Raw genomic sequence first — 144,179 nt, forward strand, 5'->3', positions numbered from 1 at the left:
CTTTATACATACGTAAAATGAATTTAGCAGTTTTCTTTGGGAACCAGTCTGCTATACAAAATTATTTGCGTATATCTAGTTTTTTCAGCCCTCCTATTAATGAGGCTTTTGCTATATTCAAACGTATTTGTGAGAAGGACATAAGGTCTTTACTGGCAAAAAATCAACAGATACAAGTTAAAAATATGACAGTTGATGAATTTGAACTATTTAACTAGTTGATAATTTGCTATGTTAGTGTAATGAAGCCAGATAAAGGTGGCGGACTTGTGTTCATGGATGAAGTGGACTATATTAACAAAATATCAAATGTTTTATCTACTGAATGTTATTCTAAAGTTAGTTTAAATGAAGTGAATAGTGCACACAGAAGAATCAAAGAAAGATTAAATTACCTGTTTTTGGAAATCAGTATTGATATAGAAACATATAATTACCTATGCATGCCAGCACCAGTAACACCAGTGTTATTTGGATCTCCCAAAATCCACAAAAGTATAATGGATCCACCCTTTAGTCCAATTCTGGGTGGCAGGAGATCCATTACTTATGCATGTGCCAAATATATGGACAGTAATCTTAAGCCATTTATTTGCAGCGAACCCCCAATTTGTAAGGATTCGTGGTGTTTTTTAGAGAATATTAATTCTCTTGAATTTGACGGAGAGTGTAATTTTTTGACGGTAGACATAAAGGATCTGTATACCATCATACCTCAAGAGGTTGACACTGAATGGGTTAGTGAATTTCTATTTTTGAATGGGATGGACCAGCAAGAGATAAATGTAATTACATCCTTGTTGGATCTAATTTTGAATAATAACTTTATGTTTTTTGACAAAGAATAATTTTGCAAAAAAACTGGGGTAGCCATGGACTAGCGTTGTGGAGGCAGTTTTGCAAATTCAGTCATGGCATTTTGGGAAGGGCATTTCCTATTTCAGAACTTCATTTTCAAGGAAAATGTAATGGTACACTAGATATCAGGATGACATGTTTTTTATGTAGAAAGGAAGTTAAGATTTAGTAACAACTTTTATTAATGCAATCCCTAAATTCACAGACGTCCTAGATTTCACTTTTAAGTTTAACACAGACTGCATTAATTTTCTGGACATGTCACTATCTAAAGATAGACTCAATAATAGATTTAAGGCTAGTTCTTTAAGGAAACCTACTTACTCAAACACCTTTCTACACTTTAGTAGTAGCCACCCATTCCACCAGAAAAGGGCAGTTATTAAGGGCCATCTGGTTAGGGCAGCCAGAATGGTCTCATCAGAGACTGACTTTTTGTTTGAATGTAACTCACTGAAAGTCATGTTTTGTGAAAGGGGCTACCCAGAACAGCTTTTTCAAAAATTGTTTGATAAAGTGTCTACTAAAGTGACTACTGTACATTTTAAACCTATTCTATGCAGGGGTTAGAGAGAACAATAAGTGATACTCTCCCTGATGAGCATAGGGAGAATAGAATTAGGAATCATGATGGCAGACTAAGCTTTCTTACTACTTTCTCTGTTGATGCACATGCCATTAAGAATATTATGATTAAAAATTGGGCTATAATATCAGAGGACAGTGCTATTAATATGAAATTGGGAGATAGACCACATATTACCTATAGAAGAGGCCTAAATTTTAAAGATTTGTTGGAAAGGAACAATCAAAAATGCCCCAACAACTGGGGGATGAGAAAGTGTTGTACACGTCAACAGTGCCAGCACATTATGGTAATTAATAAAGTTCGCATACAAAACAAAATGTACACCATCAATAGAAAATGTAACTGTGAAACATCCAGAGTAGTATATGCTGCTTTATGCCAATGTTGCCAAAGCTACTACATTGGTAAAACTGAAAGAATGTTTAAGCAGAGAATTTCTGAACACCAATACCAAATTAGTAGGGTAATACCACAAATGCTTTGGCTAGACACATTCTAGAATACCCCATGCATAAATTCCAGTTTACAATATTACAACAAATAGTTAGGAGCATTAGAGTTGGGCCCAGGGAATTAAAACTTGAAGAACAGGAACTTGTTTGGCAAATTAAAACATATGCACATGTTCCACCAGGGCTTAATGAATACTGCTGGATAAAATGTATTTTGAAATTGAATAGGTGAAATTCGGTTATATAATAACTTTTCTAATTCTTGAATGAATTTATAAATATTTATTTATACATATCTATCTTTATACATTTATACAAATTTTATATTTCCATTTGTTTGAGTTGTTCAAGTTGTTATCTAGCATTTAACAGTATTTAGATTAATTTATATACACAAGAAAATTAAGTAATAAGACTGATGTGTTGCGATTTTAACATTTTTGCTGATTTTTAAAAAAAAAAATTTATATTTATTTACATATACATTTTACCTTGTATAACACTGGCTTTTAAATTTCTCAAGTTATGTTAATTGGTTTTATAATTAATTATCTCATCTTAGTTGACAATTTTATTTTAACTGAGAACTCTTGGGGTTTCTTTGTCTGAAGAAGTTCATGTATTTCCTGAATGAAAGCGGTAACAATAAACTGGTTGGAATTCTACATCTTGCTGCCTATCTTTGTTTTTGGTTACAAGTTTATTTTTTGTTTTGTGTTTATTCAGTTTGGTATGGCAAGCGAAGTTGCATTTAATTCTCAGCCACTTTTTTTCCCCAAGATCGAGCTAGTACACCAGGAGGGTCCAACACTGAGGCAAAAGCTGTAGGGAATTTAACCCTCCTAATACAGCAACTACTTGAGCAAGTGGATAACCTTTCCAGGAGTTTGGATTCATCAAGCACAACATTTTGTGGAATACCTGGATCTGGTTCTAAAACTGAAATGTAAGCAGTAACATTTTGTCTTATGCAGCAGTTTCTGCTTCACCTCTAAGTAATTATATCAATAATGAACTACCCTCACTTCCCATGGTGAAGGGGTCACTTATACAACAAGTACAATGCATAATATACACTTCACACAACACCTGGCATCTAATTCAATTCCTACAATGTCTGACTATTTATGGGCTCCACAATTGTTTAGCTCCAGCAACACTAATGTAATTTCAGATGCTGTAGAAGAGCCCCAGCTTATTTAAATCTGTAGTAATTTGAAATGTTTTGATCAAAAACTTTTAAAAGGTCAGAAACTTCAATTGAAAGTTTCTTACTTCCAGGAGTGTATAGCTAAGAAAATTGTAGCTAAGGGACTTTGCCAATGGCGCTATCCAGTTGGTCTCATTAATAAATCACCCTTCCATCTGTAGTTGCTTGGCTTATTTGATAAGCAAGGCTTCGATTTTTTAGAAATGCTCATCACACAATATATTTCATAAATTGACACTCTGCAAAGTGATTTAGAGATATTGGAGCATCAAATAATATCAGATACTGATTTCCAGCGATACAGGTATGACTATGCTCACATTTTTACAAGCATAGATCACACAATAAACAGAGTGTCTGAAGTTAAAAAGAAGAAAATTAAAAGAGATGTAACTGCATATTCTAATGGGAACGCCTATCCAGTCCCATTGAATTCAACACATTCTAGTTCCCTTGACAACAGTAGTTAAGGAGAGGCTTCAAATACTTTGTAATGCCCCCAACTAAGCTCACCTGACCAGAATAATGATGACAGCATGTTATAGATGCCTTTACCAAGGAGCAGCGAACAGGTTAGAGAAAATCAGCAAAGAGTCAATGGACAATACTTAAATGAATGCCAGAATAATGGTTCTTCTACTAGCCAAGATTTTTAGGTGGTCAGAAGCAAACAAAAGAATTCACAACAACAAGGGAGGAATGGGGGATACCAATGGAAGAAGCAGAATCACAAGAGGAGATAAACTAGGTACCAGACATTATTACTAACTTATCTGGGGACTTTAAAGTGTATAATTTCTCCTCTATGCACATCAGCAGCGAAATAGTAGAGCTACTGGCCAAAGGAATAAAATTCATACCAGATAAGAGAGCTGATACAGCAAGAACTATCATTGACTTAAAGTTCTACATACGTAAAATGAATTTAGCAGTTTTGTTTGGGAAACAGTCTGCCATACAAAATGATTTGCGTATATCTAGTGTTTTCAGCTCTCCTATTAATAAGGCTTTTGCTATATTGGAACGTATTTGTGAGATGGACATAAGGTCTTTACTGGCAAAAAATCAACAGAGACAAATTAAAATATTACAGTTGATGAATTTGAACTATTTAACTAGTTGATAATTTGCCATGTTAGTGTAATAAAGCCAGATAAAGGTGGCGACCTTGTGTTCATTGATGAATTGGACTATATTAACAAAATATCAAACGTTTTATCTACTGAATGTAATTCTAAAGTTAGTTTAAATGAAGTGAATAGTGTAGGCAGAAGAATCAAAGAAAGTTTAAATGACCTGCTTTTGGAAATCAGTATTGATATAGAAACATATAATTACCTATGCATGCCAGCACCAGTAACACCAGTGTTATTTGGATCTCCCAAAATCCACAAAAGTATAATGGATCCACCCTTTAGGCCAATTCTGGGTGGCAGGAGATCCATTACTTATGCATGTGCCAAATATATGGACAGTAATCTTAAGCCATTTATTTGCAGCGAACCCCCAGTTTGTAAGGATTCGTGGTATTTTTTAGAGAATATTAATTCTCTTGAATTTGACAGAGAGTGTAATTTTTTGATGGTAGACATAAAGGATCTGTATACCGTCATACCTCAAGAGGTTGGCATTGTTAGATCTAGTTTTGAATAATACCTTTATGTTTTTTGACAAAGAATAATTTTGCAAAAAACTGGGGTAGCCATGGGCTCCCATTGTGGAGGCAGTTTTGCAAATTCAGTTATGGCATTTTGGGAAGGACATTACCTATTTCAGAAATCCATTTCCAAGGAAAATGTAAAATGGTACACTAGACATTAGGATGACATGTTTTTTATGTGGAAAGGAAGTCTAGATTTAGTAACAACTTTTATTAATGAAATCTCCAAATTCAGAGACTTCCTATATTTCACTTTTGAGTTTCACACAGACTCCATTAATTTTCTGGACGTGTCACTATCTAAAGATAGACCCAATAATAGATTTAAGCTAGTATTTTCAGGAAACCTAATTACGCAAACACTTTTCTACACTTTAGTAGTAGCCACCCATTCCACCAGAAAAGGGCAGTTATTAACGGCCAACTGGTTAGGGCAGCCAGAATGGTCTCATCAGAGACTGACTTTCTGTTTGAATGTAACACATTGAAAGTCATGTTTCATGAAAGGGGCTATCCAGAACAGCTTTTTTAACAATTGTTTGATGAAGTGGCTACTAAAAGGACTACTGGCCATTTTAAACCTATTCTATGCAAAGGTTATGGAGAAACAATAAGTGATACTCCCCCTGATGAGCATAGGGAAAATAGTATTAGGAATTATGATGGCAGAATAAGCTTTCTTACTACTTTCTCTGTTTATGCACATGCCATTAAGAATATTATGATTAAAAATTGGTTAAAAATTGGGCTATAATATCAGAGGACAGTGCTAGTATTATGAAATTGGGAGATAGACCACATATTACCTATAGAAGAGGCCTACATTTTAAAGATTTGTTGGAAAGGAACCATGAAAAATGCCCCAACAACCGGGGCATGAGAAAGTGTGGTACATGTCAACAGTGCCAGCACATTATTGTAACTAATAAAGTTCGCATACCTATCAAAATCTACACCATCAATGGAAAATTTAACAGTGAAACAGCAGGAGAAGTATATGTTACTTTATACCAAAGTTGCCAAAGCTACTACATTGGTAAAACTGAAAGAATGTTTAAGCAGAGAATTTATGAACACCGATACCAAATTAGTAGGGGTAATACCACAAATGCTTTGGCTAGACACATTCTAGAATACCCCACACATAAATTCCAGTTTACAATATTACAACACATAGTTAGGAGCATTAGAGGTGGGCCCTGGAAATTAAAACTTGAGGAACAGGAACTTGTTTGGCAAATTAAAACATATGCACGTTCCACCAGGGCTTAATGAATACTGCTCGATAAATGCATTTTGAAATTAAAAGCCCTACAAAGTTGACATTTGGTTGTATAACAACTTTTTTAATTCTTGAATGAATTTATAAATATTTATTTATACATATCCATCTTTTATACATTTATACGAATTTTATATTTCCATTTGTTTGAGTTGTTCAAGTTGATATCTAGCATTTAACAGTATTTAGATTAATTTATATACACAAGAAAATTAAGTAATAAGACTGATGTGTTGTGATTTTAAAACTGTTGCTGATTTTTTAAAAAAAAGCATTTATATTTATTTACATATACATTTTACCTTGTATATCACTGGCTCTTTAAATTTCTCAGGTTATGTTAATTGGTTTTATAATTAATTATCTCATCTTATTTGACAGTTTTATTTTAACTGAGGACTCTTGGGGTTTCTTTTTCTGAAGAAGTTCATGTATTTTCTGAATGAAAGCGCTAACAATAAACTGGTTCGAATTCTACAGCTTGCTGCCTATCTTTGTTTTTGGTTACAAGTTTATTTTTTGTTTTGTGTTTATTCAATTTGGTATTGCAAGCGAAGCTGCATTTAATTCTCAGCCACTATTTTTCCCAAGACAGAGCTAGTACACCAGGAGGGTCCAACACTGAGGTGAACGCTGTAGGGAATTTAACCCTCCTAGTACAGCAATGACTTGAGCGAGTGGATAACCTTTCCAGGAGATTGGATTCATCAAACACAACTCTTAGTGGAATACCTGGATCTGGTTCTAAACCCGAAATGTAAGCAATGACATTTTGTCTTATGCAGCAGTTTCTGCATCACCTCTAAGTAATTATATCAATAATGGACTACCCCCCACTTCCCATGGTGAAGGGGTCACTACTACAATGAGTGCAATGCATAATATATACTCCACACAACAACTGACATCTAACTCAATTCCTACAATGTCTGACTATTTAAGGGCTCTACAATTTTTCAGCTCCAGCAACACTAATGTAATTTCTGATGCTGCAGAAGAGCCCCAACTTATTTACATCTGTATAATTTGAAATGTGTTGATCAAAAACTTTTAAAATGTCGGAAACTTCAATTGGAAGTTTCTTACTTCCAGGAGTGTATAGCTAAGAAAATTGTACCTAAGGGACTTCGCCAATGGTGCTATCCAGATGGTCTCCGTAATAAATCACCCTCCCATCTGGAGTTGCTTGTCTTATTTGATAAGCAAGTCTTAGATTTTTTAGAAATGCTTATCACACAATATATTTCACAAATTGACACTCTGCAAAGTGATTTAGAGATGTTGGAGCAACAAATAATACCAGATACTGATTTCCAGTGATACAGGCATGACTATGCTTGCATTTTTAAAAGCATAAATCACACACTAAACAGAGCAGCGGAAGTTATAAAGAAGAAAATTAAAAAAGATGTAACTGCATATTCTAATAGGAATGCCTATCCAGTCCCATTGAATTCAACACATTCTAGTTCCCTTGACAACAGTAGTGAAGGAGAGGCTTCAAATACTTTGCAACTCACCCAAGTAAGCTCACCTGACCAGAATAATGATGACAGCATGTTATAGATGCCTTTACCAAGGAGCTGCAAATGGGTTAGAGAAAATCAGCAAAGAGTCAACGGTCAATACTTAAATGAATGCCAGAATAATGGTTCTTCTATTAGCCAGGATTTTCAGGTGGTCAGAAGCAAACAAAAGAATTCACAACAACAAGGGAGGAATGGGGGATCCCAATGGAAGAAAAAGAATCGCAAGAGGAGATAAACAAGGTACCAGACATTATTACTAACTTATCTGGGGACTTTTAAGTGTATATTTTCTCCTCCATGTAAATCAGCAGTGAAATAGTAGAGCTACTGGCTAAAGGATTAACATTAATAACAGATAAGAGAACTGATATAGCAAGAACTATCATTAACTTAAAGTTATACATACGTAAAATGAATTTAGCAGTTTTGTTTGGGAGCCAGTCTGCTATACACAGTGATCTGCGTATATCTAGTATTTTCAGCCCTCCTATTAATGAAGCTCTTGCTATATTCAAACGTATTTGTGAGATGAACATAAGGTGTTTACTGGCAAAAAATCAACAGAGACAAGTTAAAAATATGGCAGTTGAGGAATTTGAACAATTTAACTTGTTGAAAATTTGCCATGTTAGAGTAATGAAGCCAGATAAAGGTGGTGGCCTTGTGTTCATGGATGAAGTGGACTATATTAACAAAATGTCAAATGTTTTATCTACTGAATGTTATTCTAAAGTTAGTTTAAATGAAGTCAATAGTGCACACAGAAGAATCAAAGAAAGATTAAATGACCTGTTTTTGGAAAACAGTATTGATATAGACACATATAATTACCTATGCATGCCAACATCAGTAACACCAGTGTTATTTGGATCTCCCAAAATCCACAAAAGTATAATGGGTCCACCCTTTAGGCCACTTGTGGATGGCAGGAGATCCAGTACCTATGCATGTGCCAAATATGTGGACAGTAAACTTAAGCCATTTATTTGCAGCAAACCCCAAATTTGTAAGGATCCGTGGCATTTTTTAGAGAATATTAATTCTCTTGAATTTAATGGAGAGTGTAATTTTTCTGATGGTAGACATAAAGAATCTGTATACCGTCATACCTCAAGAGGTTGGCATTGAATGGGTTAGTGAATTTCTATTTTTGAAAGGGATGGACCAGCAAGAGTTAAATGTAATTATGTCCTTGTTAGATCTAGTTTTGAATAATAACTTTATGTTTTTTGACAAAGAATATTTTTGCAAAAAACTGGGGTAGCCATGGGCTCCTTATGTGGAGGCAGTTTTGCAAATTCAGTTACGGAATTTTGGGAAAGACATTTCCTATTTCAGAACTCAATTTTCAAGGAAAATGTAAAATGGTACATTAGATATCAGGACGACATGTTTTTTATGTGGAAAGGAAGTCTAGATTTAATAACTTTTATTAATGAAATCTCCAAATTCACAGACTTCCTAGATTTCACTTTTGAGTTTAACACTGACTCCATTAATTTTCTGGACATGTCACTATCTAAAGATAGACCCAATAATAGATTTAAGGCTAGTATTTTCAGGAAACCTACTTACTCAAACAATTTTCTACACTTTAGTAGTAGCCACCCATTCCACCAGAAAAGGGCAGTTATTAAGGGCCAACTGGTTAGGGCAGCCAGAATGGTCTCACCAGAGACTGACTTTCGGATTGAATGTAACACATTGAAAGTCATGCTTCATGAAAGGGGCTATCCAGAACAGCTTTTTCAACAATTGTTTGATGAAGTGGCTACTAAAAGTACTACTGGATATTTTAAACCTATTCTATGCAGGGGTTATGGAGAAACAATAAGTGATACTCCCCCTGATGAGCATAGGGAAAATAGTATTAAGAATTATGATAGCAGAATAAGCTTTCTTACTACTTTCTCTGTTTATGCACATGCTATTAAGAATATTATGATTAAAAATTGGGCTGTAATATCAGAGGACAGTGCTATTAATATGAAATTGGGAGATAGACCACATATTACCTATAGAAGAGGCCTACATTTTAAAGATTTGTTGGAAAGGAACAATCAAAAATGTCCCAACCACTGAGGGATGAGAAAGTGTGGGAGATGTCAGCAGTGCCAGCACATTATGGTAACTAATAAAGTTCGCATACGTAACAAAACCTACACCAACAAGAGAAAATTTAACTGGGAAACAGCAGGAGTAGTATATGCTGCTTTATGCCAATGTTGCCAAAGCTACTACATTGGTAAAAGTGAAAGAATGTTTAAGCAGAGAATTTATGAACACCAATACCAAATTAGTAGGGGTAATACCACAAATGCTTTGGCTAGACACATTCTAGAATACCCCATGCATAAATTCCAGTTTACAATATTACCACAAATAGTTAGGAGCATTAGAGCTGGGCCCTGGGAATTAAAACTTGAAGAACAGGAACTTGTTTGGCAAATTAAAACATATGCACATGTTCCTCCAGGGCTTAACGAATACTGCTCGATAAAATGTATTTTGAAATTAAAAGCCCTACAAAGGTGAAATTCGGTTGTATAACAACTTTTCTAATTCTTGAATGATATTATAAATATTTATTTATACATATCTATCTTTATACATTTTTATGAATTTTATATTTCCATTTGTTTGAGTTGTTCAAGTTGTTATCTAGCATTTAACAGTATTTAGATTAATTTATATACACAAGAAAAGTAAGTAATAAGACTGATGTGTTGTGATTTTAAAATTGTTGCTGATTTGTAAAAAAAAAACATTTATATTTATTTACATATACATTTTACCTTGTATAACACTGGCTCTTTAAATTTCTCAAGTTATGTTACTTGGTTTTATAATTAATTATCTCATCTTAATTGACAGTTTTATTTTAAATGAGGATTCTTGGGGTTTCTTTGTCTGAAGACGTTCATGTATTTCCTGATCAAAAGCCCTAACAATAAACTGTTTGGAATTCTACAGTTTGCTGCCTATCTTTGTTTTTGGTTACAAGTTTATTTTTTGTTTTGTGTTTATTCAACAGTACAGAGAATGTATTCCAACATGTAGATGTATGTGTGTGTGTGAGGATTTATGAATTATATATATATATATATATATATATATATATATATATATATATATATATATATATATATATATATATATATGTGTGTGTGTGTGTGTGTGTGTGTGTGTGTGTGTGTGTGTGTGTGTGTGTGTGTGTGTGTGTGTGTGTGTGTATATATATATATATATATATATATATATATATATATATATAGATATATATCCACATATGTGTAAGCAGGTATTTATATCCATATAGGTATATACGGACATACATCTGTAGATAAGGTGGGAATATAGGAGAAATATATATGTCCACATGTATCATGGATGGGGTTGACAGGCACAAAGAACATACGTCATGCCCAAATAGGTATTCCCCCCCACAGCCAAGCATGTCTGCCCTGCAATACACTACCAATTGTTGCAGATCCCATAACCAGGACCTTACACAACAAGGCCACAAGATGTTGACAGTACCCCATCCCACCTGTATGATGTCAGGCTGGTATCAGTAACATATCATGCAGTGCAGTCAGGCTCATTATTACTTCCATTTTGCAGATATCTGTTACCTTTGTTAGCCAGAGTCCTGTACTGTTGGCCTGTACTACAGAGATGTAGATTTCAAACAACAGTGGTCCCAGGACTGAACCCTGAGGTACTCCAACTGTCAGTTTTCTGGGGCTGGCTTTGGAGATGGTTACACCCACAGTTTGGGTTCTCTCAGTAAGCCATCTGGCAAACCATTGAGTGGCATAGGGATGTATGGCAGGATTAGTATGTTAATCTATGTTTCCAGACTGTTGTATGATATTGAAGGGTTTGGCAAGGTCCACATAGGCATTGTGCACTGCCTTACCCTCTTCAACAGCTATGCAGACTGAGTCAAAGCAGACAATCGGTTTCAGTAGTCAAAAGTGACCCTCCATGAGCCCAATCTGTGTGGGGTCCAGTGTCTGACGGTTGCCAATATCTGTGTTCCAAACCTCCCTGATAATGCATTCCATGGCCATGCAGATGAGGCTCGTCAGACTGATATGACAGTAGTTCGAGGGATCCAAGGTGGATCCACCCTTGTGGAATGGGATAACTGCTTCTGTGCACCACTACGTGGGCACCAGGCCTGATGCAAGGTTCTGATTACATATGACAGTCTGGTCCCATGGATGATATATTCTTAGCTGTGGATAGTGCTGTTTCTGCCTGTGTGGCCGTGATTACTGGCCAATGGAACTCTGTTCAAATTGCCATGGGCCTTTTTGGGGGTGAGAGGTGGTGACTGTGGCACTAAACCAATCTGCCAGGATATTGGAGCAATCCGTGGGAACAGTCTGTGTAATGCCATTTTGTCGTAGCTTAGAGTACTTCTCAGCATTACCAGTTAGATTCTGGACATAACTATAGAATGCTGTGTGGTTATCTATGGAATCTGTGGTGATTTTAGTTTCATAACCAGCTTTGGAGGATTCCATGAGGGATCTCATCATCTTACTGTGGCTGGTAAGTGAGTTGTTTGCATCCTTGGAGTATCCTTTTTGCTTCAACGATGTCTACCTTCTGTTGAATACTCTGTTAATGGCAGGAGACCACCATACTGGCTTGCTTATTTGGAAGGTGAGCATTGTGGTTTCATGTGGGATGTCAGGAATCATGCACAAGTGGATGTGCCCATACAGTACCTTAGTGCAGGATTCATCAGTAGAACTGTCAGGTCCTGTCTCCATGGGTGTCACAAACATTGTTACTTCTGCCTTGAGCAGCATAAAGTTGGCTTTGGAGAGGTCTTTTATGGACAACTGTATATACATTCCTTTCACGTGTTAACTTTGATTAGCCTATGGTGGAATTACTGTGGCAAAATCTCAGTCTCATGTACTGCTGTGATGGCTTAGTGGTTAGTTACTGTGACTATGATGCACAGTGCCCTGGGTTCATGACCTGCAAAGGTCGGTTATTTTGGTCTGGTCAGGACAGCGATTAATGCATACAGACTAAATGTGGCAATTTAGGTTAGTCACACTCAATACAATTCAAATGCCCTACATTGGCAATCCTGCTGATGTCAATTACTGGGGAGTACAACTTTGGGGAAACGAGTACTCCAGCCATCTCTGTGGTGAGTGCTATAATAGTGTAATGCTGTAGTGTGATATAGAACTCTGGTAGGGATTCTAATTCCATACATGGGCATTGGAGATGCTTTTGTGTCTGTCCCTATACCTCTGTGGAGTGCACTGCATGTTTGGCTAGTCACACTCACTACACTTCATTGGCCCTACTTTGGCAATCCTGCTGATGTCATCCACCTAGAAATATATCTCTGGTGATACTGTAACCCAGTAATCTCCGTTGCATGTTCTGTAACTGCGTACTGCTGTAGTGTGGTAAAGTAGTTAGTTAGGTGTTCTAATCCCAGACCTGGCAACTGTGTGTGTGTTTGTCTGTCTGTCTCTGCCTGAGTAGAGATCAATGCTTTTTAGAGTAGTCACACTCCATACAATTCACATACCCAACTTTGCCAAGGCATTCAGGATTAGGCTGCTGATGTCACCCACCTGAAAATACACGTCTGGGAACCTTGTAGCCCAGTAATCTCTATAGCGCATGCTATAGCTTTGTAATGCTGTAGTGTGATGAACTAGTTAGGTAGGAGTTCTATTCCGGGACATGGCAGGTGTGTGTATGAGTGTGTGTGTGTGTGTGTGTGTGTGTGTGTGTGTGTGTGTGTATGAGTGTGTGTGTTTCTCAGTCATATCCTGTGTGGAGGTGGCTGTGAGTGTCTAACAAATGGACTTGTTGAGGAGTGGGTTTTGTGCTTTTACTATATGGTGGCCATATTATATGTCACAATGTCCACCTGACGAGGATTACAGATTTCAATCAGCCAAGAGACTGGGTTGGCAAGCCATAACCCTACATCTGATAAAAGGCCTGGTGAACAAAGTAAGCAACCCTAATATTACCCGGAATACAGTCTGAACCCATGTCTCATACAGAAACACACTTGCCTAGAAGACTGCTGCTACAGTCCTAGTACCCTGCATATTGTTGACAGTAAGCATGGTATGATTGCAGTGGGCTGCAGAGGGCATGGCACCCTGCTCACCTGTACAATAGGCACATAATTGTGGACAATGCACCTTCACTATGTTCCCCACTGGACACCTGCAACATATGTGGTGCCATCAAATTTGATCCACAAAAGACATACAATGCCTTACACACATGCCCTGTATGGACAAATGCCACTGACACCAGGGAATACTTGTATCATGCAATCAATGCAGGTGGCACCAGGCACCAGCACATTTGTAGAAGAAATGGGCAGGTATGGACCTCCCCTACACCCTTCCTGCACATCTTTAGCTATCTTGCCTACTGTCTTTCCCTCTTTGTGCCCCTTTTTCACCACCTTCCTGCAATAAGCGAGTCTACGCCTATTCACGTGGGGGTAAGTGGGAGTAAGGACTTTTAAGCAGCAGTAGTCAGGTTTCAGCCTGTTTGTGCGGGGGTTAGCACTGCCTACACAGGGTAAGTAATCTAGAAGCTGAGTGTGAGAAACTGCAACTGGCTGTTAGCACTGCTTAATGGCGCACAAACATGCTAACTAGTAATTACATACGCTTACTACTGCTTATTTATGCTTATACCTGCTTACTAGTGCCTTATTCATTATGACACTGACACTTCACTCCAGTTCACATTTAATTGTTATTGTGCAGGTTATACAGCAAACAGATGTCAACATATGTTCATATACAAATTTCCAATGGAAACTGGTATGTGCTGCAGTGGGATTCGAACCAGGAATGTCTGTTCATTAGGCAGATGCTCTAACCACTACACTATTGCTGTGCTGCTTCATTTGCATATATACACATATACCCATGGATCCTAGTTCCCCAAACACCCACCCCAACACTTCACTGACACAGCAGTCATCCATTCTCCATTTGGAAACATAGTGTATCCACACCACTACACATTGGAAACTCCCTACTCCTCTGGACCCATCCCATGGGTTGACTCAATACACGTATCTTCAGACATCCCAACCTTTTAGTCCACAAACATTGGTGAAATGAGTGGCCAACAGAACACTATTCCCAATTTTTGGGCTGTCCCTCCTAGGACACACACATGTCTTTATTTCAAAATTAGACCCTATACTTCATTACTTCGTTACTCCAGTTAACAAGACACTACAATAAATTAATAACTAAGACTATATGATAATGCACACGTTACACAATAAAACTAATAATGTACGAGTTTGGCAAAATTTTATTACAAATAATACCAGTTTAGTGATTGGCGTTGACGTAGCCGGCACATCACAGGAATGATTCCATTATTTCATAATGAGAAAGTCCTCACATTTTATTTTTTTGAGAACAGCACTAACTTCAAACAAAATACACACTTCTGATTTTTTGCAGATTCATCCCTTCCCTCTATCTTCTCATAACTCTAATGCTATATTACAGCAATGGAATTTTATAACCATGCAAAATGTCGCAAAGGAATAAGAATAAGAATATATATATATATATATATATATATATATATATATATATATATATATATACATATATATATATATATATATATATATATATATATATATATATATATATGTATATATATATAGATGACAAGCATTTCATGACAGTCTAAGTAAGGCCTGCACTGTTATAAAGGCCATACATTTTGCATGATATTGAGTCAGGATATATAAGCCACAGTGCAGAGAAGAGTGTCACCGTCTTTCCTGTAATGAACTATACATAATGTTTATTTATTTAACATCTGTTAACCAAGTATGCAGACTGTTCCAATGAGTCAGGACTTCATTCAGTCATGACTTGTGCCTTAGAGGCCGAACAACACAACTGAACATACACGAGAATCATACCTCTCAACCTCTTAATGTAAGAAGTCTAGCCAAAGCCAAATATAATTGGGGGTGGGGCAAAGATTGGGACATACTGGGATTAATTCAATAGCTATACTTGACAGAGGCTCAGTAAATTGATCCATGGGGCAGCGTAAGCCGACACACCTTGGCTAGGCTTATACATGCCCTTGGGCAGATAGCCTAATACCTACCTATGAACCTATTACATTTATGGTTATGCACAACATATTATTCTATCTACTGTCGAGGTTTGTAGGGGCACTTTCATGTTATTTATGTCTGCAAAAGGAATGAATGTGGTACAGGGAATGTACTTCTACATATAGATGTATGTAAGTGTGCCTGCACATATATTTATAATGAACTCGCTGACCTCCACGAGGCAGTCCAGTTAGTACAGGGCCATCCAACCCTGACATGCCTGGATCCATATGTCATACCCATGGTTCCTCCACAACGCCTGAGTTCCACATAAACACAAACCATCCATTCTCCAGTTGCTATCCCAGCCATAGCACACCTCCGCACATTGCCCTCTCCCCAGCGTTAGGGACCCTTCACATATGTTGTCTCAACCCATGTATCATCAGGCTCTCCCAACCTTTTAGTCCATGAACACACCTGCCCTGACTTGTGTACTGGTCGAAAGTCCAAACAACCTGCAATTTTGGGTAGTCCCACCAAGGACTACACTGTAATTGTGTGTAAGGTAGACTTAGCAGATCCACAATGTTACTCCCACTGGTAGTACCATGCCTGCGGTTTGAGAAGCAGTGATTTGCTCACCCCTGCCCAGCTTGATATGACATAAGATGACAGCACAGAATAATACAGGAGTTGCTGTTGTTTTCCTTCTCATTCTTTTTGTATGCTTTATTGTCATGACGTTCATTCTTCATAGATATATTTATATATATGTGTGTGTGTGTGTGTGTGTGTGTGTGTGTGTGTGTGTGATATATATATATATATATATATATATATATATATATATATATATATATTATATCTGTACATACACATGCACATATATCTACATAATTATATGCATTTCCTATGCTGTTGCATGACTGTGCTGGATGATATGTTTGTGATAACATCAGATTTATATATATCTGCCATGGCTTAGTAGTAAATCACATTGGCTGTGGTGTGCAAGGTACTGGGTTTGAGCTTTGCAGTCGCTGGGCAGAACAGGGGCCATGGGATACAGAGTGATTAAAGCACTTTTAAGCAGGTGTGTGCAAGTTTGCATGACAGTAAGCAGTACTAACTTTCAATTGCAGTTTCTTAAATTCAGTTAGCTTCTACTCTGCTTAATGTGTGTAGGCACTGCTTACACATGTGAAAATGCATTTAATCATGCTTACTAGTGCTTATATATGTTTACTACTGCTTATTTGTGCTTACACCTGCTTACTAGTGTCTTATTCATTATGACACTACCACTTTAATTAAATTAAATTAATTAAACATTTAATGCAGTACTTCAGTTCACATTTACATGTTATTATGTAGGATATACAGCAAAAAGATGTAAAAATATGTTCATATACACATTCCACATGGAAAATGATATGTGCTGTAGTGGGACATGAACCACAAATGCCTGTTTATTAGGTGGATGCTCTAACCACTACACTAATGACATTAACATTGATTCTGCATGTTTTTTTCTATTTGGATGATTTTGATGTGTAAGCTACGCTAAGCAAAGGGCAGCGACATGCAAACATGCTGCACTTTGCCTATACTTTAAATAATGAAGAAATACAAATGTAAAATAGGGACATGGGGAATTTAAATGTAATAGTTATAGGGACAGGAGCTCAACATTCAACTACGTGCTTGTGTGTTTACTCGTTTGATTTTATTTCAGTGTTTGTGGACACTCATGTATACTTTGCATACATTTCAGTACCCACAGACACTGAATTAATTGCTTACTATTAGTGGCAGGCTCTAATAGTAAGCAATGTAGGTTGCGCAACTGTGGGGGCATGTTTAAGCTTCTGTGCCACGCTTAAACATGCCCCCTGCACTTGCACATGTTTCCTGTGCACGTAAAGGGTGCAGCAGCGCACCCTCATAAATATTCATATGGTGCTGCTGCACCATCTCTAAGGGGGACGCTTGGTGCAAGGCTAAAACCGTCCTTGCGTCAAGCTTCATGAATCCCTGGGAATGATTTTATTTGCTTAAATATTATAGACCAAAAAAAATATATATATATATATATCTCAGGGTCACTAGTATTAAAGCAAATATAATAGTGAAACTCATATAATCAAACCAGTAAGGAAGATATAAAATATGCATTAAAAATATGTTTGACCTAAAGAAAAGTATCAACTATTAAAATGTTAGAAATATGAATGGAAGCATTACTAAAATATTACTTAATGAATCTCTAACAAGAAACGTCATTTATTTAAGTATGCTAATTGATTTCAGGATAGTTATATATGTTATATTATTAACTGAATATATTTGTTGTCTTGTAAAATCACTGATAACTCTACAACTATATTACTTATTAGACAAAGGATTATTTTAACTGCCTAGTAGATTGCAATATATTATACAAAACTGTAATCACTAAATATGTCTATTAATAATGATAAATTTCCAGATACACTTAAGATATAATTCAGGAATGAACCATAGTTTACAAGTCAGATTCCACTTAACTAGAAGCACAAATATAGAATGTACTAAATTATGTTTAAGACATAATCTTTGTAAAACGTTTAAAACATTAGACTCATTAACTATAATACTTATATAACATTTAAAAATTAAAATAATTACAAATGAGTGCATTCAGTAGAATGAATAAAGTCAATGATTAAGGCTATTAATACAGTGATATTTTTGTATCCTAGAAAAAAATATGTTGAGTATCTATTAACTTAACTCACATGCATTGGTAAACAGCCTGCTGTTTCTTCTGACCAGCAAGAATCTATGCCCATTAGCAAAGTTAGCAAGACAGTGTGAACCATTGCTGAGTGAAAGTTTAAATGTGTCAGCAGATATTTAACTCATAGAAAAGAAATTGTAACCAAAAAACTACAAATGCTTATACAGTAAATAAATATAGTCACAGAAGTAGTTTTATTTAACTATGAGTTAGAATGTATAATTTTCAAAACTCAAATTGTATTTTCTTTTTCCAGTCATACTATGTACAATTACTCATAATTTATAACTGTGACAAACTATAAAAAGAACATCATACTAAGATTTCAACTGAGGTAATATCAGTTGTGTGCATACTAAGAATAAACCTAAAATAAAATAACAGCTAATTAAAGCACAATGAAAGATTCCAAAGATTAATATTAAGAGAGAATAATCAAATTACAAAATCAAATTAGCTATAAAAACTATCGGTACTTACGTATTATCGCAACCAGATTTTCGCGGTTGCGAATTTCCCATACTTCAATAGAAACAAGCCCACGAAATGCTGTGAGGTGGTATTTCAAGTCTTTTTGCTAAGGAATAAGTTTAATTTCACTTCATAAAGACAAACAATTGAGAAAACATTCTTCCTGTCTTGGCGTGCATTACTCACGCACACTTAAATTGTTATGCCCGCTAGCTTACTGACCAACGTCTTTTTTTCAATGTGTGGAAGGAGAATCCTTCATGGAAGGAGTGCACATACACAGGGATTATGCTTCGGTCTCACTTTTTATTTTTTAAAGGTACAATTTTTTTTTTGTTCAGGTACAAATGAAGACAGTACAACATGTCACAAACTATAAAAAGAAGTGCATTTAGGCAGTAGGATGTTTTTCAGTGCTGTTCTTACTAGGGTTAATCAGGAAGAGATTTTCACTTTAGCTTTCATAATTTCTAAAAAATGGGCAGTGCTTCCCAAATGGGGGGCACTTTCTTACCACCTGGAGCGAAAATCTTCATACATAAAGGAATCACTCCTTCTCCTTGCAAGATGGAACTTTTGCTAGGGTGACAGGGTGTATTGCATGACTCGCTTTCTTTTTGCTGGCATCGTGGTGAGAACTGTTGCTCTTACAAGGCGGTGCTCCACTGTTGAGTTTCAGGTGGTATGAAGTGTGTCACACAAAAGTTTCACACTTAGTCCTCTACCTGGTTCATACCCACTGCAAAAGAATAATGCTTACTTCTTCACAGACCCCTTGTTAGGTTAAGCGACCTGTTTCAAAACACACATGCCAAATTATGGCAGTGCAAAACTCTGGTTGCGATAATATGTAAGTACCAAACTATCTTGACTGTTAACTAATATCTGACATAGTTTTATCACCCAGATTAATTAGAAAAATGTATTAATATATATATATATATATATATATATATATATATATATATATATATATATATATATATATATCAAACAATGTAAAGAATCATTCAGTGCATTAAATCATGGGATAGAATTGAAGATACACAACATCAACATATCCAAAAATTAGAAAATCACAGTTTAACTCTCCCTTCTATTATATTACATACATTAAAAATGATTCTGGTTCCCCCAACATGCATTTATTCATTACTAAATACATCAATAATAAATATTTAATAAGGATAAATAACCATGACAGATGGGAAAGTACTTCTGGCCATAAAAAAAAATAGTAATTCTGAACACTGAAACTAAAGAAAGAAAACTGCTCACTTAAATTTATAAACTGTGAAATCAGTACTACAATGCCAAATTGATATTATTTATGTCTTTTTCAATGAAAACATAACAATTATAGTAAACTATTTGCAAGCAACAGAACAGTTAAGCAACAACAGTTTGCATTTCCTTTAAACTGTCTGAACCACAGTCTAAATCACCACTTAATGATCAGCAGAGATCCACAAAATGATCTGTCCATCATCCAGAAAACAAAACAAAAATAAATGAATAAATAAATAAGTAAAAAAGAAGTACCAGCTTCCCACATACAAACATGAGACTGGCAACTCTAGCAAAAAACAGCATCAAGCCATACACCAAGAAGAAATTAACATGACTCCAAGAGAGATCCCATATAACCAGCAATGCCAGCAACAAACCATTGAACATGAGCTGAAAACAAAATACTACTGGGCATGCTAGAATGCCAAATCCATTCACTTTGATCCCAGAAACAGACATTCCTCCATACCCAAACTAATGCTTGACTTCCATTAACCCAAGAATGTCAAGGAAGCATCTAATTGACAGAAATTTCCTTTATGCTGAAACTGAAGAATTGTGTTTGTAATTAAATTACTTTAGAAATTAGCAATTGTTCATTAATATACCTTTTAATGAACAAAATATGAAAAAGAGATTGTATTCCTTACTTACTTAATACCAGACAACACCAGGAAAACCAAGGGAAAAAAATTGAAGTAATATGTAAAAGAGTTAAAGCAATGGAACCCTTTCACCACATCGGCATAGCCAGCCTTAGGTATTGGTAATCTAGGTGGCTGCCTAGGGGCACTGCTCTAGCAGGGGTTCTTTTTCAGTAATCTGGGCGGTATAGGTAGACTAGGATGTGGGCACAGGGTGATGTTGGGGGTGCTGTGGAGACCTTTTGCCTAGGGCACCAGTTGACCAAAGGCCGGTCATGCACATAGGCCCTAATATTTCCCTCAGCACAAATTTTCACTGTGAATATTCAACTGATATCTAGAAAACTAAAAGTAAAGTTAGATTTTATATGACATAAATATTATTAAATAACAAGAAGGTGAGTATGTAACTAATGCAATATTGATTTTTTTTCAAAGTGTTAATTCTAAACGAGGTGATGACTTTGAGAGAACACACTAAATCATTATTACATTTAGTGAGTAAAAACATGGATAGTTTGCATTAAAAGAGAAATAAATATTAACTTGGAAATATCTAAAGGGATTAAATATTTAAAGAGACACACATGAAGAAAATAATATTGCAAAGTGCTATTAAAATGACAGTGTTCTCATGAATATTAAAAAATAAATTATCATATTTATGTCAATACTTTCAAAATAAAAAAGTCTTCATGAATATTTAAAATCTAACAAGCATAACAACAGTCATAAGTTTTAACAAAATATTATAAACACAGTTTTAATGAACTGATTATTTGTTAACTTTAAACTTGAAATATTGCAAGTTACTAAGCTGCATATCTCTATCTATATATATATATATATATATATATATATATATATATATATATATATATATATATATATATATTTATATATATATATATATATATATATATATATATATATATATATATAAGTTATAGAAGAAGTAACAGTTTGAAATGTACTGAAGGACCTTCTTCTAGTCTACAAGTAAGATATCTGTTTGTAGAACATTAAAGTTTAACTTAAGAAATAAATGAATGAAAACCATTACGTATTTTGTTGTCAAAACAATAGAAAAAACTAATATTAATTATTCAATTTTATTTTTGTACCATTTCTTGTTTTCTTCTTTTCTTTGTTACTCATATGAACTGTTGGAGTTTTTAGTTTCTTATGTTTGACTTCAGACCAGTTACTTTTTCAGAAGATCTCTTCAGAGATTAAAATGACAGATGTTGTCTTTCATTTAAGTTGTGAAATCCTCCATAGTATTAAAGATTCTGGGATATAAAGGCAAGAAAAGTTTGAGTCTAGCTGTTTATAACAAATACACTTTGAACTTATTTTGTTTAGGTAGTTTAATCAAGAACTAGTATTCTATCCTTCTTTCTGTGTTTCAGTTTCAAAGTCATTATCATATCTTATTGCATTTCATTCTATTTTAATAGGGGACTTTTGATCAAGCAGATTTTAAGACTAATTCTTTATCCAGATAAAATTAAAAAAAAACACACAGCAGTGGATCTGGGAGGGGAAGAAGCATTCAGGGTCACTAGCTTTCCAATAACTCTGTGAGCTCTCTCAATGTGACAAGACAGCACTTTTTGCAAATTTAAATTTGAGGTAACCAAGAAGTCAGAAATGACATCATAACTGATCCTTCTTTCTTTTCAAGAAGACCCAAAATCCTTACATTATTATTTTATTCTCTACTCTTTAGGTATTCAGTCTTACTAATAACTCATATGTTCTGTTCCAGCAAAAATTCAGTTTGATATTCTTCCTCTTTCAGTGCTCCATCCATTTGATTTAGAGCTGTTTCCATATTTTAGATCTGTTTTCCTTATTTCGTCAACATTGTATTAAGTGAATCAGTTGTTAGGAACAATTATTCTGTATGAAATCCATTTTATTTTGAAACTGATCAGTTTTAAGAATAAGTTCTATAGATGTCATGACTTGATGTTGATCCTTTTAAAGGCATTTCTCCTGAAGAATAAGGTGATTTGGATGAGCAAATTAATAAAAGTTAGTTTCTTTTTGATACCTAAACAGGATGATTCTTCAAACCTAAATCGTTTTAGATAATTAGACACTTTTCTGTAGAAAATCTCTAAATTTAATACAATTAACTAAAAACTTCCAGTCCAATAATTCCTGTTTTGCAGAGCTGTTAACTGAAGCTATTACTTGTTGCCTATCTTGAATGGAACCTTGAATAGCCCAATTTATCAGTAGCACAATAGGTACATCCCATATATTATGCTTCACTATCCTGAACATCTTTTCTTTTTATAACCTTTATAGCTCTTTATCAGCTATCACTTTCTTACAGAAGGCTTGTGCTGACTCTTAACAAAGCTTCAGGGAAACATTTTGATTAACAAATGGTGTCTTTTTGAAAGAAATTCAGACACTGTTGACTCACAGTAAATGATAGGGATTCCAAGAAGTCTTAAACTGCTCTACTCACAAAATGTTTGAGTAAGTAAAGGGTCAACGTAACACAAGGTATTTATATATGATAAGTGAAGAATAATAATATTGACAAGACATATTTTATCCAGTGAACTAATGTAGTGTGTATTGACTTTGTTTTCATTATGGTTATATGTACACATACAAAAGTGAGAATTCAAAAAAGTCTATACTATTTTACCCATATTTTTTTGAGGTAATTCAACGGACAAGGTAATGAACAGTGTTCATCTGTGATATACACTTGTATAACATTAACAAGAAATATTTTAATCAGTACACTAATGCAGTGCAGCGCATTTACATTATATTTATATGTACACACACACACACATGTGCATGCACGCATGCATACATGCACACACATGCATGCTTACACACATACAACATGCTCTATTTGAGCATTATAGGGATTCACTTTTCTACACCATCCACATAGATATGCAACTACTTGCACATGTAGTGGCATGGATAGTTGCAGACGCCAAACAACTTTCTATGCTAAGAATAAGATATAGCTATGGACAACATGTATAACTCAAAAGATATTCATCAGTACCCACAAAATAGGTCCATGATAATTATTACAGTGGAAATATTGCCATCTCCGTTAGTTTCCAAGGGAAGTTTAACAAAGGAAGCCTGAAAAATGTAAGCAATATCATGATATACAGGTTGTATCTTCTATGTTGGAAAGTGTTTAACAACAATACATGGCAGCAGCACTATAGTCATGTTTATATACAACACAGATCTATAAAGTGACACAACCACTGGATGTGATATAACAGATAAATGGATACATCTTACTATTAGACAACGCTACTCTCTCCCTGTGTAAAGGTAACAATCCCACATATGTGAGTATTTCAGAATATTGCAGACTTGTATGACATGTTAGCCACCATATTTATCTCTCCAATGCCATTCCTCATTAATGGGCCTCATCAGTATGCAATGTTTCTGAATGGTATTCTTTGCAATATGTGCAGCTTGCAAGAAACTGATAGTAGACTGTGCCAATATTCATAGACACTTGCCAATCCAACAGCAAGTGTCACATTCTGCATGTTTTATAGAGCAACCCAATACATTTATGTAGACGGAAGAAGCTCTGACAATGACCTGGACCTGAGTTCATTTATTTAGTCTAGGCACCTATAGAAGCTGGCGAATGAGGCTATGCCTGCTCACCTCTGTTTGAGGGAAGGGATAATGACAATGTATTGGGGTTGTGCAGATGGCTCTTGTGATCCTAGGCCTTGTTCAGGACCAGAACCCTGAATGGAAGCTTGACTAAGTCAATGGGCAGGTTATGGATGGTAGTGTAAAATTAGAAGGGGGGCAGAGACACACATAAAGAGAGGCCTGTGCCTAAGATTGCAGTCGCCTTCACATAGGATTAGAGAATTCCAGCACTGTTTCAGTCCCTCCTATGCAATCTTCTGTGACTGATCTCAGGCTCATCATCCTCCTGCCCCCAACCGGTGACCATAGCTCAGAGGAGTTAACACATGAGTGACACTAAATAACTGTGTTATCAGGTGGAGGAGGACTTATGGGATAGATGTTTCCACAGAAGTTAGTCCAACCCAAATAACTTCCATGGATAAAAAAATGAACAGCTTTGCAGACAAATGTGCATATAATGCAGGACTTACCACCAGAGAAATAGATGAGTTGAACAGCAGAAACCTAGATTTTTCATGTAGAGTACCATGTAATATGTGCATGCCTGAATACATTTACAGTTGTTATCCCTTAGTGTGTTGTGGCCTGAGTAATATGAGCATATGTGTGTGTACAGTATTGAACAGTGTACTGTGTAAATCAATGTTTAACAGCAAGTCAGCTGTGGTTCATAAACCATGTGATGTTGACAGAAATTGTGGGTGAAGAAACCCATTTAGAATTTAAGACTGCAGACAATATCAAGAATTTATTGGAAAGAAAGCAAATGCGTATGGAGACTGGGTGTGATCAGATAAAGGTACACAAAAATGTGGGTGGTGCAAACAATGTCCATTTACACAGATCATGAACTGTATTTGAACAACATAGATGGAAGGGTCATTCTTTCAAAAAAGGGTAACTCTTTTAGTAAGGCTTTGTTCTCTCCGGCTATTTGTAAAACCTGTTCAAGTTATTATGTGAGTAAAACTGAAGGGATGTTCCATAAAGGAATTTACAAACAACTTTATGGCGTTGAAAAGGGGAATGTAAACAATACACTTTATAAACATCCCATTGTGTGTAAAGGATTTAAAAAGTTTCTGTTTGCCATTTTAAAAATAGTCATTCCTAATGCCAGGGGTTATGTATGGGAGAACAAATTTGAATATAAAGAATTATTATGTCAGATTAGGTTAAATGCCAGCATATCTCCTGGGTTAAACAAACATACTTCAGTAACTTCAGTCCTTGATATGAATGCTACTAAACTGTAAACATTTTACCATTTTTATTAACATGACATAGTTGAAGAAAATGTTTTTTATTTTTTAAGGTGACTTTTTATAAAGACTTTCATGTGAGAAACCAAGTTAATTTTCTTAATCAATTTTGTAGTAAATGTAAAGCACTGTAAGATGATTTTTGGAGATTTTTAGTATGAGTTTTCACAGACTGTTTTAAACAGATGTCACAGCTTTAAAACTGCCATTTTGTTATGAGCTAAAGCTATATAAGGATTGTCAGTTTGTTTGTTACCAATTCTGGTGAAATCCTATATGTTAGAAAGGATTAAAGTGATAAACTGTTTGTTTTCTTTTTATGTGTAGATTAATAAAATCCTTGGGTTTGCACTTGCTGTCTTCTAAGTTCTTCAAGCTGGCCCAGGATTGTGCAGTTTTGGTTTGGTTACTAGTCTGGGTTTGCAGTTGTTTCTAACTATGGAACTGCTCCATGGAGAATAGTGGAGGTGGTTCACCTTGGCTTTTAACTCAACAGCCCACCGACTGTGTGGACAAATTTGTATTAGTGAAAAAAATGATATGTGAGGAAACACTTAGAATAATGAAACTAGACAAAGGTGAAGGTGTAGTGATTTTTTAGTCTATTGATTACAATAGTGTTAGTTTTACTATTTTATGTGATGACAGCACTTATCGTGAAGTTTCAATGAATAAAATAAATCTAAGTTATAGAAAGATTGATTTGTTACTTGAGGATTGGTTATGTAATGGGTTTGTGGATGGACTGATTTACAATTTTTAAGGCATCCACATCCAGTGATCAGAACTATATCTGCGATACTTAAGGTACACAAAAGTATTTACAATCATTCATTTTGGCCTATCATAGCAGCACAGGGCTCCAAAACATATTCCTTTGCAGTGTAAATTGATAGGTTGTCAAAACCAATGTTTAACAAGGTGAAGCACATTTCAAGGAGTCCTGAGATTTCCTGGGAAGCAAACTAATGATTTATACAGCCAAGATGTCATTTTCTTACTATTGATGTGATTGACCATTTCACTTGTATTCCTCAAGTGAGGGATGAATTTATTTCAAGAAACAATCATGAGTTTTAATTTTCTGAGTGGAGTTGACATTAAATTTATTATGGAAGGCATTGAAGTGGTTTCAGGGAGTAATTTTATATACTTTGAGGGAGAGCCATTCAAGCAGATTAAGGGTGTTGCAATGGGTGCTTTCTACTGAGATGAAATACATTTTCCACCTGATTATTACAAATACTGAACATTGTATTTAAGATATAGTGATGATGTTTTGGTCCACAAGAGAGTATTGTGGGTTTTATAAATTTCATCAATGGGATAACAACATTTTTAACATTTACTCACCATTATGATAAATACATGTTAATTACTTAGGCATGAGTATTGCTGCTGTTAATGGGAATTTCTTATTCAACATTTATTGTAACACTACCTTTAGTAATAGTTTATTTATTTATTTATTTTACATTTGTTTACCAGGAGTCTAACTGGGCAAGAAGCCCATTTTCAGTGGAGGCCTGGGGGGAAGCTCCATAATGTTAGTATAGTAAGTGCAATAAACACAGGTTATTTACACTGTGGGAGTTTCCACCCCTATAAGTTAAAGAAGGGTATGCTTAAAGGACAATTCATTTGTTTAAGATGAATGTTTTTTGATGATAGGGTTTTTAACATCGTGAATGATATTTTTAGACAGAGGATCCCCTAAAAAGTTGTTTTTTGATATTAGTGATTAAATTAAAGAAGGAGAAAAGTTGATTTTTCCCTCAGTTTTGGGTGTTGTGTTATAGAAACAGCTTGTCAGTATGCCTAGGGATGTGACAGAAAGTGTAAGAAATGTTGACAGGGCTCTCATTCTGCAGTACAACTTGGGAAGTCAACTAGCTAAGAACATAGTTACTAAGAATTGGAACATTTTTAAGGCAAACAGTATGGTGTTAGAAATTGTGGATGAAAAAAAGTTGTTTTTAAGACTGCAGATGATATCAAGAATTTATTGGAAAGAAAGCAAATTTGTATGGTGAATGGGTGCAATCAGATGAAAGCTACACAAAAATGTAGATGTTGCAAACAATGTCCATTTATTTACAACAGAACTTGAACTGTATTTGAAGAATATAGATGGAAGGGTTATTCTTCCACAAAAGGGTAAATGTTTTAGTAAGGGTTTGGTATATCCGGTCATTTGTAAAACCTGCTCAAGTTATTATATGGGAAAAACTGAAAGGATGTTCCATATAAACATTTGCAACACCTTTATAACATTTAAAAGCAGAATGTAAACAATACAATACACTTTTTAAACATTCCATTGTGTGTAAAGAATTTTAAAAATTTCTATTTGCCATTTTAGAAATAGTGGTTTCTAATGCCAGGGGTGATGTGTGGGAGACCAATTTGGAGTATAAAAAATTATTATGGAAATTTAGGTTAAATGCCTGCATACCACCCAGGTTAAACGAACATATGTCAACAACTTCAGTCATGTACTATTTATAAACATGATATACTTAATGGATATGTTTTTAAGGTGACTTTTTACTGACACGTTCACATGAGAAATCAAGTTAATTTTCTTAATCAATTTTGCTGTAAAGGTAGGGGACTGTATGATGACTTTTAGTGAATTTTTAGTATGAGTTTTCACAGACTATTTTAAACAGATATTGTAGCTTTAAAACCACCATTTTCATATAAAGTAAGGTTATACAAGAAGTGCCAGTTTGTTACTTACCAGTTCTGATGAAATCTAGTATGTCAGAAAGGTCAAAAGTACTAAACTTTTTTTTTATTATTTTATGTGTGGATTAATTAAATTCTCTAGTTTGCACTTGCTGTCTTTTGAGTTCTTCAGGCTGGTCCAAGATTGTGCATTTTTGCTTTGCTTACTAGTTTGGGCCTGCAATTTTGCCTTTATTGTTTCTGTGAGTGGTATATAAACTGTAAAAATAAAATTACATTCCACCCGTGAACATTACCAACATCTGCATTACCCCTTATTACATACTATTATATTAGACTTTATTATGCTGGTAAAATGTAGTTATACGTGTAGAAAAGTGGGAAAATAGCATTCACAGTTGTGGCTAACATGTTACCCAATTACCCATGAGTACTTACAGCATACTTGTAGAAAAAATAATGTAATTACATAACAGTAGGCATGTGCTACACAAGTATTGACAGCAGCTGCATATGTGGTTAATAAAAATATGTTCTACCTTAAGTTGACATTGCAGCAACTGCATGTGCATTGAATATTACAGCATTATGTTATAAGTAGTACTGCCTCATTCTTCCATCTTATTACTTGTGGGTAAGTTGTTTGCACAGCTAATGGAGGTGCACATTTCATAAAGCTAACTATTAAATGAATTTTGTGCTGTCATTTTTCTGTAGTGTTACTGATATACTAATTATTGTAGAAGAATATGAGTTCTTATTCTCTGTGTTACTTGTTTCCATTGTACCTTTTTAATTCAAGTTGTTTTGTCAAGCAGATAAAAGTAAAGATATTCCAGTTCATATATCCACTTGGACTTCCTATATGAGGATACACAGGTGCAATGGAATTGTTTTCAGCCGTAGTTTGTATTTTGCCCAGGAGTTTTTTTCCAGACACATGTGTGAAGATAGGTGAAGGCTGCCAGTCTAGCTAGATAGAATTTTGTAGATAATTCTGTCATTTGTAAATATTAATGTAAGCCACAGGCTTGTTCTCTTAAATGTGAAAAGCCTGTATTGGATGCTGAACTGAAAAAAATGTAACAACAGTTGTTGTGTCTTTCGGCTTATCCCGGTGAGGGGTCACCGCAGCGGAACTCCGGTCCGTTAATGTTTGGTAGTGGATTTTTATGTGCCGAGTTACCAGCCCTGACGCACAACCTTCAACAAAGGCACGCCCATTCACGCATGTCTCCACACAGAAGATGCTCTAACAGTACACTCTGCTATAAGAAAGCTGATAAGTCAAACATTGTAAAATGTTTTGATCCAAAACTTGGAGCCGAGATGTCTAGAGGGAGGTATTCTGCCTATTGTTTTCAGGCCAGAGTTAATGGCTAGAATTTACATGTATAATTTCTTTTATTGCTCTGGCTTCCTGACCAGCTGCAAGATCAAAAGGGCTATTAACCTCTGAGTTTCTGTTAGCCTGGGAACCAAAAAGAAATTATGTAATCTGAAATGAATTAGTGGTACTCTGTTATCAATTTAAGGACAGAGAGATTCAGGGCATTTAGCATTTGTCTTGAGAACATTCAATATCACCAGCACTGAATTGTTCTATATGTAAGTTTATTTTAGAACTGTGTTTTCTCTTAGATATAGCTAGGAACCAGGAAGAATAGATTAGTTTTTTTTTCTGTACTGATGTCAGAACTTTTCTACTGTATTATTTTAAGTATTTCTCTGCGATCTCTGAACTCTTGACTAGCACTGTGTAGTAAAAAGTATTGTATTGTGTTTTTATTATTTATTATTAAATATTTTTACACCTTTCAACTGTGGCTGCTTTGTGTAGAAATAATTTAAGCTCTAGAGTACATTGCATGTATATAGTGATACTGGCCAAGCCACTCCAATAAGCCTTGACTGTTCAGTTGCACTTACCATTTGGATAATAATATTGCACAGTATAATTGGACACCCTTTCATAAGGGCCTTTTAGTAGCTGATAAATATTACTTGGTGGTGGCAAGTGGTACTACTGTATAGTCTGGGTAAAAGGGGCACAGCTGGAGAACCTGGGCCAGCCTTCCCCAGGAGTGTCTGTGTGGTTGTATATAACTCTTATCTCAAAATGTGTGTGTGCGTGTGTGTGTGTGTGTGTGTGTGTGTGTGTGTGTGTGTGTGTGTGTGTGTGTGTGTGTGTCGGCTACGTGGGCAGGGACATGAAGCACTGGTTGGACAGAGAGGGTGCTGGAGGATTTAGCTTGCCTACTAGGCTGAGATCTGGACCCTATAGCTGTGCCATTGGGGAGTCTTATTGGGGACCTGGAAAGAAAGGGAGAAACCAGCCCCAGACTGACTGTGATCGCTGTGTGCTGTTAAGGGAAATGGTAATTTACTGTGTGTATTTATTATCCTTACCCTAGGTGGATGCCCCTCACTGGTGTTAGTGGTGAGGATTGAGGCTCCTTGATTGCTGGGCCAGTGCACAGGCATCACAACATGCACTGTACAAGATGTATTAACATAATTGTATCCTAATGTGTACTCCGATTGTACTTTGAAGTCATTATATTGTAGTGTAGTGCTTTATGCAGACCCTGCAATGTTACTACCTCCATTAAAATGAATATTGCATACACTCAAAATATAATTATGGGTGCTTAAAGTTATATTTATTGTTAGTCTAAGAATATCCATTTATGGAGTTTGCTCTACTGAAGTCTCTGCAGTCATATGTTTTATGTGTAGATAAACAACATTTTAGCACCAAGCTCTATATAGCTGCTGTGCAAGATAATATAGAAAATGTAAATCAGATTGATAGCAATTGCATATCAGTAAATCTCACTTATATAAGTACTTAGTAAACATAAATATATACACGTCACTAATATCTCTCTAAGGTCATATTAGCATACCCAGTATCACAGCATCAGTCCCAAAATGCTTAAAATTGCTCACAATAGGAACATAAGTATTTTCAAGGTACATTATATATGTGGTGACTACACTATAAACATGTACAGTATATGGAAGGTATATCATACTCTAGTTCTAAATTTAGAAGAATATTACTTGAGCACATTATTGCAGCTATGTGACTAAGACTCCTGGCAAATATTCAAATTAATGGTAGTGACATCCCAAAACTATGTACCAAAAGAAAAATGGATTGTTATTTCAGAGTCTCAACTGTTAGGTTGTCTCTTCACTGTACCTTCCCAGTTTTGGTCATGCATCATCAGTACATCTTATTACAGTAATAATACACATTACAACAACCAGCAAAGTCAGTGAAGCATAAGTGCATTATATTCTACAAGCAGTCACGCTCCAATGGCAACTGCACACACCAACCAGTATTACAATAAATGCATCAAAATTCACCTTGCTACATACAATGTAATGCACTTTGACAGTATACAAAGTTTATGGTACATTGCTGCATCGCTTGGGTTCAGATTACCAACAAATAACAACACTATGTATTTATAGGAGAGGGACTATTTCTTTGTATTTTCCATATTCATAATGTTTATTACATGTGACTGCAAACTGTGTAAACACAATATATTTAATTTTTACTTGTTTATACCATTACTGGGAGTACACCAAGGATCACATCTACTGCCATGTAATCATATAACCTTTATTACATATAGACAAGAAGGAATCATGGGTGATTGGGTAACATGCTAATTGTAACTGCTCAATTCATTATACATATAAGTGCATTTACTAGCATGCCAAAGCCTATTATAATAGTATGAGATTGAGATGCAAGTTAGAGCTGCTAGTAGTGCTTAGGGGTGGTATGGGACCTTAGTGGTACAGCTAACTTGTATTACAATTAATTGCATTACTAGTATGCATGAACCAATATCAACTCACTGTTATACACTGTATTACACCGTTCAATATTGTACTCTTTTATGGTCACTTAGGCTGGCAAATATTAGAAGAAATTAACTGTATATGCACCCATGCATGGCCATATGGCATTGTAGTCTAGCACTATACAAAACATACCTGGAAACCTCAGACATTTCTATAACTCTGCTCATCTTTCGTTCTGGTAATATGTTCTGCATCACACACATTTTCAACTGCAAGAATTTTTTTTTTGCAGGTATGTGGTGGTTCTTCAGGTTGTGATGATGTTTAAGGAAATTTGACTCTGCTGAGCCATCTTCTTGAAGATACCACAGTTATACAGCATCACCCAAATAATTAAACCTCCCTGCTTCCTCTCTCTGCAAGACTTGTTGATTTTGGCACATACTTTAGGACTCTAGAAAGCATGGCAGACATGGAATATATGTGCTATTAGTACCTGAAATTATAAACTTTTCATGCTATTGAGGGATATTCTGAGATGCTCACATATATGGGAGAAATTGTGTAGCTGCTTGATTACAGGGTATTTTTACTTATTTTATGTCACATCAGTTGTGCTGTATCATTTTTTGGACTGTGTTCAATATGCAAGTCTAGAAAGCTCTCGGCATGTATTTGCTGAAGTTGAAGACTTGCATGGAAATAATTGCATATATATATATTATAATACTTCTCAAATCTGTTAGGTTTTCTTTGGGAATCATTCTATGTAAATGGCAACACTTCCAATGTAATGCTCTTTGTCAACACTGATGTACATTTTTTCACACATGTATATTATCTTCTTGGAATAAAAAGCTGTTTGCCGTCCAAAGCTGCCCAATATAGTATGCTGCACACATAGCCCATTCACAGATAGTTGCACATCTCTGTCCCTGTGTAGAAAAAGGAATCATTATAAGTTCAAATAGAGCAGATTTTCTTTCTCGCACTTATAGAAGTAATCACATAAACACCACAAAAATTATATTAATTCGTTCAAAAATGAATCTGATCATATTAATTCTATGTTTGTAGAAGGGTCAATAATTAGTGATCATAAATTTTTAGCCAATAAATATAATGAATAGTTTACTGGTTTTGGCATTGATACACAAGTTATCATTATTCTCAATTCAAGAAAGGAAAAAATGTATCACAAAATGTTCTAATATTACTGAAAAGATAATATTAAGAGCATTAAATAAAATTAAAACTAATACATTGAGTGGACCAGCCTTGGGCCGCTGTGGTGCAGCAGTTAGCATTGTCGCCTCACAGCAAGAGGTTCTCCCATTTGATTCTCAGCTGGAGCACCTTCTGTGTGAAGTCTGCATGTCCTCCCCACGGTAGAGTGACGTTAAAAATATGCAAGTAGGTGCGTGTGTAAATGGGTGTGCCTTCTTTGAAGGTTGAACTAACACAGAACATTAATAGTCCCTGTGTCTTGAGACGAACCTCTCCAAGAACCGGCAATTCAGCAGCTTAGTCCGACAATAAATGCCAATGGAAAAGCTATTTCAAAAGATCGAGGTCTTTATAGGCATATTAAAAAATGTGGAGATAGGCACTATTTTAAGTTCGCTATTATTGATAGTGTTCAAATAGATATTGGGGGGGAGATTTCAAGGGCCTGTTATCATACAAAGAGTATTGGTGGCAGGTATTATTGGATTCTTCAACCCCACCAGGACTTAATGATGTTATTTCTATAAAACCTTTGTTAGTCATGGGCTGAATTTGCAGTTTATTGGTACATTTAGAAGCTACTTTGTGACTATAAGACAATAATTATATTATTGTTTTATATTATTTTTACAACACATTGATGGCACATTTTAGCTATATTTTTTGACCTGTTAGATTCAGGACAGTTACACTTACTGAATACATATTGTTCAATTGTTTTGATTTTTTATAGGACAGTTTTGACAGAATATGTCAGAAATATTTGTTCCGTACATAAATAGGAATTTTATATATACATATATAAAATATATTATTTTTAAGTTTTTAGATTTTATGTATTGTATTCACATTCATATTGAAAATAGTACAGATTGGGGACATATTCATGACATGACAATTGGTTCTGTATAACTGTGTAACTTTTTGGTGTCTTATGCCTTTATGACAAAGTATTTTGTATGTTGGCGCCAAAAAGTTTATTTAAATGTTGAGAGGTCTGTTTTACATTGTTCTGATGAAGCTTGCTATCAAGCAAGTGAAAGCGCTTAACTTTGGACACTACTTTGGATATAATTTTGTATTTGTTCAATAAAATTCCAGTTTGTTTTTAGATCTCGTTGATCTTTTGAAATATCTTTTCCATTGGCATGTATTGTCGGACTAAGCTGCTGAGTTGCCGGTTCTTGGAGAAGTTCATCTCAAGACACAGGGACTATTAACGTTCTGTGTTGGTTTTTTGTTCGGCAGTTCTTCGGAATGTTATTTGTGTTGGTTCTTCTTTGAAGGTTGGGCGTCGGGCTGGCAACTCGGCACCGTCAAAATCCACTGCCAATCATTAGCGGCATGGAGTTCCACTGTGGTGACCCCTAACCAGGAAAAGCCGAAAAAAAGACATTGAGTGGACCAGCCTGTATTACTGGAATTTTGTTGATTAATATAAAAGATTGTTTAGTGAGTATATTAACTACAACATTAAATTTTGTGATCTGTAATGGATACATACTGAGATATTGGAAGGAATCATTAGTTACCTCAGTTTATAAATCTGGAGATAAGATGGCAGTACAAAATTATTGCCCAATAAATCTAACACTAATATGCAAATGCTTTGTGTTAGTGAAATTATACTTAAAAAGAAAATAATCTTGAATTGCTTGATATTTTTCAACATGATTTTTGAAAGGCAGTTCTACACTCACTAATTTGTAAAGCTTTTCTGATTGCATCTGTAGAGCTATGTTGAAGGGAATTAGTACAGTTGCAATCTATTTGGATTTATGCAAAGCTTTTGACTACCTATCATTCCATACTATTGATTTGACACTGGAACAATATAAGTTTCATCAATATTTATGTAGGTAGATTAATTGCTGGCACAGAGGTAGAATCCAAAGAGTAGTGATTCAGATTCAGCACTGGAGAGATCAAGTGTTCCTCAGGCATCTGTGTTCAGGCCTTTGTTTTAAATATCGCTTTTGCCTATATTCACATGATGATCATTGTTGGTTGGTTAAGTACCCTGATGATTATAAAATTGTATTTTTTGCTAAAATGACAATGATTTCACTAATATTAATAAGTATTTCCTATGCTTATTTAAGTGGGCTAGTACAGCTGGTCTCTCATTTAGTGAGGAAAAAGTGTAGTGTCATGTACTTTGGTAAAAAAAATGAAGGAGATCCATTACATTGTATATCTTATGGGAGAAGGTCTTTATCTAGTCTCTCTCAGTTAGAAGTCACTTCAGGGTGCTCAAAGTGTGCTTGTGTATTGGCTAGATGACAGAAGAGTCTGTTTTCAACCTTTTTTTATCTTCTATAAATCAGGCAAGTTTTCAAGGCTCTATGTTCACTTACAGAGAGCACTACAATACTTTTCAAGTGTTTCAGCTGCATCTGGAGACGTTCAAACTGATATAAGAATATTTCCTTGATTTACTGCACTTGTACTTGTTTTATACAGTGATCACTACTGTTTTTCAGCATTTTTAAGCATTTATTTAATTTTGGGGTGAACATAGCAATTGTGACAATTGGAGAGAGATGGACGAAGGCTGCCAGACTAGTCAAATAGAATTTGATATATAATTCTATCAACTGTATAAATAAATATAAAATACAGGCTTGTGTTTTTAAATGAAAGAAGAACACTGTAAAATGTGAACTTCAAGATTGTTACAACATTGCCCCCTTGCTGTAAAGAAAAACTAAGTCAAGCCTTTCAGATTTGTCTCTTGAAATTGAAATGATTTTATGACATTCTTTGATCTTTAAAGTTGGTTCCGGTCAGGCTGTCTAAAGACATTCTGTCTATTTTGTTAACTAAGGACTAATTGTTGGAGTGTATATGTGAAATGCCTTTTAGTATTGTATTCTCCTGTGCAGGTGTTAGCTTGCTAAATAATGTAAATGGAGTTTCTATTAGCCTGGGATCTTTATGTATGTAAGTAGGATTGTAGCACTGTGTTTTCTCTTAAGATTAGCTAAAGATTAGAAAGTAAGATTAAGTATTTTTCTGTGTAATCAGATCTTTCCTACAATATTATTTTAAGTTTCTGTGTGATCTGTGAACTCTTAGATATCTCAGTGGTGCAGTAGTTTTGTCGTGTATTTTAATTATTTATTATTAAATATTTTTAAAACCTTCTACCTGTGGCTGGTTTGTGAAGAGATAAGCTCTAGAATACATTGCATATTTATAGAGTTTACTGCCACTCCAAATTAAGCCTTGAGATTGTTTAGTCATACTCCCATTGGATAATAATATTGCACAGTAATAATTTGACACCCTTCTAAGGGCTTTTAGTAGCTGATATTATTAACTGGGTGGTAGCAGTAATTACTACCGTATAGTCTGAGTAAAGGGGCACAGCTGGAGAATCTGTGTCAGCCTTTCCCAGGAGTGTCTGTGAAGTTGTATAAATACTTATCTCAAAGTGTGTGTGTGTTGTGTCAGCTACTTGGCAGGAACACAAAGCACTGGTTGGACAGAGAGAGTACTAGATGGTCTAGCTTGCCCAGTTAGGCTGAGACCTGGACCCCATAGCTGTGCCAGTTGGGAGTCTTATTGGGGACCTGGTGAGCAAGGGAGCAGACAGCCCCAGACTGACTGTGATCTCTGTGTGCTCTTAAGGGAAATTGTACTTTACTCTGTGTATTAGTCATTCTTTCCTCTTCTAGGAGGTGACCTCCCTGGTGTTAGTGGTGAAGACTAGGGCTCCTTGATTGCTGGGCCAGGGCACGGTTGTCACAGTCATTTCTGTGTTTGCGGGCTTTTCCAGTTCTGTTTGCTTTCAAGTCACCTTGCAGAAGGGCAAATTAGCCAAGGACTTAGTTGTCTGGTGGGTTTTCTTTTTTTTTTTGTTTAGTTTGCATTTCAGAGCTGCTTTTGTGGTGCTTTTAGATTACAAAATTCCAGGATCATCTATCTTGTTGTAGAAGGTGTTTACTTGATGTTTCTGAGTTGGGGTTCACTCCAGGGAACTCAAAGTGTGACTGTTTATTGGCTAGAGGGCATTGTGTTCAGTGTTCAAGCTTTTTTCTCTGCCACAAATCAAGCAAGTTTGCATGGAGCTGCCCACCAAGCAATGATGGTTAACAGGGACCTTTATAGTAGCAAACACCTACACAGTAACATTTCCCCATAAAGTTAAGATTAGGGTTAGGTCCAAAACATGTTAAATGGTGTGAAATTCTGTTGAACTAAGCTTAGAGCAGCTGGCTTGCAGATGGAATAGGAATACCATATCCTAGCACTATGTAACACCTTACCTTTAACCCCAGAAACTAGTTTGTATATTGAATAACACTACCATATCCTAGCATTATATGACATCTTGCCCTTAGCCTCAGAAATTCCCCTAGGAAACCCTAATTAAAATTCAATCCTTAATCCTAAACAGCCTGCCCTATTACAGATCCAGACCTCATGGATGTGCAATTTTGAAATGCTTCTATGGTGAGCCTGGTAGATTTGAGCATTGTAAAGCAATCTAGCAATTGTCTCATATTCTCAAGCAACCAGTTAATCATTAAATAAAATAAAATGATATGCAAGAGATATAAGCACACAACTTCCTTGGAGGCCAAAAGTGAGAGATGTAAGCACCCAACTTCCTTGTAGGCCAAAAGCTCACATACAAATGTGGTTTTCAGGAATATTCACAGCAACATCCCTCACACACACACACACACACACACACACACACACACACACACACACACACACACACACACACACACACACACACACACACACACACACACACACACACACACACACTGTCTTAAGCTGAGGTTCTTCAAAGCCACGTAATAGCAACACTGTTTCTCAGCAATCACTAAAACATAGAATAAAAGCAACACCAAACATCTCATGTAACCCTACATCTAATGGTCCCCCAACATCAAAGTCCATAAGGCAAGCTTTAACTTATACTTTTGTCATTGGGGACTCTGTTGTGCAATACACAGATGCCCCACTCACCAAGTTAGACAAGGAGAAGATAATGGCTAATTGCCTATCCGGACCCAGGATCCACAATATTGTGAACACAATCATGTCACTGCATCCCATTTACAAATATGATTCTATCATAGCCCATGTGAGTGTAAATGACCTGAGACATACTTCACTGGAATATATGAAAAGAGCCATAATGGGTCTCTTGGAATATGTGCTACAGACAGGTACGAATCTTGCACTGAGCAGCACTCTACCTTTACCGGTGATGATGCCACAGTATGAACGTAAAATTGCACATTTTAATAATAGGCTTAGTGTCACTCCAGGGGGGATCAATATCGTTCAGACTGGGAGGACATGGTCAACAGATCATGTTGCTTTGTCAAGGATGGACTGCACCTGCCCCCACCCCTACCCAAGGCTTTCAGATATTAACTAAAACTTTATCTACCAAATTAGCGCCTTTTTTAGACAATACCAAAAACTAAAAAGTACCAACAAAGTGGAAAGGTTGCCAAGCAACCTTAAGGTGATACTGGCTAATATTAGGAGCCTATTCAAAAACTCCACACCTTTCAACCCCTTCTTACTCTGGAGAATGTAGGCATCTGTGCTGTGACTAAGACCTCGTTTAAATCCATAGAAAGTACCCAGTGCAAAGCTACATTGCCTTCCATACATTTAGACTAACAACAGCACTGGGAGCAAAGGTGGTGGTGTTTCAATCTCCCTTAGCAACAAACATATTTCTAGTTTGGTTAAATAGGATGATACCATGCAGCTGATCCATGTGCAAGTCACCATTGATAAGGCCCCTCTCTATATCATAGTTAGCTACAGGTTATCATTTATGCCCCAAGAGTCTTACAACTCTTACTTAAATCTCATAGATGTGCTCACCATTCAACCAACACCCTATTCATGGGTGACTTTAACTACCCCTCTGTAGACTGGAAAATTTACGCTGCCTCAAACTCATAGCAGAAGGCTTCCTGGACTTTATTAATACAAACACCCTAGAACAGATAGTCACACTATAACCAGAGGATGAAGCAAACTGGATCTGGTATTTACAAACATAGTAGAGAGTTGCATTGCCCCTCTCCATGTCATGTCCTCACTCATGAGGTCAGATCACAAATCTGTCTCTTGCGATGCAAAAATCAACCCAGAAAACCATGGTAAACCAATAACAGGAACTATTCTAAGGAAAACTACTTCCTATGAGGTGATAGTTTGCCAAAATTTAAGAATCACCATAACCCACATACCAGAGCTACCTATGGAGAATTATGCACAGAGTCCCAATACAAACATGTAAATGGCTGCACAGAGGCTGCCGTACCTACCAGATGCAGAACAAAGTAAAAACAAACCCCACTGGTAGAATTCTCAACTAAGTAGAGTATATAATAAAATAAGAAAACTCATGGCCAAAATCAGGAAGAACAACTCCCTTAAAGACAAGTGCTCTCTTTTACAGCTAAACAAGAAAATATGCAGTCTAATTAAGTCCAGCAAGGCCAACTACAAGGTCAGGATAGTGTCACAGGCTATGAACAATCACTTCAGCCATGTCCAGAACCTTAAAGGTAACATGCAGCAGTGTGCTGATCTGATGGTGAACGTTACTCATTCAGGAACAGGATAACATAGCAAATTCACTGGCAGATAAATTCGGCTCAAACTTTACTCCCCCACTCCAGGTAAAGTCCTGTCCAACATATTAACCCCAACTGTTATCAGGGACCAGGTGCTGGCAGAATTCACTAAAGCCAAGAGCACTGCCTCCATGTGTCCTGACAACATCCTTGGTTGACTCCTGAATGGTCTAAAACATGGGTTATCAGGACCACTTGAGGCACTCTTCAACAACGGTCTTGAAACAGGCTGCATTCCAAGTGAATTGAATATCAAAACAGTAATCTCCTCTACAAGGATGAACCACCAACCATCCCAGAGAACTACAGACCCATCAATCTAACAAGCTTGATATGGAAAGCCATGGAATGAATTATCATGGAAATGAATAACAAGGACATTGACAAACTACAGACACAGGACTCATCCCAGTTTGGCTTTGTTGTGAGAAGATCATGCCTACTTAACCTGACAAACGTCTTTGAGAGGGTCACCAAGGCAATGAATGAGGGTAAAACAGTGCATACTGCAGATTTTGACCTAGCCAAGGCATTTGATACAATACCCCACTCAGGCATTGCTGACAAGCTGTTTGAGCTTGGCATAAATTCCTGCATAATTCACTGGCTTACCAACTGGCTCACAGAAAGGACCAAAGAAGTCAGGATTAGTGAGACCACCTCTACCAAGGGACCGGTCTCCAGCTTATTACCCTAGGGCTCTGTGCTGGGGCTGCTCCTGTTTGGCATCTTCTTCTTTGAAGTCAAGGCTAATGTTCAAGGCCACTGACCCACCAAGTTCACAGATGACTGTAAATTGGGAGTTATTATAGATTCCCAAGACAACAACATCTTGCAAGAGAGTTTAACACAGACAAATGACTGGTGGCAAAGCCATGGCCTAAAACTCAATGCCAAAAGTACATTATAATGCCCTTTGGGAAAATGTCACCCCAAGTTAGTTACTTCATTGATAAAACAACCCTAAGACTTTATCCAGTAGTAAGGGATCTGGGAACATATGCATCAGCAATCTGGCCTTTGACCAACATATAGCTAAGATAGCAAGAAAATCATTGTACATTGCCCAATTTATAGGTAAGGATATGGCATTAATGTCCAAGGAAGTTACTGTACCACTCTACTTGGCCCTTATCAGAGCTATCATTTAATACAATGCCCCCCTTTGTCATGTGTCTAACCAGATACTTGCAACAGTTAAGTGCCTACAAAGGTATGTCACCAGGAGAATTTAGGGCATGAATGCCTTGTCCTACACTGATTGCCTAAAGGCTCTATCCCTATATTCAGTCTGCTATAGCCTGCTGAGGGGGCGGTCTTTGCCTGGGTTTCAGGGTTTCCTAAGACACAAACCTGATGGATCTGTTGCACATGTGAAAAACAAACAGTACCAGAAACACTAGATCCAGGAATCTGAGCTTTGTTTGTGACATAAACAAAATGTGCTGGAGAGACAGATGTGTGCCCCAAATGATCCTTGCCGTATGGAATAGGCTCCCCACCAATGTAAAACAAAGTTCCTCCCTGACAATTGACTGGGAAATCATAAATGTATCCCTGGTGTGGATTTCAAGTCCCACATGAACAGAGGCTGTCAGCAAGAAAAATATTATCCTAACTAGCACCCCCACCCCAACACATCCTTAGTTACTTCCCTATTAACACCCCCCATAGATGCCCATGATTCTTGGGACCCAAATGGTTTGGGGTGCACAGCTAAGCTTGAAAGGGGCCTGGTGGTTGTTAACCTAGTAGAATGTATGAATCTATGAACAGTTGATTTATTGGAAGTTAGTGAATAAACTTATCTTGGTGTACTGGTTGTGAGAGCCATCTATAATAAGGTTTTGAGACAGATGGACTTGTCTCTCAAAACCTTTACAGGAGAGGTTACAATCTTAGTTTGTTTAAGGTGTGTGCATGCGCGCGCGCATGTGTGTGTGTGTGTGTGTGTGTGTGTGTGTGTGTGTGTGTGTGTGTGTGTGTGTATGTGTAGATATATATATATATATATATATATATATATATATGTATATATATATATATATATATATATGTATATATATATATATATATATTTATATATCAAGCCAATTTTAAGACAGTGTAGTGTTCTGTACTCTTAATAACCAACAGTAATCAACAGCTTAATTTTACAGAATCAGTACAATGTGCATTTACAATAGAAATACCCAATACTAAACATTTATGCTATAAGGATAAATGTGTTTCAACAGATCTTTATACCCTCCATTATAGATATATCAGATGTTGACTTTTATTTTCCAAAAAAGTGTTTAATGACTTTTTTCTTCATTCTTTATTGAGTTTGGAAGTATATAATAATCCAAAGACATGTAAGCATCATAATTTAAAGTTCTGTTTAGAGTTATGTAATAAAAAGAACAGAACTTGTTATTTAACACATAGGATGGTACAATCATGGAATAAATTATGTGAATATATCAGAGGTGCAAATTGTCTAGTAAAATTTAAGAGGTCTTTGTATGATTGTGTTTGGACTATTGTATTTGATCCAGCAATCACTGAGATAGTGTTCCTTGAAACCTGTAAGGCTTGGACACTTTCCGCTGGGATTCATTAACAAACAATTGCACTTTATTCATCTGCTTTTACTGTATTTGTGTTTCTTCCTACTTTATTACTAGGGGCATTGACTACAACTCTGATCTGCGATATATAACAATAAGTATCCTTTTCTGTGCATTTAAAGTGGGGTTTTTTTGAGTGTATCTACTTTATTTTATGAGAGAAAAAAACAAAAAATATATATATATATATATATATATATATATATATATATATATATATATATATATATATATATTTGTTTCCCACCTTTCTAAGCTAGTATAGTCCAGTTTTCAGGTTAGTGCTGAATTCAGGGCTGTGTTACAAATCTCTGTGTTTGCCCATACCTTACTTGGATAGAAGGAAGTTTCTCTGTTCACCTGTGAGAGAGGGGAGCTTTGAGCAGCCTATCTGTCCCTGGAGGAGTGATTTAAGCCCAGAAATTAGTAGTTTATTGGCCATTTTGGGCTAATTTCTATCTCTTTCATTTACCTGCTATAAATACCATATTTGCCCAGTTTTGCTCACCGGGCAGCACCGGTTAGCTAGGGTAAAACTATTCCCGGCTCCACAAAGTCTCCTCTTCAATTTTTCCTTTGGAACTAGACAAACTTTCAACTTAAGCACTCAAACCATTCATTTCTCAGCCCGGCACTTGCTCAAAACATATAGCAAGCACTTATAAACCCTAGCACTAGACCCTCCTGTACTGTACAGCAGGACAAGGCTCTTTATTCGACCTTACCAGCCATCCAGTAAAACAGCTCACTGTACTTATCCAGGCATGTCCAAAGGGCAGTATCAGGTGTACTCTCCAGTCCAACTGGTGAATCTGGGCATTTTGAGGCAATGTTACAACTGCCTCATGTACAGAGACAACCCCCTCCTCCTACCACTAAACACTAATACATGCAAGAGATGCAATTATACAGCCAAACTGGAGGCTAAACTCTCTCAACCCAAGACTGGATCAGACAGTCAAGAGGAGAAGAGAAATACTTTCATCACACCACCAGTCTCACATAGATCCATTAAACCAGCACCAGCAAAAAACACACATAAATACATGAAAACATACTCGGAGGCTCTAAATAAAAATCTACAAAACCAACAGAGACCTCCAAAGTAAACATCCAAGCAACCTCCACCCCCCCCAACACAAACCATGAAACACATACTTCACAAAACCAATGTGCCATGCAATCACAGCCTTTAAGGCAAAATAACATACCCAACATACTAGTAATAGGTGACTCTATAGTCAGGCACACTGACATCCCACTCACTAGGCTGAATAAGGAGAAGGTTACTGTTAGCTGCCTGTCAGGTGCCAGGATCTGCCACATTACACAAGCACTCAGGTCATTCCAGAACAAGTACAAATATCACTCTGTCATTGTCCATGTCGGTGTGAATGACCTGAGCCATACCTCCCTGGACTACATGAAAAGAGACATGGAAGAGCTCTCTGATCACATAGCCCAGGCCGGTATGACCCTGACCCTGAGTAGCATCCTGCCCTCACCAAGAATGATACCACAGTATAAAGAAAGAATTCTCAATTTCAACAATTGGCTAAGTTTCTGGTGTCATTCAAAGGGGATCCAGTGTCTGTCCGCCTGGGATTACATGCTCGACAAGCCACGCTGCTTTGCTAGAGACGGCTTGCACCTGTCACCCTTAGGCTTTTGAATACTGGCCAAGGCTCTTGCCACCCCCGTAGTGCCCTTTTTAGGCAAGGCTCAAAAGATAAACCCACCATCATAAATAGCACAAGTAGCAAAAAACTGAGGGTAATGCTACTCAATACCAGAAGTCTAAACCTCAAAATGCATGCACTCGAGGCACTCCTCAGTATGGAAAAAAATCGATATATGTGCAGTAACAGAAACCTGGTTTAAGGCTCCAGAGAGCACCCCAGCACTACCAGGCTACAACTCATACCATACATTTTGGCCATAGAACCCAAACTGAACTACAAAAGGCGGGGGCATATCCATATTCATCAAGGATACCCACACCTCCAGGTTAGTGACACAGCACGATGCTTCAGAGATCATCCATGTGCAACTAACAATGGGCAAAACTGCAATTCAAATTGTAGCTTGCTACAGATCACCCACCATGTTCCAGGACTCCCATTCCACATTTCTGGAAACACTGGGAAACATAAAGGTCCTACCAAACACCCTAATATTGGGTGATTTCAATTACCCAAACATTAACTGGGAGAACTACTCAAGTACGAACTCCCTTGCCCAACATTTCCTAGAATTTATAAACTCAAATGCCCTTGTTCAACTGGTCAGCACTCCCACCAGAGGTGACAACATATTGGACCTGGTCATCACCAACATGGGCGACCGGTGTTCCACACTGGAGGTCAACCCCTCGCTGATTAGATCGGACCATAAACAAATCACTTTGGATATCCACATTCCGCCCCCACCCCCGGACAAGAAAACCACCATGAAACATTTTTCAAAAGCAAACTTCATGTTACCTAAGACCGAGGTGGAAAGTTTCAAAGCCCCCATAATGAAGGATAACACTGTCCAAGCTGCAAAATCCTTTACTAATGCATTCTACGGGCACCTACAAGAATGCATGGATTGTGCCATCCCAAGCAAAACCAAGACACACTCCTCCAAGAAAAGGAAACCAGTCTGGTGGACTCCTGCCATGAACAAACTATACAATAGAAGAAGGAAACTAGTACAGAAAAGAGTAAAATCCCAAGAAGGGAAGACATCCCTTATCAGTATCAGCAAGAAACAATGATCCCTCATAAAATCATCCAAGGCGAGCTTTGAAAGAAAAATTGCCAAGGACTCCAAAGATAACCACAAGGCATTCATTAGCTATGTCAGGAATCTAAGTGGCAATGCTCAGATCTGCTCAGAGTTAGTGCAGAATGGCACAAAATACACTGAACCGACCGATATCGCCAACATCCTGGCAGACAGGTTCAGTGCAAACTTCACCCCCCTCTCACCCCCAAATGGGCTCATAACCATACCAGAAGAATGTAGAGTCCCTGAAATCACAAACACCCAGGTTAAAACAGCCCTCTCCAAAACCAAAAACACAGCATCAATGGGACTGGATGGTGTCCCAGGCTGCATCCTACATGAGCTCAAAGATGAATTAACCCCTCACCTAAACACACTGTTCAAACTCAGCCTTTCCACAGGCTACATACCCATAGAGTGGTACACAGCAATGGTTATTCCACTCCACAAAGGTGGAGCCACAACAGACCCCGGGAACTGTCACCCTATAAGCCTGACTAGCTTGGTCTGCAAGGCTATGGATTGCATCATCATGGAACTCATTAACAGAGACATTGGGAACCTCCAAATACTGGACCCTACCCAGTTCGGCTTTGTTAAGGGCAGATCATGCCTCCTAAACCTGGTGGACTTCTTTGAGACAGTTACCAAGGCTATAGACAAGGGAAAGGTGGTACACACAGCCTGCCTAGACCCCGCTAATGCCTTCGACACCATTCCCCATTCTGGTATTATAGACAAGCTCACCAGCCTGAACATAAACCCCTACGTCACAAGATGGGTTGCCAACTGGCTCATGGACAGAACCCACATGGTGAAAGTTGCAGGAGCTAGGTCTGACTCTAAACTGGTTACAAGTGGCATTTCCCAGGGCTTAGTCCTAGGACCCCTCCTGTTTGACATATCCTTCTCAAAGGCACAGACAAGCACAGGACTATGGCTGACCAAGTGCACAGATGACTACAAACTAAGGGCTATAATTGACTCTTTGACTGACACAGACATCCTACAAAAGGGTCTTACTGAGATGGATACCTGGTGTCAAATTCATGGCATCAAGCTAAATGCCAGAAAGTGCATAGTCATCCCCTTTGGAAAAAACAAAGTACCCACAAACCACCACATAGGTGGTAGTCCCCTAAATACAGAAGATGTAATAAGGGATCTGGGGACCCAAGTAGATAGTAATCTCACGTTTAATAATGACATTGCCAAAGTGGTTAGAAAATCCTTCTACGTGGCCCACCTAATCACAGAAGGGTTCGCATCCAGATGGAAAGAGGTCATTGTGCCCCTCTACTCATCACTCATCAGACCCATCATAGAGTACAACGCCCCATTTGGGATGTACCTTACAAAACACCTGCAACAGCTGGAAAGACCACAGAAGTGCCTCACCAAGAGGATCACTGGCCTCAAACAGATGCCCTATGCAGCTTGACTGAAGAAACTCCAGCTGTACTCGGTTGCATACCGCCTTCTCAGAGGTGATCACTGCCTGACATACAAGGCCATGTCCAACCCAGAATTGATGGATATGTTCCACCTAAAGAAAACCTTATCCCCTCGAGCCACATGCTCTAGGCATCTAAACCTCACCACAACAATAAATAGGACATGCTGGAGGGATAGATTCCTGTCCCAGAGACTTCCCATGCTTTGGAACAAGATCCCAGTCTACATTAGGCAGAGCTCCTCGCTAACACTCTTCAAAAGAAACCTTGACGAGTGGATGGGAAACAGAAAGTTTACCCTGGGGATCACTTCAGTGGCTCTGCTGGACAGAGGCACAGGGAACTAATCTAAGGGGGCGGCGAAAGCCAACACTTTCTTGCTAGGCTTATAAATGCCTTTGGGCAGATAGCCTAGTACCTACCTATGAACCTATGAACAATTGTGTATGTGCCAAGCTAAGCCTGCACAATGTGAGCATGTTAGCATAATGCGTAGCAGTGTTAATCAAATATGCATGCTGCTAGTCACTCCTAAATGTTTGCAAGTGCCTACTCATAGCCAGCAAAAGTGTTCATAGCCGTGGAAAGCTGCTTGCAAGTATGAACACAAAATGTAAAGAAAACAACTTGCATATAGACAAAGCTCAAGTGTTTTAGACTGCATAATTAATTAATATGGACAGGGAAATGTACACAGTCTACCCATATACCACAGACATATGTGCTGAAGTGTCAAAAAAGCATTGTTGACATAAATCCTGCAAAACAAATGCAATGATAATGTCAAAAACAATACCTTAGTTATGCACATAAATAAAAATTAACAGGCTAACAAAGGATGTGATAGGAATATAAAGCTACAGTGTAACAAGGGGATTGAAAATGTGATATATATGCTAATAAAATGCTGAGCTGAGATAGCAGTAAACAGGGACAGAATATACATTAAGGGATAAATGCATAGACTGCAGTTATTGCTTATGAGATATATATGTACAGGAAATTTATGTATGCAAGCTGACACAACTGCTGTATTCTCCACCTCAGCATGTATACATTGGAACAAATGGGTCTTACAGCTATAATGTCAGGTACATCATAAATGGGCATGTTTTTGCAAAAACAATTTCAATGGCACCCATAGGAAAGTGGTTTATCACCTATGAAAATGTAACAGGCAAGGAAGTGTTGTATAATCTTGTCAGTGCTAAAGGGTAATCTAATCACACACAACATACATAACTGATGAATTACAACACAAATCAAGTAACATGTCATGATTTCAAGTTTTCGATTGCTGATTTACAAACATCTCAGGCATCATTCTAATGAGCATGATCTCATGAAATAACAGGAAAACGTAATATAACAGCAATTCAACAGCAGAAACACAAAATAAAATGTTGTAACAGAGGACCGATCACAGTTTCTCATGATCTTGCAACATGCCATACAGCATTTTGGGAACATATAATGCTTGGGAGGAAAGAATGACATAAGAAACATTTGTATCATGTCTTTTTGAACACTTTAGGACAGATATCAAACAGATGCATAACAATCATGGCTGCCACATAAATACATATATCAGTCATGTCATGAAGAAGACCCTTGAAGGGCTTACAGCACCTTTCTGTCATAAGGGGTATGGATGCTGTACGCTGTAGGACAAGGCCTGAAAATGGTGTCCCTATGACTGTGCCATAACTATCATCTGAGTGTAAGCCACTGTCTGATTGACAGATGTTACCAGATTCAAATCCCTGCCTATTATACTAAGTTTTCTCCAGACTTCTGTATTGACTGCATGTGCCACATCAGATGACAGTGGAAGCTTTCACAAATAATTGAACTGACAGTATACAATAAGAAAGGCGTTGCAAATATAATATGAACCGATTTAGTCAGAATGCTGGAAAAGAGCAACATATGTTACTGCCCACACAATAGTGAGCAGTACAATATCAATGTGTCTTTGACAAGCAAGCTATTTCCATCTTGCATTGCATACACTGTCCCAGAATTAAAACACTGTCTATCTGGTAGGTATATGTAACACAAGACAGTACTCAATGCATGCTACAGGAGCAGTCAAAGCATGACATGCCCCAAATAACCATTTCATGGCTATGCAATCACAACCTGTGATGATATATCATTATCCAACATAAAATGAATAGGAAAAACTAGATACAATGCTGTTTATGTAACGTCAATACATTCATGTAATGTTGCCCTTTCAGGAACTGAACACCAAGCTATGTGACTCTACTGCTTAATGGCATGTAGATGAACCACAAGTGCCACAGTGGAAGTCTTAGCATAAAAATAGTAATAAGGCAGTAGGGTAGCCAAATGGACTAGAAAGGCACCAAAAAGTAATAAATAATAATAAAACCACTGGTCCAACCATCATGATAAATGTATCCAAACAAAACAAAACAAAGCTTTTAAGCAACTCATGGCTCTTTATCCGTGTTACAAATGATGTTACATTCTTAGCCAATATAAGTGTACTTGGGTAAATTTGGGGGTGATTTCGTGGGTTCCTATTAAATGATCAAAGATGCATTCTTTGAAATGCGTCTTGATCGAACTTGAAAGCACAAAAAGGCAAAATAGCGAAATGGCATATAAGCAAATTCTTTCCCTGGGAAAGAAATTGCTTGTCCGCTTCCATTACTTTGCTGTTTTCATGACTGTAGTATGATCTCAGAGTTGGTATATTTAAGTAGGGAGGTGTGCCCCCCACTTTCTGTAATGTTTTAAATTTTTTTTTGGTTTTGCGGAACAGCGATTTTTTTCCCTTGGAAAAACATTGCTCTTCTAAGCTTTTGAGATTGTAAGCTTTCGCTTACATGGGTTCGATAAATCATTGTTCACTTTTTTAAACATTCAGTGATTTAACATAGACCTAATTTAGTTAATAACACTGAAATTATGGAGATTAGATGGATCAGCTATTTCAGGACAGATAAATTACCAGGGCCTAATACAAAAAATAGTGTTAAACAACTTTTAAAAGAGAAACATACTTATGTGACTTAAATATTTATTATTGTTTTCTCTTTGTGTTTTCTTATAATTGCCTGGCCGTTTTTATGAAATTATTTATATTAGGCATGTGAATTTTAGTCATATGATTTATATTATACTATTTTAGGTCATGTGATTGTTATATTTTAATTTGATAGGCTGGATTTGATTTATATTGGCTAAGAATGTAACATTATTTGTAACACTGATGAAGAGTCATGAGTGGCTTGAAAGCTTTGTTTTTTTGAATACATTTATCTTGACGGTTGAAGTCTTAACACAACTGTGACATTCCACCTATGCTAATGTATTTCATCTGATGTATGTGTTGTAAACAATCTCTTTAAGATAAAAGGGATGGCAGAGACCGCTCCCTGATAAATGTACACATTATAACTGTGGTGGATGCCATTCATGCATTACAGTATAAGGCCACATAATGCTAACAGGCACTGAATGTGGCTGGTGAACACATGAGCATTTGACAATAGAAAATACATGAAATAATACAGGATGAATGCACTTTGGTAGAAGTGTCACTACAATTGTGAGACATGTCAGCATGTGAAGGCATTGCATCATGTTATTGTTGTGATGGATATGTGTGGTTGTAATTGCTGTACTAAGTCAACAACATACAGAATGTCATCTCAGTCCCTTCTGACAGAGAAGAATGGTTTCTACATATGTTATGTAAGGAAAATGTAATCACATGCCATCATTACTCTGTATAAAAGCATTACTAAGTGAGACATTATCAGAGGTTTTTGAAAGAGGAATCAGCATCTTTACATTACACAGCAGATGTGTTTGACAACAGTCTTAGTGACATGTATAGTAACAACAAGACTGATATAACATAATCTGAGCAGTAATGGCTGGATTTGAAATAACTACCTAAGATCATAAGCTGAAAATTAGTGCCTGAATCACAAGCTCTACACGACATGTTGAGGCACAACTGGGATACTGCACATTTCAATGGATGATGTCACCACTGTTTATTAGCTAGATGTTTATGCTAAAAAGTACTGGAAGTACACAATAACACTGTACAACTACACATTATACATATATATCTGAAGAGTAATACACACAGTATTTGGGTAAAAGTCTCACAGCTGGTCTCATACATCGTACATATTAGTTACACAATGTGCAAAGCACATTATCAAAGTCAATCAACAAAGGAGAATTCACACTCCAGCTGTGAGATATTGCAGTTATTTTAGCACTATGTAATAACTGTTTGGCCAACAATTAATCTTCCCTAGAGATGCCAGGATTTCCTAGTGTAACAATGTGCCACTGTAAATCCATACCATAAGCACATAAATGTGGTTGTGGGGTGGTCAACACTAGATGGCAGCAATCACAGTCAAACTATTAAACTATTTAAGCAGGGATAGACTCAATTCACCTACCAATCCACTTACACAATCTATACAGCATATTATCAGCCAGCACCATAGGAAAGTACTGAGGACAAGTGAGATATACAACATGTATGAAGGAATAATATAAGTGCATTTCTAAAGAGCTGTGTCTGGTAAAATGACTTTTACAGCCATCTGAGGTTGTCCACGTTACTGCAAATGTGAGTAAACTAGTACTGAATTCATTTGCAATCTCACACACACACACACACACACACACACACACACACACACACACACACACACACACACACACACACACACACACACACTGTATTCAAACCTCATACGTATCTATTTACATATTCTAGAGAATAGCATAAGAAATGTAAGCACCACAGGAGAAGTCTGACATTTAAAGTGTGACAGTTCACTTTAGAAAGAATGACCTCATCAGTGTATTGTACCAGGGATGTAGGCAGAGAATATAATTTTGTAATCATGTTCTCTTATTGATATCCCACAAACCATCTGTTATTTGAAAAATAGAAATGTCCCCTCTTAAATGTTTATATCACTTTCCCTCTAACATATGAAATAGAATATTTTGCAGTATATGAGACTCCTATTAGAAGCATTAACTTAAATAGTTGTGGACATAGTATGGCCTAAAAAAATCCATAGCTTCATTAAGTAATATATAATAAATTGTACTCAGAGTACAAACAATAAATATGCCTAGCTAAACCTTTGTGTTATAATGAAGTTGTGGTTGTGAAAGAATGGATTATGGGATGGGGAGTCATCTAGCAGTTTAAAATGTTTATCCAGAGTAGGACTTGATTGACCATATGTTTACTTAACTGTAAGACACTAACACACACACAAACTCAACTTCCCCACATTGAGCATTGAACATCCTACCTATCTAGTTTAACAGTGTAGAAATCACTTATTAAATGCAAGTACCACAATAGAAATCTGACTACTAAGGGGAGCGAGTGCACTTGCACTTTTATCAGGATGACCACATCAGCTTTTTTCATAAACAATGTTTCAGTAAAAAGTGGGATAAGGAAGCTGTATGCACATCTACATGCATTCTCTTCTGGGGAGATGAATGCAACAAGCATTAAACACACACAAATGGACACACACACTTGGACACACAAACACACACACACACACACACACACACACACACACACACACACACACACACACACACACTTCCCATGTTGAGTATCAAACCACCTGCTTATCTAGTTACACAATTTAAAACAGCACTGTATTATTCACAAGTACAACAGAAAAAGTCTAACTCTTAAGGCAAGAGAGAGTGCACTTTTGTCAGGATGGCTTCAGCAGTGTTTTTCGTAAGAGGATGTTTAAGTAATAATTGGGATAAAGTAGCTGTGTGCACATTTAAATGTATTCTCTTCCAGGGAAGTGAATATAGCACCAAGCATTACACACACACATACACAAATTTCCCATGTTATGCATCAAACCTCTGTATGCTCACTTAAATGCATTCTCTTCAGGGGAAGTGGCTACAGCACCAAGACTTACACACACCCACCTTTCCCATATTGAGCCTCAAACCGCCTATCTAGTTACACAGTGTAGAAAGCACTATATTAGTAACAAGTACCACAAGAAGAGTCTGACTCTGAAGGGGAGGGAATTCACTTTTGTCAGGATGACCTTAGTGTTTTTCCTTAGAGGATGTTTCACTAAAAAGTGGGATAAGGGAGCTGTGAGCACATTTACGTATTCTTTTCAGGGGAAGTTGCTACAGCACCAAGTGTTATACACTCTCTCACACAAACACAATTTTCCCATGTTGGGCATTGAACTTCCTACCTGTCTATTTATACAATCTAGAGAGCACTGTATCAGTCACAAGCACCACAGGAAAAGACTGACTCTTGAGGGCAGACAGTGCACTTTTGTCAGGATGACCTCAGTAGTATATTTCATAAAGATTGTTTCTGTAGAAAGTGGGATAAGGGAGCTGTGTGAAGAGTTATATTATTTTCTGGGGAACTGAATACAGCACCAAGTGTTACACACACTCTCACACATAATTGCCTGTGCTAGGCATTAAATCTCCTACCTATTTCCATAATCTAGAGTACAGTATGAGTCACAGGAAAACTCTGACTCTTAAAGGTAGAGAGTACATTTTTGTCAGGGTGACCTCATCAATGTGTTTCATAGAGGATGATTCAGTAGAAAGTGGGATAGGAGAGCTGTGTGAAGAGTTAATGTATTCTTCTCAGGGGAAGTGGAAACAGAATCATATGTTAGGTATACTCTCACAACAAATACACACACACACACACACACACACACACACACACACACACACACACACACACACACACACACACACACACAAACATGGGTTTGTCATGTTGGGTATTGAACCTATTTTCATGATCTAGAGAGCACTGTATTACTGGCAAGTGCCACAGGAGAAGACTACATTAACTATCTGAAATAAGACATTTAAAGTTTATTTTAAATCCACTGTTTGGAACAGATGTTACTGTGCATCCCAGGTTATGCAACAAATGCATATTTGTGCACAGGATAACATAGCATCACTATGGGTGTCATGTGTAGTTATATACTTCTCTACTAAAATGTAGATACTGTCTTTAATGTAGATTGTGTTGCTGCAAAGGACATTAACGTTTCACATTATGAGATACCACAGACATTCATTAGTGTACATCAGTGGATTATAAATCAAACTTTCCTGCAACTTCATGTCAGGATGATTGCACACTTTTGTTGTCTCATATTTGTACTATGTGCATTGCCAAGACAAATATGCAAATCATACACAGGACAGTGCACTGCAGAATAACAGTGATGGGTTATGTGAGAATAGCTTAACCAAACTTGTAACATAATTTTAAGTTAACACACTGTAGAGCAGATATACATTAAATGACTGAATTAACTAAGTCATCATCATTCTGAAATCAAGATTATCTGTTGACAAAAGTAATATAGACATGCAAATGTTGTACAACCTAAAACAACACTACCAAGTTGAATTGCATGACTGATGGCAAAGTGTTAGTACATGTGTAACCATATTTTGAAATGCTGAACTTAGAAAGGGAATTTGTTGCACTCTGTGTTGTTCTGTGCCAACTTCATGCAACGATCTGTTCAAGGGAGACTTCACAACAGAGAGCAGGCACATTAATATAGCAGCAGGATAATGATGTGTTAATTAAAGTTGTAGCCAACAATTACAGCTACAAGAGTCAGACAAAACATTCTGAAGTACTTTTTCATCCATTTGGATTCAAACCTTTAGAACATTCCATGAAAAACATTTATAGCTGAGTATTATCTAAGCACACCACATAGAAAGTCATGCTGTTGATAGTTAACATTTGACACCAGTTTTTATCAAACATGAATGTATGCATTCATCTTATTTACCCTATTAACCAATGTAATCTGTACATCCAACTCTTCAGCTTGTTGAAAAGTACATTAAATAGAACAAACATAGCTTAGCACAGCAGTGCAAAGAGAAACAGAGTAATGCAACTGAAGGCAATAAAATCACAAGGTATTGCCATAAGCTGTATACTTTCATTTAGACGTAGTTGCATTTGTTGTCAGGCTCCAGACATTGCACAAATGCAGAGGTGGAAGACTAATGATACAGAACAAGGAAGATACATTAACAGGGTGAGATGGAGGCAGTGACAAAGTAGCTTATGACAGGAGAATGATAATGGTGGCTCATAAAAATATGTAACCAACAAGTACACATAAGATGATGTACCAAAATCAGTTAGTAACAGCTAATTGTTGGATTAGAATCCTTGAAATTAGTTAAAAGACTTTATATATATATATATATATATATATATATATATATATATATATATATATATATAGCATTAGATCATGAAACCATAAAGAATTATTACTTCACAACATAAAAAAACACAACAACTACTTAGTGAAGCAGAAATGGTCAACAGATAGAGACAGAGACAAATTCACAGAGGAATAGCAACACTACGCTTTGTGGGACATGTATGAGCATCTGCATGCTGTGTCACTCTTACTTATTAAATCATAATTAATCTGTCATGCTCTATACAATAAGGTATTTTCTATAGGTGCAAACAAGGGGTAGGACAGTTCAATAAACATGAATACATAAGCAGGGTAAGGTTGGCTTAATAAGTCACCCAGTTAGGGCTGCAGTGTTTTTGCAAATGACATCTCTCTGTTCTATTCAAATGGTATATTAAGGGCAAGATGTATAAGGAGAGAAATACAGACATTTGCAGTTAAATATTTGATAGGAATATAATATGTCATGAATGAATAAATTGATCTAAAGGTGTAATTGAATCCATCACGCTATACAGAAACATCAGTGTACAAACAGGGTAGTCATCTCAACACAGCACTTAGGAACTCCTACTTTGTTACATCCAGCAGTTTAAGATCTGTCCTATAAACTGTATCACAGTACTGCCTTTAGTCTGCTTTTACTCTGTATTACCATAGCATGGAGGATTTAAGCACACCTAGTAACAGGACCACTGCAGATTAAATTGAAATCTTTAGTTTTTGCAATAAGAAGTTAAACAGTGACAAGACATTCAATCTTACTCATCTTTGCTGTTCTATGCCAAACTCCACTCAAATGCGAGGGCATAAAGTGAAGGCTTTTCCATGGGCCATTTCTGTCCATGTGTATTGTGTGTGAATCTATTTTTGGCCAGATTAAACTTGTGAAAAAGGGGTGGATAGGACAATGCTGAAAATGGGTTTGGCAAGCCGAGGGCAGGACACAGGGGAATTATAATACAGGAATTTGCAGGAGGGCCTTGAGAGAGATTACCATAGCTATCCATTTCATCACAACAGGAATTTACAATTGTACACACAATTTCATGACATTGTAGAGTCACCACCCCAGTGGTGTGTGACAACAACAGAATAATGTTGTATGACTAATTGGACCAAATCAAGTGTGTCAAGGTGACATATAGGTGAAGTGAAGTGCTATCTATGGGGCATAACATTTTTTTTTTGAAGAAATGTGCACAGACTGGGATAAATATGCCATTGGAAAAGTAAAATCCAGACGTAAAACAAAACAACCAATGAAATAACACTAGCTGAAGATAAAAACTTGTTTTATTACCAAATAGATAAAATAGGTAAGTGCTTTCACTTTTGCTTCCTCAGGCCATACAGACAGAGAGAAGAGCAACCTTTACTTATACGCAATCCAATTACTAAGCAACCAATCACATGCTAAGGGTTACAGTTACAGGAGAAAGACATAATAAAACCTCAGCTTGTGTAAAATTGTATACGTATCAAGTAAATCCCCCTTAGATCCATTCTGAAGGGACAAATTTTTTGGAGTTAAAAAACTTTTATATTTTTTGCTTATTTTTGTTTTCATATTTTTGTCTCTATGTATTTGTTTTATGACATTGATGTTTTTCTGCATGTTGAATTTCTCTTTGTATGTATTTTTTCTGTATGCAGTTTCTGCAGATATGTATACAGTTTTACACAAGCTGTGGTTTTATTATGTCTTTCTCCTTTAACTGTGACCCTTAGCATGTGATCGGTTGCTTAGTAACTGGATTGCCTATAAGTAAAGGTTGCTCTTCTCTCTGTCTATATGGTCTGATGAAGCAAAAGAGAAAATGCTTACCTATTTTATTTGTTTGGTAATAATTTTGTTTTGTTGGATGGGTGCCCATTTTGTATTATATTTTTGGGAGAAAGAAGATTATTTTGTGAAAGGTGCATAGGAACGAGAGAGTCAAGTAGGTAGGGCATGTTGCAAAGTATATACAGATGTACAAGATATACAAGACAGACAGGGATGGTGATGGAGACAAAAGGTTGGTAGTCACAATGGTTGGGAACAGGTAGGGGACAGTGGAGGTGCACCCACATCAAACTTGGGAATAATGAGAATTTAGTCTTCACCCTCAGAACTATCATCACTGTTTCCTGCAGCAGCTGCCTGGGTCAATCCCAGATGTGGCATCATCTTTATAATCCAATGCAGGTCCTTTTCAGCCCTGCCAATACATGCACTGAGGCTTCTCTCCATTATATCTTCTACCAGGCCTGTCAGCAACTGACGACTGACAAAATCAACATTTCTACTAGTACTGACCCCTGAGGGTACTATTGCAGCAGCGGAGCTACATGATGCAGGTAAAGCAGGTAGGGTAGGATTTATGGAGGCAACACTGACAGGTTATGAACCCAAAGTGCTGGGTGTTTTTGCTGCCATCTGTGGAGGTATGACAGGCCAAGCCACAGTGGTCAGTCTACCTCTCTGTGCTGTTGACCATTTATTTTTGGTATAGGTATAGAAAGAGCAGATTGTTAATACATTATAAACCCCCCTGCCAAAAAAAGAAGAGAGAGAAAGACTGGGGGAGACCAAAAATAAGATAATTAGATACATGACATGTCACAGTACTTTATTTTAATGGAAAGGTATTTATGTGTCATAAAACAAACAAATCTCACTGCTATGATATAACAACTGTATTTCCCTGTGATGAACAGGAAATAAGTTCAAATGAAATAATTGCAATTACCATAATTTGATTCTTCTTAACATATTATTGCTGTTGAGATTTTATAAATACTTATTCAGTAATATAAAGGAATTGCTGCTTCTGGGTACTGAGCCCATGCACAGTTAAGCTGCTGTTCGTATTGCCTATTGCAAGCAGCAAGAGTCACTGGGGAAGGCATACATGCTTGAGATGAAGAACTGGAACAGGTTGCTATAGGGGGTGGTCCTGCTACCAAAGCACCACTGACTGAAACAGAGGAGTTCTAGTCCACTGTCAGAGATCCAGATAGCTTAGCAGAGAGTTACCTCAGAGTGTCACAAACACACATTACGGTATGCAAAATGTGCAAAATGCAAGTGTCTTTGTTTATATGCTTATATTTGATGATATATATATATATATATATATATATATATATATATATATATATATATATATACATAGGTGAAAGCAGTTTCGGTAAATGGTGTTCGGTAGGGTTGGATTCAGACAGTTGGTCTTTTGATCAACTGTCCTAGAACCATATATATATATATATATATATATATATATATATATATATATATATATATATATATATATATGTGTGTGTGTGTGTGTGTGTGTATAGATATATAGGGTTGTTTGTGTGTGTGTGTGTGTGTGTGTGTGTGTGTGTGTGTGTGTGTGTGTGTGTGTATAGACTCAGAGATAACTGAGTCAGATGACACAATCATGGAGAACTAGAAGAGTGTGTGTTTTGTTTGGGGGGAGGAGATACAACTGTTCACTACATTTTTCTATAGGAACATTTTTAATTTGCATTTGTGAAAGGGATTGTTCTCTTTTTCTTGTTTCATTTGCATTGTGATACTTACCAGCCTGTTTTTCTTTCTCTTCCTCACATACAGGCACTTCTGGATTGTAGGTTGTTAGCCCACCTGCAAATGGTAAGCACACATTCAGTTATTGGTATTACTCTCTTTAAGATAGATTCAGGTCTATATGAGATTAAATTTGAGTTACTCTAACTTTTGTTAGACTTTAACATACCTTTCATATAAGGAAAATTTGTGATCAGTTGTATTCTATATTTTAATGTTTGTTGAATTTATTGCTTGTTATCACAGAAGATCCTGAGAGTGGCACTGTGGAACTCCTACCACCGATGTCAGAGTATTAGTAGCCTCTGATGATGATGGAATGATGAAAAGGTACAGTGTGGTGGTACAGAGAGTCAGTCTGACACTGAGATTGTGGCTGCAACATCCTCTGCCCATATTTTGGACACAGTCAGCATGCTTGTGCATACCCATGACATGGAGACCCTGATATAAGGCAGCTTCAGGGTGACACCATTGACCAGGGTAGTGTGGTTACTCTGGTTGTAGAGCTGATTGCTTCTCCCCTTAGCCATCGTGAGAGCATGGTGCCACACAAGAAGGTTGGTGGGGGTGCTTGGAGGAGGCCTACTGTCCACCTTACTCCTGATGTCAGTATGTCATTAGATGCCACCAGACATATGAGTAGGGGTGTAGTTGAAGCACAGGCATGTTCATCCAGGGCCTTGGAAGAGATAGTGCGACTATTAAGTATTGTGAATTCTGACATGAGTGACTCCCTGATCCATGTGGCAACTCCTTGGACAGGATGAATGACTCACAGGATCAGACAGTGTCTGTGATGAAACATCTGTTGGGTGAGGGTGGGCACCCACATGGTTCAAGAACTGCTACATCTTCTGATGTTGGCAGAAGTGGCCATGCAAGATCCCACTCCCATAGTGACACTACATCCACTGCTCCGTCAGTGATTGCAGTGTCCACACCCAGATGTGGTAGGCCACGGGGTCTTGGTCCTGGATGTAATCATGAGGAGAGCTCATCCAGCAAACACCCTCCAGCTGTGTCTCACATTCAGGTAGCAGCACAACATCTAGTCAAGACCATGGAAGTAGCAATGCAACTCTTGCTAAAGATGGTTCTCATGGTTGTTGGTGACAGCACTAAACTGACTAATCTATCATGGATGGCTCACACGCACATGCCCACGCACACATACAGACACACACACACACACACACACACACACACACACAATGAAAAAAATTCACTTATCCATACCATCTCACACAGATGCAAACTATCTAAACACTACTGTTGAGTGTTAGTGTTATACATCTGTTGTTACTGTCCCTGAAAACTGTGCACTCTGATAGAAACATGTGTTTTTTACTTGCACACACTCACTTCTTTGGTGTCAGATTTGCCCTCCTACCTCCCACCCTGTGCAAATGATGATGACTGTACCCTGCCCTTTGCACATGCCTTTGTGACTTAGGATTGCATATTTGTCTGATGAGCACAGTGGATAGTTAATGCTTGCTTATTGACATCCTTGCACTTACCAATATGTATTGCAGAAGAAAAGATGTTGCTTTCTTGTTCATACTCATTTGAGAATGACTGCTTCTATAATTGTTGAACCACATTGTATCTCAGTTAATACTGTCATTACAGCAGTAGAAGCATTAGGTACTTCAGTCTTGGTTGATGGTATATTTGTGCACGTGAGGGTATAACTGACCTGTTTCATGTTTTATAGATGATGGTCAATTGAGATGCTTGATGCATACTATTGTATGTAATGCATAACACTATTTTGCAAAAATCAGACTGGAGATATTACTGACATAACTGTACACCTCAGACAAATGCTTTGCTTAAGGGCATATACATATTCCCACATGCGAGTCAATAGTTATATAACTTTTTTCTTTACATGTTCCATACTACAGCAAGTACAAATTGTGTCCTTGGGGGTTGTCTCAGTCTGATGCTATCAGAACACAGCCATTATATGTTTAAGTAAAGCTTGTGGAGTCTGACAGGTATCAATTTTGCTATTTATATGTGCATGGAATCTTAGGCTTTGCCCTAAGCAGTGACTGTGTGTGTTCTCCTTTGCCTGTTAACCAGAGCCAGAGTGTACTTTGCAAGCCTCCATCTGCCATCACCATCTGCAGCTGGTGGATCTCCCATAGACATCTTTTCTGTACCTGCTGCTACTGGCTCTGCCTGTGGCCCTTGAAACTGTGGTCTGATCCTTACTGTCCATGTTGAAGCTGTTTCCTGACAATTATATTGTGTAACATGGCACAGGCTGTAAGTATTTCTGCAGAGGTGCCTAGGTCATACTGCAGTACAGCTCCTGGTGTGTCTAGACACCATAACCTTGATTTAAGCAAGCCAAAGCCAAACACACATTCTATGATATTTCTAGTTTGAGCATAGGCCTCATTGTATCCTTACTCATTTGGGTTGTTTGGGTTTCTCATGGGTGTCATGAGCCAGTGCTCCAGTGCATAACCTGCATCCCCTATTAGATGTCCTTGAGGAATATCACCTCTAGCAAACCTAGTGTACAGCTCACAAGTGTGCTATTTATGTGAGTCATGGTAACTGCCTGAGTTACATGCACAGATATTGTAGATGATCCCTTGGGCACTACAAACAACCTGACAGTTTATAGAGTGGGAACCTTTTCTGTTGATGTATCTCCTAAAGTACTTTAATACACTTAAATAGATAATACAGCAAGTCGTTCATCATGATGCATTTTCAAAACAATAAGAAGAATGTCTCTCTAATGTCTTGCATTACTGGCTGACTGTAATCGTGTGTGTGTGTGTGTGTGTGTGTGTGTGTGTGTGTGTGTGTGTGTGTGTGTGTGTGTGTGTGTGTGTGTGTGTGTGTGTGTGTGTGTGTGTGTGTGTGTGTGTGTGTGTGTGTGTGTGTGCAGGGCGATTGACTAAGGATGGTGCCAGTGATAATGTCCTAGTCGGGGCTTTTATTTCTATGTGCGTGTGAAATCTATGGTGCTGACAATTCAGGGAAGTATGCTACTGCATAAAATTCCTGCATGGTTCTTGAATTGTCCAGTTTAGAGCATGGGAACCAGATGTGATTCCTTGCATGTAGTAGCATTGCATTTAAAACTGATGTAATATTCTAAAGGCTGATGCTTGTGACACACTTAATATATCCCCTGTGGTCACTGGAAAGTACCATTAGCTAGTACACTTAATGCTACACATACCCTTTTTTTTCCACTGAGATGGGTTCTTCATAATTTCCCCAGGGAATGAGGTGGGGGCAGTAGAAGTTGCATATTTCTTTCAATGTTTCTCTGTCCACCTTGTATCTCTCAACAATGTCTGTGTCACACAGTCCATGATAAGTCAAACAGGATCTAAATACCCTCCTTCTACCTGGCCGAGGACTGGCAGCAGTAGCAGCAGCAGTCTAATTTAAAGCCTGTTGCTTATAGAGCATGAAAATAATAATAGCAGTAGCAACCGCTAATGTTTTTTTTTCCAAGTTTAATTGCGCTATATTCCAAAGAGCTTTGGTGTACATGACAAAAGCCTACGCAAGGTATACACAATTGCTTTATAGCTTCCTGAATAGCTCTGCCTTGTTGAATTGGTTAATTAACATGTACTTCTGCTCTTTATGCCATTTCTAAATGTTTGGTGGCTCTACAAATTGTGTAGAGCTGCTTAATGACTACCAAATAGCGCTGTTAATGAATCTGGCCCTACATGTCCACTACACTTACTACTGTGATCTTACTCACTGAAAATAAATGATGAATGTGAGCTTTTGATTGAATTAACTACTACTGTTGGCAGTAAGGACTTACACAGCTTAGGGTTTCTATAAATCGTAGGTATTTCTGGTGGGAGATCACATGACTGATTTTCATATGCCACTCTCCTTGAAAGCCTCATTTGCAGATAAAGGTAAAATATTGCAGTAGGGTTGTCTCTGAACTGGAAATGGTGGCAAAATGGTCTTACCTCTGGAGGTAATATTTCTGGATCCTGGCCATAATGTTGGAGGGTGTATGTGTGTTCATGTGTGCAACTGCATGTGTGAGTGCATGCAGAAGCATGAGGTGTTGGATGAGTGTGTGTGTTTGTATTTGTGTATGCATATGCAAAATGTATGTACATATATGTATGCATATGTGTGGATGTGTGTGATTGGCTTCCATACCTATAATCACCTCTAGTCTAGCAAACAGTGGATGTAGTATGAGGGTTGGGATCCTAGACACCAGGGGAATCTTATGCAATATAATTTTAAATCACTTAAAAAGTTAAGAGAACAACATATTTTGCAGCACAAAAGACATGCTGGGAGGAATCACTTTTGAAAAATACTGTAAATCCGTAATCCACTTATAAAGTTAACAGAACACAGATTCTGCAGCACAAAGTATAGCATGGCTGCTAAGAAGAATGAAACTCTAATGTCTGCCTAGACAACACTGTGAAGTCTTTCTAAATATTACTTTAATGCACTTAAAAAGATACTACATAAACAGCTCTTTCATCATGATGTATTCTCAAAGAATTAAGGAGAATGAATCTCGAATCTCTAATGTCTGGCATTACTGGCTAACTATAAACATTGGCAATGAATAAGGAAGCATTGACAAAGTAGAAGGCAGCATCATAGATGTTCTGTAAACCGAACGACCTCTAAGAGGTATGGTGGTATGTGCATATATGTGTGTGTGTGTGTGTGGGGAGGATGGAGATGATTAGGGATGGTGCTTGTGATAATGCATACATCAGCTGCCAGTGGTAATTACCACAAGGGCAGCAGAAAAGATTTTGTTAGCACTTGCAATAATCACAGAGTGATCCAGAGACATGCAAATTATTTGATAATGAGGAGTTTCCTCTTTGCAGCTAATGGTCTCTGAATAAATGATTTCTGTGATGGTGTTAAAATAAGTTCATAAGTTAGTATTACATTTTACTATGATGTACTTGCTTTATATAGAGGAACTTCACATAGTTATATAATTTTACTACTTTACAGTTATTTTCTTGTGGCCATTATTTTTGTTCATTTATTACAACAACAAGATGTGTTATATTTCTAAGCTATTACTTTGCCAAGTGTTGTTCTGTACTTTGCCAACTGCTGCATACGTCTGTCTGCCATTTCTTAGCTTAGGCTTATGCAGATTTTTTGTGTCTTTCGGCTTTTCCCAGTTAGGGGTCGCCACAGCGGAACTCCGGTCCGCTAATGATTGGTAGTAGATTTTTACGTGCTGGCTTGCTTGGCCTAACGCACGACCTTCACCGAAGGAACGCCCATTCATGCATGTCAACACACAAAAGACGCTCTAACTGAAAATCGAATGGGCAACATCTAACTGTGAGGCGACAATGCTACTGCAGCACCACCACCGCAGTATTTCATACAGATAGCAGCTTTCCCTGACAAGATTCATTCCAAATACCACTATTGAATCTAACTCCCAGTCTTTCATCCAATTTTTCACCAAATTCAGTTTGCTGCACATGGATTTACTTCAGCTATATAGTGTGTTACATTTTCATTAGTATTGTGGTTGTATTGAATGATAGGAAATCTTTCTACTTGTGCGGACGCATGTCATGCTTGTCACAGTATTACAGAAACTCAGTACTGCCAACATTTGAATAGTAGTGTCAGTATATCAGATTAAACTCTATGAAGACTAAGGACAATCTCACACAAAGTAAATACTGAACATTTCCCAGATGTCTGAACAAGAATTTTTTTTAGTCTGTGATGAAGATCTTGTGAAATACCAGGTTTAGCAACTATTAATAGTTATAGTCTCCTGTTAAAGCAGGGATATTGCAGTGAAATACATGTTTTGGTACAGTCAAGCATTCAGAATGGCACAAATCTTCCTGTCTAGCAAACTCATTCACTTTTTTGTTTGGGTAACCAGACCCGCAAGGAGGAATGTTCCTGATATAATACAGCTAACATCAGAACTCGTATTTTTCCCAAGACTTGAGACATCAAGTGGAATAAGAGGTCCCATACTTTTTATACTCAGTCACATTGTGGGAGTATATGACCATAATCTACATCACTGGCTTAACACTGCCAGCAGTCAGCGGTCCCATAGGAAAACAATTATTGCATTTCTATGAGGTCCACTGTCACTTATTAATGTATTCAAGTGTCTCCAGCTGGCATGGAAACTGTGCTTATCCCATAATACTGCAGCCAGATTAAAGGGGACAAGCTCTGACACCTGCTCATCATCATCATCCTCATGTTTAACTAAAGGAGCCCATTTATGTTGCAGAGGAAGCCAACAAAGGGGAACAAAGAAGAAGAGTGCACTAAAGGTATATAGCTACCACTAGCCTTGATTCATTTTTGCATAACTAATGACATCGCAAATTGTTCCAAGGGAATTCTAATTCTTACCCAACCTTACTTTTCATGTTACCATACCTTTGCAACTACAATCTGATCCCCAACTAGAATAGATATGATGCAACTGAAGAATCTTCAGAAATTATAGGGAAGAAGGCTACATCTGACTCTCATATAGGCAAAGTAGTCTAACTTCAGAGGATTTGAAAGAGCCGTGATACCCAAAACAAATATGTCCCCTCTAAGGAACCATCATCAACTTCTAGTGGACGAGAGACTACAAAATATAAGCCCTTGCAATGCAAAAGTGAAAACCCTTACCAGATGAAAAAGAATGAACATTTACCATATTAACTTATAATAAGGAAATAATTCAGTGTAGAATGTTTTAAAAGAAAGGGTCTACTACCTCCCCTGAATCCTTGATACTGAATCAAATATAATTTCTACCTTAACTTAAACAATGAGCAATGAAGTCCTACTTTACACTCAGGAAGCTAGCAAACAAAATGTCCACCTGATATGTAGCCAGGATACCGACTCTCAGTCTCTTCATGATCCTCAGTTGTAGCGTAGTTTATCAAATGAACTTCATGGCCAGTCTTTACCACTTACCTCTGTAAGAGTGTCACTCTTTTTAAAGGATTCTTCTACTTCCATAACACTATTGTAGAGACTAAGTTATCCACCAAGGAGACAGCTTTTATTGCTGACTCACATTTTGCATATGGAGAGTCTGGAATAACTAGACCATCATACTTCTCCATACATACATTGAGACCAGAGAGAGGTATCTACATTTTACAGTATGTATATCAATACCACAAGGCCCTCCTTCACTTGTAGAAGTACTACAACATACCTCAGAGTTCTACAGCTGCAAAGGCTAGGAAGGCACTGAAATTTGTCTATACTGACATGGAGGCTCCATTGTGATTAAAAACATTAGTGTGGAAAGATGGCGCTCTTAATTAGTACCTAAGCCTGTCAAAACAAAGACAATGTTTAGTTGAATACTCTCTAAATATACTGGCTGAGATATAACAAGCAGACAATTAACAATATGGATGACAGAAGATGCACACAACTCCCAGCAACCAGATAACTTATTAAAAATAATATGAAAAATTAACACATAGACCCATGACACTTTAAAAAACACAAACTCCTGACACCTCAACATGGACTTCTAGACAGGTATATAGTGGAGAACTATGTTGTTAATGCACCAGGAGTTTTGTGTTTGTTTTCTTGTTATTTTTATAATTATATAGTTTAAGACAAAACCCTGCCTTCTCCAGGACTGTGAATAAGCAGGGTCACTAGATGATGATGGAGAATGTTTACAGATCCTTACTATCTTTCTTGGTTGAGCTTCAAAGAATGACCAGAGAATCAAAAAGCAGACTCACATTATATGCTGTGATAGAGTCCTTAATGAATTGCTAATAATTAATATTAGTAGTCAATGACATGGCACAGTGGCAGAGCAGGTAGCATTATCACTTCACATAACAGGTTCTATGGTTCGGGCCTTGGCTGGGGTGCCTTCTGTGTGGCGTTGCATGTCCTCCCTGCATTTATATGGATTTTCTCAGGGTGCTCCAGTTTCCTCTTAAATTCCAACAACATGCAGTAAGTGGACTGGATACACTACCATAGGTGTATGTGTGAAGGGTGTGTTATAGAAGGAGAACCTCGGTTGCCACCAGGTGATGTGAACATTGGCTCTGTATGACTGTCACTGTTGATGAGAAACTCCAAACCCATGTGCAAAAATTGGGAAAAGGAGTCATGGATGGATGTAGTTGGAATGACCATTATTGTCCACTTCTGAGAAATCTAGTTAACCATAGAGGCCCACTCTATGGCTTACAGAACACTGATGACACACTGCTGGTACAACCACGCTGCACACTTTCAATATCAAAAAAGACATTTGCAAAACTTGCACCAACTACATAGAATACAATACCACTAGACATTAGGACTCACTCCCTACTATACCTGCAAAAGTCTGAAAAAAACACATAACACTAGCTCACTAATGATAGTGCTTTGACAATCATGGATAAAATGAGGACTTATTCTTTATTCCCATCTCAAATTAATTTTTCTTCCTCATCTATAAGTAGATAACATAAGTTATAGAGTTCATTTTATCCTTCATTATCATGAGCTTTCTCTCCATCAGTACTCTTAACTTTAACTTTATCCTAACCCTTAAGAAGTTACCGCACACACCCACACTTTACACTGTACAGAACACATCAGCCCAACAAAATTAGTCTACTACATAACATGTCAACACACCTCCCTCACACACCCTTTTTCAACAGAAAAAACACCACAGTAAAACAGGACTGCTAACCTGAAATTTTGGAAATATAAGATATAAACCTCTCTCTTTTAGGTATTCGCTATCTTTTAATTAGCATTTTAATTCCTTATACTAATCCTTCGTTTCTTTCTGTTTCCATACACCTTCTGCTTTCCATCCAGTTTTCTTGTAATCATATTTACTAGTCTATTATCCTCTTGCATGTTTGTCTAACTAGTTCTCTGTGCAAGATCTTAATTATGTAATAATTGTGTACTACTGTTCTTGAAATTAAATGTGCACATTATGTTTAAATTAGGTATTCAAAGAATATCTATCCATGTCTGGCAGTCTCAGATTTGATCTTCACATCTAAGACACATAAAAAACGCCCCAGAATTGCCATGCTCTCCCATCACAAACATTTTTTAAATACAACCAGAAAAAGCACCCACGCAACTACGTACCTCCTTCCCTCACTCCTATATGTAGCTCTGATCATTACAAATCTCCAAATCACACATAATAAAATTACAAAATTCACTTCTAGCTTAACACACTTCACTCACCACTACTCTGCTCTTCACTCTTTAATTTAGCTTGAATTCCCCCATCACCTCAACCACCTTCAGCTAATTACAGCACATGACATAATTTATAAACCCTCTGCTTGTCCTTTCTTCAACAGCATTCTCCCTTGCTACCACCCTACCAGAACCTTCATTCTAATGACAAACATCTCATCTCCATTTACAGACACAATAAATCTCCTAGTCATGCCTCTACTGCTACACTGTTACAAAAAATTGGAACTCCATCCCACTATGTAATATATTTAACCCAAACCTGCAAACATCAAAGCCTCTGTAAAGGAATTTCTATCCAACATCTGGTTATGTTCTTGTTCTGCTGCTGGCTACTCTCTTACCTACGTTCCTCTTTTTCATAGGTTCATACTAGACTAACTGCCCTTGTGTGTCATTTTAAGCCTAGTTAATTATCCTATATGAGGATCAAACTCTTCATCTTGTGTCTGTAAAGTAAACACCTTAACCATTACGCCACCCCTCCCAATGTTGCATTTTTTGTTCTGCGTATCCTGAGTCTTAGCTTGAATATTGCATTTATGCATTCCCCCTGTAAACTTGCTCTTCCTCCTTGTGTATTACTAATATTGTTGTTTAAAGGCATCTGTTGAATTTCTCTTATCATTTTGTATCCTTGATTGTGAACTGTTATGTTTCCACTGTTTAGTCTTCTAGGCCCAGTCAGACTTTCCTGGTAAACAAATGACAATAGATATGCAAATAAATGAAAATAACTGTATCAAGTATTTGACTATCTTGCACTATTGTTTTGTAATCATATTATGTTCTGTTTCCTATTTGGCCCATGTCATGCCTGAAAAGAGCCCATGGACCAGCATACCTACGTGGCTAACAAATGTAAAAATAAACAAATAAATAAATAAATAAAAATACAATTTTCCCAAACAATATTTTCTTATTCCTTCTTACCCATTAGTACTGCAATATGCGCTGGGCTAATACCAAGTAGCTTCAACAGATTGCGACAGATCGCGTATGCAATTTGTTGAAGCTACTTGGTATTAACCCAATGCATATTGTAGTACTGTTAGTTTAGACCTCACCAGTGGGACTCTGCCCCACTCTCATAGGAATTTTGCAGCTAGCTAATCTGCAGTGTGCACACAAGATGTTTCCATTTTCCTTCTTTCAGACTGTATGTGCCAATTTTTCCTTCTAGATACTTGCAATCAACTTGTTTTAATTTAATCAGTGCAAATAATATCATAGTGTGTAAAATATTTCCTTTTTTTAGATTCTACTTCAAATGTTTCTTAAACTATTTTGTGTACCACTTTCTCTCAGATTTGTTTGTCACTATAATCTGGGCATTACACTCATATCTAATCAAGCTACATATATTCAAGTGTATCTAATTTCTTTAGGTTTTGTTTCAGTTCTGCTTCTAATTTCTTTCTACATTATGCATCTAATTGTTTACCTTCAACTGTTCTTTCCTCATGAATTATTATCTCTTACATCTAATTCTGTCCTAAACATATGTTACGTGTATATCTTCATTTTTGTTTTTTCTTTCATTGAGTATCCTGACACCTTTCAGGCCAGTGTTTTAACTTGTGTACATTATACATTTGTTTGTTTACTTATATTATTATGATTATTATTATTATTATTTTCATACATTTGTTACAAGGTAAGCAGATTTATCTATGAACCTATTCAGCTGTAACCCAAACTGCATTATTCCCAGAAAAATTACAGATACAGCACTGCTTCTGTCTGTTTTGCTTAACTGAAAATTTGCATCTTATGAACTAGTCACCATTGCTAAAATATTCTTACATACATGATCCCAACAGCAATACATGCACAGATGACTCCTGTATAGAGTCTGTTTCCTGAAATGTAACTGATTAGCTCTGGGTTTTATTTTGCTCCTTCACTTCTTTTTTTGTGTTTGTTTTTTTTCCTTTTTAGCATTAAGAAGAAGTATGAGACTATTCTGTCAAGTAATGGACACAAGGCAGAGATCCAGTGCTGTACATGATGCCAGTTGATTGGAGGATATATATATATACACACACACACACACACACACACACACACACACACACACACACACACTTCTACTGACAGTTTTGAGGATAATTAGTTTGCCTACAGGTTGTCCTTGGGATGTTGGAAGAAACTAGAGCACTAGACAAAGCCTTAAATGGGCAAAGAGCAGACTCTGTCTACCAGGGACAGCAAGTAGAGAGCCAACAGTATGTAGGCTCCTGTACCATCATATGCATATTTAGATATTATGTGTCACAGATTGCACATATGCAGTAATAAAAGACCCACCTGCTCCCCATTCACTGATGTACATAAAGAAGAAAACCTAAAATCCCTTAAATTTACAGTCAATTTGACATACAGAGGGGTTATCTCCAGTGTGTGTCCCTGCATCACACTGACACTTCCCATGAATTCCATATCACTTGTACTGTCACTTCATTAAGGTAAATTCCTGCAGGGCTGTCTAGTCAGGGTATTCTGGTCAGTTGTGCAAAATAAATGCTTACTAATATACAAAACTGTATATATATACCCACTAACCACCAAAGACATTTTTTTCATATATTTCACAGTTGATGTTGGCTATCCCTAGACTGACAGTGCATGCATCCTTTCTGAAACCTGAATCTGTGGCGGAAATGCAATGCAGCACTGTACATTCATAGATCTAAACATCACTAAATGTGTCTCTGGAATTCTGAAGACTTGCTTTTACTGCAGTAAAAGAGTTGATATGGTACTGCAATTCTTCACAGCAAGCTAGTTGTTTTCTGAGTCATTCTGTACAACTGGATCATTTGTAAACAAGCTTGTGAGTCCTATGACATTGCTCCCTTTGGACCTGTCCCCAAAAACACTTAGTGGTAACAGAAGAAGAAGCAGCAGGAAATGATAGTGAGGCTGAACAAAATGATACACATGCAGACCACTGGGCATGACTAATTTTTATAATGTGTTTGGATAGTAGATTCAAGAAATTTGTGTCAAGAGAGAAGCTTTAACTTTAGCTTGTGATTAGAATGAAACACCACATCAAACCTACTCAACTTCAGTTTATATGTAGCATTTTATATATAGACAGTTGCTGTATTGAATTCTGCACCTGTGTTCATTTTAACCATAAACACTTTCACATTAACCATAGTGTTTCTGTTCTAAATTCTATTTCATAGGCTCATAGGAAGTTACTAGGCTATTGACATAGCCAAGCCTAGCCAAGAATTTAGCCTGTGTTCCAACAAATTAGCACCAGATGCCACTGTCCAGCAGGGTCACAGGTGGATTCCCAGGGGTGTATTTTCTGTTCCCCATCCAGTTATCCAGGTTGCACTTAAAAAGGGTTAATGAGGTACTCTGATGTGGAGAGGGAGTCTATTCCACAAAAGAGGGTGTCTCTGGGACACAAATCTGTCCTACCAACAAGTCCTATTGATGTCACACACCAGGTCGAGGTCGCATGTGTGGGTTACTCGAGTGGAGCTTGACTTGCGGATATGCAGCAGTCCCGTCACGCCGGGGTCTGAGATTACTTTGTATGCCAGACAGAGGTCACCTCTGAGGAGTCTGAAGGAGACTGAGTAGAAAGACAGGACCTTTAGCCTATCTATGTAGGGTAGATGTTTGAGGCCCTGGATTCTCCTGGTGAAAAACCTTTGTGGTCTCTCCAGCTGCTGCATGTGCTTTTTGAGATTTGTGCCGAAAGGGACATTGTCCTCAATAATGGGTCTTATAAAGTAAAATACAGAGATGTTATGACCACCTTGTCCCTGGATGAGATACCCTTACTAATGAGGTGGACCATGTAGAAAGCTTTCAGTACAATGGAGGCAATATGGTGGTCAAAAGTCAGTAGCTATCAACCTGGGTGCCCAAGTCGCTCATGACTGATTGCATGCTTAGGACCTTACTATGATAATTTGTGGGGACGTCGCTCTCCCCAAAGGGGATGATGATGCATTTTTTGGCATTCATTTTGAGGCCATGTTTCTGGCACCAGTCATTTGTTTGGGTGAGACCCTCTTGGAGGATGTCCACATCACTAGGGGGAATTGATGACAGCATCCATCTTACAGTCATTTGCAAACTTGGTCAGCCATAGTGTACTGGCTTTGGCTTGCACCTCAGAAGAGTATATCCCAAACAACAGAGGCCCCAAGACTGATTCCCTTGGGTACACCGCTTGTTACAGGTCTACTGCTTGAGGTGGCTTCTCCTATTTTGACTAGGTGAGTTCCATCAATCAGCCTGTTTGCTACCCATTTGGTACCATATGGATTGATGCCTAGTTGAGAGAGTTTATCTATTAAACCTGAGAGAGGAAATAGTATCAAATGCTTTGGCTAGGTCAGGGTAGGTAGTGTGCACTGGCATCCCCTCATCCACGGCTTTGTTGCTGTCTCAAAAAAGTCGACCAGATTTAACAGGCATGACCCCCCCTTGATGAAACCAAATTGCGTGGGATCGAATGTTTGGAGGTTGCCAATGCCCTTGTTAATGAGGTCCATGATAAACTGCTCCATGACCTTGCAGATCAGGGTAGTTAGGCTGATTTGTCTATAAATTCCTGGATCAGTGCACACTCCACCTTTGTGCAAAGGGATGATTGCCTTTGAGAGGGCAGTGATGAGTTGCTTCCTAGAGATAAGGGGAGGGGCCAGATGCTGGGGATGTCCTGATTTATGGATGGAGGGGACAAAGGGGTGAAGTTTTCACTCAGCCTGTCTGCCAGCAGGTTGGCTATATCTATGGTGTTTGTGTATGTGGTTTCCTTGACCACCAGTTCTGTGCAGATCTGGATGCTTCCTTTGAGACTACAGACATATGTGAAGAAGACCTTATGATTGTCTTTAGTAGATGTGGCCAGTTTAGACTCGAAGTTTGCTTTAGGAGATTTCACTAGTGCTCTTATTTGCTTGTTCAGGCTAAGGAGAGATTGCTTCCAATTAGGTACTTGCTCCTTCTTGGTCCTGGACAACATTTTGTTTCCTTTTATTATAGAGTTTACTTATTGCAGATGTCCACCAGGCAGGTTTACTCTTCCTTGAGGAGGATGATTTTGTCTTGTCAGGTATTCCTGATTCCATGCAGCTATATAAATGCTCGTATAGTACTTTGGTGTAGGTTTGGACATATGTGCTAGTTCCTATGGATGGAGGAGGGAGCTGTGAAGCTATTTATACCTTCCCTCAAGAGGTTGTAATCAGCTTTGGAGAAGTTTTTTTGTTTGACCCCAGCTGGGAGGGGGGGGGGTCAGGGGAGATGCTGACTTCAAAAGTGACCACTCTGTTTGACTGTCATTTACAGTTTTAAAGTGACTCATTAAAGCACTCTGACAGTACACTACTCTTTTGTGTTTTAAGATTCACCACATTCAGTTAAAACACTTCATATGTACTCAGAAGCATTTCAGATTTTGATGGTTTATTTGCTTCTACAACATTAATTATCTGCTGTTCTTCCTTTATTCCATTTAAAATACACTCTGATAAAATGATTATTCTTTTGCATAATGCACATATTTGATTTTCAAGTCAATAATTTACCTGCATATAACTGAAGCCAGTGTGTTTGCACAAGGTATGGTTTCTGCCTCTGAGTTAACATAAGTTGTAAATAATTTCCTCTTTCTTAGCTTGCTATATTTTTGTCATTTAGATGTTGCAAAACAAAACAAGCAGTCATTGCTAACCTATTTACAATATAAGCATATTGTATCTTAGTCCTTCCTCTGAAAGTTTACTTTTGAACTCTTCTAATATAAAAGATGCAAACATTTTTTGGAGGTATTGAACATTGGCATTGGATGATACACATCTTATTGTCATTTTTAAATATGGTTTATTATTGATTATTCTTATTTTCCACATCTCTGTGTACTTCTTTTCTTTGACAAATTATTTGAGTAAATGCAGAATGATTCTTACACATTTCTATATTTCTATTTGATTTATTAGGTTTTCCACCTAAGCCAGGAGCCTTATTATTTTTTATCTTCCACATGATCAACTAAATTTTCTTGAGGTTTAAACAGTTTTGCAGTTCTCTGTAACATTCTTCATCCTGCTTTCCCTCATAATAAAAGTTTACTGAGTAATACATCAGCCCTTCTTCACTGTTGATGAAGTGCTCTCTTTTCTTGGAATTTTATCCAGTCCTTGTCAAATCATCCCACATATTTTTTTTTGTTTTTTATGAGTTCCAACCTCTAATATTCTTTCACATTATGGTTTCATTTACATTTTTTTATTCATACGTAACCATCTATATTTCCATTTCATTCACTTACATTTTCTTTTATCTTTTTCTTGCTTCATTTTTATCCACTGTCTTAAACATTGTAAATACATTTTTTCATTCATTTTTGACAATTATTAACATAACACTTATTTATATATATTTTTTAATTTTACTTATCATATCAGTCTTACCACAAAGATAGCTGATACTGTCTCTCATTTCTTCTAATAATTTTTCATAATTGCCACATTACTTGCAAAACTCTATCAAATTCAAATAAATTCTTTGCATGCGCATGCATCTAATTTCTAAAGTCTCAAATTTCATTTCTTTGTTTATATTATCACTTCTTATATTGCTTCCTTCCATGCCTTTCCTCTTTAATATTCCACATTTGTATCTTAACTCTATAGGTAAACGGTGACTGTCATTTTTTGTTAGAACAGAAATCGTGTAATCTGTTGTTACTATTTTTCCAATGTAATGCAATCTATCATAGTTTTCCCTTTTCCTGTTATATGTCACACTTGTATGTTCTGCCTGTTTTTCTGCAATTATTTCCAAATGGTATTTTCAATAATTTCATCATGTTCTTACCATAATTATTAACTTTGTCATTTAAAGTCTCTCCCTCTTACTTTATTAAATATTTGGAAAGTTTTTTTTTTTAATTGAACCATATACATATTAAAATTGCCTTATGTTTATTTCTCAGACATCTTAACTGACAGATTATAATTTAATTACTGCGTAGAAGATTTCCAGATATTATTTTCATATTCCTTATTATCAACTGGCAGAATATAAGCACTGAATATGTATACATTCTGACCATAATACTTTCTTTCTTATAATCAGGTCTTGTTTTAGTTTAACTAGTAAAAATAATCCTCTTTTAACATGTAAAATGTTTCATTGTAAGACAAGTTTCTTGTAAATGAATAATACCATAGCCTTCCAAAAAGTTTGTAAATTTACTATCGATATGCCAGCCATATTCCTTATAAGATCTTTTAGAGATCTTAGAATACTTTGTGTGTTACTCTCTCTTATGTTTTTTTGCCAATATAATGTGGGTTTCATACTTGTATCCTAGCAAGCTACATATATTCCAAGTGTATCTAATTTCTTTTTGTTTTTAGTTCTCATTTTAGTTTCTTACTACACCTCACATTTAATTGTTTACCTTCAACTGTGCTTTTACACAAATTATGGTGTCTGCACCTGATTCTGTCATAAGCATGGTATTAAATATAAACCTAAGTGAGATTTATATATTACAAGGTGTTACATTCCATAATTATGGTACATTACATTGTGTTGTTATAGAAGTTTCTCTCTCTTGCCTTCCTATCTCTTCAACTTCCTTCTTTCTTTGTCACTCTCAGTCCTCGATGTTAGATCTCTCCCTATGTGATAATAAATGCCTGTCTTATTTTTTATTTTACAAACTTTATTCACCACTTTCCATTGCTCTTTAGACCAATTTTTCATTTAAAAATTTTCTGGCCATGTAAATTAAACGCATTTCATTTTTCAGGAATAGATTTTGCTGAGTACACACACATTCTCTACTCAGTGATGCCATCCTGTTGTTCTTTAATATCTGCAATTTCTAATTGTGTCACCTAGCACTAAATTTCAATATTAAATATTAACTCAGGGTATAACCTCTTGAATGTAGGCATCTGCAGGTCAATTTTCTCTACTATATATTCATATGTTTGCCTCATTTCATTCACCTGTGTAATTTCACTTATCTTTATGGCATTCTCTTTCACATTTCTTTTAATTTCAACACCCCTTTTTTCTTACCTCTAGCAGTACTCATTTCTACCTTAAAATGCTCTTCATCTTTATAACTTTCTATTTTCCCATTCTCATTCTCTTCAGGAAACAATATCAGTTTCTTATTCCACCCCCCTTCCCAAGTTCAAGTTCGTTATTCTGTAACTGGTCCATATATTCAAATTCCGTCTTCTCCTTACTACTGCTGTCCTCTTCTTTATGCATTTCTTTACTTACTTGAACTTCATTAACCCATCTTCTCCAATATTTCAGTTTCATTACAATTGTTTCTCTTAAACTTGTTTTACCTTAGATGTTCCTTTGTTTGTTATTTTAAGTTGTTCTAAACCTCTGACAGAATAATTTGAATTCTGTATTATTTGGTATTAATTGTTCATAAATAAATGCATTGGCCTTGATGTATTCTTATGTTCAACTTCTGATATAATTTCATCTTTTTCCTGCTTTCCCTGTTGTCATTTTCCTGTTTCAAGCTCAGTTGGTTCTCCACGTTTGTTTCTGATAGTGAAAAAACATTTCTCGAAATTAGTTTCCTTTGAGATTTCTGTAATGTTAACATTGCAACTTCTTTAATCCTATAATTCTATTCTCCTGTATTAGTACTGACTAAAAGATCTATTGGAACTACTTCTGTTTCCTTTAAATCCATTCTCCCCCTCCCCTGTCATTTGAACCATCACACCTCATTTTTTTATATTCTAAACATCTCAGCTATGCTTTTCTTAAATTCTTAATTTTAAAATGCCTCTCTTAGTCTCCTTTTCTGTTTTCATTTCTATTTCCTTTTTATCATTCTGCTTTCTGTTTTTTATTGCTATTCTCCAGCAATTATGCGTTACTCTGTTTCTCTTCAATGACACTATTTTTTCATTGACTCCATAACACTTTTATTTATACACTGAATTTATTTATCCTTTATCTGTCTCAAAGTTTTACCTGTATTATTATTGACAAATACCAAGTAAAATAAATTATCTCTCTATCCATTTGTCTCTCTCTCTTTATATATATATATACACACACGCACACACACACACACACACACACACACACACACACACACACACGCTCGCGCGTGCATGCACATGCACACACACATACATATATACATATTACAATTCATAGTTTTTATTTATAGCTCAACTCTAATCTTGTCTTGTCTTCAGCCTCCTTGCAGTAAACTTTCCTCACCACATCAACATGAGTGTTGATCCAAATATATGAATCAATAAAAAATTCTCATCTTCTAACCTCTCATCTTAAAGCAACTTATATATCCATTAATTTTTTCCACGTGGCACTCTTTTTGATACTTTAACTTTTGTCTCTTCAGTCTTACAGAAACTATTAATCCGCTGTTAATTCTAATACACTACCTTCCTTTGCTACCGCTATCCCTTCACTTTGCAATCTTATTATTATCTTTTTTCACCTTAATACTCATTCAGATAATTATTTGATTATACTAAGTACCTTCCAGCACTTAGAGTTTTGATTGAAGGTCATTGGTGTTCGTAAGAGGAAGTGCACATCCTATGGTGCACTTCTGTCCTGTATCATTATTTGTCTGCCATGTCTGAAGATATCAGATGTGCATATTATCAAGTCACCTCATAGTCAATAATGATCACATTCAAGAGACTGTGACCTCTAAATTGCTGCTTCTAACAGAAAAAAAATCAAGTATCACTTATTTATTTATTTATTTGCATTTATTTGCATTTGTTTACAGGGATGGTCAACTGGGCCAGAAAGTACTCATTTTCAGTGGAGGCCTGGGGAGAAAAGCTCCAAAGAGAATATACAATACATTTTGAATAACAAACTCAGTTTGTTACAATAACAAGTAAACAAAGTTGTTAACAATGTTTCAAGTGACATTAACATTTTGTTACATTAAGAAGGCAATGCAACTATACATACATCTGTCTACTGACAGTACATGTGGATGTAGATTATCATTTAGGGATAGGGTGAAAAAGTGGAAGGTGGAAGGATGGAGGTAGGGAGGTTGGAATAGTGGTAAGAGGGAGAAAGTCAGGTTATAGGTTGTGGGGAACTATCACAAAAACTATTACAAGAGCATAGCCACTGGATGGAGAGATGATGTTTCAGAGATTTTTTTAAAGACAGCAGCATTACTAATAGATCTTAGTGGAGGTGGGAGAGAGTTCCATAATCTAGCAGTGGTATAGGAGTGGAGCAATTGACCAGTGGAGAGTTTAGGTTTTTTTACTTGCAAGAGCATACTATTTTCAGAGCAGAGGGGTCTGTTGGGGTGGTATGGTGTAAGTAGAGAAGAGAGGGCAGGGCAGCTATATGGACTGAATATTAGTTAGAGCAGTTGTTAGCTATATGTATGTAAAGTGATGAGGGAGTGCCAGCCGGTCTAGTAGACAAAGAGAGGTGCAGTGGTGAGATAAATGTCATCTGTTAGTGATGAACTTAGCAATTATGTTATAGCATGAGTCTAGTTTGGATTTAAGACTGACGTGTATGTTGGCAAAGAGAGGAGCACCATAAAGAAGAGATGGGAACAGGTAGGAGGAGTCAATGGATAGTTTTTAAGAATAAGTAAGGAAAGTTCTGTGGCGGTATAGCATGCCTAGTTTCTGCTGTTTTTTTTTAAAGTTGTTTTATATGTGCATATTGAAGGTTAGGTGTTCATCTATAGTGACATCTAGAAGTTTAGTCTGTGAGACGACCTCTATGGTAGTGTTATCTTGGGAGAGAATGGAGAAAGGGTCTTTGTTTATAGTAATGGTCTTTTTAGGGGTGAATAGCATAAGTTTTGTTTTTTGGGGATTTAAGGCAATGTGGTTGTTAGCCATCCATATTTTGATGGTGCTAAGAGCTAACTGGGTGAGTTCAGGTGGAGAGTTGGCACTGCAGATGTTAGTGGAATTATCTGCATATTGGATGACTGTGACTTGATTGAAAATACAGTGGAAGTCATTGATGAAGATGCTGAAAAGCAGAGGTCCTAAGATGGATCCTTGGGGTACTCCAGTGGTGGTATTGAGAAAAGGAGAGAGAAAGTGTTGCCACCTAGTGGCTTGTTGCCTGTCTGTGAGGTAGTTAGAAAACCAGTGCAGGGTGAAGGAAGAGATTCCTAAGTTGGATAGTTTTTTAAGAAGAAAAGAATAGGAGATATTATCAAAGGCTTTAGAAGATCAAGATATAGAGAGGAGACAAGTTTTCCAGCATCTTGAGCCTGAATGAGTTGCAGAAGAATACAAGGACTGCATTAGGGCTATGTCCGGGTTTAAAACCATGCTGTGTAGCTGACAGCAGGTTATTTTCTAATAAAAAGTTTTGGAGTTGGCTGTGAATAAATTTATCAAGGATCTTTGAAAGGGGAGAGAGAATTGGAATGGGTCTAAAGTTGGAGATGTCCATGTTGTTTCCACCTTTGTGAAGTTGGACGATGAATGCTTTTTTCCATATGGTGGGGACATATGATTCTTGGATGGACCTATTAAAAAGTATGCTGACAGGGTAGGTGATGGAGTTTGTGGCTTTTTGTAGAAATTCTGGGGGCAGGTTGTCAGGGGCATTGCTACATGGTTTTAGTTTAAGCAGTAGTTTTTTTTACAGTGGCTGTAGGGATAGGTGCTAGTAAGAAGTTATATGAATCAGGTGAGGAGGTATTTTTAGTTGGGGGTTCTGATGGTTTAGGATAATTTTGAGGGAAAGTGGAAGTGAGATTATCTATGATGTTAATAAAATATGTGTTGAAGAGTGTGGTTATTGCAATGTTTTTTTTCAGGATTAGGACAGGGGTTATGGTTTGACCCAGGGGGATTGTAGGCTATTAGTAGAGCTCCAGAAATGTTTTGGATTTAGTTTGTGCTGGTTTTATAAGTTATGGTAATAGTTTTTTTTGTCCTTAATAACTAGGCACTTAACTTGGTTGCGAAGGTGCCTTTAGGTTAAAAGGTAGGAAGGGTTTTTACACTTATGCCAAAGCTTCCAGGCTTTATCTCTAGAAGCCATGTACAGCTTGGTTGCTCTTGTGAGCCACGGTGCTTGTCTAACTTTTACACATTTTATGGCTATTTAAGATGTTAAGAAAAGTAGAGTTGAAAAATTCTACTGCTTTGTCTAGAGGAAGTATTTTTAAGGAATACCAGTTAACACTGTTTAAAGAATTGTTAAAGGTTGTGGGGGGATGTGATAAGTACCTGGTGTTTTGGTAGTGATGTCTATTTAATGGGGAGGTGGTTTTACATATTATGAAGGCAGGTAAGTGGTCACTGATACTGTTTTGTAGAGTTCCCGCAGAGGAGATGTTTTTGGGGGTCAGAGACCATGATCCAATCTAAGACTGTCCCACAGCTGTTGTTTTTGTTGGGTCTGGTAATATCAGCGATTAGCTGGTTGTAATTAAAAAGGTTGATATGTGTGTGTAGGAGTGTTGCTGTGTGAACTCTAACCAATTAATATTAACATCACCAAGAATTATTGTTTCTGTAGTTATGTTGTTGGATGTCCAAGCTAGGATTACCTCTAGTATGTGGATATTATTGCCAGGGGGAATGTACAGGACAATGATGCAGAGGTTTTTGCATTCATTAATTTTTAGGAAGGCTATTAAAATTTCTGCTGCAGAAAAGTGAGGTATAGTTGAGTTATATGGGACTTTCCACCTTTTGTATTCGGTCTATCTGAGCGCAGGCATACAAATCCTGGGGGAAGGAATTCTGAGCTTTTAATGTATGGTTTTAATCATGTTTCGGTGTTGGCAATGATGTTGGGCTGGTTATGTGTTAGCCAGGCATGCAAGTCAGGGATTTTGTTTCTAATACTTTGCAGGTTAATTGTAGTTAGGCATAATGATTTGTAGGAGCTATATGGGTTGGGAGTTGAGGAAAGGGGACCTGGATTTGGATGGATATCTCCACTTAAGGTTAGATTGGAATGTTTAAATAGGATAGAGGTAGGTTCTTGTTTCTTTTTTTATGTTGTGGCAAAGGTATGTGGTAAGGTTAAAGCTAATCCTATTATTTATGGGGAGGATTTTTAGTTTAAAGCAGAGAAAGCTGTCTATTGCATAGATGTTGAAAGATATGTTGGAGATAGATTATGGGTGGAGGTCATTGAAGTGAGTTTGTGGTAGATGTTGATTTGAAGTGCTGTAATATGTAGTAGAAGGGTTAGGGGTAATAAGAGAATGAAAGGTGTCAGTTTAGAGGCAAGTGGCATTTTCTAATGGGAGGTAGTAGAGGGTTGAGTAGTAAGTAGCAGCCTTGAAGTTATAGAAAATGTTACCAGTTAGAGAGGGTGGAAGAAGAGAATTATGTGCTATTGGTAAAGGTAGGATAAAGAAGGTGCTACAATATTAAGAGGGAGTGTCAGTGATTAGTGTGGGAGCTAATGAAGGGTGGAGCTAGGGAGAGAATAAATGTAATTGAACTGAGGGTGGGTGGGAATGGGAGTAGGGTAGGGGAGTGGAGAGAGCCCAAATGAAGAGAGGGAGAATGGAGCAGGTTGGACCTGGAATCAGTCGATGAGGCAAGAATTACAAACAAACAAAAAAATCAATCTATAATGTCTAAAGAAATGTTGTTGTATGGGAGGATAGGCAGAGAGAGCAGTAAAATGAAGCAGAATAGAAGCAGGATAACTAGTAGAGAACTTATTTAAGGTCTACTCTGTGAAACAGCAGTCAGAGTGAATACAGCCAAGATAAGAGTGATAGAAGGTTTTGGTGATGTGCAGCTGAGTTTAAGAGGGGATGTTGTACAGTTATGATGCTCTTTATACAATTATTTTGTATGTTTAAGGATACACAGTCACTAAACAATGTACTTATGCACTTGTAGGACTTGTATCTCACTTTCAGCTGCAGCTACAGAGAAACTGATGTAACAGGTCAGTTGAATGTTGCAGAGGGGTAGCCAGTCAATTAGAAACTTGTAGGACTTGTATCTCACTTTGGGCTGGAACTACAGAGAAGCAAATGTATCAGCTAGGTTCCTTGGCTGGTAGAGAGCTGCAGGGGGTGGTAGCCAGGCACCTATAGAGACAAATAGAAAGGAAACAGAGGGAGGTTAATGGTGCAGTAGTCATTTTTGGGGGGCAGGCAGATAATAGAAGGGAATAGCTTGCCAGCTTATTATAGGACAGAAAAAAAAGTAATAAGTTAGTGAGTGTAGAACATAGTACAGTCGCAAATGTGCAGGGAAAGGAAGACATAGGCAGTAAAACATGTAAATAATGCAAAAATATAGTCAGAACTCTTATTATATACTATCTAGTTACACATGGATGAGCCACTATTACTACTACAGTTTTTATGAATTGGTGATTTAACAAAGAACCATTAACATTATCCTGAGTTTGTGTAACAGCTATGGTAAAGTGAGGGATTCTAAAGGAAACTACATAGTTGGAAATATTCATTAATTTAAGGGCTAGACATTAGCCAAAGCAGCAGGGTATACCAAAATATACATATGGCACTAAAACAAACCTCCAAAAAGTAATTCAAAACATTCATTAATTTAAGAGCTAGACATTAACCAAGGCAGCAGGGTACACCAAAAAAATGTATAGAGCATTAAAACAAAAACCTCCAATGTAACCTATAAGGCCTGAAACAAACCTCCAATTTCTCATTATGTTTATTACAGGGATCTGCACTTAGTGACTATTGCTTGTGCTTTAAAGTAGCGCACAGTGTATACAAGGATACACCAGTACTGGGTCTGTCTAAACACATATTCATCAGTAAACATAACAGCAAGTCACAGAGCATCAAACAGCATGTGATAACAACAAAGTAACAGCAAGATACAGCATTCAGACACTGGTGAACATGAAATGCACAGCAGTTGCATTTCAAATAATACAATTAGGTCTACATAACAATGAACATGATGAACATAGTGAGCATGAATTGCAAGGCAGTTGCACGACAGATAACACAATTAGGTCTTCATAACAATGCCGCAGCAGTTCAAGATTGCATCCTGAAGTTAATATGCCAACTCAGAAGAATGTAATGCTAGCTCTAACAGTTATTATATAATAGTTATAGACTGTTGTACAAATACAGCTGTTTTAGGTCAGGGCCCAAAATTAGGACAGAGTTCCAGTTTAGATCAGCTAAACACTCAACATACCTGAAAGTAACCCTTAGTTAACAGCCACACATCACCAACACAGTAGATGCAGATAAGAAGGGAAGAGCAAAGATGGCACAAAATTCCAAGAGTGAGCTTTTATGATGTGCAAAGCATCAAGGGAAAGGCAGTGTGAAAGAAAAGTCGGGAAAATAGTGTAGATGGTTCCATAGATCTGGCAGTATAGTGGAAAGGGTTGGACCCGGAATCAGTCGATGAGGTAAGAATTACAACCGAAAAAAAATCAATCTATAAGGTACAAAGAAATGTTGTTGTATGAGAGGATAGGCAGGGAGAGCAGCAAAAGAAAGCAGAACAGAAGCAGGATAACTAGTAGAGAGCTTATTTAAGGTCTACTCTGTGAAACAGCAGTCAGAGTGAATACAGCCAATATTAGAGTGAGAGAAGGCTTCGGTGTTGTGCAGCTGAGTTTAAGAGAGGAAGTTGTACAGTTATGATGTTCTTTATACAATTATGTTGTATGTTTAAGGATAAAAAGTCACTAAACAACATACTTAGGCACTTGCAGGACTTGTATCTCACTTTGGGCTGGAGCTACAGAGAAGCCAATGTAACAGCTAGGTTCCTCGGTCAGTTGAGAGCTGCAGAAGGGTAGCCAGGCACTTAGGATGTTGTAGGACTTGTATCTCACTTTGGGCTGGAGCTACAGAGAAGCCAATGTAACAGATAGGTTCCTTGGTCAGTTGAGAGCTGCAGAGGGGTAGCCAGGCACTTAGGAGCTTGTAGGACTTGTATCTCACTGAGAGGCCAATGTATCAGCTAGGTTCCTTGGTTGGTAGAGAGCTGCAAGGGAGTAGCCAGGCACCTGAAAGTAACCCTTAGATAATGGCCGCACATCACTGATGCAGTAGATGCAGATAGGAAAGGAAAGCTCTCTTTTAGTAATACTTCTTTAAGTGTTTAAGTTGTTTAAAACATTCTCAACTTGAATAAGACCTTAACAAGCATTAGCTTCAAAATAATAATGTTACAGAGAAAATATAAAAAAGTACATTAATGTGTAGGACAAACTACAGATATACCATTGACAGCAAATGCTACTTTAATGTCCTTTTATGGTATCTGTCTGGAAATGTTCTCAGCTTGAAAGGTCTTAATGCCACATCAGGATAATTGATTTTTTTTTAATGAAGAAAGTTCATTGTCTGTCTGTGAAATACTATCAAATCATATGAAATACTATTAACCCATATGAAAAGAAAAATACTTGTAGACTTTTACATGTAAAGTCAAAATTTCCAAGGAAGCCAAATTCAAATCAAATCTGGTTTCAGTTATATCCACTGTGATGCCTCTATTCTGCAACTCATTAAGCATGTAACTGCCTAAAAAGAGACAAAGGCAATAAAAAATTACAGTAACTCAATGATATATTAAAAAGATAAACATATCAAGTTCGATCTTCAGTATAATGCTAAGGACCAGTCAAAAATATAGTATAACATGACTTTATTTGCAAAACTTTACAATTAATACACAGTAAGTGCTAAATAAACAAATAATAATATAACCAAATACTTCATTAAACTGAAGAGACAATTGATTAATATTTTTAAATTTACAACAGATTACATTACTTGATCAACTGTTCACTCAGTGCTCAAGACATTTTCGTTTTATTGAACATCTAAAGTTAACAAAATCATTAAGACCAAGCTGAATGAAAGTATTCAACTTCAGCTGCCAGTTGTATTCTTTAATGTTGAGCATATTTTTGTGTCACCTCTCATGACATTCATATCTAGATAACAGCTACATAAAAATAAAACTGCTTAAAACTCACAGACTGAGTACAATTTAAAATTTTAACCTCATCTCCAAACTGATGTTACAGTACTATCAACTCACTTGCCTGCACCATTTGGCTTTTGACTATTTTTAACTTTAACTTCTGGGGGTATATACTATTATAACACAAATAGCTGTAGCTACTTACATTTTTCTTGTGCAACTTACTCAGCAATTTTCATCATTTTTTAAACACCGTCACATCCAAAAATTCAACTTCTTTTATGCCATATATTAAAGAAAATTTCAAATAATGTGAACATTGATTTAAGTGTAACACCATTCACTCCAAAGTGACATGATCATTGTGCCAAAATAAAATGATGTTCAATAAAGTGGACATATAAGTTAAAGATAACCCAGTGATATGTTGAATAAATATGTTGTTTTTCCATTCCAAAAACATTAGCATAACTGAGGGTCGTTGCATGCCTCATTACTCCTGTTCATTGTTTAAAAACATATCTTATTAAAAACAGATAAAAAATGCTATTAGCATTAAAACTTTGCCACCTTGGACCAGATAGTCGACACCCCCACAAAAGGTGATAATATCTTGGACGTGGTATTAACCAACATGTGTAACCACTGCAGCATCCCTACAGTATTATCCTCCCTGGTAAGATCTGACCACAAAGCAGTCACTTTCGAAGTCACCATCTCCATAGACCCCCCCCCCCCAGCTAGGGTCAAACAAAATAATTTCTCCAAAGCTGATTACCACCTCCTCAGGGAAGGAGGAGGTGCCTAATTGGAAGAAATATCTCCTTAGCCTGAACAAGCAGATAAGAGCACTAGTGAAATCATTCAAAGCAAACTTTGAGTCCATCTGACCACATCTATTAAAGATAATCATAAGGCCTTTCTTCACATATGTCTGCAATCCCAAGGAAAGCACTCAGATCTGCTAAGAACTATTGATCCAGGACACCACATACACAAACACCCTAGATATAGCCAAAGTGCTGGCAGACAGGATCAGTGAAAACTTTACCCCTTTGTTCCCCCATCAGTAAATCAGGAGATCCCCAGCACCTGTCCCGCTCCTTTTATCTTTAGGGAACAAGTCATCGGTGCCCTCAGAAAGGCATAAAATACAGCCTCCATCGGACCCGATAACATCCCAGGCTGCATCTAACATTAACTCAGGCAGGAACTTGCAGCACCATTAGGCCCCCCCCCTTTAAACCAAAGCCTAATTACCAGATTCGTCCCAGCCAAGTGGACGACAGCCTCTGTCATCCCTTTTGCACATCCCTTTGCAGAAAGGTGGAACATCCACCTATCCAGAAAATTATAGACCCATCAACCTAACTAGCCTGATCTGCAAGGCCATGGAATGGATTATCATGGACTTCATTAACAAAGACAATGGCAACCTCCAAACACTCAATCCCACACAGTCTGGTTTTGTCAATGGGAGGTCACATCTGTTAAATTTGATCAACTTTTTTGAGAAAGTCATCAAAGCCATTGGTGAGGGGAAGACGGTGCACACTGTGTACCTTGACGTGGCCAAAGCCTTCAATACCATTCCCAACTCAGCTATAATAGATAAACTCTCTCAACTAGGCATCAATCTATATGTTACCAGATGGGTAGCACACTGACTCACTGATGGAACCCACCTAGTCAAAATAGGGGAAGCCACCTCAAACAGTTGACCCATAATGAGCAGTGCACCACATGGATTGGTCTTGGGGTCTCTGTTGTATGTGATGTACTTTTCTGAGGTGCATGCCAAAATCAGTGAGCTATGGATGACCAAGTCTGCAGATGACTGCAAGTTGGGTGCTGTCATCAATTCCCCTAATGATTTGGACATAATTTAAGAGAGTCTCACCCAAACAAATGACTGGTGCCAGAAACATGGCCTCAAACTAAATGCCAAAAAATGCATCATCATTTCCTTTGGGGAGAGTGATGGCCACACAAATTATCACATTACCTCATCTGGCCTGTTTTTCCTTGTCAAGTCTATGAGGGGAGAAGCTATGGTACTATAAGTGGGGACAAACTTTCTCTAGTACCCTGCTGTCCCTAAAAATGCCCTTACCTGTTTTTTGGTAACAAGTGCAGGCCATGCCTGAGAGGCTTCCACTTTGGCCAGTTCTGGCTTGATCTTGCCACTCTCCACTCTATGTCCAAAGTAGGAGACCTTTGCCATACCCACTTGACATTTGCTGGGCTTAATGGTCAACCCTGCCCTCTGTAGTCTGCCCAGCACCTCACTGATATGCTGAAGGTGCTCTTGCCAGGAATGGCTGTAGATGACAATATTATCTAGGTAAGCAAGGGCAAAGTCTCCTACTACTACTGCTAGGATATGATCTACCAGCCTCGGAAAAAGTAGCTGTGGCATTTTTCATCTCAAAGGGTGTCTTTGTGAACTCATACATTCCAGAAGGATTCACAAAGGCTGACCTCCCTCTAGCACTGGGAGTCAAGGGCACCTGCCAGTAACCCTTGATAAGATCTATGGTGGTAAGATACTTAGCCCCACCTAGCTGCTCAAGGGCTTCATCTGTCTAAGGCATGGGGTAAGGATCTGACTCTGTTTGACTATTTAATTTCCTGTAGTCACACAGAACCTGGTGCTGCCATCCTTCTTTGGTACCAGCACCACTGGGGAGGCCCAGGGACTGCAGCACTCCTGAATTACCCCAAGTTCCAATACTTCCTATATCTCCTCTGTCAGAGTCTGTTTGACTCTCTCAGGCTTCCTTTAAGATGCATGCTTAATAGGCCTTTGGGGTCCTGTATCCACATGGTGCTGCACCAGGTGGGTGCAGCCTGGTTTCCCAGTGAACATGTCCCCAAACTCCTGTAATACTGCTTGTATTTCTCAGACCTGGTAGGGGATAGCTGCTGGGACATTGCTAACCCTCCCACTGAGGAGTCAGTCCGAGCCTCACTGAGAAGATCAGTCACCAGATACCCCCTCAGACTCCTACTGCAATCCACTGCAAATGCTCAGCACAAGGGCATCTCTATCATGGTAAGGTTTCATCATGTTAACATGGTACAATTTGTGCACCTGCCTCCTGCCTAGCAGTTCCACCATGTAGTGAACATCACTGACCTTCCTTACCACCTTGTAGGATCCCTCCCAAGCTGCCTGCAGCTTGTTGTGTCTGACAGGAATGAGAACCATTACCTGCTGCCCTACAGCATTCTCTCGAGCTCGAGGATTCCTGTCATACCAGACCTTTTTCTGCTGTTGGGCTTCTGCCAGGTTCCCCTGAGGTTTAGAACATGTGCCACAAAAACACCTTGTGGGATTCACACTCATCCTCTCACTCACCTTGAATTAAATCTAGAGGTCCCCTCAGCCTATGTCCATACAATAACTCAAAGGGTAAAAAAACTGTGGATTCCTGGGGAACCTCTCTGTAAGGAAACAACAGATGGGGTAACTATTTTTCCCAATCCCACTTAAACTGCTCTGCAAATGCCTGTAACATGATCTTGAGTGCAGAGTTTAACCTCTCAATAAGACCATTAGTCTATAGATGGTAGGGTTGGTCTTTAGGTCCTTCACCCCACAGTACATCCTCAGACAAGTCAGCAGGTCTGACATGAAATTGGCACCTCTGTCAGTCAGTATTTCTTTTGGGAAACCTACCCTGCTGAAAATCTCTAAAAAAGCATTTGCCACCTTTTCTGTTTCAATGGAAGACAGACCCACTGCCTCAGGGTATCTTGTAGCATAATCTACGACCACTTGGATATACTTTTTCCCTGTGGAACTTGGGGTACTCAGAGGCCCCACAATATCCATAGCTACCTTCTGAAATGGCTCCTTAATCACAGGCAATGGCATCAAAGGAACTTTCAACTTGTCTCCTGCCTTGTGGACCTTTTGGCACTGCTCATAGGTCCTGTAGTACCCTGTTACATCTCTGGAAATCCCAGGCCAATAGAAGTTCTGCATAATATATCTCGTTGTATGTTTTATGCCCATGTAACTGGCAAAGGGAATATCATGGGCTATGGCTAGAAGTGCCAGATGGTAGGTTCTGGGCACTACCAGCTGCTTTATTCTCTCACCGTCTAGCACTCCCTCAGAAGTCCACTCTGTATACAGTAATCCTTTGTCAAAGTATACAGATCCCCCCTTCCCTTGAGAATCCAGTGCCTCACTAACTACCTTCCATGGGCCTTGGAATCTAGGGTTTGAGAGATGAGCCTGTCTCAGCTCTCTCTTTGTAACCCTTCCCAGCTCCCCTTCCACAGGAATTCTGGTATCCTCTGACAGCAGTGCCTCACTGTCAGCCTGCTTGCTACTACTCATCTCTGCCCTTGCAGTCACTCTGTCCAAGGGAACATCAGAACCCACAAGCACCTGTGGCTCACCTTCAGTCTCACTGCTACAGGGTAACTCCCTCCCTGAAGTAACCACCTCACCAGTCCTGGCTGCAAGTGTGTGGTCTGTCTGTGTCTCCCACAGGCTACCAGACCCATATGCTTGTCTCCAAGCCTGACTGTGTCTAACTGCATGAACACATTGTACTACATTATCACAATCATTCTCTATCAGGACATCTGCATGAATATCCACAAACACACCTACTTGCTGGCTTCCATTTCCACCCTCCCAGTCCAGGTGAACCCTAGCTAAAGTTATTTGGAATGGAGTCCCTTCTATAGCTCTTACTGGAGTAGAATGCCTAGACAAGTACTGCTCCTCTGTAACCATTGCCGGCTTCACAATGGTTATGTCAGAGGCTGTGTCTCTCTTAGCAATGGTCTCTTTGACATTCACTAAGATAGGATATCATCTCTTGTTGTAGTTTGGTACCCATGTTGTATTGAGACAACTTACTGCTGGCATTTTGTCATTCACACTTACTGGCTCTCCCACCTTTTGTTCCCCACCTTGCTTCTGTGGACATCTATATGCTACATGGCCTCACTAGTTACATTCAAAACATTTAACCCTACGTCCTGGATGTGTACCTGGACTAGTGGCATCCCCTGCTACTGGCAGATTCTGTTGAGGTAGTCTGGGCTGCCCACCATGGGTTCCCTTAGACTCATTAGCAGCACTGGGTGACCCTTTCCTGTGTAGTGATGCCCTGCTTGCTAGGTGTAGGTCTCCCTTCTTCCCCAACTCATCTACAGTAGCACATTGTCTATCAGCTAACAAGATCCTCATGTCCTCAGGCAAAGTGCTAAGGGCTTGTTCCATCACCAAAATATCTACCAGCCTTTCAGAAGTGATGACCTGACATTCACTCACCCACCTATGAAAATAAGTGCTTAGTTCAGCAACATATTCACACACACTTTCATCTGCCTTGCATCTATGCTCACTAAACTTTTTCCCTATAAAAAATTATAGCAGACATTTCTTTACAACATTATAATTTAATCAGTCATTATCAGACAGTTTGGAAAGAAGATTTACAGCTTTATCATGGAGTAAGGGGGTCAGGAACCATACCCAAAGCCCTTGGTCAACATCATACTGTTTACATACCCTCTCAAACATATGAATGAAACTATCAAAATGATTCCCCCCCCCTGTAAATTGTGGAAAAGATTTACTGACTTTTGTTGTTTCTAGGGTTGGGTTACTCCCTTCCCCATTACCCCCATGACTCTGGCAAAGAGTCAGCATCTCTTTTTCATGTTGCCTCTGTCTCTCCTTCTTCTCAGCATCCAGGAGTAGCAGTTTCTTATTCTCCTCAGCCTGCAAACCTCTCAGTCTCTCTGCTGCTATTATTTCCAAATGTTTGGTCTCCATCTCAAGTCTCTTTAACTCTAGATGGATTTTTACGTCCTCTGTGGAAAGGCTGAGCTGTCCATTCTCTGAGAGTTGTACATCTCCACAGGCAGTCTGATCTTCCTCCTGGTTGCTATTCCCTGATGCAGCTGTGACTAAAGCTGCAATCATGTCAGCTTTAGTAAGGTTGGCATGCACCAGTCCTTTAGTCTGGCACATCTTTGCCGACTGGCTCCTTGTCAGCTTGCCATAATCCTCTGCTGACATGCTTGTCTGCCCCCCTGACTAACTAAGCTAACAAAAAAAATAAAACAATTGTGATATGAACTCTGAATGTTCAATGCATGGCTGATTTAGAGTACAAAGACACCTTCAGTCATCACTGTACACAAGCTACAGGAATTCAATATCCACACCACTAAAAGCCAATTAATATGTGATGTGGCTATCTCACCACTATCTATCAATTAGTATCTGATGTGGCTATCCCACCACTGCCAAACAATTAATATGTGGCACCCCTGCAATGGCTCAGTAATCAAGGAGCCTCAATTCTTACCACTATCACCAATGAGCTAATGCACATTTGGAGGATGACAAGTACACACATAGTAAAGTACAATTTCCCTTAAGAGCACACAAAGATCACAGTCTGGGGCTGGTTTCTCCCTCTTTCTGTCCAGATCCTCAATAAGGCTGCCCACTGGCACAGCTATAGGGTTAAGATCTCAGTGGAGTGGTCAAGCCAAAACCTCCAGCACCCTCTCTGTCCAACCAGTGCTTCGTGTCCCTGCCCAAGTAGCTGACACGCACACACTTTGAGATTTGATTTATATACAAACACACAAACACTCCTGGGGAAGGCTGGCACAGGTTCACTAGCTATGCCTCCTTCTTCCCAGACTATACAGTAGTAACAGCTGCCGCCGACCACTACTTATTAGCCTCTATAAGGCCCTTACAAAGGGAGACCAATTCAACTGTGTAATGTTACTATTATCCAAATGGTAAGTGTGTCCAAGACTAAGGCTATTTAAGAGTGGCTTATACAGTGTACCCAAATACATATGCAAGTAGTCTTAGACCTTAAATATCTCTGAAACAAACCAGCCACAATTAAAAGGTTTAAAAATATTTAATAATAAATTATAAAAGAACAAGCCAATATTCAATAACTCAATACAGTGACAACAGAGTTCAGAATCACAGGGAATACTTTAAAACAACATTGCAGGTCAGTCTCACATAAATACAGAAAACATCTAGACTGATCTTACTATTTTCCTATCTATCTCTAAGAAAGATACTATGATCTAGTCATGCTTACAGAACAAGGCAGGAAGTGCCGAATGGATGTTTACAGGTCCAGAGACAAGATACAAAATGCACTGACTTTCTCTGAGAGATAATTCTTAAGTTATTAACAAACATTTCTGATGGGTTATCTTAGATTGCATCATTCTTGTCACCTCAACAGGAACTTAAAATGTATCGCGTCTGTGAAAAATACTAATCTCTCAGAAGCTGACACTTATTTCTTACACGCTTACCTGAAACTGGGAGTTGTAAAACAATTAACACTTTTACATTTTAAAACTAGTAATTATTTCTGTCTGAAGACAATATAAAGAAACTCTAGCTGTAGACATTCTGTCTCCTAGCTGTGGAAAAACAATTGTAAAACTCTTTACTTATTTTCTCAGAGTTTGCAAACTTAACTTTGTATGTCCCAGTGTCTACTATGAAAACATACATTTGCACAAGCATATACTCCATATACATTTCTGCTCTTTTCCAGCAGGGTGCCCTGTGGTTACATTTTTGAAGCTCGGAATATAACATACAGGCTACTTACACTTGTAGAAAAGCCTATGGATCATATTAATATTTAATAGAGTAATTTTCAAAATTCTAGCTAGCTGGGCTGGCAGCCTTCACAACTTGTTCTGTTGCATATATCTGAAGAAGTCTTAACTGTAAGATGAAAGTGCTAATATTTTTTGGTAAAGCTGTGTCTATTTTAATAAATCTGCAGTTCTGTCATCCCTGTTGCTGTTGGTGAAATGCAGTTTGTCTGTTTTATTTTCTGTTATGTGAGCAGTTATAGTAGACCCTAGATATATAGACAGATTTAGATACAGATATATTTATAGAGTCAAGTGTTTGTAGTGTGTGTGTGTGTGTGTGTGTGTGTGTGTGTGTGTGTGTGTGCACATATGTATATTCATTCTGTTAGGTGTGTTAAGAAAGCTCTATCCTTATTTGAAGAAGATTATTAATAGAGGAGTTTGTTAGACTGTAAACTGAGGAACAATATTTTTTGGAAAGCGAAACTGCCTAAGGTAAATAGCATTTAAGGCACCATTTATGAATACTGTGCTACATGGTATAGGGATCATATTCATAAACCCTGTGCAATTCATAAAAAAATAAAATGGTACTCAGTGGGTAAAACCCTGTACACAGTCATACCTAACTGTATAACCACAGTACTTTGTTTATGGAGTATACATGCAAATTACTCCTTCACCCCAGTTCGTACATGACCCCAAACACTATACCATCTGCATATAGGCTGCTACCAGAAGGGTAACTGATAGGAGCCCAATGTCATACTTAAAGATGCTGTATCACTTGTCAGAGCAATGCTTCTCACTGCTCAGCATACAGACCCAGTAATAATAGTAATAAAAAAAAATAAATAATAATAATAATAATAATAATGATAAATAGAGGAATTAGGAAAGTCCCTCCCAGCAATGCAGTTCTTCCTGGTGCAGTCAACCCTGCTATTACAGCCACACTTCACAACTCCCTACCCCCATCCCATGATGATGCTGCTGAGCTCCCTGCAATAGGAGCTCTCACTGCACCAGGTCCCCTCATTACCATAATATGGTGAAGACCATAGCCCAGCTGACTAATGAATTAAACTTATTTACGAATCATTCATAGGCTTGAAGGAGGAGCCAGTGTAACTGAGAGCATCACCTCAGTGTGGTATTATATACATTACTAAGTAGCTGTTCTCTACTGCACTGTATAGTATTTTCAAGCTACACAACAATTGCCCCCATCATAAGTACCAGTGTGCACAGTACTTGACTTTATACAACGCACACATATACAAAATTCACAGAAGTTGGCAATCTTATGTATGCAGGTTTTCACTAGCATCACCCTTTTGTATGAATCATGGAAAGGAATAGCAGTATACTAAAAACAGTATGCAGATTTCATTTATGTAACTGCCCACAATATTTATTATTAAAGTAGTGAACAGAGGCATACTAACTATAACTCACAGACTGCTTTCTTCAATTTTCACTTTGTTTATGGATAATGCTGACATCTGTGGTAATACTAAATTTTGAATCTGCAACTTTATATCAGTATGAATTACAATACCATCATGATATTAAAATTGAATGTGTAAAATGTATAGTTTCTGAGCTAGCCTCTTGAATGTTTGCATATATCATTATTATTTAAAAGGCAATAAAAATAGCAAAATAAATCATAGCAACACGATAGAGATGAACATACAGCAGACTAGAATGACAAAGAGATTGAATATCTTAAAGACCTAATACACATCTATATGATCATTACAGAAAATTGTACAGGGTTCATGATACTTATTATGACAGTTTTCCAGGTTTGAACATTGGGAAAAAGTTTTACATATGCTTACATGTATAATTTCAGAATACACGGCTGAACATCTTGTTACTGTTAAAGGTGGGAACATCAGATTAGAGATGCTAATTTGCTAAACTATTATCTGTTCTGATGAAAGTATTATCTCTTCTGATGAAAGTGTTTTGAGTTTCACAAAATCATAGTCCTATCTGAAACTAAAACATTTTAATACTCATTTTTACATGCAGTAATGGAAACTGGAAAAATTTTAATTTAAATTTAATAGAAGACTGATTGCCTGTGGTTAGTATATTCATAAACCTTTTTTCTCTTCTACAGCAGAACAATATATTCATAGTGTTAGTCATTTGTTATAGTCAAAAAATACATAAAAATAATTTACCATGTTCCGTAGCTGAGGTACAAAAGTAATACATCGTGTTTTACAGCAAATGTTAAGGCAAATGAAATATCACTTTCATTAACTTTACTTTTTGACATTCGTAGTTAAGTATATCCCAGTTCACAAATCTTAAAACATTTTCTACGATTAGAGACTTTGATTAAAACATTTTCAGAACAAATAATAAAAAGTGGGAATGCACTGCTTATCACTTGTCCATGTGCAGTGCAACTGTAAAAAGTCAGAGAATCTTGCAGTTAGTGTGCAATGTTTTAATATACCTGTTCATTTCAGAGAACCATGTCTGTTTTAGATACAAAGAGTTAAACAGCAATGAATAACAGACAAAGGAGTTGTGTCTGCATATCATTATAGCTTTTGGTAATGTAGAATATTTTACCACATTCAAAGCAGACTATTACCATTTCCTTGTACTGTGCTGACTAGATATAGTTTTGCTTGCATTGGAACTATCTTGTGACCCTTTCAGACATGCAAGATCCTATGCTGCAATTTGCAATACTTTGAAAAAGAATCTGATTTTAAAACAACAAACACCTCTGAAATCATTACTCAGGGTACACATCACTTCCTGAATTCTATCATTGCTACTTATAGACTACATCCAAGATCACTGTGGCTAGCAGGAATACTCTGGAGTACCACAATCTTGGACATAGTATAGGTTCATAGGTTCATAGGTTCATACTAGGCTATCTGCCCAAGGGCATTTATAAGCCTAGCCCATAGTTATGTGGCTTTCGCCACCCCTTTAGTTTGAATAAAAACTATGCCTATCATTTTTCTGTGCCTCTGTCAAGCAGTGACACTGAAGTAATCCCTGGGGTATATCTGCGATCTCCCATCCATTGGTCAAGATTCCTCTTGAACAAGGCCAGCGAGGTGCTCTGCCTCACATGTACCGGGATTTTGTTCCGCAGCATAGGGAGTCTCTGGGTGATGAATCTGTCCCTCCAGCACGTTCTATTTATAACCGTGTCAAGGTTTAAGTCTCCCGCCCTTGTGGTTCTGAGGGATCTAGATTTTTGAGGTGAAGCATATTCATCAAATCTGGGTTTGACATGGCCTTATATGTCAGGCACAGGTCACCTCTGAGCAAGCGGTATGAGACTGAATAGAGCTGGAGTTTTTCAGTCGGGCAGCATAAGACATATTTTGAGACCCTTTATCCTTTTGGTGAGGAACTTTTGGGGCCTTTCAAGCTGCAGCAGGTGTCTGGTCAGATACATTCCGAACGGGCATTGTACTCAATCATAGGTCTAATGAGTGATGAGTACAGGGGACGATGACCTCCCTTGATCTAGATATGAATCCCTTCATGATCAGGTGGGCGATATAGAAGGTTTTCCTAACTACTTTAGCAACATGAGTGTCAAACGAAAGGCTACTGTCAACTTGGGTCCCCAGATCCCTGATGACTTTTTCTGTGCTCAGTGGATTGCCACCTATATGGTAGCTAGGGGTAACCTTGTTTTTCCCAAAGGGTATGACTATGCATTTTTTGGCATTTAACTTCAGGCCATGGCTCTGGCACCAGTTATCCATTTCTGTGAGGCCCTTCTGGAGGATATCTGTGTCAGATGTGTTTTCGACTATGGCCAGTTTGCAGTCATCTGCAAAATTTGTCAGCCATAACCCTCCTGTGTTTGCTTGTACTTCAGAAAAGTAGATGCCGAACAAGAGTGGACCCAGGACTGAGCCCTGTGGGACACCACTTGTGACAGGCTTTGAGTCTGACATGGCTCCAGCAACTCTGACCCTGTGGGTTCTGTCACTTAGCCAGTTTGCAACCCATCTTGTGATGTATGGGTTTACATTCAAGCTGATGAGTTTTTCGATGATACCTGAGTGGGGTATTGTGTCAAGGCCTTTGCCAGGTCGAGGTAGGCTGTATGGACTGCCTTTCCTCATCAATGGCCTTGGTGACTGTCTCAAAAAGTCAACCAAGTTTAAGAGGCAGGATCTGCCTTTGACAAAGCCAAACTGGGTTGGATCCAAAGTCTGCAAGTTCCCTATGTCTTTATTTATGAGTTCCATTATGATCCTCTCCATGGCTTTGCAGATAAGGCTTGTCAAGCTAATGGGGCGGTAATTTCCAGGGTCTGTCGAGGCACCGCCTTATGAAGTGGGACCACAGTCGCCGCGCCACTCCTTGGGTATGTATCCTGAGGTGAGGCTAAGATTAAACAGCTGTCCTAACTGTGGGTTTAATTCCTCGTTGAGTTCATGAAGCACACAGCCGGGGACACCATCCGGTCCCATGGATGCTGTGTTTTTTGCCTTAGTGAGGGCAGTTCTCACCTGGGCGTTGGAGATGTTTGGGGGGCTATAATCCTCTGGAATAGATATCTCTCCTTTTGGGGGGGAGGGGGGGAGAAGTTTGCACTGAACCTGTCAGCCAGTATGTTAGCAATGTGTGTAGGTTCAGTAATTTTCACATCATTTTGAACTTATTCTGAGCATATCTGGGAGTTTCCTCCTAGGTTTCTAATATAGCTAAAGAAGGCCTTATGATTGTCTTTAGATTCCTTGGCGATTTTTCTCTCAAAATTTGCCTTGGATGATTTTATGAGAGCTCTTAGTTTTTTACTTATAATGATCAAAGGTGTCTTACCTTTCAAGGATTTTGCTCTATCTTGTAGTAGCTTCCTCCTTTTGTTGTAGAGCTTGTTTATGGCTGGGGTCCACCAGACTGGATGATTGCCTTTGGTACAGAGAGTCTTAGTTTTGTTTGGGATTGCCTGATCCATGCAGTCCTGTAGGTGCTGGTAGAAGGCATTTGTAAGTGATTCAGCGGTTTGAGTAATGTTTACCACTGGCTCAGGGGCCTTAAAGGAGACCACACTAGTTTTTAGGAGTGTGAAATTGGCTTTTGAGAAGTTTTTCACTGTGGACTTTTTTGTTTCAGGTGGGGGCGGGATGAGGACCTCCAGCGAGATTAGTTTATGATCTGATCTCACCAGTGAGGGGTATACTTCCGGTGTTGAACATTTTGATCCCATGTTCGTGATGATGAGATCAAGTATGTTTTCTCCTCTTGTGGGGATGGTGACTAGTTGTTCCATGGCATTTGAGTTTATGAACTCCAGGAATCTTTGGGTTAGAGTGTTCGGGCTTGAGTAGTGTTCCCAGTCTATATTAGGGTAGTTGAAGTCACCTAGTATGATGGTGTTTGGAGATACATTTATCCCCTCCAATGTTTTCAGGAAGGCCATGTGAGGTTCCTGAGTTTGAGAGGGTGGCCTGTAACATGCTACAAATTGCAGAGCAGTCTTGCCTATGGTTAATTGCACCTGGATGGTCTCAGATGCATCGTGCGTTGCCACCAACCTTGAGGTGTGGGTGTCCTTTATGAATATGGACACCCCCCCCTCCTTTCTTGGTGTTGTCCGGATTTTGGGGCCAGAATGCATGATATGAGGTGAAACCTGTTAGTGCTGGGGTGCTCTCAGGAGCCTTGAACCAGGTTTCTGTCACAGCACAGACATCGATGTTCTCCATATTGAGAAGGGCCTTGAGTGCGTGCATCTTGAGATTGAGACTTCTGGCATTGAGCAGCATTACCCTTAGTTTTTCCTTTTGGTGTTCTAGGGTGGTAGGTTTAGAATTTGAGCCTTGCCTAAAAAGGCACTATGGGGTGGCAAGAGCCTTTGCCAATATCCGAAGCCCAGGGGTGACAGGTGCAAGCCGTCCCTTGCGAAGCAGCATGGCTTGTCCAGCATGTCATCCCAGGCAGACAGACATTGGATCTCCTTTGAATGACACCAGAATTTAAGCCAATTATTAAAGCTGATCATCTTATCACTGTATTGTGGCATCATTCTAGGTGAAGGTAGGATACTGCTCAAGGTCAGGGTCATACCTGCCTGGGCTACATAATCAGAGAGCTCCTCGATGTCCCTTTTCATGTAGTCCAAGGAGGTACGTCTCAGGTCGTTGACACCAACGTGGACAATGACTGAGTCGTACTTGTACCTGCTGTTGAGAGACCTGAGTGCTTGCGTTATGTGGCAGATTCTAGCGCCCGACAGGCAGCTTACTGTGACCTTCTCCTTACTCAGTCTGGTGAGCGGGATGTCAGTGTGTCTGACTATGGAATCACCAATGACAAGTGTGTCTGGCATTTTGTTTGGCCTTAAGGGCTGTGACTGTTTGACACTCTGACTGTGTGGTCTATGTGTTGCATGTGTTGGGTTGTGAGGTGGTAGTTGTTTGGGTGTCTGCTTTGGTGGCCTCTGCTGTTTTGGTAAATTTTTGATCAGAGCCTCCGAGTATGTCTTTGTGTGAGTATGTGTATGATTTGAAGTTGTGATGGTACCATGTGTGACTGGGTATGTATTGTGTGTGGTTACCTTCTCCTCCTGTCTGGTCTTGCCAGTCCTATGTTGAGAGAGCTCAGCCTCCAGTTTGGCCGTATAGTTGCATCTCTCGCATGTATTTGTGTTTTGTGGGAGAAGGAGAGGATTGTCTGTGTACATGAGGCAATTGTAACATTGCCTCAATATTCCCAGGTTTACCAGTTGAGCTGGAGAGGACACTAGCAACTGATCCCTCGACATACTAGAAGTAGTAGATAAAGAGACTTTCAAAGGACTCGGGAAGTGGGTTTTAGGCTGGTGGGGTACTATCTATAATAAGAGTGCTTTATCAAGGTGCAAGTACTGTAGGAGTAAGTGCTAGGCTTTACAGATAGAGAATAGTCTACTTGGGAATCAAGTAGAGATGAACTTTTCAGTTATAGGATATGCTGGTTAGATCAGCAGTACAGCTTGAGGAAGGTAGTTCTAAGGGAAAATTTGAAGAGTGGAATTTAGATGTCCCGAATAGTTTAACCTTGTTTAACCGCCGCTGCTCTTGTGTGCAACAGTGGCAACTCTGCGCTAACGCGCGTTTAGCGTGTTTTATAGCAGGGGGCTGAAGGGAGCCAGGAATGTTTGCATTTCCACTTTTCTGAGTATTTCTGTTAAAGAGTTTAGAATTTCTTCAATATGCCCTTCTGTTCTTGTAGCACAGAATGAAAATGCGAGTCAAATATGTCGACTTACATTCTTCATCGGTTATCACTAGGTATGCTGTCCAGGAGACTGTTGAAGAGCCTACCCAAACTCTTACTTCTCCCAAAGCACTGTCTGGTTCAATGACTTGCTCATGATTCCACATAATGAGCAAATGAAGGCTGAGGGAATCAAACCCTGTACCACAGGAAGTAGATTATTAACAGCTTATAACCTTAGTCATCTGTGCGAATTACAAGACTGAAACCTCTAGCTCTCTGTGGGGGAATAGAACCCAGAGCCTTTTATACTTTCAGCCCTAAAGCCAAGTGTACTACCTGCTGAGTCACTGACCCTGCTACTGTCAGAACTACTTCCTGCTCTAGCAGCTCTACTATATGCTATCATTTGCATAAGGCATACTGTTAATGTATGTGTTTCTTTATTTATCTGCACTTGTTGACCCTGAAAGTCTGACTGGGCATATCACCCCTTTTCACCCAGTTTCAGTGGCTGTCTGTGGAGTAAAACTCCACTGAATAGAGCGTACACAAACAGTGAAGTTAAGCCAATTTAATTGCAGCAAAGGTGAATGCAGTAACACAGTCTCATTCCTATTACCAGCAGAATACTTCTTGTACTATCAGAACTTTCAGATTACATTGCTGTTTGAACACACATACAGTTTCTCAACCCAGAACAGATTATTTTTAGCAGTACTTCTAGGAACTGCATGTAAGAACTACATTGAAGGTTCATAATAAATAGTTAGGCACAGTTTCTTAGGAACCACAATCAACAGATGTTATGTGTGACTTATATAGTTTTGTGCAATTTCCGATCATACAATTTACTAAAAGTGAACAATTATTGGACAGATTTTACAAGTTACACATATACTTATATTGGTGATAATCTTGTTGCATATGCTGCACCTTTTATATACATCTTTACAATATTTACAGTACAAATGATCATCAAAGTTATTGATAGTGCAGTACATTGTGTAAGATGGATGATAGTATTACATGGGACTGCAGTTGGAGGCCTCAAGAGGGAGGTTATTCTCTTTTTTAATTTCTCCACATCTTTTGGGTTTATAATACCATGACAGGAATGGACCCCATTCCTAAGTCAAAGTATGATTAAAGTTCATGAAATTAGTATTGTTTTGATCGTTGATGTTAGCCAGAAGTGCCCATTGCAGCACCCGCAATGTATCCAGTAATGACTCCTTCTGCAATTTGTAATTGCAATGGCAACATATCTAAGTATGATCGTAAATTCTTTTTTATAAGACTCATTACTCCTACCGGGATGGTGCATTGGTGTAGCAGTTAGTGCTGTCACCTCCCATCAAGAGGTTCTCTGGTTCGATTCTCGGCTGGAGTGCCTTCTGTGTTGAGTTTGCATGTCCTCCCTGCATTCATGAGGGTTCCCTCCAGGTGCTTCAGTTTCCTCCCACATTCCAAAGACATGTAGTAGGTGGATTGGACACTATTAATTGGCCCTAGGTGTGAGTGTGTACATGCTAGTGTGTGGTGCACCCTCTGAGGAGGGTTGGGCCTTGGGCTAGCAACCCAATCCCATAAAACCCGTACCTGATATGGAAACAATGGGTGCTGAAGGGTGCTCATTGTCTGGTTTTCTGAAGAGCATGGGAGGGAATCTAGAATCCAGGATTGCTCCTACTACTTCTGGAACTGTCTGGATATCTTTCTTTCACATTGCTCTCATTTCTGCCTGCAAATCCTGGTATTTTATGACTTTGTATTTCTCTGTATATAGGACACTGTAGTCACTGAGTGCAGCAATTTCAGTGATCAATGCTACTTTTGTCTTCATTTCATGGACTACTATATCTGTTTTTCTCATATCTATTTTTTGAACTGTTGGTAATGGATGATCCCATGTGCTATAAACTTCATCATTTTCTATGATGCTTTGTGGTTCATCTTTTCAGTCTTTTTCAGCTACATCAATGTTATGTTTGCACATTCACCAGTGCAACAATTTTGTCACATTATTATGCCTTTCAGTAAACAGTCCTTCTGCCATTAGTGCGTCACAACCAGCAACGAGGTGTGTGACTGTTTCCAATTTGGTTTTACAAAACCTGCATTTATCTCTTTCTCCCACATGTTCAATGGACTTTGTAAATCAACGTGTATGTAGTCCACTTTCTTAGGCCCTCAATATTAGCCTTTTGGTTTAAATTCACCTCTCCTTAATCATTCCTGCAGTGTATCCTGATCAATATGAGGTTGTTCCAAGTGTTTTCTATACTTGCAACTATATTTACGCAGTTTCCACATTTCTTGCTTTTTCATCTGATCCTTCACTTTATATTCTTTATTTTGTTTCTTGGCACATTCAGTTGCTGCCTGATTTTTATCTGCTTCTGGTTTGAGTTCTATTCCCACTTGACTCAGATATGTTTCTGTTGATCTAAGCAGGGAAGTCATCTTAGACTTATTCTTCTCATGTTTCAAAACTGTCACTACATTTGGGTCTTGTGAGGTCAGCAGATATGTATGAAGTCCCACAATTTCAGATCTATACATGTAATCAATTTTGAGATTGCCCATACCTCCTGCAGAATGTGGAACATATAATCTTGGTATGAACTGATTTTTATAAATCCTTTGATGAGCATGAAGCATCCTTCTTGTTTTCCTGTCCAACCTATCCAGAACCTTTGGGGGGCAGTCAACCACTCCAAAAATGTAAGTCAGGACAGGAAGATCAAATTTGTTTATAGTTGGACTTTGTTCCTAGATATCAACTCTGTTTTCAGTATTAATTTAAGTCTTCTAAAATATTCCTTACTAAGTTTTATTCACATCTGTTCATGTTTTATTGTTGATCCTTCATCAATTCTCAGAAATTTATACACTCCCTCTTGCTTATGTTCTTTTATATCACATTCAGTTAGAATGAAGAGACAGAGGTAGGAAGAGAGTATCTCAAAGAGTAATGCTTAGGAATAGAGGCAATCCAGCTATGTAACACATCTGGAATACACAGTCAATTATCTAATTTAACCTGATGAGGAGGAAGAATGACTAATTTTTGAGTGACTAACATAAGCTGCCATTTGCTATTGTCTGTTTCCTTACAAACATATGTTATTAATTTTATCAGGGCAAGCAGGTGTCATTCTCAGCTACAGACTCATAACTGATGTCAAAATGTTACATATAGTTTGCTGCATCATTATATGTTACCACTGCCAGTAATATAATTTTGAGATAAAGTTAAAGGACTGCAATAATTTAAATCCATCATATTAGAATAAGACACTCATGAGCAAACATAGTGCCTAGCACAAATATGTTTGAAAAAAAAAAACACCATCCTTAACATAATTCTAAGGCAAGTTAAAGGAATGCAATAGTAAAAACACAACAAATTAGAGTACAGTAATACCTTAGAATAATGTACTTAATAACAACTGGCATATGAGGTAGCCTGTGAATCAGTGAATATCATCATGTAGCTTTGTAAGAAGATTAAGAGCAAGTGAACCTAAAATGATAACATCAAGAAAAATCATAACAATAAAGCCAAGAATGGAAAAGGTTAGCCAGCTGGATAAAGTTCACTCTATAGCTCATGTGATCTGAGTTCATTTACTGACTATGGTGATTGACAGAGCTGGGAGAAGAGGGTAATTGTGTCCATCATGGGGTAAGATAAGCCAGAGTAAGACACATGCAGTCACAGTCTGTTATTGGAGGAGCAGTATTGCAGTGCGCATCCTGGCAGTGGAGTTTTGGCTCACCAAGCCAGTGACTGGGGATAGCCTTCATTTATGTGCTTGTGGGAGTGTGATTCCAAGGAAGACTGCATTATGTGTGTCTCTCTAGAGATGAGTTAGTTTGTCATCTGACCCAGTGGGTAGGGGTCATCCATAAAAATGCTGCCTTCATTGTCAGCAAGTTAGCAAAGGCATAAGCAACCCTCATGACAGCCAATATGATGGCCCATCCAGATGGTTCTTATCCACATACTATAGATTGTAAAGGGGTAATCTCCTAGAAAAGGGTAATGAATGGGCAAAGTATGACTGGGGGAGTTTTTATGGTTGACAGGCACAGGAGTGAAACACCTAGAAATAAAAGTCTGATTTTACATTTGTTTTTTGTAATGGGCAATTCTCCCTGTGACCCAGTTGTGGGCCATACCTCCCCCACCCCAAGATATCTCAATATACTAATTCCAAGATTTCTGGCGATTAGAGAAAGTAGAAAACATCCTTAATCCAAAGATCTGTGTCCCCAAAGTACCAGTGATCCTTAATCCAAAAGATATGTACTCCTGAAGTACCAAAGCTGATATGTGACTACTTCATTCAGATATTTATAGTACCCTAATTTCTGTACAGTTGCATCAAAGAAATCCATACTCCCCTATGAACTATTATTTATCTGTAGTACATGGAGTATCTTGATTATTATTCTACAAAATCAGGAGAAAGATAACCATTCTGATGTCAAAGACGTGCATAAGAAGTTTTGTTTTTCACAGCTTAGTGTTGTTATATTCTATTTTTCCGATAGAGCCTATGCCATCACAGAACAGAAGCAAGGAAATAAAACGTCTCTAAGAAACTATACAATACTCCTCAGTACCACAGATAAACATAGATTGATGTATTTTACAGCTTTTAAAGCTGGCAGTCCATCAAATAGACACATAGCTTCTGGACAATGTCTGTATGACAGACCTGTAAAATACTTTGTTGTTATACACTTCTTTCTGTAACAAACAGTACATGGGAGAAGCTGAAGTTCCATGTGCTACAAAAAATTATGATTATGATTAGGTCTTTCTGAACATAATTAACTAGTCATGTATTTGAGACATGGATATCAAGATTTACTGTCAGAGTTTCATTTCCAAGATCTATATTGAAATCTGTAACCAAATGTGATTTCAAGCATAAAAAGAGAACTTGGCTAGGCCTAAAATGGCCCACAAGGGCAGCTAATCTAGTACTTACCTATGAACCTGTAAGACAAGTTTCTTGATATTGATGTCTCAAACTCAAACAACTGGATTATGACTGGAAATCCAATCACAATCCTCTGCATTATTAATTTATTTATTTAATTACTTATTTTCTGTTTACTAAGACGTCCATCTTGGTAGGTGCCCATTTTCGGACCAGGACCAAAGAGAAATTTTCCAGCAGTATAATTAATTCTGAAAATAGTTCACAACACTTTATATAATAAGGTTTTGTTTTCATAGCATATGAACAAGGGCGATGATTCCAAAAGACTTGCTATCAGTGTAAGCAACCACTAACATTGAGAGCAGGGTAAGAGCAGGTATTTTGGAATCTGGGCCTTACAGTAAGCCTGTTTATAGGTAGGCCTTATACTGAAAGCATGTCATTTGGAATCAGGGCAGACCTATACTCACAGCAACTCTTTTGGAATCTGACCCAAAATGTTTAGCCAGACTACTTATTATTTAGTTCATTAAAAGATGATATGTGCTAAGTATATGTACATACATGGTCAGACCTAATTAAACATTTGATAGTCACTTAAATATGTTTACATAATAAGACCTAATTAAATATGCTGTATACTACAAAGACAGTACTTACTTTGTGCCATAACTTTTAATCCATAGAATCCATTGATAGTTTTACCACATGCGCAAAAGTGATTCATTATCTTAAAATCCAAAACAAAGAAAATGCCTGTGTTGACCTAGAAGACAGTTTGAGGGAGAGAGAACTTATGGTAGGAAAATAGGACCAGAGAGGAGAGTGGTACAGATGCAAGTGCAGTAAGTGATGACTTACCTAAGCTAAATATGTATTTTATACCAAAACTGGTGACACCATTTTGTGGGAAAGTCTGAGAATGATATTGATGTCTCATGAAGCGAAACTTTCACACCCCAGTGTGTATGTATATATATGTGTGTGTGTGTGTGTGTGTGTGTGTGTGTGTGTGTGTGTGTGTGTGTGTGTGTGTATGTGTGTGTGTTTGTGTGTGCCTGTATGTCTAGTATCCTAATAAAATATGAGTAAAATGAGGTGACAATTTATTGCTTCTAACACAATGATCATTTTTCCTAATTTAGAATTGAGAACTGCTTGTGCTTATTTTCCATATTCCCTGCTTAATGTATTGTTTATGAAACTGAAGTTATAATTACTTGTCTGCTGTTCTTAATTACACTTTAACTTGTAGTTTCTTATCATGTCATAGCTGACATTTGAGGAAAGATAAAAATATATACACATTGAAATAAGTTGTTGTGTCTTTCGGCTTTTCCCGGTTAGGGGTCGCCACAGCAGAACTTCGGTCTGCTAATGATTAGTAGTTGATTTTTACGTCCCGAGTTACCAGCCCTGATACACAACCTTCAATGAAGGTACACCCATTGACGCATATCTCTATGCTGAAAACGCTCTAGCTGAGAATCGAACCAGACAGCGTCTTACTGTGAAGCGATAACGCTACCACAGCACCACCACCGCGGGTCTATACACATGGAAGTAAGTATAATACTAAAAAGAAAAAAGTGAGGAAATCAGTAGGGAAAGATCCTTAGGTATCACGAAGGATGAAGGCACATGTTGACAGGAAAAGATGGAGACAGATATGAACATACAGGAGGCAGAATCATACAAATGATTAGGGGTAAGTAGACAAGGAGGGGCAGTTAGTCAGACTGAATGAAGGAGCAGTGCATGAAAGATTCAAAACAATGCATGAGTCTAGAAGGAAGAACACAGAAGAGAAGGGGAAAATTGGGCAAAGTCAAGGACAGAGGTAACTATGAACAGGGCTTGAAGTGATGGAAATGGATTGGGAAAGCTTGCAAAGAAGAAAGGGTGTGGTTTATGCAGCAAATTAAAGCAATACAAGCTAGTGTGAGATAATAGTACTGGTGGTTGAAGACTCAGACACTAAGGGAATTAACAGCCTTTAAAAGGAAAATAGGAAATAACAGACTATAATGAACCCAGTCTCTGGGCATAGACTTAGTAAGATATCGCTTGAGCTAATTTTTCCTTAAATATGTGGGTATTATCATTGTGAACACTTTTATACATCAAAACTATATTGTAGAAAGACTTGGTGCTATACAGTTGCATTTCACTGGTACTAAGATTGTTGAGGATTTAAAGTTCATTCCACCAGGATTGGTTATATATCTTAGTCTAACTGTTTGTTGGAATAGGCTACAGCAACCCCCATAGGTTCATAGATTACTACTAGGCTAACTGCCCTTGTGGGCATTTTAAGCCTAGCCAATTACCCCATGTAAGAAGCAAACCCTGCACCTTGTGTCTGTAAGGCAGACACCTTAACCATTATACCAACCTCCCACCTTTATACCAACCTCCCATCAAAAGGAAAGACAGCTTTTTACAAGCATCAACTGAGAATCAAACCCAAATCTCCTGTGCTGTAGGTAAGAGTTCTACCACTAACCCACTTATTTAACACTTGATCATGAATAGACTAAAATGTCTATCGGGCAATATACTAATATAGCAATAACCCACACCTAGGTGTGGGTAATGCTGGATTTACCCACGGTTGGTGTGGTTTGGTCAAGAGGGCGAAGCCTGAGTGGCCAAACAAAGACAACCATGAGTAAATCCAGCATTACCCGCACCCAGAAGTGGGTTATTGCTATTATACAATGACATTATTTAAGAAAAAAATAATTACTTTTCTTAAATAATGGCATTGTATAATGCCTCCTTGCTGCTCTTCCGCAGCTGTCTGGTATTCTGCAGCAGCTCTGATGTACTGAGCATGCGTATGCTTACGCAGTACATCAGAGCTGTGGGCAAAAGCAATGGAGGAAGCAAGATCTCCGTTGCTTTTTGCAAGCTATCTCGCTATTTTAAAGGAGTTTAACATAGCGAGGCAGCTTTAAAAAAAGCAACGGAGAATCTCCTTTGCTTTTTTAAAGCCGTCTCGCTATGTTAAACCCATTTAACACAGCAAGACAGTTTTGAAAAAAGCAACGGAGAAAGCAAGATCTCCGTTGCTTTTTACAAAGTGTCTCGCTATGTGAAAGGAGTTTAACATAGTGAGACAGCTTTAAAAAATGCAACGGAGAATCTCCTTTGTACTGAAAGCTATACCAAGAGTTCTAGCTATTATGAAAGTAAATTTGAAACATCAAATTGCTAGCATACCTCCTCTGAACCTAATCCTAAAATCACATGTTTAAGCTTAATTATGAATTAAAAATCTAACTAATCAACCAAGACAATTCCCCCATTTGAAACAAACTACTGATTAATCTAAATACAGTGTTGCATGTGCAGTTGACAAGAATTGTCAGTTCTACTTAGGTCGAAGGCACCACTGCTCCTATCTGCAATGTTTGGGCATGAATGAACCCACAGCAATAAATAATGCAACATGCAGCCAAATCAGTATTATGAGTAAGGAGCTAGGTGAGTTGGCATACAGATAAGGGGAATGAAACCTGCTTTACTAAGAGCTTTGTTCAAGCTGAAGAAATATGAATAAAGAGACAATGACTTCAACAAGATGGCTGTGATATTTAACGCTAATTGAAACACAAATTTGAAATAAGATAATAGTTTCTGGTATCCAGCATTGTGCCAATAATGAAACAACTCAAATGATTCCCACTGCATTACTTTTATCTGCAAGTTTTCCATACAGAAAAAGTTGCAGCCTTTTCCAACAACTACAGGTATATAAAACATGCTTTACAATAAATATTAAACAAGAGTGAATAAGAAGGAAATGTAGCCCAGTGATATATATACTCCAACACATTCTAAAAAAAGTCACCATATGGACAAGAGTATAATCCAAAAAAGCTTTAATCTCACTCTGTTAACTACATATTTCTTCTTTCCCTGAATGATACCATTTTTGAAATAAGGCTATTATATGCAAACAGATATACTACTGCGGTGGTGGTGCTGCGGTAGAGTTGTCACCTTACAGTAAGATGTTGTCTTGTTCGATTCTCAGCTAGAGCGTCTTCTGTGTGGAGACATGCGTGAATGGGTGTACCTTCGTTGAAGGTTGTGCATCAGAGCTGGCAACTCGGCACATAAAAATCTACTGCCAATCATTAGTGGACCGGAGTTCCACTGTGGCGACCCCGAACTGGAAAAAGCCGAAAGACACATATGCAAACACATATACTCTACTGTTATGGTGAGTTTACTTACTATGCAACCGTACTGTTTGTTACTACATAAAACAATTTAACTATTCCAAATCAAAAGTCATTGAACAGTGCATGCTTCAACATTAGCATGTTAAACATTTCTGACATGTTTTTATGTATGCAATGAAAAGACCACATACTTAATAGGTAAATAGTAAGAACAAGCAAACAAATAACAATGTCTGTCTCATATGTTTGTAACAGTGCGATAAACAGACACAAGAGCTGTACATATGTTGATAATAGTGTGCTGAAAAAAAACACTGGAGTTCTTATAACATACTTAAAGTAAAAATCCTGAGTAGGACCCTTGCTAAATATCATGACTGCCCTCTAGCACTGAGAAATCAATATGACACAAGGTGATTCTCAAACGTACAGGTAATAATTCTAGAATATGAACCAACTGCTGTCTGTTAATGCAAAGACAATTCCCCTCAATACACTAACTATTCATTGTATTGTCTTTAATATTACAGAGTCCAGAATGGATTGTCATGCATATGAATGGCAGATGCAGGAAAAAAATTGTGTGTAGGTATTATGTTGCAAAGCAGCATCACAGAAATGTAGACAATGAGGTTCAGTATGCTGATGTTGGTGACACAATGTATAAGGCTCTTTGACTCTTTAATACAAGTTTATATACATTCCTTACTGCAGACCAGAAGTTCACTCTTCCTTCAAGTGCTAATGCTTATACCCAATTTTGACAAAGTGCAAACAGCAGTATCACTGACAAAAACTCCCAAATTACAGAGTACTAAAAGGAAGGGGTTGGATGATATATTACTTTCTAACTGAAGTTAAGGTATTACTCAGATCTTTAGAGATCACTGCAAAAACCCATAAACATGTGATTTACAGTACAGTTGCTTGACACATACAAGTAGGAGTTGAGAAAGGACATTATTTATGAAAGAAAAACAGCCTCCGATAATTATAGTGTACCAAACGTAATAATACTAATGCACATATTTTAGTTGGAAGACAGACATAGCAATTCCCTGGGATTTAATAAAATCCATGTAGGCATAATGTAGAGCCTACATGGAATGGTACCATGTCTGTGTACACGGTTCCCCCTCAACAGTGCACCATGCATATTAATCATGGCATGTTGCCAAGAGAGAGCCAAGAAACTTGGTTATTGGATCAGTGTAGGGAGTGTAGTGTTAACTGTGTCCACAGATGGGTAAGACACTCCCTGTACTGTCTAATTGTAATATATTAATGTAATTTTTCTTTTTTAATTTAAAAAGCATGTTTGAGCCACTCGGAGCGCAGCAATGTTAAGCGTTGCAAAAACACCTGACAGACCTTTAAAAATAGAAACCAGATGCATTTAATCATTTATTTATATGTCATGTTTAAGCATAGCTGAGCTGGTTTGCTCAGTACAGAGCAGTGCTCAGCAGTGCTTATAGGTAGCTCAGAGGTACATGTAAAGGTATAGCAGAATTTCACATATCCATTTAGCTAAATGAGTAGAGTTATGGCCTCATGAGCAGTAGGTGCAAGGTGAAGGGAAAATAAGCATTTAGTTTTACAATACAAATTATGCCAGTTATTTTTAAAGCCTAGCCCGCTAAGCTCCACTAAGCTCTACTAAGACCTCCTAAGCACTGCATAAACACAATAATGGCTAAAAATGTTTATGCACTGCTCAGCTCTGCTTGGCTAGTTTGTGCACTACTAACCACTGCTAAGCATACGGGTCTTTGGGTTTTTGCACTACTCAGCTCAGCTGTACTGGTTTGTGCACTGCTAAGTGACATGCTTTTTTAAATGTTGCTCAATGGTGTGTGAAGGTGGGGAAATAGGCTATATTAAACCCAATAGGCAGGAATACAGCATAATCCATTGGAGTTCTGTCTCTGAAGGATACTATGGCAGGAGATGGTGAAGGTTCACACTTTTGGGTGCAGCATTTGGACATCCTGGAGTCCAGGGTCATAGTCAGACTCCTTATAAAAACATGAAGGCTGGCTTTTGCAGGGAGGTTACCAGGGCTCAGAGTGGAAGACAGAGGCCTGGGACCAGCTTGTAAGGGACCTAACCAGTTTAACTGCTATCCCCTGCAGAGGTGAGCAGTGTCATTATCACTGCAATGACCTGAAGAGATGTAAAGGGGATCTCTTGGACACCTGCATCCAAGAATTTCAGGCAGGGGATGTCCCATATATATGTAAGTAATCTTACCTCTGTACCACCAATATCTAATCTGAATGTCTGCTAAACTGGTATGCATAATGGTGTTCTTCTCTCCCAACAGCTGCAGAGGAGAGGGCTCACAACCTTGAGTCACATGCTGGGCGCTTGGCCAGGTTGCACCATGAGTGTGGTGAGTACAGATGTAATATGCTAACTATAGTCAAATAAGCAAGAAAGAGTAAAGCATTAGCTGCAATTATGTATATACAGTAAGGATTGTATTACAATGAATGTGGACTTAAAGCTGTACTGCAATAAGTGAATACTGCCAACTGTAGTGCAGTAAGCAGGGAAGAGTAAAGCATTAAATGTAAGAAAGTAGTTACAATAAAGTTTCTAGTGCAATAAGTGTGGAATTAGAGCTGTATTGCAACACCTGCATAATCACAACTATTGTGCAATAAAAACTCAAAATTATTCCAGGAACTGCATGAATGTATGTCCAATAAAGTCTATTATGCAATAAGTGTGGAAGCAGAACTCTTTTTCAAGAAATTAATTATGACAACTGTTCTGCAAGAACACATCAACCAATACCTATAACACCAAGATAAATTGTGTACATCAGAAATGTTTTGTTTTAACCTTTGCAGTTGAGCTATATGTATTCAGGCTGTATAAAACTGCAGTAGTACTGCCAGGTCATATTTTGTTTCAGGTAAGCTTTAGACAAATAGCAGTCAATCAGCAATAGTGACTCAGTACCTCAGTTTGTTAAATGTACTGTCTAAAGTACATTTTGGCACACACAGACCAGGGTTCAAATCCAGTGTTGGGTTTCACTACATAATGCTGACAACTTCACTTTCCACAGGACCTACAGGCAAATGGGTGAGGTAGCCCATATTGTCAGTAAATAATTGTGTGTTGAGATGTCACAGACTGTTTGAATCACTATCAAGAATGTGAAAATACAACATAAAATAAAATGAATAAATATTATTAAAATAAAATAAAGTGAAATAAGTAACATGTATTCTTGGTATGGCTGTATGCCTGGGGTGTCTATAAGAATATTGCTGCAACCAATTCATACATGCCATGCAGATGTCTTCTGCAGTCACTGCTATTGGGTTCTATACATATGCCTACCAAGCAAGGTATGATAGTTGTTTAGTTTCTGTACTGTACACATACATGTCTCTCAAATGACACGCTGTCATGTAACGTACTTAGTAGTGTGTAATCCATCTGTCAAGGTTTATCATCAACATGATTACCTAAATAGCAGAGTATCAATACATCAGCCCACAGTACACCTTGGTAGTTATATAGGTCCACCTAATCTACATGTGTTCTGTGTAGCTGTGTACCCAGAGTTGTTACTGTTTTGCCCATACTGTATCATGTGGATAGCTTGAGAAGTATGTGCATGCTAAAGTAGCTATAGGGGACTTGTCCCATTTCACCACTGTCCTATAACCCCCTTTCTTTTTTTATATATATAATTTTAGCGCAGGTTTGAGTGGATTTTCATACACCAGTGGACAGCCAAAGACATACCAATGAATGTATGTGAGGCCTGTGATAGCAGGTATATGTGTCATTTTATCAGCAACTTGTGGAAAGGCACTTGCTAAGTCAGCAATGACAAGATACATGTACAGCTGGGACCCTGGTGCAGAAATACAACCATATAAAGCCACACACATACTAATGGATGTAGAAACGTCTTTCACAGCTTGTATATTTGCACATATATCTTGCAAATACACATGCTTTGGCAGTGTCTCAGTAGCTAAGTCTGTTAAATTCTTTGCATGTAGTGAATTTTACCACACACAGTCCTGGGATTGCTTCCAGTGTTGTGACTCCCTTTAATTACATTATTGTGCAGACAGCAAGTAATGACTGTGTCTTGCAGTCTTAACCCCCCACAGTTTACTGTAACTTAATTAACTGCTACTCAGTTTTGCAAGATAAAGGCCTGGAGGCAGAGACACAATGCACATATCCATATCACCTAACTATATGTTGCCTACCACTCTGTTATTCACACTGTTGCATAACAGACATGCCCTGATTGGACTGTATAGAATACCCTTACCCTGGGTCTGCTGTAATGGCAACCCTGACACAGCTGCCACAGTTACACGTACAGCTTGCTGTCTAAAAAGTGTTAAACTCTCCCATGTGTTGTGTAGCATACACAACTGGATGTAAAGGCAGTTACTGCAGACCTACCATATCTCCCAACCCCCTATATCAAGGGATCCAGGCACAGCCATACTTACTGTGGGTGGTCAAAAGCCCAGAGATAGGGACATGTTCAACAGTTTGCCCTACAAACATAGTAGGTTGATAGAATAACAGCTACTGCATTAGCATGTATATTCTGACAATTATGAATCGTGACACTCACATGTCCCTCTTCCCTTACTGACATCAACCCATAATGTTTGCCAGTGAACTGCAAGATGACTACAATGTTATGGGATACTGACCAAACATATGAGGCGAAACTGTGCACATGCTTCATAAACATCTACAGTGGACAGTAGTTGCACTTACCCTCTGTGATGTTGTAGACTCTACACCTCAGTAATGTCCATCTCCAACAATAACAAAGGGGCCAAGGCCTACAGGAAGGCTTTATATATTACACTGTGGCAGCATGGCACTGCCTGATGATACTACAATTCATTTTTTTTCTCTGCAAATAGCAATTCTGAGCCACTGATTGGTGTAGAGGCAACTACCTGCTAATGAGCCTTACCTTCAAAAGGCAAGCACCCAGTGCTGGAGAACAGGTCTATATGAAATTTCAGTCACAGAGACAGCACATGTTACAAGCTTTTCCAGATGAAAGACTCAAAAAAGGAATACTGCACTCCACCAGGTATGTAACAGATGTCTTCATATAATGGGATGCAGATGGGAGGATGGAGGTCTGGGGAATAGGGAGTACAGCAGTAGGCTTGTCGTAGATCTATGGTATTGAGATGTTATTGATACTCTGCTGTCCTACACCTACAGGCATGACTCACACTTGTCCCTGCTTTCCAGCACATCTCAGCTCTGTCCCTATCAATCCCTCCCACAATGGTTGGCTGTTGTAGGAAAGCTAGTGGATTACACCTAGTATATAGTGACAATAATTAAGGATGTACACTCCTGTAATATCAAATGTATTGTATGTCACCTCCTCTCATTGTGTGAATGTGTCACATACATAATTCTAAAATTGTAAAAGTGTCACTGAATGTCCCTGTTGTACCCTGGGTATGTCCCTGTGTCATTAACATGTGTCCCAGTTTGGTTGAGAGCTATGCCTAACATACCTGTCAACCTCCTACAGCAAGAAATCAGGGCAAAGCCATAATTAATGCTGTTTCAAAGGGCCAAACTCAGTGACAAAGTGTATATATATATATATATATATATATATATATATATATATATATATATATATATATATGAGTAGACTAACACATATTACTGTAGCATAACTCTTTTCTGAGGGGTATGATGTCTGAAAGTCTGAATCTCACTGTATATTCTGATATTAACCATCAATGATTGGCCAACCATTTATCAGACATCCACAGGTTTGTGTGAATAGGACCACATGTATGAGGCAAACATCTTGACATTCTGCAGACATCTGCATAGTTTAGAGCTATGATGTCTACAGGGGACATATACTACAGCAGTTTTGCATTGCTTTCTGTCATTGTGGCACACTGGTGTCACTGGACTGTCCCCTTATAGTTGTTGTAATAGCACACTGCTATTTGTCTGACAGTGGCCATATGACATATTAGAGGGAATTTGCCTGTAGGGGACATACCACAGTAGACTGCAGTGATGGGTGTAGGGACATACAACAGAATCTGTTTCTGCACACAGGGATATAACCCAGTATTGCTACTATCTTGGTGATATACAGACATGTAGTGTATTTCCAGACTGTGGGGTATGACATGTGAGGGAGCAGTGGATAGTGAAGGATCTGCACATAGCGGACACCCACTTATCTGTTCCTGTAATGTGTTCCCCTCTTGTTATCTTTCAGGAACCATGTATCACAGGAGACATCCACCATTCACACCTGCAGAGGATGACATAATACTGGATGGTCTCAGGCACCACCATCACATCTTGCTTAGCAGGGCTCGGCACAATCATAAAAAGCAGGCAGCATTGTGGGCAGACCTTGTGTGGACTGCTAATCAAATTGGCCAACAGGACAGGACTTATGAACAGGCCTGACACCGTGCCACAAATATGGTGAGTACTGCATGTCAAAGGGCAGCTGCTGTTGCCAGAGATTGTACTGCACCACTAGTAAGGGCCCGCGATGGAACAACCACTTTCAGCCACAGAGGAATTTCTGGTGAACCTGGGATCAACCAACACCTCCCATGCATCCATCACACCATGCATCCTGCAGGTGGGTGCCACAGCGTCCACAGAAGGGGAGCATCCAGGTAAGCTTACTGTGTTCACCAGTGTAATACTGTATCAGTCATTGTGGCAGGCCGTACATACCAGTACATGGGTGTCAGGTCTATCTGCATTGGGGGGGGGGTTATGCACAGTTGTGCACACTTACTCAGAATGTCAGCAATATAGCCATTATCACAGTAGCTACTGTACATGTGGATATATGCACATATTACCTTGTAGTGCTGCAGCATTTCGTGATGCTGACAATACCTCTACCTCACCTTTTCATAGGTCCATCAGGTGTGGCCAAAGCTCATGGTCCTGTACCTGGTAAGTGTGATACTATTGTTTTACAGATCGTATATACCCTAAGAAAGGTAAGGGCTGCCATTTCGCCCAATGTACTACTGCTGTGCTTAGCTAGAGTAGACTATTTGTATGTTCCATTCTGGAACAGTTAACTACTGTGCATAGACTGGGTAATCACAGGTGTGCATTTGTACAAACATTAACACATTTGCACTTATAGTTATGAATGACTATGCAGCCTGCTTTACATGAGGCAATTGCTCCAAGATGCCTGTTCCAACAAAATAGGAAGATGGTACATACCTGAGGCAGTGATAATACAACTGGCATATCACTTGCAAAATAAGTGTACTGGATGTTATGTGCAGTTCTGTCATATACTGTGCTGAATTCAGGGCTGTGTTACAAATCTCTGTGTTTGCCCATAACTTACTTGGATAGAAGGAAGTTTCTCTGTTCACCTGTGAGAGAGGGGAGCTTTGAGCAGCCTATCTGTCACTGGAGGAGTGGTTTCAGCCCAGAAATTAATAGTTTATTGGCCATTTTGGGCTAATTTCTATCTCTTTCATTTCCCTGCTATAAAAATGCATTTGCCCGGTTTTGCACGCTGGGCAGAACCAGTTAGCTAGGGTATAACTATTCTCATCTCTACAAAGTCTCCTCTTCAATTTTTCCCATTGAACTAGACAAACTTTCAACTTAAGCACTCAAGCCATTCATTTCTCAGCCCGGCACTTGCTCAAAACTCATAGCAAGCACTTATAAATCCTAGCACTAGACCCCCCCCATACTGTACAGAAGGACAAAGCTCTCTATTTGACCTTACCAGCCATTTAGTAAAACAGTTCACTGTACCTATCCAGGCATTTCCAAAGGGCAGTTTCAGGGGTACTCTCCAGTCCAACTGGTGAATATGGGCATTTTGAGGCAATACTACAACTGCCTCATATACACAGACAACCCTCTCCTCCTACCACCAAACACTAATACATTCAAGAGATGCAATTATACAGCCAAACTGGAGGCTAAGCTCTCTCAACTGAAGACTGGATCAGACAGTCAGGAGGAGAAGGGAAATACTGGCATCACACCACCAGTCAATAATGACCCATTAACCAGCACTGGCAAAAAACACACATAAATACATGAAAACATGCTCAGTGGCTCTAAATAAAAATCTGCAAAAGCAACAGAGACCTCCAAAGCAGACATCCAAGCAACCTCCCCACCCCAACACAAACCATGAAACATATACTTCACAAAACCAGTGTGCCATGCAATCACATCCCTTAAGGCAAAATAACATACCCAACATACTAGTAATAGGTGACTCTATAGTCAGGCACACTGACGTCCCACTCACTAGGCTGAATAAGGAGAAGGTTACTGTTAGCTGCTTGTTAGGTGCCAGGATCCGCCACATAACACAAGCACTCAGGTCACTCCAGAACAAGTACAAATATGACTCTGTCATTGTCCATGTTGGTGTGAATGAATTGAGCCGTACCTCCATGGACTACATGAAAAGAGACATGGAAGAGCTCTCTGATCACGTAGCCCAGGCCAGTATGACCCTGACTCTGTGAAGCATCCTGCCCTCACCAAGAATGATACCACAGTATAAAGAAAAAAATATCAATTTCAACAATTGGCTAAGTTTTAGGTGTCATTCACAGGGGATCCAGTGTGTGACCACCTGGGATGATATGCTCGACAAGCCACACTGCTTCGCTAGAGACGGCTTGCACCTGTCACCTTTAGGCTTTTGAATACTGGCCAAGGCTCTTGCCACTCCCATAGTGCCTTTTTTAGGCAAGGCTTAGAAGACAAACCCACCACCGTAAATAGCACAAATAACAAAAATCTGTGGGTAATGCTACGCAATGCCAGAAGTCTAAACCTCAAAATGTACGCACTCAAGGCAGTCCTCAGTATGGAGAAAATCGATATATGTGCAGTAACAGAAACCTGGTTTAAGGCTCCAGAGAGCACCGCAGCACTACCAGGCTACAACTCATACCATAGATTTCGGCCACAGAACCCAGACCAAAATACAAAAGGCAGGGGAGTATCCTTATTCATCAAGGATACCCACACCTCCAGGTTAGTGGCACAGCACGATGCTTCAGAGATCATCCACGTGCAACTAACAATGGGAAATACTGCCATTCAAACTGTAGCTTGCTACAGATCACCCACCATGTCCCAGGACCCCTATTCAGCATTTCTGGAAACACTGGGAAACATAAATGTCCTACCAAACACCCTAATATTGTGTGATTTCAACTACCAAAACATTAACTAGGAGAACTACTCAAGTACTAACTCCCTTGCCCAACATTTCCTAGAATTTATAAATTCAAATGCCCTGGATCAACTGGTCAACACTCCCACCAGAGATGACAACATATTGGACCTGGTCATCACCAACATGGGTGACTGGTGTTCCACACCAGAGGTCAACCCCTCGCTAGTTAGATCTGACCATAAACAAATCACTTTGGATATTCACATTCCGCCCCCACCCCCGGACAAGGAAACCACTGTGAAAAACTTTTCAAAAGCAAACTTCATGTTACTTAAGACCGAGGTGGAAAGTTTCAAAGCCCCCATGCTAAAGGATAATGCTGTCCAAGCTGCAAAATCCTTTACTAGGGCATTCTATGGGCACCTACAAGAATGCATGGATCGTGCTATCCAAAGCAAAACCAAGACTTACTCTTCCAAGAAAAGGAAACATGTCTGGTGGACCCCTGCCATAAACAAGCTATACAACAGAAAAGTACAGAACAGTGAAAAATCCCAAGAAGGGAAGCCATCCCTGATCACTATCAAGAAGAAACTACGATCCCTCATAAAATCTTCCAAGGCGAGCTTCGAAAGAAAAATTGCCAAGGACTCCAAAGATAACTACAAGGCATTCTTTAGCTATGTCAAGAATCTAAGTGTCAATGCTCAGATCTGCTCTGAGTTAGTGCAGAATGGCACAAAATACACTGAACCAACTGATATTGCCAACATCCTGCCAGACAGGTTCAGTGCAAACTTCACCCCCATCTCACCCCCAAAAGGGCCCTAACCATACCAGAAGAATGTATAGCTCCTGAAATCACAGACACTCATGTTAAAACAGCCCTCTCCAAAGCCAAAACCACAGCATAAATGGGACCAGACTATGTCCCAGGCTGCATCCTGCATGAGTTCAAAGACGAACTCACCCCTCACCTAAACATACTGTTCAAACTCAGTCTCTCCACAGGCTACGTACAAATAGAGTGGCACACAGCAACAGTTATTCTGCTCCACAAAAGTGGAGCCACAACAGACCCCAGGAACTATCACCCTATAAGCCTGATTAGCCTGGTCTGCAAGGCTATGGAGCGCATCATCATGGAACTCCTTAACAGAGACATTGGGAACCTCCAAACACTGGACCCTACCCAGTTTGGCTTTGTTAAGGGCAAATCATGCCTCCTAAACCTGGTGGCCTTCTTTGAGACAGTTACCAAGGCTATAGATGAGGGAAAGGTGGTACACACAGCCTACCTAGACCTTGCAAAGGTCTTCAACACCATTCCCCATTCTGGTATTATAGACAAGCTCACCAGTCTGAACATAAACCCATGACACAAGATTGGTTGCCAATTGTCTCACGGACAGAACCCACATGGTGAGAGTTGCAGAAGCTAGGTCTGACTCTAAACCAGTTACAAGTGGTGTTCCCCAGGGCTCAGTCCTAGGACCCCTCCTGTTCGGCATATACTTATCAGAGGTACAGGCAAGCACAGGAGGACTACGGATGACCAAATTCGCAGACAACTGCAAACAAGGGGCTATAATTGACTCTCTAGCTGACACAGACATCCTCCAAAAGGGTCTCACTGAGACGGATACCTGGTTTTAAAACCATGGCCTCTAGCTAAATGTCAAAAAGTGCATGGTCATCCTCTTTGGAAAAAACAAAGTACCCATAAACTACCACATATGTGGTAGTCCCCTAAATATGGAAAAAGTAATAAGGGATCTGGGGACCCAAGTAGATAGTAATCTCTCCTTTGATAATCACATTGCCAAAGTGGTTAGAAAATCCTTCTATGTGGCCCACCTAATCAAAAAAGGGTTTGCATCCAGATCAAAAGAGGTCATTGTGCCCCTCTACTCATCACTCATCAGATCCATCATAGAGTACAATGCCCCATTTGGGATGTACCTTACAAGACACCTGCAACAACTGGAAAGACCACAGAAGTACCTCACCAAGAGGATCACTGGCTTCAAACAGATGCCCTATGCAGCTTGACTGAAGAAACTCCAACTGTACTCGGTTGAATACTGCCTACTCAGAGATGATCTCTGCTAACATACAAGGCCATATCCAACCCAGAACTGATGGACATGCTCCACCTTAAAAAAAGCTTATCCCCTCGAGCCACATGCTCTAGGGATCTAAACCTCAACACAACAATAAATAGGACGTGTTGGAGGAATAGATTCCTGTCCCAGAGACTTTCCATGCTTTGGAACAAGATTCCATTCTACATTAGGCAGAGCTCCTCACTAACATTCTTCAAGAGAAACCTTGACGAGTGGATGGGAAACAGAAAGTTTACCCCGTTGATCACTTCAGTGGCTCTGCTGGACAGTGGCACAGGGAAGTAGTCTAAGGGGGCAGCAGAAGTCAACACATTCTGGCTAGGTTTATAAATGCCTTCGGCAGATAGCCTATTACCTACCTATGAACCTATACACTGTCATATTGCATACCTCACAGGTTTATTGTATGGGTAACATTAATTGAATATAGCTGAAGTGCATGTTATAAAGGACCTGCCTTGTCTGTGTATGTTGTAGTGAGTTTGTCTGTTGCACATAGGAGCTAAGATGAGAAGATGTTGCACATGTAATACAGTTATGGATCTTCATCTGTGTGCATCTGTGTGGATTACAATATATATAATAGTGCAAGTAGTAATGTACTGCTTTTGTCTTGTTTCTCACAGGTGAACAGGGGGTTTCGCGTCTGTCCCACTCACAACCTGATGTCAGTATCTTATTGTACTCTGATGATGATGGTGGCCATAATGAGGCACAGGTGGGGTTGTCAGGGACTGAATCTGTCCCAGAAGTTGACATTCTTCTTCTGCCTCCATTGTCCCCACACACAGTCAGTATGTCTACACATACCCACTCTCCAGAGGTCACAGATATTGGACAATCAGAGGGTGATGACATTGCAGAAGACAGTGTGACAACTATGGCATTAGTGTGTGTTGACACTGGCCATTGCCAGAGAGCTGGCGAGGTCCCACACAGGTAGATTAGCAGGGTTTCTTAAAGGATGACTGCTGCCCATCCACCACCTGTCACAGGTGTCACATCACGAGTCACTAGTCCACATGTTTCAGGCCATCATGGAGGCATGGGCTGGTTCTGAATGCAACACCAGACAGATGCTTAGGGTTACGGATGCAGCACAGTCTGACATCTGTGACTGCCTCCAATGCATTGGTGACACTCTGGATTGGTTCACTGATATAGTAGATTGACAATGGGCTGAGACTCTGTCTTTGTCTGCACATTGTTTGTGCTAGACCATCTGGTTGGAGTTAGGTGTCAGACATGTGGATGTAGACCAGCAACACCATCTGTTGAGTCCACGTGGCTGTGCACACTCACACTCCAATAGTGGCAGTACCTCCAGCGCTACAGTGGAAAGTGTGCTGTCCACACCATGATGCAGCAGGCCATGAGCACATTGTCCTAGGTGGTCCCATGGGGGGCACGAGTCCAGCAGACAGAATTCGCTGTCAGGTACTAGCACCACATTTAACTTTGGGCAAGTGGTGCCCATGCTATTCCTGGTGAAGCCAGTTCCCATGTTCATGGCCAGAGATGGTGAACTGTCCACTCTACATGCACAGTCCACAGCTGTCCACCATACACATGTGTAGGGCTAGCACTGGGCTTGACTGTGTACACACACTCCAACACCACGGTCGCATGCAGGTCACCAACAGACACACACATGGCACCTCTCCATGGTCCATCTAACCAGCAACCCTTTCTGATCTGCACACATGCTGTTAACTGTTTGGCATAGTCTAGGCCTCTGGCACCCCCACACCACACCCTGTGCATGAGATTATACCTGTGCCACATTCCTGCCAATCATTTCATCGATGCAGAGGCCTTCATATAGTTGTGTGATGCACAGGGTGACTATATTACTTTACATGTGTTTGTGTAGTGCAATAGTGTTATGCCATGATAGTTGCTGTGAGCCATGCCAGGTAGGGTATGCTGGCATGTATCAGGACTATTACGTAAGTCAAAGGCAACAGTCAAAAGATATACACAAACGCTGGAGAATAAACCACTTTATATTAGATAAAATTACAAAACACAGCAAAGCTTTCAGGTATAAACCCTTCTTCAGTGCATTACATTGTAATGCACTGAATAAGGGTTTATACCTGAAAGCTTTGCTGTGTTTTGTAATTTTATCTAATATAAAGTGGTTTATTCTCCAGCGTTTGTGTATATCTTTTGTATGTATCAGGACTACACATCAAACTTTGTGTATCTTCTTTGCCTGATGGCACACTGGTGGTAGTGTCACAGAATGACTGGTGTGTCACAGACCTGTATATGTTTTGTCCCAGGAGTCTGAGTGGTTAAACTATGGACACATGGTGGCAATGCAGTGGCACAGGATGGCAAGGTAGCACAGCAGAAATATGATGTCAGAAAGGTATGCAAGTATACATGCATGCCTCCCTAGGTGCATATGTGTAGAACAATTTGTCAGGGACAATGGGGACAGTCAGCATCATCAGTAATCATGCTTTCATACCAGGTGACCAGGTCTGCTTATCTTCATATGTGTCACCTGGGTATTCTGCACATACAAATGTAGATGGTGGCTGACAACAATTAGAATTATGTAGATGAGGGCAATTTAGGGCCAGCAGCTAGTTGCAGGGCCATAAAATGCATAACCATTGCATAGAGATAAGCCAGATGGACAAGTCTGTAGTGCTGCAAGGTGATATAGCTACATATACAAACACAAGTTAGATAATGTGAGATTATAACCCCTTCCTATCTACTGTTACACATGGAAGCTTTCAGTACTTATCACATGCACCATAGAGTTTATCTAATATTAGATTGCCAGTCAGTGCACTTAAGGTGGATGACATCAGCAGGCCTTGTAGAGGATGGAATTTAGAGGCTATCAGCCAGTCACAGGGCCATAAAATTTATACTATTGCTCAGTGATAGACCATGTGGACATGTCCATAGAGTTGTGAGGGGAATAATGATACATATACACACACAGAGTTAGATATGTGAGACTATTTTGAGCATTTTCTGGCTCGTTAAACTTGATTTCTGCATTAGTAACTGCATTTAGAGCACAACCTAGAGCTGTTTACTGAATTTCCTGTTTGCACTTATTTTTAAAATCGTTTTTTTCTCAAAACTTGCATTTTATCTGTCTTTGGCCTAGCACTCTTGTGTGGGGTCATTTACTGCACAATTATAACTTGTTAATACTTGTGAACCTCTGCTATCTCTGAAAAAAAAACAAAAAAAAATCTTGCTTTTTTCCCACTTTTCTGAGATTTAAAAAAGTTCAGTTACAGGCTTGCTGTTCTTGAACTGTTTGTAAGTTTCTGTGAGGCCATTTTTTGCTTGGGCTAAAAGGAAGTCTCTCTGTTGATGAGTGGCAGTGGAAAACATTGAGCAGACTGCCTGCCTCTGTGGGAGTGGTTACTGACTTGAAACTGTAGTTTTATTGGCCATTTTGGGTCAATTCCAAAACTCCTTCATCTTCCTCTCTTAAAACCTGGTTGCCCCGTGGTTTTGGTGTCTTTTCAGGCTTGTTGGCTGTTGATGAAGCACCCACCAAGAGGAGAAAATGCTGAGAGAAGAAAGGAGCCACTTTTGAGATTTTAAGTATGTTTCCTCTGTTTATTTGCTACGTTTTTCTGCATAGCCGCCTATTTTGAGCATTTTCTGGCTTATTAAACTTGATTTCTGCATTAGTAACTGTATTTAGAACACAACCTAGAGCTGTTTACTGAATTTCCTGTTTGCACTTATTTTTAAAATCGTTTTTTTCTCAAAACTTGCATTTTATCTGTCTTTGACCTAGCACTCTTGTGTGGGGTCATTTACTGCACTGTTATAACTTGTTAATACTTGTGAACCTCTGCTATCTCTGAAAAAAACAAAACAACAAAACAATTCTTGCTTTTTTCCCACTTTTCTGAGATTTAAAAAAATTCAGTTACAGGCTTGCTGTTCTTGAACTGTTTGTAAGTTTCTGTGAGGCCATTTTTTGCTTGGGCTAAAGGGAAGTCTCTCTGTTGATCAGTGGCAGTGAAAAACATTGAGCAGCCTGCCTGCCCCTGTGGGAGTGGTTACTGACTTGAAACTGTAGTTTTATTGGCCATTTTGGGTCAATTCCAAAACTCCTTCATCTTCCTCTCTTAAAACCCTCTTTTATGCGGTTTTGCGCGTTTTTGTGCATAGCGCAAAAGCGGGCAGCGCCGCCTAATTGGGTTTAAACTATTCCTGGCTCCACAAAGTCTCCTTTTCACTTTTTCCCTTAGAACTGCTCTATCTCTCAATTTAAACACCATATTCTCATTTTAAGGCCCTTCACTGGTCCAATTAAGTAATCCTACAAGTTAGCACTATTAAACCATAAGCACTACTTATTCTTATACTCTCTACGATTACCCTGTCCTCTATTGGTCCGTCTTAAATTTAGTTTCCCTATATTACTCTAGCATGTCCAAAGGTCAGTCAATGGTTTCCTCTCCAGTCCAGCTGGTGAATCTGGGAATTTTGAGGCAATGTTACAACTGTCTCATGTACATGGACAACCCTCTCCTCCTCCAAACAGGTTCAAATATATGTGAGAGATGCAACTATTTAGCCAAACTGGAGGCTGAGCTCTCTCATCTCAAAACTGGTGTAACCAGTCAGGAGGAGAAGGTAACCTCACGCAGCACAATTCCAGTATCACATAGTCCCACCACATCAGCAAACCAAACACATAAATACACAAAAACATACTCTGAGGCTCTAAATAAAAATCTATCTAAGCATCAGAGACCTCCAAAGCAGACATCCAAGCAAACGCTACCTCAAAACAAAACACGCACAACACATAGCCCACAAAGTCAGTGTGCCAAGCAGCCACTGCCCTTAAGGCTGAATAACACACCTGATACTCTTGTAATAGGTGACTCTATTGTCAGACACACTGACATCCCGCTCACCAGGCTGAATAAAGAGAAGGTCACGGTGAGCTGCCTGTCGGGTGTTAGGATCTGCCACATAACGCAAGCACTCAGGTCACTCCAAAGCAAATACAAATATGACTCAGTCATTGTACATGCTGGTATGAATGACCTGAGACGTACCTCCCTGGACTACATGAAAAGAGTCATAGAGGAGCTCTCTGATCATGTAGCCCAGGCTGGTATGACCCTGACCTTGAGCAGCATCTTACCCTCACCTAGAATGATGCCACAGTACAAAGACAAAAATGATCGATTTTAACAATTGGCTAAAATTTTGGTGTCATTCAAAGGGGATCCAGTGTCTGTCAGCCTGGGATGACATGCTCGACAAGCCACGTTGCTTCACTAGGGACGGCTTGCACCTGTTGCCACTGGGCTTTCGGATATTGGCAAAGGCTCTTGCCACCCCATAGTGCCTTTTTTAGGCAAGGCTCAAAAGTCAAACCACCCCCATAGGCAGCACAAGGAACAAGAAACTAAGGGTAATGCTGCTAAACACCAGAAGTCTTAACCTCAAGATGCACGCACTCGAAGCTCTCCTCAGTATGGAGAACACTGATATCTGTGCAGTGACAGAAACCTGGTTCAAGGCTCCAGAGAGCACCCCAGCACTACCAGGCTATACCTCATATCATGCTTTTCAGCCCCAAAACCCGGACCGAACCACAAAATGAGGGGGAGTTTCCATATTTATCAAGGATATCCACACCTCCAGGTTAGTGGCATTGCACAAAGTATCGGAGCCATCCATGTGCAACTAACAGTGGGCAAGACTGCTTTTCAGTTTACAGCATCCTACAGACCACCCTCTCAAAGTCAGGAATCCCACTCAGCTTTCCTGAAAACATTGGAGAACATAAAGATCTCTCCGAACACCATTATATTGGGCGACTTCAACTACCCAAACATTGACTGGGAGCACTACTCAAGCCCCAGCACCTTAGCCCAAAGGTTCCTGGAAATTATAAACTCAAATGCTATGGAGCAACTTGTCACCACTCCCACAAGAGGGTACAACATACTAGACCTGATCATTACCAACATGGGGACTCTATGCTTCACACCAGAAGTATATCCCTCATTGGTAAGATCAGACCATAAATTAATTTCACTGGGTGTCCACATCCCGACCCCACCCCCAGCCCAGATAACCACAGTGAAAAATTTCTCAAAAGTGAACTTCTCACTTCTCAAAACTGAAGTGGAATCCTTCAAGGCCCCAGGGCCAGTGGAAACTACGGCCCAAACTGCAGAATCCTATATAAACGCATTCTACGGACATCTCCAGGAATGCATGGATCATGCTATCCCAAACAAAATCAAGACCCAATCATCCAAAGGCAGGCGTCCAGTCTGGTGGACCCCTGCCATAAATAAACTGTACAACAGAAGGAGGAAGCTTCTACATGATAAGAGTAAAATCCCTAATAGGGAAGGCATCTCTGATCAGTACTAGCAAAAAATTACGATCCCTCATAAAATCCTCCAAGGCCGGCTTCAAGAGAAAAATTGCACAGGACACCAAAGACAATCATAAGGCTTTTTTCAGTTGTGTTAGAAACCTGGGATGCAACTCCCAGACTTGTTCTGAGTTGATTCTAAATGACAAAAAATACACTGAACCCACAGACACAGCTAATATCCTGGCAGACAGGTTCAGAGCAAACTTCTCCCCCCCTCCCCCCCAAAAGAGCAAGTATCTATCCCAGCAGAGGGCTGCCTCCCAAACATCTCTGATGCTCAGGTGAAGGCTGCCCTCTCCAAAGCAAAATACACTGCTTCCATGGGACCAGATGGCATCCCAGGTTGCATCCTACATGAACTCCAAGAGGAACTAATCCCTCAAATAAAACAGCTATACAATCTCAGCCTCACTACAGGATATGTGCCCACAGAATGGCGTACAGCAACAGTGGTCCCACTCCACAAAGGTGGAGCCTCTACGGACCCTGGAAACTATCGCCCCATAAGCCTGACTAGCTTAGTCTGCAAGGCTATGGAGAGGATCATCATGGAGCTCATAAACAAAGACATCGGGGACCTACAGACACTAGATCCTACCCCGTTTGGCTTTGTCAAGGGCAGATCCTGCCTTTTGAACCTGTTTGACTTCTTCGAAACAGTCACCAAAGCCATAGATGAAGGGAAGGTAGTCCACACAGCCTATCTGGACCTTGCAAAGGCATTTGACACAATACCCCACTTGGGCATCAAAGATAAGCTATCCAGCTTAAATATAAACCCCTATGTCACAAGATGGGTCGCAAACTGGCTCAAAGACAGAACCCACAGAGTGAGAGTTGCTAGAGCCATGTCAGACTCAAAACCGGTCACAAGTGGCATCCCACAGGGTACTGTCCTGGGACCACTCTTGTTCAGTATATACTTTTCCGAGGTACAGGCAAATGTGGGAGGACTATGGCTCACCAAGTTCGCAAACGACTGCAAACTGGGCACCATAATCAACTCTCCAGCTGACACAAACATCCTTCAAAAAGGTCTCACAGAGACAGATAACTGGTGCCAGTGCCATGGTTTAAAGTTAAATGCCAAAAAATGTATAGTTATACCCTTTGGCAAAAACAATGTGCCCACAAATTACCACATAGGTGGAAACCCATTAAGTACAGAGAAAGTTATTAGGGACCTGGGGACCCAAGTTGATAGCAATCTCTCCTTTGAAAACCACATTGCCAAAGTGGTTAGAAAGACCTTCTACATAGCCCACCTCATCACGAAGGGTTTCACATCTAGATCAAGAGAAGTAATTGTGCCCCTTTATTCATCCCTCATCAGGCCCATCATAAAATACAATGCCCCTTTTGGGATGTACCTTACCCAACACCTGCAGCAATTAGAAAGACCCCAAAAGTATCTCACCAAGAGGATCAAGGGTCTCAAACAGATGCCATATGCTGCTCAGTTAAAAGAACTCCAGCTCTACTCAGTTGCATACCGCCTACTTCGAGGCGATCCATGCCTGACATACAAAGCTATGTCAAATCCAGAATTAATGGACATGCTCCACCTCAGTAAATCTAAATCCCTTAGAGCCACACGCTTGAGGGACTTAAACCTCAGCACAGAAATAAATAGAACTTGCTGGAGGGACAGGTTCATAAACCAGAGGCTCCCTTCACTCTGGAATAGAATTCCAGTTCATGTGAGGCAGAGCACCTCACTGAATCTCTTCAAGAAGAATCTCGATAGGTGGATGGGGGATCGTAGGTTTGTCCCAGGGATTACTCCAGTGTCACTATTAGACAGAGGCACAGTAAACTAAACCTTAAAAAGGGCACAGTATACTCAAATCAAGGGGTGGCGTAAGCCATACAGAATCGGGCTAGGCTTATAATTGCCTCAGGGCAGATAGCCTAGTATGAACCTATGAACCTATGAACCTATTAGATCCCCACCTATTTAGTAATACACACTACAGTTTGCAGTACTTATCACATGCGTTACAGAGTTTATCACTTGATTGTCAGCCAGTGCTCTTAAAGTGGATGAGATCAGCAGACATTGTAGAGGAGGGAATTTAGAGGGCAGCAGCCAGTCTCTGGACCATAAAATACATACCATTGTATGGAGATAGCTCATATGGACATGCCCATTGTGCTGCAAGGGGATATACTGACACACACACAGACTTGGATGATGTAAGATTAGAACTCCTACCTATCTAGCATTACACACTACAGTTCATAGTGCTTATTGCATGCACCACCAGTTATATCTGTTGTACATGTTGATGCAGGCACAGTACTTGTGGAGTATGCAAAGTGGCCTTGTGTTAGACAGCTTGCATGGCCTGCAGAGTGATACTGCTTGGTACTGTTGGTGTATCTACTGTCCTAGGGGTGGGATACCTGGTAATATCCCTGCTATGTGGTGTACACTAACCTGTCTGGCCATATGTGGCTGTTTACAGTTTGATAGGCAAACATGTGCCCAGGGACAATATGGCCTGTCCAAGGCATGCATTGTACCCATTGCACATTACACCACCTGTGTACCTGTGTCTGTCTACAGGGTGACGGTCTGCAGGCACAGGGGCCTGGGTGAGTGGATTATGTACTGTTGTGGCCTTGGTCTGGTTCCATTGGACAACTGTTGTGATGTGTAAGTGCAGATAACCCCAGCATTCTGGGGTATGTGGAGACATTCGTACATCCCGCCCATATCTATACAAATGTGTATAACAGAGATGTCTCCTTAACTCATTCCCTCCAGTGCAACACTTTTGAGTGTGTACTTTTAACTACTAGTGGGTGTGGCCTGAGCCTTTAAAAATGAAGTTATCACCTTACAATTCTAACAAATACTCATTGACAGAGGTCCAATATCAATATAATTGTGTTTGTCATCATGTATGCTTCAAGATGAAATATTCTGATACCTTGTATGAAGCATGGTTTTGGAATTATTAATGCAAGTATGAACAAGTAATATTTGATGCCTAGAGGAGCAGTAGGAGGTAACTGCAGATGCAACTTGAGGCATTACTCAGATGTAACCAGTTAAATGTTATGTGTGTACGTTATATAAATGTGTTATGTAGATTTATGTGGAGAGTCTATATATCATTGTATGTTATATAGCTATATATCCATCTTGTTATCATATATATATATATATATATATATATATATATATATATATATATGCCACATACTGTATGTATGTACAGACATATTTCCACATAGCAGGTCTTTGGGTGGTAGAGGCAACAAACTTGTGCTCAAGTTAGCTTTGGGTGGTAGAGGCAGCAAACTTGTGCTCAAGTTAGCTAAGTGTAGGAGCATGCCCAGTGTGACTGTCAGTACTTACAAGGTGACTCCAGGCCAGAGCTACCTGTACTCCAGTCCAGGATTATGTTTGCTGCAGACCACTGGCTGCTGCACCTGTTACCACAGTACTGCACATCCCTGATATTGTCTAAGGAATTCCCTGACTGTTGGTTTCACTTTTATTCATGGCTTTGGGCAGATTTCCTGCTCTAAGAGGTTGAGAGGTATGATGTGACTGGTGTACATGATTTAACACCATAGACAGGGTGACAGTCTGCATATCTGTCCCTGTACATGTACATGCAGAATGTCCAGCATTTCACCCCATAGGTCTGCTCTATTCCTCACACATTTGTGGTTTTCTGGTACTATACTGTAAACAGCAGTCACTGAAGGTTTGTAACTAGTGACAAATTTCAGTGATGGCCTTTACATCCTGCAACTAATCTGACCTGTTGCAGCCTGCTATTATACTAGCCACCTGCTAGGTTACTCAGAGTGTGTATAATGTCTGTCTGTAGGTATAGCCCTTTGTACCCCCATTCACTCTGGCTTTGTCCAGCATTGTCACAGTAACAGATTGAGGGGTTATGACAGTCTGTGGGAATACCACCTTATGAGTACCTCATATGCAAAATATGTTGGATGCTGCCAGTTTCAAACCATCAACACCATCACCGATGCTACTGTCCCTGGACCAGTGAGCCAAAATGGCCAACAGACAGAGAGGTTTCATATCTCACACAATCAACAACATACAGGAATTGTCTGGTCTGCTGGTATATCATTGCAGACTTACTGTTACAGCAGTTGTATGGGAACACTGATGTGTTTGGGGTGGGGGACAATGATCCCATGCTCTGCTGGCACAGACAGTCATGCGACTGTCCTGTGACCCCAATGTATGGTATCTCCCTTGAATAATGTTGTGTAGTTTCAAGCCCTGTGGCCTAGGGGATGTTATGGTGCACATACTAGTGAACAGAGTACCTGTTGTCCCAAGTGGCTACTAGATCTCTACATGCAGTGCAGAAGCCCACTATACATCTCTGCAAGAAGCCCAGTAGCACACTATATATAGCCCACTATATTCCCTTGAATACATGCAGCAGGCCCATACATATGCTACCATAGTATAGTACCCCTTACAAGTGGTGTATAGGACAGTGACTTAACTTGCAAATGCATCAGTTGACAGATCTGCAGTTTTGGGCTAACTCTGTCTGATACATGTAGTCCACAGCCAATACATGGTGAGGTACAGGTTGTGTGGTTTGGCTGGCATAATTTGTACTAATATGTGTGTGAGTCAGAGTAAGGTGTCAGTCCTTAGGGCTCTAGGTTCAGTGAATGTGCTATGTATTTTCTCTTGGCCAAGACCTGGGCATATTGGGCACACCTACATTTGTCTACAGGGACAGCCTCAGAGGGTTCCTCCTCCGGGTTCCCCTGCGGGTGCAGCTGTGGTGACCTAGGCACTGGTGGGGGGCTGTGTATCCCTTCCCTTTGCTGATCCTAGCTGCAGCAGTTTCCACAGGATCATACTGTGTAGCATGGCACATACTGTGAACATCTGTGGATATGTGGCTGGAGAGTACTGCAGGGCTGCATCAGGTATATTGAGGCACAGGAACCATGACTTCAACAGCACAAACACACACTATATGAGGCATAAAGGTTTATCAACATTATTAACAGAAGTACTTATAAATCCATATTTTAAGTACTCAGATGAATATTTTCATGTCTGGAGTATTGCTGCCTAACAAGGCACGCCATCTTCTTCAGATGACTCTGAATTGTTCTCAGTATGTTTTACTGTACCTGTCTTAAACCAATTACCATTTCCTGGAATCGAAAAATATAATTTAAACACTACTGAAATATCAGTAAAATTTCACAATTGTGAAAGAGATGAACAAAACAGTTTAACTTACGTTCACTTTTGCAAAACAACTTACTGATATACAAGAAAACCTAGTACTAATACAGACAATACTAATAGAAATGAACACAAACAACATATAATCAAATAAATAGAGCAAGGCAAACCCAAAAGGCAGATGTTGCGAAGCAAAATAAATTAGTGACCTGTGAGACTTGTAGAATACTTTATGTTGATAAAACCAACCGCTGCTTGATCGATCATATCAGGGAACATTTGTAAAGTATAAATAAACATGATACTAAGAATGCTTTATCAAACCACATTAGTTCAGTAGACAGTAGCCATTATTTTAAGTTTATGATTTTGGAGATATGTAACATTGGTCTAAGGGGAGGTGATATTAGAACATGTACTGAATGCTTAGAGATAAAATAGATGACTGTTTTAAAAGCAACTAGAGGGAAGGGGTTAAATGAGTTTGTACCATTCAAGCCTTTATTGAAGTCACTTGGTTTACATGGTTGACCTATATTAGAACAGTATTTTATGTGTTTTATTTAGATCTGATGAAGTACTCGGTGAGGTACGAAAGTGCTCATCTTGTTTTATTTTGTTTTGTTTTATTAAAATTATTTTGCTTCACACCATCTGCCTTTTGGTTTTGCCTTGCTCTATTTATTTTATTTTTCATTTGTTTGCTCTACAATTTTTATAACATATAATCAAAATATATAGTTGTTTAACAGCTACAAAGTTATTTGAACTCAGGATGCACAGCAGCAAAAGTAAGCATAGACTGTAGTTGCAGAGGTGCACAGACTGTGTGCAATGCAGTCAACTGCAGACCATCATTGGATTAATGTTAAACAAAGACCTGGAGATTTAATAAAATCCATGTAGGCATAGTGTCCGGACGACATAGAAGGTAGTGGCCATGTATGTTGAACCCCCTCGGCAGCACATCTTGCATAATAATGAAGTTGCATTACTGAGGTTATTGAATCAATGTAGGGAGTGTGTTAGTGTGTCTGGAGATAAGTAACACACCCCTGCACTGCCAAAGTTCTGGATATCACTATAGTCAACTGAAAATTGAAATTAAATAATTTTTAGTTGTATTTTTTATTTATTTTTTTTGTATTTGTGTGGCATGGTGCGGCATGCAGGAATGGACATGTGCTAGACATCTAAAAATAGAAACTGGATACATTTAATTAAAAATTAAAGGCTTATGTTTAAGCATAGCTGAGTGTGTTTGCTTGCATGGCTTGCTGCACTGCTCAGCGGTGCTTAAACATAGTGGAGAGTTATATATAAAAGTATAGCACCAATCCTCATGTCCATGTAGCTGGACGGTTAAAATGACAGCCTTATGTGCAGTAGGTGCAGCATTCAAATCCACAGGCATTTTATTTTGCAAATACACATATATGAGAATTATTCCAAATTCTACTTAAATATTTTGTTTGATTACATAGACAGGTAATGAGAAGCACTATTAAATCCGTGACTGAATTTTTATTATTAAGCATGTGTTTTGCAAATACACATTATAAGTATTCCTAAACCCTTGATTGAATATTATATGTAGGTAGAGATGTGTTATTAGGCATTTATGTTTCCAGTGCACAATATGAAAATTATATTTAAATCCCACTTTGATGCATCCAGCCGAGCTCCGCTAAGCACAGCTAAGCCTTGCCAAGCACTGCTTAAACCAAGAATGTTTTAGCAGGGCTTGACTGGTTGTGCATTGCTAAGCAGGGCTAAGCACTGGTAAGCTATATCCATTTAAGCACTGCTCAGCTGAGTTCAGAAGATTTGTGTGGTGCTAAGCGAAGTACTGCATTTTTAAAAATGGACAAATGGCAGTAAAGGGCAGGAAAACAGCCTTATTTAACTGCATCAGGTGGGAATACAGCCATAGCCCATTGGAGTTTGAACTTGGCAGGAAGTATAGCAGGAGTTGGGGAGAGTGCATGCTTCTGGGTGCAGTGTTGACATTGAGACATTCTGGAGTCTAGGGTCATGGTTGGACTCCATGTTAAATACCATGATGTCTGGCTGCTGCAGGGCCATGACCAGGGATATGAGTATAAGTCGGAGACCTGGAACTGGCTGGCACACAATCTCACCAATGCAGCTGGTATCCCCCACACCAGTAAGCAGGTGCATCATTATTATGATGACCTAAAGAGTAGTAAGGGGGATCTCTTGGCCACCTGCATCCAAGTTACTCAAGACGGGAATGCCCACAAGTTTGTAAGTATTGTTATCATTGTTTTACCAAAACCTACTCTGGTTGTATGATAGACAGGTATGCATAATGGAGTGTTTCTCTCCCCACAGCTGCAGATGAAAGAACTCACAACCTAGAAGCCCATGCAGGGCACTTGTCAAAGTTGCACCATGAGTGTGGTGAGTACAGATGTAACTTGCAATCTATAGTCATATAAACAAGAAGGAGTAAATTAGTAACTGCCACTAGGTAAATTCAGTTTTGATTGTACCACAATGAATGTGGTCATAAACCTGGACTGAAATAAGTGAGTAATGCCAGGTACAGTTCAGTAAAGATGAAAGGATGAAACCTGATAATGTTGAGGGAATTAAGTTTCTAGTGCAGTAATAATATTAAGGAAATAAAGTTTCTACTGCATTAATAATGTTAAGGAAATGAAGTTTCTACTGCATTACTAATGTTAAGGGACTAAAGTTTCTACTGCATTAGTAATGTGAAGGAAATAAATGTTTCTACTGCATTAAGTGTGGAATTACAGCTGTATTGCAACACCTGCATTTTATGAACTGTTCTTCAATAAAGACTGGAAATATATAGCAATCACAGCATGAAATCACCCCTAATAAAGCTGTGTTGTGCAATATGTGTGCATTTGGGGATGTTGATCATGAAATCAATTATTACATCTGCCGTGATTTAAAAATAGAAATACCAGTAAGTGACTGAAGGTTAGCTAATAAAGAGTGTTCTGCTAAACTGTAGATGTGGAGCTGTACTACAAGATATAATGCATTATATTTGTTCTGCACTAAGATCTGAAGAAATAATAGGAATTCCTGGGGTATATTGTGTATGTCAATATTGTCTTTGTTAAACATTGCATTTCAGCTATATGCATTCCTACTCTTAGGTATGCTGCTGCAGGCAAGTATGAAACTGTAATAGCTGTAGATTGCAAATATACCATCTGCAAGTGTATATGGGTCAGGTAGCCAACCCAGCACTCTGATATGGCTTGTACACATCACAGATATTTCCACTCACTAGGGGTTTATTGTCCACACTTGTATTCCATGTATTAATCCACAGTTCACCTACTACCTCTGTCATGCTGGATCTGATGCATGTGTGTTCAAGTGTCACTGCAGTCTTGTATAATACTCTACTTACATTACCAGGTCATATTTTGTTACCAGGTGAGCTCTAGGCACATATCAGTAAGTCAATATGCAGCAGTGACTCAGTAGCTCAGTTTAAGTGATAAGAGTGATGTACATTTTGTCACACACAGACCAGGGTTTGAATCCAGTAACAAGTTCTACTAAATATTATAGAAGCAGTTATGTATTGTTAACAGATGTTCTCTCCACAGGAATTACAGGAAAATAAATGGCTGTAGTAGCAGTTAGAATGGCTTAATAATTTCTGTGTTCAGATGTACCAGAGTGTTAACAGGATTGCTCAGCAATACGAAAAGACATCAGGAAATAAAGGCAACAAGTACAATACTAATAAAAGTTAATACAATAAATAAAAGGTATAATCTTGGTATGGCTGTATGCCTGTTGTGTTTGTGAATGTCTGCTGATAGTCTAACCCCATGCCTGCCAAGGAGTGAATGATAGTCGTAAACCCTTTGTACTGTGCATGATACACGTCCATCAAGTGTCACATTGTCATGGACTGTGATGATTGTTGCCTAATCCTTCAGTCATATATCTATCATGGACATGAGTTATGTCAATAGCACAGTCACACTACATCAGTCCACAGTACACCTTGGTAGTCATATATGTCCCCCTGACATGTAATAGTCCCCTGTAGTTGTCTACCTGTAGGTGTTACAGCTTGGCCCATACTGTCCCATGCGGATAGCTTGAGAGGTATGTATGTGCTACAGAAACTATTGGGCACTCGTATACATAAATTAAGGGCAGACCTGTAGAGCATATAAGAGTACTGTTGCAAACAATATAACCTATACTGGTATTAATAGACCATATTTCTCTCTCCCCCACCCCTTATCTGCATTATTATTTATTATTGTTATACATCAGTTATGGTACACTATTAACATCTGTTGTTCCAAAATGTTATGTTGGGCCTTGTGTTTTATTATTGTTATTTATTACAATGGTTGCATACTAACATACATTGTTGAATTACCTATGTTGTTGGCCTTATGGCATAAATGTCACTGGCATGCTGTTACTATACTGACTGCTATTTCACTTATTGTTGAGTTCCATATGCTATGGACTATGATGTTCCTGGGTTATTTGCAACTTTCTGGCATGCTGTTATAATTAAATAAATGTTCTGTTCATTACTAACTAATACACTTTGAAATATATTAAAACCATAGCTCGAATGGGTAGGAAAGTTCCTGGCAATCCACCTACCCTACCTCAGCCGGCTATGGCACCATCTCCCAACATGTTTGGGACTCAACCTGATGCTGCTGCCTCTGCTGGCCCTGCACCATCTATGGGTGGAACCACCTCAGGGAACAGGGCCCGTCCTCCCCCCAGGAGCGGATGTGGAGGGGGGGTTGTCATCCAGCAACAGCTACCAGGGATGGTGTACAGGATCATGCACCATGGATATGAGAATCGCCTGCACTGGACTGAGGGCAGACTAGCCAAGATGGAGAGGGAAGGTGGCCCCTGCACCCAGCCCCCAGCACAGCCACCTTTGGGGCAGTGAAAGAGTAGTGTTGACTGCCCATAGGTGGGGAGCTCATTCCCACTGCTGCTGTCCGGGGGCACATGGCTCTCTGATTCCACAACACCCTCCCTGTCCAAGGTGTTTACCTCCTTATGTGTTACACACTGCCCCTGTATGCTGTCTTGTCTGTTTGCAAATTCAACCTCTCCTACTCAGCCTACCTCCTCACATGTACCTATATCCCTTCCCCAACATTCCACTCTCTGATTGAAAAAAAAAGGCATCTGTCTCACAAAAAATATCGCCACATACATAGCTCCCCATTTCAGACCCACATCCACTGGACGCAATCAATCATCACATGAATTAATCAGCAAGTTATGTAGCCTTCACCCCTCACTCTGTGGTGTGAGGCTCCAAATTCCAAATTCACTACAACCTGCACAGTTGTTGCTGTAGAAGAAATGGAGACATATGGCCCTTTCCTACACCTGTCCTGCATATCTCTACCTGCCTTTCAGTATGTTTTTCCCCCTGCTTGCCCCCATTTCACCACTGTCCTATCACCCCCAATTTCTTTTCTTTTTTAAAAATTAGCACAGGTTTAAGCGGAGCTAAGCGGTGCAGTGTGCAGCGCAAACCCGCTTACAACTGCTTAAAACTGTCTTAATCACCTTGTCTGTTTCTGATACTGTTAGGCACATCTGCAAAATAATTCCCCCTATCAAGTCTTGAACCTGATACCCTGTCAACTACAGCATAGTGCATTATATCCACTAGGCCACTCAGCTCTGAAGTAAAACAGGTGTTTCCATAAACATATCCTGATTGCCAATGACACACTGCTCATACACATAATGGGAAAATTGGCAGAGTACTTGGTACTGGCATGCAGACACCAAAGCAGTACACATCCAAATAAGTAACGATGGATGGATGTAAGGCCTGGGATAGCAGGTATAGCTATCAACTGCACAGACTGTTGCAGAATGTCCACAGTTGTTCCGCCTATGTTTGGCACAGTTGTCATAAAACCTTTTCTGTGCACTAAAGTGCTGCCAAGCCAGTGCAGAGTGAGGTTAGAAAATCATGAGAGACAGTTCAGTGTCACAGGTCATGCACATACAAACACACACACTAAAGCGACTCCCCTGTAACACACTGTATGCATGCACATATATCTTGCAAATAAACCTGCTGCAGTATTGACTCTGTAGCTCAGTCTGTTAAATCCCTAGCATGCTGTACATTTTGCATCCGCAGTCTTGGGTTCTAATCCAGTGTTTGCATTTCAATTGCATGTTTGTGAAAACAACTAATAATGACTGAGTCCTGCAGTTTTAACCAAAACAGGTTGCTGCTACTGCATTTACTGCTAGCATTGTTAGCACATCAAAGGCCTCTAAGTAGAGACACACTGCACAAATATGTATAGGCTATCTATATGTCACCTAACACTCTCCAGTTGACACTGTTACATAACATATGTACCTTAAGCATATGCCTCACCTGGACTATCATGGGTACCCTCACCCAGGCTCTGCTGTAATGACAGAGTTGACACTGCTCCCCCACTGACACATACAGCTTGCTGTCCTCCAATGTGTTCATACTCTACAGTATGAGTCTTGGGCAAAAAGTAGTAGCTGCAGTATATGCAGCAGTATGTTCAGCTACCTACTACAGACCTAACATACCTCACAACCCCCTAGGAGAAGGGATCTACACTACACCCATACATGAAGGGGTGGGGGGACAGAGGTCAAGTGACAGGGAGATGTGCCACAGTCCACTGCTACAAACATACAAAACTGATAGACCAGCATCTACTGCAGCAGCATGCATATTCTGATGTGCATGACGTATGACACTCACATCTGTCTTCCCGTTTACTGACCTCAACCCACATTGTTTAACACAGAACTGCCACATAATCAGAAAGTCATTTGACAATGGCCAAACATAACATACAAAACTGTGGACATACCACATAAATCCCAACAGTGGACAGTATTTGTACCTATGCTCTGTGATGCTGTAGTCTCCACACTTCAATAATGTCCTTCACAAAGTCTAGGAAAGGGGCCAAGGCCTACATGAAGGCCTTAAATATTGCACTGTTGTGCTATGTGATTGGCTAATGAAATTGCAACCCAGCTGTTCTGGATGCAGTTAGCAAGTCTGAGCCACTGATTAGTGCACAGGGAATCACCTGTTATTGAGCATTCCCTGCAAAAGGCAAGCAGCTGCCTATGGTAAACAGGTCTGTAACTTGCTTTACCAAGCCAGACTGTGATATCAGAATCACTTTTCTTTAGGATTTCTGCACAAAAGGATTACAGCACTCTACCAGATACGTAATACAAGTCCCCATCTAATGCAATCAGATGGGAGGATGCAGTTATGAGGAATAGGGATTGCAACAGTAGGCCTCTAGTATATCTCTGGGAATTACACGTTGTTGATACTCTGCTGTCCAAAAGCTATAGCCATGCCTTTCTACTTTGCCAGCTGTGACTTAGATCACAGCTGTGGCCCTCTCACTCCCTTCTACAACAGTTGACTCCTGCATGAATGCCACTGGATTGTGTGTTAGTCATAGTGACAGTGAGCAATGGTGGACACAGGTGGCATATCACATGATGTACTGTCATTCAGCTCTTCTCAGTCTGTGAATGTCACACGGGAATAGTTCAGACATTGTATCAGTGTACCTGATGTACTCTGTCTGGGTCACTGTGTTGTCAATATTTTTATCTCATCACTTGATAGCTATGGCTACCATACCTGGCAACCCCATATAGCAGGGCTGCAGGTCATAGCCATTAGTAGTGGAGGGAGACAGACCCAACCTCAGTTACAGATTGTACATAATGATCATACAAACTAAAGGTATGACTACAGTAGCAGATATTAATGTAGTATAAACTGTGTTTTGAGGGCTCTGGCATGTGACAGCCAGATTCTCCACATTCTAAGAACAACCAACAATTATTGTCCAACTGTTTGCCAGATATCCACATGTTTCTGGCAAAGGGACCACATATATCAGGCACATGTACACATTCCAGATACATCTGTGTACTGGAGAAGTCGGAAACCTACAGGGAAGATACCCTACAGCACATTTGCAATGCTGTCTGTCATTGTGGCACACAGATGTTTCTGGATTATCTCCATATATTCATAATAACACACACCTATTTGTCGAAAAGTGTCTGTCTGACATGGTAGTGGGATGTTGGCCATAGGGGACACAACACAGAAGATGGCATTGATGGGAATGTAGACATTCAGTACACTCCATCATGGCACACAGAGAATTTAACCGGTATTGTTACTATGTTGCTGATAGCCACATACAGACTGTATCAATAGATGGCAGGGTATGACATGGGAGGTAGCAGTGCATAGTGCAGGCCAATGTGGATGTGCAGGTTGTGTACATGGTGGAGAGCAATGTATGTGGTCCTGTGATGTGTTCCCCTATTTGTGTATTTCAGAAAGGATGTATAGACAGAGGCACCTGCCATTTACAGCTGGAGAAAATTATGTGATCCTGGATAACCTAAGAATGCATCATGGCATTCTCCTCTCCAGGCTTCACTACAATCATGAGCAAGATTCTGCAATGTGGATTGACATTGTCACAGCGGTCAGCTGCATAGGACTACAGGACAGAAGCTATAAGCAGGTCTGTCACAGGGCAGCAAACATGGTAAATGCTGCACAGCAAAGGGACGCTGCTGTGGCCAGTGACCATACTGTCACCGATGAAAGTCCTGCAGAATAGAACCACTCTCAGCCACAGAGGAATTCCTGGTGAACCTGGGATCAACCACCAGATCCCAATCATCCATCACCCCATACATCATAGAGGTGGGTGCCACAGCCTCCACAGCAGAAGACTGTCCATGTAAGCCTCCTGTGTGCATCACTGTAATACTGTATCAGTAATTGTGACAGCCTCTGCATACCAGTACACAGATGTCAGGTCAATCTGCATTGGGGGGTTGTTTGTAATGCACACCTGTGTACATATACTCAGAATGTCAGCAATGTAGGCAGTATCACAGTACCTACTGTACATGTTGCTATACACACATATTATCCTGTAACAATGCCACATTTGTTATTGCTGACAATATCTCTCTGTCACCTTTCCATAGGTACTTCAGGTGTAGCTGTAGTCCAATGCCTTGTACCTGGTGAGTGTGATAATGATTTTGTATGGCTCATATATACTCAAACAATGTTAAGGGCTGCCATTTTGCTGTATACACAACTGATATGCACAACCAGAGTACACTACTTGTATGTTCAGTCTTGGAGAGGTCAACTGCAGTGCATTGTATCTGTAATCACAGTAGTGTATGTGTAGGGTCTTAACATATTTGCACTTATTTTTATGAAGGTCTGTGCAGTCTGCTATGCAGGGGGCAATAGTATGCTGAAGACAGGTGCACTGTGTTTTATATGCAGGTCTATCACATGTACTGACATATCGCTAATCTCACAGGTGTATATTAGTGGCAACATTAACCAGACATAGCTGTAGCGCATATGGCTTACTTCGCCTGTTTTGTGTGTGTATGTTGTAGTCTGCAGGTATGTTGTGCAAGGGTTCAGAAATAGGATGTGGTACGTGTACTGCAGTTGTGGCACCTCACCTGTATATGTGTGTGTGTGTGTGTGTGTGTGTGTGTGTGTGTGTGTGTGTGTGTGTGGGGGGGGGGATCACCATACTTAATAGTACAGGTAGTAATGTACTTATTTTGTCTTCCTCCTCACAGGTGACTGTGGGGGTTGGAGTTTGTCCCCCCTCACAACCTGATGTCAGTGTCTCATCAGACTCTGATGATGATGGTGGCCATAGTGAGGCACAGGTGGGGTTGTTGGGGGCTGAATCTATCCCATGGGTTGACATCCCACTTCCTCCCCCTTTGACCATGCACACAGTCATTATGTCCACACATGCCCAGTCCTCTGCAGCCACAGATATCGGACAGTCAGAATTTTGGCATTAAACAGCAGAGTGTGACGACAATGGAATCAGTGAGTGTAGACATTGGCCATAGCCAGAGAGCTGGCAAAGTCCCACACAGGTAGACTGATAGGGGTGCTCGAAGGATGACTGCTGCCCATCCACCACGTCACAGGTGTGTCACATCATAAGTCATACAACATATGTTTCGGTTTGTCATGGAGGCACAAGCATGTTCTGAACACAACACCAGATGGATGCTCAGGATCATGGATGCATTACTGTCTGACATCTGTGACTCCCTCCACCACATTGGTGACACCATGCATTGTTTCACTAATGCAGTAGACAGATGGTGGGGTGAGACATTGTTAGCCCGTGACCACACATTGTGCTTGAACATGTGTTGGGAATAGGGTGTGCTAGAACATGTGATGGGAGTAGGGTGTCAGAAACTTGGGTGTAGGTCAGCAACAATATTACCTGAGAGTCCATGTGGCCATGCACACTCACACTCCCATAGTGTGAGTGTCTCCAGCACTACAGAAGGGAGGGTGCTGTCCACACCACGACATGGCAGGCCATGGGCGTGTGGTCCTTGGTGGTTCTGTGAGGGACACAGGCCCAATGGATACCAATCACTGTCAGCAACTTGTTTCACATCTGACCCTGGGCATGGTGGTACCAGTGCCAGTGCCACTCTTGGCAGAGCCAATTCTCGTGTTCATGGCTGGAGATGGTAAACTGTCCAATCTGTCCTGTATGGTTCACAGCTGTCCAACATACTCATGTGTAGGGCTAACACATGGCTTGATTGTGTATGCAGACACACATACATCACTGTTACATGCAGGTCACCAACAGACACACATGGCACCTCTCCATGGCCCAGCTGACCAGCACCCCTTCCTGACTCCCACACATAATGTAAACTGTTTGCCACAGTGAAGGTCTCTGGCACCCCCACACTACACCCTGTGCATGTGATACCTGTGCCACATCTCTGCCAGCCATACCATTAATGCAGGCGTATGCAAATATGTATCTGATGCGCAGTATATCTATAGTACAGTGCATGACATGTTGTTGTGCGGTTGTGCTATGCCATGACAGGTGCTGTATGCTGAGGTGTGTCATAAGTACACACCAAAGTGTTTGTACTGTTGTTGCATGATATTAGATTGGCAGTGTTGTTGCAGGCTGACAGGTTTCTCTCAGAACTCTGTATGTTTCTGTCACAGGCATCTGAGTGGCTATGCTGAGGAGACTTGCTGGCAGTACAGTGGCTCAGGACAGCAAAGCAGAAATATGACATCAGCAAGGAATGACTGCATATGTACACGGTTACCTAGGTTCATATGTGTAGAACAGTGTATCAGGGTCAGTGGGGACAGACAGCATAATCATGCATGCATACCCTGTGACAATGCATCCTACCTTTGCTACGTGTCACCTGGGTGCTCCATACCTACAAATGTAGGTGGTGGCAGATAGCATTTATGTATAGTTAGATGTGGGCTATTTAGGGCCAGCAGCTACTCACAGGGCCTTAACATGTATAACCATTGCACACAGATAGGCAAAACAGACACACTGCTGCAAGGGGTTATATTTACACACACACAGTTGTCCTTTATGAGATTAGGACACCTACCTATCAAGTAGTATATATTATACTACTATGCACTTATTGCATGCACCATGGAGCATTTATGCTCTGAGAAAGTTTGCCAGTTCTTGGTTAAATGGATGACATCAGCAGGCCCTGTAAAGGAGGACAATGGCGGGGGGGGTTGATTGGGCCTGAAAATATATAACCATTGCACACAGATAGGCAGAACAGACACACCACTCAAGGAGGTATATTTACACACCGACACACTAAGCTGCCCTTTATGACATTACAACCCCTATCTATCTAGTAGTTTACACAACTGTATTATGTAGTCATTGCATGTGCCATGGAGCTTATGTGTTCTAGCAGTATCCGCCACTGCTGTTAAGGTAGATGACATCAGCAGCTGTTGACAGGGTGGCCATTATTGTGGAGGATGCTAGTCAGAGGGTCATAAAATGATTGACCACTGCACAGACATAGGCCTGATAGGGATGTCTGTACTGCTGTATGGGAAATATGTACATATACACACACAAGGTGGGTGATATAAGATTAGAATCTCTGC

Source organism: Protopterus annectens, chromosome 4.part1 (genome assembly GCF_019279795.1).
Source record: "Protopterus annectens isolate FY-2018-M chromosome 4.part1, PAN1.0, whole genome shotgun sequence".
Lineage (NCBI taxonomy): Eukaryota > Metazoa > Chordata > Ceratodontiformes > Protopteridae > Protopterus > Protopterus annectens.